Source organism: Crocodylus siamensis, chromosome 1 (assembly GCF_052110815.1).
Source record: "Crocodylus siamensis isolate JL-2025a chromosome 1, ASM5211081v1, whole genome shotgun sequence".
Classification (NCBI taxonomy): Eukaryota; Metazoa; Chordata; order Crocodylia; family Crocodylidae; genus Crocodylus; species Crocodylus siamensis.
The window spans coordinates 408769596-408878593 of NC_143395.1; the positions used below are offsets into that span (position 1 = coordinate 408769596).

The 108998-nt window shown below is 45.9% G+C and overlaps 1 protein-coding gene and 1 long non-coding RNA gene across 3 annotated transcripts; one reads left to right on the forward strand and one right to left on the reverse strand.

Annotated features, from left to right (window-relative positions):
• Positions 1 to 12657: 12657 nt before the first annotated feature.
• Positions 12658 to 30280, reverse strand: LOC149875369 (uncharacterized). The gene is made up of 2 exons (XR_016439655.1): positions 27443 to 30280; positions 12658 to 26863 (listed from the first exon to the last, which is right to left on the reverse strand). It is a non-coding gene; the product is annotated as an uncharacterized LOC149875369 (long non-coding RNA).
• Positions 30281 to 30586: 306 nt separating this feature from the next.
• RAB30 (RAB30, member RAS oncogene family) lies at positions 30587 to 107237 on the forward strand. Of its 2 annotated transcripts, XM_090030677.1 has the most exons (6): positions 30610 to 30711; positions 78118 to 78206; positions 86094 to 86194; positions 88215 to 88298; positions 95654 to 95837; positions 98511 to 107237. In XM_090030677.1, the coding sequence occupies exons 3-6, from the start codon at positions 86102 to 86104 to the stop codon at positions 98759 to 98761; spliced, it is 612 nt and encodes a 203-aa protein (XP_089886803.1). In that variant the 5' UTR covers positions 30610 to 30711; positions 78118 to 78206; positions 86094 to 86101; the 3' UTR covers positions 98762 to 107237. The 2 variants fall into 2 exon arrangements, with proteins under 2 accessions (XP_089886801.1, XP_089886803.1); XM_090030675.1 differs by lacking the exon at positions 78118 to 78206 and having other exon boundaries at positions 30587 to 30711.
• Positions 107238 to 108998: the final 1761 nt, after the last annotated feature.

The window sequence follows — 108998 nt, forward strand, 5'->3', positions numbered from 1 at the left end:
GTGATCGCCCATCCCTAAGGCTGGCTCTGAGCTGATGCACTGTAAATTAACACCCCAGCTTACCTCATGCTAATCAGTTTACATGGCCAAACCCTAAGGCTACTTGTACACGTGCAGTGAGGCTGCTCCGACACGCTGTAATGACAGTGCATTGGAGCAGACTCAATTAATTGAGTCTGCTGGAGCATGATAATTAGCTGGAGCTCATTTGATGAGCTTTAGCCAAAGTGCCACCACTGCCATTTTTCAGTGTGGGGGTGCTTCAGGGACTTTAATTAGAGTGGGTTCCAGAGGCTCCCAACTTCCCTTCTCTCCAGGCAGTCTCCTGAGTCCTCTCCATAGTCTGGCTCCAGGTCTCACGGAAGTTTCCATCCCCAACAGCTTCCATGGCCAGACTGCGTCTCTGGCCCAAGACATGGGCTTACACAGGGCTCTCTGGGTCACATGACTCCTGTACTTCCCCTGTCTGAGCCATCAGTGGGGATCCTGGTTTTTCCCGATTAAAAAAAAAAAATCCCCAATTTTCAGATTAAAAAAGTAACCCAAAATCCACATTTTTCTGTGATCAAAATGAAACACCACTAATATATATATATATATATATTAGTGATGTTTCATTTTAATCATGGAAAAATGTGAATTTTAGGTTAGTTTTTTTTAATCTGAAAACTGGGGATTTTTTTTTTTTAATCGGGAAAAACCAGGATCCCTGGCCATCAGTCTCTGCCTGCACCTGGATCCGGCAGCCACCTTGCTGCAGGTCCTCCCTGCCTGTGGGTTTGGCTCTGGGATCACCAGCAGGGCACAGGAGGAGAGAGGGGGGTTGGAGATAAACTAGAAGGAAGAGATAGGAAAGGGGGAAGGAAACACTGGTAAACACACAGCAAGGTAACGGAGGAAAAAGTGTAGAAAGGGAGGTGAAGGGGAAGGAATAGGCCAGGGGTGCCTGGGCCCCTTCCCATTCTAGTAATGGGATAAGAGCCCCATTACAGGCAACAGCAATTCCTATTTAACACTTCCTCCTTAAACTTGTCTGTTAGTACTTGTCATTAGTAACTGTGTCTGCATGAGCAGCGGACTACACAGTTGTTACTGTGCAGTCATTTGGTACCTGCAGGACTGTCCCCACAGTTTTTTTCTGACACTACTGCTCAGTAGCAATGAGCTACTGCATAGTAGCTCATGGCTATTGCACAGCAGCGTCTCATGTAGACGCGCCCATTTTGCAGCTGTTATATTCTCCCTCCCTTTGTACAGTCTTTCAACAGATGTTGCACAGAGGCGTAAGCATATCCTACACAACAGCAGCTTTTTTTGTACTATTTTTTAGCCCAGAAGGATTTATTGGCTAATTCAATGACAGACTTCTACTCATGTTTTAGTACCATTAAAGGCACCACTTACATATATGCATCTGCTGAGAGAAAGAGAAAAAAATAGAGAAATTAGGGTACCCTTTCATTGCAACTTAATTCCTTGAGACCTCTAACTAACCCATGGAGGTAAAGGCTTGGTCTAAGTTCATGATGCCAACACAAATCTTCTAAGAAGCTAACAGGCTGGCCATGCCAAGGACTTCAAGTGTTTCATCTTTTCTTCCTCTAATGGTCTACCAAGGGAAGGGCAGGGCATGCACCTTGGGATATAATAAAAGCACAGGAGATCATTTTTTCTTCCTGGTAGTCTATAAATAGTTTATTGTTTCCCATTTGCCCTGATGAGGTGTTTTTGAGCCCATTTATCTGAATCCAAGTATTCTGGGTAGCCAGTCTTCTCCCATTAAACAAGCTTCAGGCCTTAGGTCATGACAGAAAACTGGTGAAAGTGTCTGTATTTCACCAGATTAGATGTTCTTCCAGAGATGAAAAACAGGACACATGAGTAAGGGGTCCTTGCTGAGAAAGTTGATCCCAATCTTCTGGGGTAATGGACATGAAACCCACCATTGGTGGAGATCATCTTCTATAAAAATAACCAAACAACCTAATCAACATGTTCTCTCCCCTCATGCATTATTTCCATGACAATCGCTTTTGTGTTATCAGTATTTCTTAAGATATTCTGTTGTTTTTACCAACAAAGCCCTGGGGAACAAATTTAAGTCCCCAACACACCTTAATGGCTTTGAACTTAAAAAACAAAATCTGCTTTTACATTTTGTCAAAACAAATTTTAGTTGTAGTCAACCAACTAAAGTTTTCCCTAGTGACAACTTAACTCTGAGCCTATTATTCCTTACAGTCATCAGGTAGCACTTAGCACAGATTTCCATGTCTTTCTCTTGATATGCTTAGGCTTGGGAAAACAGGCTATATCACTATTAATTAACTGAACTGTGTTCAATTTTGGGGCCCCCACTACAGAAAAGATGTGGACAAATTGGAAGGGAACGAATATGGTAAGGGTACTGGGGGACATGACTTCTGAGAGGCTGTGGAAACTGGGCTTATTTAGTCTAGAGAAGAGAAGACAGAGGGGTTTTAATAGCAGCCTTCAACTACCTGAAGCGAGGTTCAAAAGAGGATGGAGCTGGGCTTTTCTCAGTGGTGGCAGATGACAGAACAAGGAGCAACGGTCTTAAGTTGCAGCAAGGGAAGTTTAGGTTGGATATTATGAAAAAAATTCTCACAAGGAGCATAGTAAAATGTTGGAACAAGTTACCCAGAGAGGTGGTGGAAGCTCCATCCTTGGAGTTTTTTAAGACTCAGCTACACAAAGCCCTGGCTGGGATGATCTAGTTGGGGATGGTCCTGCTTTGAGCATGTGGTTGGACTAGATGACCTCCTGAGGTCCCTTTTGATCCTAATTTTCTATGATTCTATTATTTTAATTTTGGTGGTACAGTGCTCTACGTGAAAAGCAGAGGAATGTGCTCTAAAGCTTTTGCCCCTGGTTGGGGTCAATTCCTGGGAAAGTGTTATTTCTAGAAAACTGGAATATGTGTGTAAATAAAACAAGTTATTTGTTAAATATAACAGTATCCCCAGTATGCTCAGTTTCCTCCCAGGGGAAGCTGGCCTGCAAGGCTCCATCTAGCAGCGGACCAAGAATATTGTAGATGTGGTATATCACTATGTGATTTTCTTTCTTCCTGCAGTAGCTTTAGAATGTGCATGGAATGCACAAAAAAGCAAGCTTATAATAACTGCAAAGGCCCATTGTAAAAGAGGAAACGGGAATTAGTTAATAACATACAATTATTAGAAATGTGGTTAAATACATTATGTAGCATTACTGGATTATAAAATACATACATCTAAGGAATTCTCTTCTGGTAAATTCATTTCCCTTGCACTTTCATGGGAAGAAGTCTCTTCTGAATGCTGCTGCAATCTAGAGAAAAGATACCAGCAGAGAGCATGAGAGCACTTGCTTTGTGGATAACAGATTCCTTTATGAAAGAACTATTCCATCCCCCTGTGCACACTCGTCCTAACATGTCACAATTTCTCCTTTGCTAAAGTTCACTGTGCCGATTCCTTCCTTGCTGACTTTGGCAGGAAGTTCATCCAAACCAAGTGTGTGGTGACAAATTCTTGCTCTGACAAAGTATGATCCTGCTGGGAGCATTGAACATAGCTATTAAAATGTTCCACATGAAAAAGCAGCATGTCACATCTGTATCTCCCTTTGTCAAAGATGCTGAAAACATCCATGCTTCAATAAAGCAATTGTGAATTGTCAGCATCTATTGCAACCTGTTCAGCATAGTGAAAACTTTTGCCACATGGAAAATTGTCTCTTCCACTGCTTTTGCATTTGCCCCATTCCATCTTCTTGCATTTTCCTGTGGGATAATGCTAGCTAATGCTACCTTGGTTCTTGGAGCATGTGGGAACTTCATGGAAACCAGATCTCATGAATGGCACCTGAAATTATCTATTAATTCATTACAATACCAGCTAGGTACAGTCCAATGAGAAGGAAGACCACTGAAGTAATTTTAGCCTTATTGTTTTTTCATGACACTTCAGCTCCTACATACCATTCATAAGTGCTCAAGGGACTTATGAAAATGAGACTTTGGTTTATAAATCACTTTGCACTTTTGAAGAATATTACCTGAGACCTTCACCTAATAAACAGTTGGATTAAACTAAACTAAAATGCCTGCAATCTTGCCCAGGATTTGTGTGCAGAATTGGATTTAATTAGATTTAATTATTTAATTAATGCAAACCCCAGGTAGGTATCATTATTTCTGTTTATGAGAATCTTCCACTGACTTAACTTGATTCCTTACTAACTTGAACCAAATAAGAAACTGAAGAGTTTTAAGTAAACCCAGTACAACCTTATGAGGAGAGGCTGAGGGAACTGGGGATATTTAGTCTGCAGAAGAGAAGAACGAGGGGGGATTGAATAGCAGCCTTTAACTCCCTGAAGCGGGGTTCAAAAGAGAATGGAGCTGGACTGTTCTCAGTGATGGCAGATGGCAGAACAAGGAGCAATGGGCTCAAGCTGCAGCAAGGGAAGTTTAGGTTGGATATCAGGAAAAGCTTTCTCACTAGGAGGGTGGTGAAGCACTAGAACAGGTTACCTAGAGAGGTGGTGGAGTCTCCATCCTTGGAGGTTTTTAAGGTCTGGCTTGGCAAAGACCTGGCTGGGATGATCTAGTTGGGGATGGTCCTGCTTTGAGTAGGGGGTTGGAACAAATGGCCTCCTGAGGTCCCTTCCAACCCTAATTTTCTCTGATTTTATAATCCTTTCACACAGACAAGTCCTTAGGCTTGCTCCAAACAGGGGTTGTTGACATGACACCGAGAATGGTTGTTGGAGGTATCACCTACATTATCAGAGCCACTAATACTGACTCACCTAAATCAATTATAGGAGGAAATTTTTCAAATGTTTCCCTCGTGTAGACAATGCCTTAGCAAAATGAAGCCAAAAGAAAGGATCTAGTCACCTGAGACCTTTATTTCATTTCCCTTTTGCCCAAGTTTATTATTGCTTCCAGGTCTTACTGTACTCAAGGATGGGGAAAACAAGCGTCCAATAGAAACAGGGAAGTGAGAACATTTGTAAAGAGAGGTTTAAATAAATGATGAGACTGGTCTTTCCTGATGCTACAATTTGTGGGGCAGAGTTTCACATGCGAATGGTCTGTGGGACGGGAGGTTTTTGTTATTGCACAACAATCCTTCCTATAGCAGTATGTCTATTAGTTTTAAGTAGGTGGGACCCAAACCTTATATGCATGTTTCAGAATACAATTACCAGCCCAAGAGAAGGTAATCATTGACCTAATTCCACTGACTTGAATGCATTTAGCCTGCAACGTACAGTACTCATGGCACAAGCTTCCTTTATTATTTGGCCCCATCTACCTAGGCAAGACAACTTGTATTAGGATGCCTGAAGGATTAGAATACAATCCTTTCATACCATTAATCTGGCTTAGTAGGGAGGTCTTTGATTCCACAACACTATTAAAGCAACATCTACAACAAGAGTCTGTCTCCTGAGACAGAAGGGCAAAGGCTAAACCTGCAGCATCATTTAACTTAGCTTGGAGAATTGCAGACCAGAGCTTCCAGTGAACATGAGTAATTAATCACAAACAGCAAGAATTCAATAATTCAAACCAAACTACACACAGCTCATTTCTAAGCAATTTATTATAGTGCAAATCAATGGCAGCGTTACTCATAAAACTTCTCCCTGGGAAAAAGCAATAATTCATCCAAAATTCATCATACTGTGGCTAGTTTGAGGGGAAAATGTTGTTTGACATTATTAATGCAAGTGTTAGACAACAACAAGTACAAGACACAATTGGAGCAGTGAGGGCTAAGGGGTGCATAATGGACTATATATTTTACTTTTTAATGACCAATGAATGGCAGCAAGTTTATAAATCTCAGGCCAGTTCAATAATCTGAAAGCTGATATACATTAACAAGCCATCAGGGACATGGCACACAAAGAAGATTCTCCAGCTTATCCACAGGGAAAAAACCCAGACTGCTTAATTATGTAAAGATAGAGACAAAAATGCTGTAAATATTGCTGACAATTCTTATATGAGATATGTGGGAAAGCAGATCTGGAGGAGGGGGTGACAAATTTGGATGCAAACTATATACATCTGTCTCTGCTGCCTTTTATCTCATCGTCCTGCCCCCTAATTCTCCTCCATTGCATTTGGTCACCCAAATCTTTGGGAGCTTTGAGAGGCAGGCTTGCCTTTGTAATGACTAGCTGTGTCTACACATGCGCTTTACTGTGGAATAGACCAATTAGCTGTGGAGAAAAGTGTCACTGGGCATGTCTACATGTGTCCCTATGGCGCCTTTGTTACTGCACTGTCATTTAGTACTTCCTTTTGGAAGTAGTAAATGATGCCACAGTAACACCTTGTATTGCACCATGCATGCTGTGCATGGTTGTTTTTAGCTGCTATGTCACTGTAGCAATGCGCTATAAAGGAACGCGTTGCTACGGCAATGTAGCTGGGGCATCAGAGTTTGTGACCAAGGCTACGTCTCTGTAGTGCATTGCTTCAGTGATGTAGCGTCATACGTAGATGTTCCCACTGTCTACACATGCGACGGTATACTAATTTACACCTGCAACGGTAAACGAATTTACACCTGTGTAAGACAGTTCTGTCGGCACTGGTTCTATCTTATGCCAAGGTAATTTATTACGATTAAATGCACATGTAAATGCTGACCATGAGCACAAATTGAGCCTGGTCAGCCCAGCAAGCTGGGGGCCAGACTCCTGCCTGCCACCTAGTCACATGGCTCTGCATTTTCAGCACTCTCATGCCCTAGCCAGCCCTTGGCTGCTTGACGCTGCAACCCAGAGCCCAGGGCTGACCCCCCATATCTCCTGCTAACCTAGGCCTGATCCACTTTGAGTCAAATTGCTACAGTCCCAGGTGCATGTGTAGGCACTGCACCCGGGAGTAGTTTCCTCCAGTTTAATTGCTTCCAAGTTCATTTTTTTACATTAATTGCACGTGTAGATGAACCCTGTGTGTAGTAAATACATCGCAGCAGAGATGGCCAAAAGTGGCACAGACAGCCCTTACGTGTAGCAGGCAGCAGACTGGGAAGGAGACAGGCCATACAATGCAAGATAAGGCAGGAAGCAGAAAGCAGAGCAGCAGATCAGGCAGAAAGCAGACTAGCAGCTTGGTCAGGGAGCACAGAGCAGGGAGCAGAAAGCTGAGCAGCAGATTGGATGAGGGGAAGAAATTAGAGTGGCACTCGGGGAGGGCGTGAGGCTAATCTGTGGCATGTCTGTCAAAAAGGTTGGTCCCCATTATATCAGTGTACTCTGAATTACTCGCTGGGGACATTAGGCACTACACAACAGAAAATAATAATCAGCAATTGCAAGAAGCAAAGATTTTGTTGGGTGCTATCTTTTATTGAAACAATGACATGGCTGGGATAGACTTCGACAAGTGTTTGAAACCTTGTCTATCCCAAACATACAGTTGGGCCAATAAAAAATATTACTCAGAAAAATCCATGCCTCTCACATAATTCCTGAACCATCATGACCACATCACTCCAACACTACCAATCATCCATTGTTATTTCTCTATCTTACCTCTGCTCTTTCCATTCCCAAACTGTGGTCCACTGGCTACCAGCAGTTGGATGGCTATCTGAGAACCAGCTACATCTTTTTTGTTTCAGCTGCCTTTACTAGTGTCTGAGCTTTTCACTGAAAAAAAAATCTGTTAAAATAAGGGGAAATAAGGAAGAACCCCCTTCCCTGAACTGTTTTGGCCTACTGTGCTTTTTCTGTAGACCTTCCACTTATACATGATACAGTGGTGAGAATGAAAGAGGTCAAGCATGCTGCTAAGTGGACAGCCCAGGTTGGCAGGCAGCAGAAAGAAGTGAACCACTGGTCTGTCCTATTTTTGCCAAATTATAGGAATGTGATCTGTTATAGGGAATCTAATGGTCAGGTCCCATCCTGCTACAGTTACAGCCCAGGTAGAAGTCCTTCCCCATTGTGAAACACGCTAGACGTTCAGATGGTTTACAATTTAGGTCATTTGCTTAGACATTTCAACACTGAGCCCAATTTCATTCCTCTGGGTTCTGAAAACGCTGATCTCAGCTTTTGGGTAAGCAGGCTCTCTTGAAGCTCTTGGCACCTCCGAACACGCTGGCTGGCATCAGAGCTCGGAAAATGTATTTTTGCTTCTATGCTGACTGGCGCTTATTCATGTTTCCATACTGGTGCCTAGTACTCAAAGTGAAATCCACCATAGGCGTCTTTCAGTCTTTGTTTGAACTTTATTTAAAAATCTGACTTTGAGGGAAAAGGTCCTCAGGGTGAAACAGTACATTATATTGTATACAACAGTATATGAAGAAATTTCTGGCAACGCTTGTTCATCCAAGATGCTATGTCTCCCTGTATTTATATCACTTTGTAACAGCTGGCCTAAGCGCAAGCTCATATAGTTACGCCCATGCAGAACCTCACCAACTGAAAAGCAAATGACGATACCTGTACATAAGAAACTACTCACAAGACTGGGCCTTCAGACCGTGAAGCATACTTTGCAAGATTATTAAAGCCCTATTCCTTGGTGAACAGAATGGTGCCTAAAATGTGTTCACAGAGACAGACTTCCTGCAATGCCCATAACACCAGACTGGCTGTATGCATACGTGACTTTTTAATAATCACTTACTAATATCTAAGTTTCACATCCTAATGAGCTGGAACACTGAATATTGATTTCTTTACTGCACAGATATATAATTCAGTTATTTTTGCCCTAGACTTGAGCAGCCGTGAACTGTATCAATTATTTCTCAAACATCTCTTTCTAAATTGAATTAAAAGATTTGAATCCAGAAAAGGCCTCTGATTTTTACTTCAGGCGACACTATACACATAAAACATACATTAAAAAAATCCCCAGGCAAAAACTTCTCGAGCTAATACTGCAAAAAATAAGTTACCAAAGGGAAAATAAACATGAAAAATATACATAGAAATCCCTAGCTATTCAAAGGAAAGACTTAAAGTAACAATGTAAACTTCAAACACTCTTAAGCAATAACAAGTAAAAGCCCCATAGGGACCATGGGCTAAAGAAGCAAATTAGAGCAACCACTAGGTTATTCTGACATCCAAGCTTGCAAATATTGGCTGATACCACTTCCTGCTCACGCACCCATGAACTGTGCAGAACTTGGATGCAAGGAAGAATCTAGCACTATGTGTTTTAAAATTTAATGACACATTTCTGATACATCCTGTGGACCGGGGAGCCATAAACCTCTATGAGATGATATTAAAAAGAGGATTTATGACTATTAAATTGATCCATGTTCTCTTTTGTGAGGCTGCAGTCGTTTCTTACCTACTCCGTTAAGCAAGGCAAATTAAATAGTAAACCTCAGTTCCTACCTTAGTGTTTCTGGCCTTGTAAACTACAGGTCACAAATTCAAACCTTCATCTTACTTAAAAATGTGTCAGCAGCATCCATAGTTTCAGAATGTCAGGACAGATTTCATTAATTTTACTGTGGCTTTTTAAGGCCCTGGATTAAACAATAGATGAGAATCCCTTTCATGCTTATTCTCATATTCAAAATGGCCATTAAAGTCCTCATTCAAAGATGATTAATTTTATGGGGCTGGCTCCTGTGTCTTAATTGTTGATCGTGGTTTTATTTCTGAGAGAAAACCACCACTGGTCAAATTTATCCAAGATGCTTGTCTGTTGACCTGGGCGGTGAATGTCAAGGGCTATAGGCTGTACAGGAGGGACGGGACAGGGAGGAAAGGCGGGGGTGCGGCACTCTACGTTAAGGAGGGATACACATCCCCACCAGGTAGCATGGAGTCAGAGGAGGGGCACACGGAGGTGCTTTGGGTTAGGATACAAGGCAGTCGAGGGGAAAGAGACTTAACGGTGGGGGACTACTACAGACCCCCCAACCAAGGGGAAGAGCTAGACCAGGAATTCTCAAGTCAGCTCACGGAGGTAGTTATGTCAAAGGATGTGGTTGTCATGGGGGACCTGAACTTTTCAGACACCTGCTGGGAAGAGCAGTCAGCCAGGTCTGACCACTCATGTAGGTTCCTAGCTGAGATACAGGACCTCCATCTAACCCAGGGGGTGCACAGCCCCACCAGGGGTGATGCCTTGTTGGACCTGGTGCTGGCCACAGGCAACGACTTGGTGAGGGGGCTGCAGGTGCTCAACCACCTGGGCAACAGTGATCATCACCTGCTGGGATTCACCACCCAGCGCAAGGTGGCAAAGGCCTGCAGCAAGGCAGCAGCCCTGGACTTCAGGAGGGCAGACTTCAATGAGCTAAGGAGACTAGTCGGAGAAGCACTGAGGTCCCGAAGGGAAGAGGAGGGGAGCCAGGTGTCCAAGAAGAGTGGTTGCTCCTTAAGGAGACGAGCCTCCAAGCCCAAAGGGAGGTAATCCCAACATGGATCAGAGGGGGCAGGAGGGCACAAAAGTCCCCATGGTGTCTAGCTAAAAGGGAGGCATACACCCAATGGAAGGGAGGGGCCATCACCAGGGACGACTATACTGCAGTTGCTCGGGGATGCAGGGGGCAGTCAGGAAGGCCAAGGCAGAGATGGGACTGGGACTAGCTTCCCGGATCAAGGACAACAAGAAGTCCTTTTTTAAATACATAGGGGGCAAAAAGAAGGTACCGGGTAACGTGGGGCCCCTGCAAGACACGCTAGGAAATTTGGTCGTCACACCAGACGACAAAGCTAACTTATTTAACGACTTCTTTGCCTCCATTTTCCTGAGCAGGGACCAGATCAGTCCCCCCCACTGAGTCCCCCCGTCAGGCCCCAGGGGAGGCGCACCTAGGCCAAGGGTCAGTGAGGATCTAGTCAGGGAACTTCTGGAATGACTGGATGTATTCAAATCAGCTGGTCCAGACGATCTCCACCCCAGGGTGCTGAGGGAATTGGCTGTCATTGCAAGACCCCTGGCACGGCTTTACGAGCATTCGTGGTGCTCTGGTGGGGTGCCAGAGGACTGGAAGAGGGCCAACGTGGTTCCCATCTTCAAAAAAGGGAGGAAAGAGGACCTGGGAAACTATAGGCCACTTAGTCTTACCTCAATCCTGGGTAAGCTTTTTGAGAGAATTATTCTGGCACATGTCCATGAGGGGCCCACAGGGGAGATCATGCTTAGGGGCAACCAACACGGGTTCATCAGTGGCAGGTCCTGTCAGACCAACCTAGTGGCCTTCTATGATCAGATCACCAAATCATTAGATGCTGGGGTAGTAGTGGACATAGTCTTCCTGGACTTCCGGAAGGCCTTAGACACCGTCTCTCACCCCGTTCTCATTAAGAAACTGGGGGACTGCGGTGTCGACACCCACACAGTCACATGGGTCGCCAACTGGCTGGAGGGCCACACCGAGACAGTAGTGGTGGATGGGTCATTTTCAAGCTGGAGGGATGTGGGCAGTGGGTTCCCGCAGGGCTCGGTCCTCAGGCCTGCACTATTCAACATCTTCATTAGTGACTTGGATGAGGGGGTAAAAAGCACCCTGTTCAAATTTGCTGATGACACTAAGATGTGGGGGGATGTGGGCACGTTAGAAAGGAGGAATAGGCTACAATCGGACCTAGACAGGTTATAGGGGTGGGCGGATGAGAACAGGATGGGATTCAACACTGACAACTGCAAGGTGCTGCACCTGGGGAGGAACAACCGGCACCATACCTACAGGCTGGGGAACTCCTCTCTTGTCAGCACAGAGTTGGAAAGGGATCTTGGAGTCATTGTTGATGCCAAGACGAACATGGGCCGCCAGTGTAGGGATGTGGTCAGGAAGGCCAACCGTACCTTGTCATGCATCCACAGATGCATCTCGAGCAGGTCCAGGGAGGTGATCCTCCCCCTCTATGCAGCACTGGTCAGACTGCAGCTGGAGTACTGCGTCCAGTTCTGGGCGCCGCACTTCAAGAGAGATGTGGACAACATGGAGAGGGTACAGAGGAGGCCACTCGCATGATCGGGGGGCAGCAGGGCAGGCCCTACGAGGAGAGGCTACGGGAACTGAACCTGTTCAGCCTCCACAAGAGAAGGCTGAGGGGGATCTAGTGGCCGTTTACAAACTAGTCAGGAGGGATCAGCAGGCACTGGGGGAGTCCCTGTTCCCCTGAGCACTGCCAGGAGTGACTAGAAATAATGGTCACAAGCTGGCAGAGGGGAGATTCAGACTAGATATCAGGAGGCGCTACTTCATGGTCAGGATCCAGAACCAACTTCCAAGCGAAGTGGTGCTGGCTCCTACCCTGGGGGTCTTTAAGACAAGGCTTGACAATCACCTTGCTGGGGTCGTTTGACCCCAGTACTCTTTTCTGCCATGGCAGGGGGTCGGACTTGATAATCTGATCATGTCTCTTCCGACCCTACTAACTATGAAACTATGAAACCATGACCTCCCTGGAGTTAGATGAAGGATGAATTTAGCTTTGGGAAGAAAAAGAATGACTCCACAATAAAGGGGATGTTAACAATGGAAGCAAGGATACCACACCAGTCTTAATCCTAGCAAAACAGTTCTCATTAAAAGATAGAAAAAGAAATGAAATGTCTTTCACTTGTGCCACAAACTCTCTCTCTGAAAATAGATGTCAGGCTAGTTGTAACTCTGAAATTACACAAGAGAGTGCTTGCACTAGCATTTTTATTTGGCGAAAAGTTGGCTTTCACAGTGTTCAGTGTTCCAGTTTATTACAAATTGGGGCAGTAATGTTGTCAGGACATGCTCTCATTTTATTGTTATTTGAATTGTTAAAGTCCCCTTTAAATATTTCAAACCAGTTTAAAGGACTTATATTTTGATGCAAAACAATACAGATCTGAGCCCATATTAAAGAAGCCACTATTGAAAGCTGAGTAGAGCATTTCAGTTGACTAAAGTGACATGCTGCACTGCAGCATTTGGCTTTGGGTAGTTCCCAACAAAGCTAGCGATCCTGGGTCTTCATGTTGTAAAGAGGTTTGCGAACTCTTTTTTTTTTAAGCAGGTACTTGTCATATATCACTTCTCTCCTTTAGGGGCCAAGGAGTGGGGATGGAGCTTCGATCTGGTTATGTGCATTGGCGCCAGACTCGCGCCGTAGAAAATCAGCTGCTCAAAAATTAAAGCTGAAATAACAACGCACATTAGGAGTCAAAGAAATCCTACCCGGCATCTCTTCACCAAAGGTTGCCCAGCATCACTTGATAAAAAGAACATCTAAATCTCAATGAGTTGTCACTGATGACCAAGTGTGAAACTAGCTCTGAAACATACAGCCAATTAAAATTCTCAGAGTCTGTGTGGAGAAAAGCCAAGTGACCATTAGGCAAGAATCATTGTCTTCTAGAAAATAGCGAGGGAATGATTCCAAGTGACTGGGCCCTACTGAGGAGACACTTGAAGTATTTAGAAGGGATATCTCATGCCTAAACCGATTCTTCTACTTTGTATTTCTGTCTTCCTTTACATAAAGCATTTGAAACAAATGGCACAGGAAGTCTTCATAGACGAAAGAAAATAAGCAAGTGCTCTCTGGATATTACCAGCCAGAGAGAGACAAAACTTCATTTTGCAGCGTTTTGCATTAGTCTAGCGCAGGGGTGGGCAAAATGTGGCCTGCCAGACCGTTCTATCTGGCTCGCGGGGCCCCTTAAATATTTAGAAAATTAGTATTTATCTGCCCCTGGCTTCCTGTCATGTGGCCCTCGATGGCTTGCCAAAATTCAGTAAGTGGCCCTCCACCCCGAATAATTGCCCACCCCTGGTCTAGCACATAAGATGCAAGTACCCAAAATCTAATACTTGGTGCATTTATTTCACTTTTAATCTCTGAGTATATTTACAAGGATGTCTAACTATTATTAGCTCCCACTTGCAATAGGGTTAATGACACCCTGAAGCTAGATTCTTCTCTCTGCGACAGAAGTGCAAACAAAGTAAAATAAGAGGTCAGCATAATACCAATGTAACCAAAAGCAAAATCTGAAAGTGAGAGGTGAGAACAAGTGCTACACTGGGTCTGAAGACAGGTTCATCTTGCCCAGTATCTCATAGTGGCAGAGTAGATGCTAAGAAAAAAAGTATTTATGCAGGAATTATCCAAACTGATCTGTGCCCTGCTTTGCCCTCTCTTCTCTTACAACTTCCCACTTGCAGAATCCTGTGATGGTCCAAGTTGTAGACACTGTAGACATGATTTGTCTACGAGTCTATGACAATCAACTCCTGCCTCCGCTTGTGCTCATCAGCTTCTATAAACTGTGATATAAAAGTAGTGTTTGGGGGCAGATTCCATATTAACCTAATAGGTGCATAAATTCATTCTGGGGCATGTGAACTAGCTCAAGTCCTTAGACAACTAATATTGCAAAAGGTGGGTGGGTCTTCCTCCTGCTTGCTGGTTTCTTGAGACTCAGTCTTAAGGGTAAGATGACTGTGCTAAACAAAAGCAGATGCATTAATGAATATTCGGGGACATGAGCAGAGTGGAATAGAATTACACTCAGGTGCCCAGTAGGTGGATTAGGAGCTGGCCCTTGATGTTCAGTTATTCTGCTAATATGGACATATCCAACATTTTTATCACATGTCCAGCTGTAATAGAAAACATGAAAGAAAAATGTTTGATTATGCAAAAAACATACTTCTTTCATATCGTTTTGCATGAAAATGTTAATAATTGTGTGCGCAGAATGTAGAATTTATATCGTTGTAACATTTACTGGAGTTCTATGGCTCCATTGGAAGATACTATCTAGGTGAAATTTCTTATGCTTATTTAAAAAAATTCAGGATGTGATTCAAAGCTAAACTGCTCATAGATTGCAACGGTCCTCTGGGGAGACTTGGAACCCACCTTTATCATTCATGTTCTTTTCTAGTAGATTCACTGTCTAGTTTAATAGAAGCGTGCTTAGAATCTTGCTATCTAGCACAGAAATAAAGATCTTAAGATGAGCACAACTAACTGCTTTGGAGAAAGTTATCGGCACTTGCGATGACACCATATTCCAGCCATTGAAGAATTCCATCCTTCAGGCATCAATGAATAAAAGGTACCACTGAGAATTTATTGGAGTTGTCTCATGCAACCCTCCTCCCCTCCAAATTCTACTGTCCATAAAAAACAGGGCCTGTTTGGCCGAGCAGTGTTCACATGGCTGAGAATCAATTTGTATTGTGGCCAGATTGAATTGCAGTTTAACACAGAAGAATCTAATTCTCCCAACTCTTACACCAGTGTAAAAGGGGGAATTCAACTAAACAGAAGTGAAGAATCAGCTATTCAGCTCAGATCCTCAGTTCCTATTTACAATTCCTCTTGCTTATAACCAGAGATCCTGAATTTCTGTTTTAAAAAAATGCAAATTCTCTGATTAAAAAACCCCAAATCTGCATTTTCCCATTATTAAAATGTAAAGCCTCTCTCTCTCTCTATATATATATAGGTATCAGTTGAACACAACGTTTTATCAATATATTTACAATTTTAAAGCAATCTGGAAGCCTACCAGTTCCTCAATCCAAAATAAAATACATTGTAAATATCTATAAATTCTGGCTTTTTATTTTGAGTTTATTATGGAAAATCAGAGCTCCCCTTTTGCTCACCAGGACATGGGTCCAGCTGCAGCTGTTCCCCTTCCCCTCCACTGCTTTGTGGTGCTGGTCAGCCCTGATATGCCCATGCCCTGCCCATGCCATTACCCCTCACTTCCAACCCACAGGTCCCTGGCCAGCCCTGCTGGCACCCCTCACATGCTCATGGCCCTGCCAATGCCCCTTACTCCCCACCCACAGCCCCCTGCCCTCCCCAGCCCTGCCGGAGGGGGCCCTCGGCTGCTAGGGCTACAGGGTCGGGGACTCAGGTCCGCAGCTCCCCACCCCCAGCAACTCTGGAGCCCCAGCTGCTGCTTATGGGAGGTGGTAGCTGCTGCAGCCAGAGTGGTGCCTGGCTCCCCTTCCTGCATGGGCAGCATGGCTGAAGCAGGGCCCATGGGCAGAGGCAGATGCAAGATGTGGCTGCAGGCTTGGGGCTCCCTGCCCGGCTACCCTCCCCCTGGATCCTCTGTGGGCAGGACCCAGCACAGGAAGGCACAGCAGGGCAGTGAGGCTCAGTGCTGCTGCCGGGAGCCCTGCATCACCATGGCAAGGCAACCCCTGCCCACCTGGCAGCAGCAGGGGGCACAAATCTGCGCTGCCATCCCTGCTGCTGGATGGGTGAGCAGAGGGCACCTCACCATGGTAGTGTGGGGCTCCCAACGGTTGCACTGAGCTTCCCCACCCCACTCTGCCCTGCTGTGCTGGGTCCTGCTAGGGGAGGGCAGCAGGATGGGGGGCCTCAAGCCTGCAGTGGGCAGTCCACATCTGTCTCAGCCTACAAATCTGGGGAGCACATGCCCCCCAGGAGTGCATGCAGTACTGGGGAACCAGCCCCACCCATGGCTCTGTCCTGCTCCCTGCCTGGCCCTGTGGGTGCACATTCCCACCGCAACACCAGACCCCATACATCACCCTGACTGGGCAGTGTCCCCAGCACCAGCCCTGCCCAACTCCCTCCCTCACTGTGGTGGAAACAATTACCTGCCCCCGCCCCAACAGACTTACCTGTGGGGAGGTGCTCTTCTTCTGCCTGTCTGCCACGCACGTGGCACCCCTGCCTGATCGCCCTTCTCCAGCTTGCCCTTTGCAGGCTGAGATTCTGCCAGCCTGCAGGGGGAAACCCACTGTTTCCTGCGTTTTTCTTCTTTAAAAGAGAAAATCCATGCTTCACCACATTTTTCCATGGTGAATGGAAAATCCAGATCCCTGCTTATAATTTGCTAGCATGTCATTCTCTTAAGAACCACGCACTAGTAGGAACTACAGTCCCATAGCCTTTAGACCCTAGGGTGACATATAGGATACATCCAGACAAGTGGGAACATGCATTTCCTGGGGGACAAGCAGCAGCGGTACACCTTGTGCTGTTGCTACTTGGCCCCTGGGAATGCCCATGCCATGTGAGCTCTGGCACATGACAGGTTACCCTAGGTGGGGTAGGGGAGGCTGGGGCCACCAACTTTGCTGGCCCCAGCAGCTTTACCTGGGGACCTGAGGGCCTCTGGGAGCTGCAGCTGTGGTGCTCCTGAAGCAGGAAGCCTGGCCACCAGCTGGAGTGCAGGTCTGGCCAGCCAGACGTTGGTTTTGGGCAGCATGTACTGCCGCCACATGTGCCATCCTGCTTTATTTTGATGTAGGCTTTTTTTGACCCCAGGTCTCCTGAGGTCAAAAGCGCCCCTGTTGCTGCAAAGAAGCATGGAGAATGCCTGCATGTGTAGTGTATGGAGGTCTGTGGCATCACATACCGCATATCCACGCTCATCTGGACACGTCCGTAGTTTTTTCCAAGACATGGTGGTACAAATTGTAGAACAAGATTTTCACAACCCAGCAAGAGAGAAAGTAAAAAGTGGTCAACAGTCCTTTGTCCACAACTTTTCTAGAAAACAGAGGCAGATGAACAGACAGAGGCTTTGAAATACGGGCCAGAAAACCTTTGGTTCTATCCTTTACATATTTGCTTTTTACACTGTAAATGACCACTGCTTTTTCCCAAGGGATTTATGATAAATCTTTTGGCAAACAACACAATGACAATATCCTACAAATGTTACTTGCTTTAAATGGTAGAGCTTGGACCATCTTCGAATTGGCTTCATCTTTAATTGAATCCAACCATGTTCTAAACGTAGTAAAGTGCCGTCCTATAACTACTGGCACATTTTTATAACATATTTGGTCCTATCATTTATAAAGGCAAGAGCAACATATGTTATGAGCCTGTTGAAAGACAGTCAGAACACTAGTTAAGCACATCTTCCAAATGAGAAAAATATAGCATAGACAGGGTACAAAGAGATCACAATGGGTTTTTTTAGAGTCTGCCCACATTAATGTCTTTAGAATCAGTTTGTGGCATGCTGATCTGACCCAACTGCAAGACTCAGGGTTCTGGCATTACATTAGTTGTGCTTTGTGTCCTGTTAAAAGCATGACAAAGCCAGCAGCCACACATTCAGACTTTCTGTCAAACAGTAGCTGCTTTGTTGCATGGAGCTTTTGCCTGACAAACTCCATGAGTGCAGGGTCCTCCAAACCCCAGTATCCCACAGTGCTCTGCTCTTCCTCCCTTGTGCCTTCCAAGGAGGAGGGACAGGGAGAGCCGTTGGCTCCAATAACCCACCTAGGCAATGAGCTGTCCTGGAGCCATGCAAGGCCTGGTTTATTTGCCACAATGGTGAGGAGGCTGAAGGGGCTGGACAGGCAAGTGGAGACTTCCCAATCCACCCTTGCTGCCAGAGGGGGCTTCTGAGTGATCCTGTCATCCTGTGGGTAGCAGCGGCCAGTGCCAATTGGTTCCTACCATCCCAGGCTTACTCCAACAGGCAGCCTGGGGGTAATATCAGCTGTGGCCACAGTAGCAACAGCAGATGGGCAAGCCTGTGAGTGAGCCTGTCCTGCTACCGACAGGCTCCCCTGGAGATGGGGGGAGTTAAGAAGCAGCACTTCATTGCCCCCTGGATGGAGAGCCTGCCTTTGTGCTGACTGCCACACTCCAACCAGGGAGCTATAAATTGAAGTCGTGCATGTTGTGCTACGTTTCCATAGGGATATACAATTCCACAATACCTGTAGCATGTAAAAAAAAAAAAAGTCTGCTTAAGCCTTCAATTGGGTCCATATAATAGCTTTTTCCACAATGCAAATATATATACTGTATTTAACTGAATCCAAGATTACTTCAAATTTGAGACAACAGCCCAGTTAGATTCTATATATGGAAAAATATAAATTTGAGTTTCCATCTGCTTCATGCATGAGAGGAAATGGAGCTGGAGCCACACCTGACTGTAAGGGGGCAGGCAGCTAGTCTGCCTCTGGCTCCAAACTGGACTTGGCACTGGAGTTAGAGATACACCAGCTGCCTGCCACTCCTCCCCCTGTACTCAAATACAAGCAGCTTCCTCCCATGCTAAATGAGGGGGAGAGATCTCATCTTGAATTTGAGTAAATACAGTAATAGAGCAATGTACAGGATCAGAGCCAGGATCTGTGAATCTAAAAGGCATGCATCAATACTGTTCAGGCTGAAGACCCAGCCCTACCAGCACAGAGTGGCAGCTGGACAAACTTCTATATAAGTTCAGGCCACAATATATTAATTTGGGTTACCCCTCCTTCCCATCACCAAATTCTGTGCATCCACACTGCAGCCTAACTGTGCTTCTGCCAGTGGTTTCAGGGAACACTGGACAGATGTCCATAGCACCTCACGAAAGCACAGAAGTCCTGCAGGATGTGCATACAGAGCCTCAGAAAGAAATGAAATAACACTCTGGGAAGTCCTACTGTGCAGAATCCAGGGAGCAAAGAGGTCCAGGTAAACTAGTTACTCTAGAATAATTAAATTCAATTAATACAATAAAACAGGGGTATCAAACTTATCCAGCCCCATGAGCTCCAACCCTGTATGCTGCCTCCAGGGCATGCCTGGATTGGGTCCCAGGCTCTCTGTGCATGTCAAAGCCAGTGTGCAGGGCTGCTCCAGTGCAGGCACCACATGTAGCATATGCCCCATGCTTCGTACAGACCAAGCTCTTGAGTGGGGCTAGTGTGTGCTGCAAACAGCGCACAGGCCTAGACTGACTATGTGTGCTGCACACAATACACAGGGTAGGCCCAGCGCACGCACTGTATGCACTGCCCACACCAGATCAACCTTGCATGCTGGCTCTGGTGTGGTCCAATCTGGGACTGGCCCCAGAGCCAGTGCCTAGTGCCAGTTAAGTGCAGGCACTGCAAGCAACATGCATCCCAGACCAACCCTGTGCCATATACAGCACCTGCAGTGCTGAATCCAGCCCATGCGCCAAACTGGCTCTGCACACTTTGTGCAAGGTTGGTCCAAAACTACGACGAGCTGGATCAGAGGGCTTCATAAGCTGGATCCACCCTGCAGGTTGTATGACAACCCCGGAGTAAAACATTGGTGTTACAAGCCTGTTAAAGGAAGACAGTCACGTTTTAACCCAGGCTAATGAAAAGGAGAAACACTTAGCTGCCAGGGTTAGGAATGAGTATCCACTCTGACACAGGAACCCAAACCTGATAGTTAAATGTGGTCAGAGAACTTAAGCAGCATCAGTATGATGTTAAATTATAACTTTACCATCAGCATGAGGATAAATTATAACTTTACGCTCTCTCCTTTAGAAGGGGGCAGTGCTTAGCTTTAACCTCTATGTCCCAGGAACATATCAGAGAAGAATCTGAGTCATAATTCTTCCTTGCTATCACTTTGCTCTGAGGATGGAGGAAATTCAGCCCTTGTCACAGAACTGGTTCACCCATGTGTGCCCGAGTAGTGAGTGGAATAGCTCCATATGCCTTCCCCTCTACAGGTCATATCACACGATAAACTACTGTTCTTCTCAGTCACAACTTGGGAAGATTAAAGCCGAGAGGCTGAAAAATGGCTGTGATGGTTCTGGTACACATACTTGCTACTCTAGTTGACATTCACAAAACCAGGCAAAGTATTGTGAATCTTCTTTCTGGAGTTGCTACATCTGAAGATCTGTAGTTCCTTGGTATGCTTTTTTTTCAGTTGTTCCCTCACCAGCAGAAAGCTTAATTAGAACATAGTACAAAATTTACCGCTGTTCAGACCACAGCCAAAAAAAAAAAAGCATATTTACATGGTGAGAAAGTTCACAAAGGCACAGCTGCCTTTGTTCATAGCATGAGCTGTACAAAGTCGTTCACTCCCAAAGATCTGACTCTACATCCATCTTTTTCTTGTGAGGAATTTCTGTTCCCTATCCCCCTTTGCTCATTCACCTTGCTATTAGATGGAAAAGCTAGTTGGGCGTAGCTTGAAAAAACAAGTTATATACAATTTTGGTGTAAAAAGCCCTCTCCCTCCACAGCATCCTACCTTGCTCATTCCATTCCCTAAACACCCTGGGTTGCTAGAGATGTGCACACAACATGCTTCCATCTAATGACATGCCTAGGATGGAGGCAGCCAGTGCTGCTCCCAGCCCCAACCTCTATAAAGCCAGTTTCGAAAAATGCTGTAAAACACTCTATTGACCCCTGAGTCAGCAACCTGCAACACCTGCAACAGCGAAAGCTAAAGGGTGGGTTGAACATTACCCAACAAGATCCTCCTCCTCCCTTCTCCACAGAAAAGGGTTTCTAAGAAAATGTTCCAAGTAGCAACTGTAATTGTTCTGCTGCATGCACATACAAAGGCAGCTTCCATGTGTACAAAATATCCTTGATTTGCCTGTAAAAAAAATTGAGAATTAGGTTCAGCTTTGTACTCCTTGCATAAGCACAAGATTGCCATTTATCTGTCTGCTAATGTTAATTAATTTTGAAGAATAAGCACCTCAAGCCTGTACAATGCTGTGCCTGGATAACATAATGATTTCTTCAACTCTGAAGTAGTTTCTGCATTTTGACTTCTAATCACATACCTTTTAAAACTGCCTTTCTCCAGAGCATATTTTCAGGGCAAGGGAGAAACAAATGGGCTCTTAACAGAATAAAGATCCCATCACGCAACTGCTTATCATATTCCAAGTCAATCCACATTGCTGCCTTTCCCATCTTCACATAGCCAGCTTCAGCTTTCCTCTGTGGTTTGATGGAAAGTCCTCCTAATCAGAATGATTTCTCAAGGTGTGCCGAATTAACTTGCCAGCACTATGGAAGCTAGATCCCTAGGTGCAGACACAACTCTGCAGGCAGTAGTTTTTTTGTAGCCAAAGCTACATACAGTACTTCCTCAAATGACTTGTTTGCCTGGTTGAAGCTGCTCTTGGCTGCCAGAATTGCTTGCATCCACTCCAGGACTTTAGCTGGCAGACCTACGTCAGCTTTTGGGTGCAATAGGGATGCATTTGGTAGCTGTGTTGGTCCAAAAGTTTGCAAAGAAAGATAATTTTTCAGTTGGTCTCATAAAGGGTATAGCCTCTGAACCAAGAGTTCTAGTTTTGCATAGCTCTGTTGCAGACTTTTGTAGACAACTAAAACTGCTGTGGTGAGATGTTCCTTACTACTTTGTCTACACTAGTGTTGCTAGCAGCACGGGCATCCTGCCAAGTAACGTCAAGTGGCTCTATACTCAATGCTCTTCTGCTGCAACACAAGCCTCCCTTCTGCTGGCAGTTGCCGGCATACTGCTACAACCCGGCAGCGTTTCTGCTTTCCAGCAGCTGGCAGGGCTGCCTACAAGCACTCCTGTGACTCCAGCTGGCTGCCCCGCCCTTCAGCAGCTGGTGCCTTCCCAGAAGGCAGGTCACACAGCCAGCACAGCTGCTGGGCGGAGCCATTAGATACATGTTTCTAAGAACAGAGGTAGGGCAGTGTGAGCAAGGCTTAAAGCCCAGGTCAAAGTCCAGTGAACTCAAAGATGAGTCCCAAAAGGAAACTGCGTCTTTAATAATTGTTGCCCTTTTCCTGTTTTTTTCTTTGCAAAAGCAGCAAAATAGTAACTCTTTCATAAGTAGACAGTGCAAAAACAAGCTGCTAGTCACTGTTCCTGAATCTAATGGTTAGTTAGGGTAACCACTGCATGCTGATCCTTGATGTGTCAAAGGTACATGACCATATATGAAAGCTTGATCCACAGGGACTGGAGGGAAGATATGGGTTAGCTTCTTACGAACTCTGCTCTAGGTGACATCCCAATTACATGGTCTTAAAAAATCCCTGACAAAATGGAGTGAACCAAATCCCCTGGAACCTTCAGCCTTAAAGGGAACCTTGCAGAGAACTGGAGAGACCTTCAGTGCTTCCCTGGAACAAATGGGATCTGCAGGGAAAATAACGTCCAAGGCTATGCGCAGGCAGGAAATAGGAGCAGGCCTTCACAGAAATGGAGGGGAGTGGACAGGGGCAGAATCATGGAAGTTATTGCAGCAGGCTGTAACAAATGATATGCACGTACAAGTCTCTTCTCCTTCACCGTCATCCCCCTGCATTAAGGGTAACTACTCCAACTCAAACTGCAATGATTTACTAAGTCTGCCTGAAGGGGCTCTTGCTTGAGTGATGCTCTCAGGGTAGGGCTGTTTCTTAAGGATCTTAGCTACATACTAGCTCAATTTTTGGTGCTCACTTAAAAAGTCTGCTTGAAAGATAATGGTTAAAAAACAAGTTGCAATGGCACCCAGCTGGTATGCTCCAAGATTCTTCACATTTCATAAAAGTTGTTTTCTTTGAATTAATGTCCTTGAACTATTATATACAAAACAAATAAGCCAGCAGAATGTGTGGAAAGAAGGGAAAAGATCCAACTACTTATCACCATACATTTCTTCATCTTTTATCACCAGCCACTTACCACTCTCAATTTACTTTCCCCAACAAAAATGTGCTTAATGTTGTAATTAATATGTTTAGCAATAGTCTGATTTTCAAAGGTACTGGGCTTCTGCAGTTCCCCTAGACATCAGATCTTGAGGGTATTTGAGTTTTCTAGCTCAAGTCATATATGTATGACATGTTTCAAAGGATACCCAAAGCTGGTTTCTCAGTGTAGTATGCTGGCAGAATTGAAGTTGTTGCAAAAGGCTGACTTGTTGGATGTGCAATGCTTTGATTACTGTGATAACATTTAAGTACGCCTACACTCCATACAAGTTTGCATATCACATAGGAGCCACAATTCTCTTTGTAAAAGTATGCATGTTGAAACCCAGGACTGCTTTTGCAACTGGACACAGCAGCAATGGAAGTCTGCCATCAGTGTAATCCTAGTCACAGAACTGGGGCTTTGCTGTGAGCATACTAGGAAAAAAATGCATCAACCTGAAAAGGAAATGGAATTTTCTTTTTGCATTCAATTATTGAAACTTTCTTACATATGTCTCCCTGCCAACTATAGGGGTTGAGTAGCAGTGAAAATTTACTTGACATAAAATGATATATTTTAGGGACCCTTACAGCTCATTTTTTAACTGAGTCACACCTTTGCTTTAATATTACTAAAAGAGCAGAGAATATGGTAACTGAATTTTAATGGCTACTTTGACTTTTCCTTTGAAGTTGTTTGCTTAGTTGTGATGCTGTTTTCTGTGTATCATCTTAATAGAACTGGGCAACACTACATGGCTGAAGCAACCCTATCAGTTTGCCTTCATTAGATCACCTAAGCTAAAAAAAGATAACACTAAATCAGCATGACTAGATCTCCAAGGAACATGAAAGCTCTCTAAATGGGTCAAGTCTTCAGCACACCTTTCTGGTCTAATTTTTTCAACGTGGAAGATACACTAGCCATGCTTTCTGGGAGCAAATGTGCTAATGTGCTGTCAGGGCTAATTTCATGGTTGGAAGTGACATTCTGCTCACATTAAATCTTCTTAGATTTCTTGTAGGCATCATACCATAATGAACTACCATGTGCATTTCTCATGGTCTACAGGATAAAGCTGGAATCTCTTCTTTAAGAGCACCAAGGCACAGCTCAAGATCTAAAACAGAGGATCCCAGTTTTATCCCCACTACTGCCATGAAGTTGTATGTAGTGAAGCAAAAAGCAGCAGGTGACACCAAGTTCTGGGATTCCAAAGACTTGCAGTAACCTGCACTCCCTTTCCTGTTACATAGCTGCTACTGAATTGCTGCCAGATTTCCAGGAGAGAAACATGTTCATGCTACATGAAGAGATTCCAGAGCTTCAGCACTGAAGGATTCTTGGGCTGAAAAAACAACAAGTTGTTAGTTCAATTCCAGTGCTTGCCAGAGCATTTGAAAACAAATTAACGATCTGTTAAAATGTGTTTGAGCCCAAAATGTTTTCACATTTCCAATGCAATTACAAGCCTTAGAAGTCTTTCTGCAGAATGTATTTTCCTCAAAATGTTAAACTTTGGATACAAATTTTAGGGAATTTCCTTCAACTTAACATGATACCATGTGGAAGTCCACCCTCTACTCCCCCCCCCCCAAATAAAATAAAATTCTTCCTTTCTTCCTCTCTTCTCCCCCGCTGCAAACAAGCTGGGAAAGTAGAACAAATGGGAAGACAGAAGAAAGGGGAAGACAGGCAAAGCAACTTGTTAGAACAGAGAGAACCCTCTTATTTCAGGCACAAGAGGCTGGGAGAAAGTAACAAAATGAGCATTTGTACTCATTTACTTCTGGTCTTTTCCCCTGTAATACTACTAGCTTTTGTTTTTCATATCTGTAAGGAGGATTTGAAAAATGAAAGAATGGAAAACAAGGTTTTGCATTTCCCCAAACTGAGCAACACTGTAATTCAACTCCTTTTTTTGTTATTGAAATTCATTTCTGCCCCACTCACCAAACTTCTTATAAAGTAAAAATTGTCAAGGGTTTTCATATGTAGAATTGTGAAAGCTTAATTCTTGGTTCAGAAGTCTGAAGTATTAGAGACAGGAAGGCACTTTTTGACAATATCAAAACAAACAAATGAACAAACACAATTCCCTCACCACTAAACAGTAGTAAATAGAAAATGGTCTATTTTTCTTCTAAGGCTTTAGATTACAACTAAGCTTTTTACAACATTTTAACCCTGATGTTGCACATGCAAAAAAAAAAGTTATGGTCATTTGGAAAAATGTTTGCCATATTTCACTGTTAACTTCCATCCTGCCATCAGATCAGGCCCTTCACAAGTTCAGAACACAACTGCGTAAATGGCAGTTACAATTCAAGCAGGAATCCAAGCTTTGAATATTCAGATTTCTGGGCATATGACATCTCATCTGTAGACACTAGGTAATTTTTATGCCATGTTACAGTGGGTGGGAGTCTGTAAGACTTGCCTGCAAGGCCTGAGTTTGTTGCATCATAACTCTGAGAAAGAAGCTAACAGAAAATGAGGTTCTCATTTTTAGAGTTGAAGTCCTACATTTGAAGTATCTTCAGGACCTGGTTAAGCAATTTTCTGCTTACAATTTCATTTTAATCAAACTGAAAAGAAAGCAAATGATTATGTACATCTCAATGACTTGCTTTACCTTCCTTTCCATGACTGATGGACGCATGCACACTCTTCTATTTGTACGACATTCTCTCCAGAAACTCATTTTATTCCCTAGAACACTTCTCAGCTACTTATCTCAAATAGCCAGTGCTTTCATTAGACAAAAATAGCAATAGCCTAAAACATTTTACAGCATACAGAGTTTCTGTAATCTAATGACTTTATAAAGACAAGTGTAGCAAGTCTAGGTTCAGCAGCCATAGGGACAAAAGAATGAATTAACCGAAAAAAAATGTTGAAATACACTCAAACAATTCATCAACTTATCTTGCGAAGTGCCACAAGCTCTATGTTCAATAACCACTTGAAGCATTTTACCATGATATCTAAAAGCATAGTACATCCACCACTGCTGCATCATCTCCTGCAGCATCACAGAAGCTGCTTGTGAGTTTGTTGCTTAAGTTGGAACTATGACCTCCTGGATCAGTGATAAGACTGAATGGTATTGTTACTTTCACTATAGTAACACGTCATGGATGTTTAGTGTGAGAGATGTAAATAAAATCTCTGGATACCATTTGGTGTCAGAACTTTTGGTAAACTGTGGTGCATGAATAGGAGATATCTGTATGCTGCAGTCCAGCACTAATAAAGCACCAAACCAATCGGTGTAAGAGATGTGTTGCGTAGACTTCCATGCAGTATATAATCTTGCACCACTTAAGCCAACTTGACTTCAAGAACTGCCTTCTCCCTTATTTTTTTAAACTCGACTTCCTTGGAAACTCAGAACAGATTGCACAAGAACAGCGGCCTTCAGGGCAAGAAAACCTGTTTTCTTCAAGGAAAACAAACACTAAAATGAGTTATTAAGAAGTTAATTGCATATTAAAGGACAAATGCTCTTCCCTCTCTCCCCTATCAGAAATACTGTGAATGCACAAAAACAAAAAAAGCTACTAGCACATCATGGAGTGAGCTGTTTCTCAAGTCTGCACACTAGTCTGTGTTGATCCAGAAGTCTGTTCTAGATGCACCCCTTTTGACTTATAGATTCCTCATTACATTGTCTTATGAAAAAATGTAGCAAACCATTTTTCATGGAAGGAAAATAATACCTTCTTCATAGAAGTACACTGTCACCATACTTACCATATTTATTTAGCAAGATGTTGTTTCAACTCCCTGGGGTTTGACAGATTAACTTTTAAAGTCTTAAATAGGTAAGTGCTTTGGGACACACAGAAGTTATCCCAAAATACTGTGCCATTTTTAAAAAGCAAAAGCCCTTATTTCTCATTCTTAGCAGCAGTCAAATTATTCGAGTAGACATCCACCCAGAAGCCAGAGCGTTTTGGAGGAGAGGGAGGGAGGTAAGAACACAGATTTGGTAACACGCCTGCTCTCTGTAACATACCTGTTGCTCTCTGCATGCGTCTGAAAAATCTTTAGTGTAATGGCATGTTATTCTCTTCAGTAACAAATGTGGTGGCATTTTATTTGACTCCAGCTAAAAAAATAAGACTGTAAATGCAACTCTCCCAAACATTTTTATGAATGAATGAAGAAGAGGTGGTTCAGAATTCTGGGCTTGGACATCTTCAACCTTAACAAGAAAAGCAAGAAAGCTGTATTTCATTTCCTCAGCATCAGGAGACCCTGAAAGAGAGTGCAAAGTTTAAGTTAACTGCATTGTATAGCAATGTAACAAAGAATTCAGTACTTGGTTTGGGCTCCTACCATATCCCACAGCTTAAGTCTTTTTGGCATCAGTATTTCTAATTTTGACCAGAAGCACCTACACCAACATGGACTGGCCAAAGGTTTCCATTCCTAAAAAAAAAAATCCTTTGGCACCACATCACACAGATTGTCATGCCATACCAGTATGGATCTCTGAACACAACAGACTTGCAGGGACCTATAAAACTCTCTCTACTTCAAATGCCAGTACTTTCTTGCAGCAAGAAAGTGCTTTATTTCACAGGTGTCACTTCCAGTCAGGGTGACTTCTCTGGTGGTAACAGAAGCAAAAACAAGGGCAGGATCTCAAACAAGCATCTTTCCTTCTGAGGATGAGACTTGGTTACATGATATCAGTCTTAGCTGCTGTTGGGGCCCCTCCACGCACTCTTCTTATAGAGCATGAAGAGATGAGTAGAGGTAACTCCCTTTCACTACAAGCAGTCCTTGGACTTACGACACAATTGGTGCCTGAAAACCACATCTTAAGTCAAAACATTGCAATTCAGAACTGATTTTCCCAGAGGAAACAATGTTATAAACGGGGCATTGGTTCCTGAACCAAGGCCCAATACCCTAGTTTCCACCAAAAATAACCCCTAATTCTGTACTCAATCAATTATAAATGAGTAATATGGCTACATGATTGTACAGGCGATCCTCACCATTCACGGAGGATACGTTCTTGTATCCCTGCGAATGGCAAAATCCACGAATAAGGCAGTGTTATCCACAAAATCCACGAATAAGGCAGATGGCATTCATGAACTCAGTGCCCCCAGCAGCTGGAGGTGGGCACGGCTGTTCTGGCGACAGCAGGAGCATGGCGGCAGCAGTGGGAAGCGCGGAGCTCCAAAGGAGCTCCTTTAAGTGCATTTACAATGGGTTCTGCATTCGGGAATATTTGAAACCATGAATGCCAAACCCATGAATAGTGAGGGTTTCCTGTATTTATATTGTAAACAGCAATCACATTGATTTGTAAGGACTTCTTTGAGGTGACTTTGCTGGACTTTTTGAGGGGTTCTTGGCTGGAGTCTTCTCACGAGTCCTGGTTGCAGGCTTTTCTGGAGTCTTGTTTGCTTTCTTAAAAAAAGTGTCCAAGGAAGTTTGGACAGATGTTCTCTGGTGAGATGTGCAACACAGCAAACTTGCTTGCTGGCATGGTGTGGGATCAAGCGTTGGATAATCGAAACAGGGTGTCACTTACCAGGTTTAGAAACATGCTAAGTGTGAAACACTGTAACTCGAAACGTTGTAAACGGAAGACTACCTATACTCTGAATATCTCCTTTGCTAACTGGAGACCTCCCCTTCAAAAACTGTAGTTGGTCAAACACTAAGGGTACGTCTTCATGAGCGTGGAGGCTGCTCTGATGCACTGGAATTCCAGTGCACTGGAGCAGACTCGACTAACCACAGGTTATTTTTGAGTTTCTCTTCAGTAACAACTGTGGCGGCATTTTATTCGAGTCCAGCTAAAAATAAGATTGTAAATGCAACTCTCCCAGACATTTTTATGAAGGAATGAGAAAGAAACATGGATTACATAGGATGATGAATCGAGTCTGCTGGAGTGTGACAATTGCCAGAGGCTGGGGGGTCATGGGGAGCTCCTGCAGGCATCCGTGGCGCTGTTGGCGACGATGCAGGGGGTGGCAAACACTGATCAGTGGTCAGCAACCCGGCGGCAATTGTCCGCAAGTGCCACCAGCAGTGTTGGCGGGGCCTTTTCCCAGGGGGTGCACCGCCATGCTCAGGTGGTACATGTGCACCTGCATGCACCCCCTCCATGTCGCTAATGGCAACTGCTGCGCACCGGGGGCCTCACGTATCAGCGTCCCCATGCTCAGAAACGACAGCGGGGCGCTCGAACTAAATCCCGTTGAACCAGCTTTAGTTTACACAGCCCCGCTGTCATTTTTAAGCACGGAGACGCAGGAGCACTTTAATCAGAGCGGCTCTAATTAAAGTGCTGCCCTGCTCCCCCCATGGGGCACATGTCAAACCAGCCGATGAGGAAAGCCAGATACTCCCCTACCTCCGTTTCTGAAAGCAAGCTGCAGGATCCGACCCAGCAGTCCTCAACTGTGCAAGACACCTGGAAAAACACTGGCTCTTGGTTTTTTTTTTTCAGTCAGAAAAAAACCCAACACAGAGCCATTCTTCAGCTGCAAGAAAAACCCCTCAGCAACGAGATGGGGTTACTCACCCGGCATGGCGCCTCTGAACCCCTCTCCAAGCACTCCAGGGGATGCCACAGCCCCGGTTGAGCATCCCGCCAGCGTCACAGCGACTGCCCCAGGGCTTGGGCCACCTGCTCTGCTGCCATCCCCACAAGGCTGGGGGTGCTCTCCTCCCCCACAGGACTGCCCCCCCTTCCCGTCGGCCCCCGCGAGGGGCTCAAGGGCAAAGGGTGACTCGGCCGCGCCCCGTGTCTAACCGAACGTGCTGCGCAGTCTCTTGACCCCCTTCCCCACCCCGTCCCCCGACCGTTAGTTATTCCCGCCCGGTCCTGCCAGACATTTTAACCCGGCTGCTTCGGCCGCTGCTCCGAGCTAACAGCAACCCACGCCATCAACATGGCGGCCAACGCCTACTGTCTCCAACCCCCTCTCGGCTTTCCCCCAGCGGTGGTTTCTGCGCTTGCGCGGCGCACAGCCCGTCGGGAGCGATAGTCCCGGTTCTGTAGCGCGGCTTGGCGAAAGACGGGGAGAGAACTAGCTTTCCCAGAACCCCCCGCGGCCAGCCAATGGGAGGCCGCCGGCTCCTCTGCCCCGCCCCGCCCCGCGGTAGGGATGATGTCATTGCCCGGCGGGCCGGGGCGGGCTCTGCGCCGTGCTCATTGTGCTGCGCTGGAGCCGGCGGCGCGGGGACGGGACGGGACGGGTCGGGTCGGGTGTGCGCACCGCGCCCGGCTCCCGCGGGAGCCGTCCCGCTCAGGTGAGCCCCGCCCCCCGCACTGCCGGCCCGGGGAGGTGGCTGCTGGACCTTGCGCGGACACTCCTGGGGCCCCGCGCGGGCAGCGCAGCGCAGCGCAGCGCAGCGCAGCGCATCGCATCGCATCGCCCGCCGGCTGCCCCCGCCGGGCCGGGGGTCCGCTCCGGGCATGGCCCCGCCGCAGCCCGCGGCGTCCGCCCTGGGGCTGCAGGGCGCGGGGGAGGGGGGGTCCGTGCGCCCCGCGCCCCGCTCAGCCCCGGGACCGCGCTGCGCCGCCCCCGGCGTCCGGCACTGCGGGCCGGGGGGAAGAAACTTTACACAACGACTGTCCTTCAAAGGGGGAAACCCTGGGGCGTCCCTTGCCGCCTGGCTCAGCTCCAGCCTGCCGGGGTGCCCGGGGACCCCTGCCCCCGCGCCTGCCCACCTGCCGCCGTGCCCCCCGCACACCCACTACCCGGTCACTGCTGTGCCGCCTGCCTTGCCCCCCGCACACCCATCGCACATCTGCCACCTTGCTCCTCCTGCCCGCCCGCCGCCTTGCCCCCCACCCCCAGCCCCGCTGCCCCATGTGTGCCCACCTCGTGCCCCACACACGGGGGGGCCGGAGCCTGGGGGCAGCAGGTTGGCAGTGAGGGGCGCTGGGTTGGGACTGGCCATCGACGTTTACATATGGGTCCTGGTACAAAAAAGGTTGCGAAGCGCTGTCCTGAGAGCGGGCCATCACACTAGGCTCCTTAAAGGAGGCCGGGGAGAAGGAAAAGTGCCTCATGTTGGGTGTTTTGAAGCCTGTGTTGTGTTCAGGGTGCGTTTGGCAGGCGTGCAGGTAATATATTCTTAAATCTGAGTGTTTGAAGAAGTGACGCGTGCCCCCAGGTGGCTTTGAAAGCTTTGTTGGATCCAGCAGCCGCTGCGATTTTGCGACGACAAATAATACGCAGGAGTGTGATGGTACTTTCCTCCAGAGGTAGTTTTTTGGTAAGGGGTAATGGTGGGGAATCCTGCCTCAGTTTCTCCTCTGAATAATGGCAGTAGCAGAAAAAGCTGAATTTGCCGTCGCTTTCATGCAGACATGATGCTGTAGGGTAGAGGTGTCTTGGATGGGTGATTGTGACTAGAAGTGAGAAAGGGAAGTATTAAATAGTAAAGGTTTTTGGTTGTTATTGTATGCTGCGTGGATTTTTTTTTGTTTTTTTGGGGTTTTTTTGTATGTTGATGACTTCATTCCTTGCTGCTTCCAGAGGAATGAGGCATCTGAGTCGTCTAAAACTGGCGCTCAGCTACTTGGAACGTGTCTGGGTTTTTCTGGTTTTTTTTCAGAGTAGTGTGTTGAATGCATATTTTTAAAACCAACAGCTGGACTGTTTGGTGTGGCAGACAGACATGTCCCGCCTTAGCTAAATGCCTTTTTGTGATCCATCTGAAATTTCTTTTGTCATGAATATAAGAAATGTATGTGTCTTCAACTGATTCTTTGGGATCTAGCACCTGCAGTGGACCTTTTTTTAAGGTAGCACAGTCTAGAAGTAGAGGACAGGGCTGGGATTTTTTTTTTCCAGGATTTGAAGGGACCTGGGGTTTTTTCCCTAATTCTCCCTTTGATTCTATAAGGCACGTCACTTGCTTCAGTTTCCCCATATTTAAATGAGGATAATGCCTTGGAGATCTTTGCTTGAATAGGAGTAATGCATCAAAATAATATTTATTTGTGTCTGACAATCACTGCAGTCAGCTATGCTGGACCTGGAGAGATGTTTACTTATATTTTGTAACCCATGGCTGGCAATGGAACATGCTTTTGACTGCTTTTAGATTAATACGGCTAACTACCTTTCTCTGCTAATGGAATACAGTTGGGAATGCAGCACACATGCACGTACATACACCCCCCTCCCCTCCCCCAGCTTGATTCAACACATTCACACCTGTGCAGGCACGTGTGCCCTCCCCCACCTCCCAGCTTGGTCTACCACACTGTGGTCCAGTGCCCCTTTAAAGTTTATTTGTTCCAAGTACCGACTTGGAATCTGTTCTGGGTACAGGGAGAGTACTTGCAGCTGAGCCGACTTCCCCGACTGCTGCATATTTGCTTCTGCGCTTCTCTTGTATAACTGACACTGTGTTGTCCTCTGGCAGACTTTTCCTTGGAATTGCATTGCTAAAGGATGCGTGACATGAGTGCAATGTGGACAATGAAACTCCCTGTTTCTTTTGATCAAAGTGTTTGTAAACACTAACACAGTGGTTAGAGAGTCAGTGTGCAATGTGCAGCATTATAGATGATCTTATCTGGTAAGGTAAATTCTTCTGGGGTAAACATGCCTCAGTTAAATCTGCCCCTTGCATTTATTTTATCTCTTCATTTTCCTTCCTTCCTCTTTGTTGCTGAGTTAAAGGGGAGGAACAGCCATGTATCCTGGCCAATTGCCTTTTGGGTTTTTTTGGTTTTTATTTCCTGGAATGTCTTTTTTCCCCCTTTTTTGACAAGGGAATGAGCGCATAATCTAACATACAGCTTCCTGTGCTGGCTGTAAATGAGGCGTTTTTATGGCAGTGCATTTTTGGCTATGAAGAACAAGTACTGGAATGGCAGGGGTAGTTTGAAACTGTACTCTGGAAACCGTTCTGCAAAATAGGGCTGCATGAGCTTTGAGAAACATCCACAGGGGATTCGTGGTATGGGAAGCGCTAATCTAAAGCTGGTGCTTTTTTTATTTATGTCCCTCTTCCATTCTGCAATATTGTTGTTTATGTTTGTTTTATCATTACTGCGCAGCAATACCGGAAAATGATAAGTTTGCCTGAAGTGCTGGCACTCTGGTACTGTATTACAGCACACTGCTAATTACAGTTATAAATGCACATGAAAAATTCAACATGCAAGTATTATGTCAGGCGGTGTATTATTTGTCAGTGTGTTTTGCAGGTTTTGTCCTGTAACAGAAATGTACAAAAGAGTCATTTGGCATTCAGAAGGCTGGGTGTTATGGGGCATAAGCCAAATCAGGCACTCTCCCAGCAGTCCTCTTCAGTAAGTGGTCTGCAGAGCTTTCTCATTTTAGGATCTTGTGTCCTTATCCAAAAAAGGCTTAGGCATGTGCAATTACTCCCATAAGTGCAGCACCCCTTTGGAGAACAGTGGTATTACCCATGTGAGTGAAGTTAAGCATCAGTCCACATTTTTTGCAGCATCATAGCCTTCCCTGTTAGGTATTGTCCATTTGCTGGGCGCTCTGGTACTGTCACATAAGGGTGGTACTTTTTCAAAGATCCTTTGCTATTATGGCTCCGGTCCCACGCTGAGATCTGTTAGTGCAGACTTCTGGTGAGCACTAGTCTTGTTGCAAGACTTGAGCTTAAAAGATAGTTAGGATAAAGTGTACAAAGAAATGGAAGGAAAGTGCTGCTTTAGATTAAGTTTTTCTCTTTCCCTCTTCTGTTGTGGCATTGGGTGAGAAGACAGTTGATCAATTTAGACAAATGTCTATGGCTTTGAAGGAAAAATCCTTAGGCAATGGGATTGAGCAGCTGGAAGAAGATGGGAGCTTGGGATGGGGAGAAGGAGATAGAGGGGGGTACTGAATGAATCTATTATGTCTGAAGTGTAATTTTGTACTGGTCTTCCCCAAAAGATATTTTTTTTTCTCCATTTGCCCAGTGTTAGTGCAACACATCCTTTCCAGTGAGTTACAGGTCCCCTTTCTGTGCAGCTAGGCGGAAAGTGTCAACCAGAGAACCATGGCTCCTCAGCTCAAGCTGCAACAGTTTTGTTTTTAGTTCCTAAGGTCTCCATTTCAGCTCTCATTGTACTAGCCAAGACGGTGATCCTCATTAGCAAATTCAGACATCTAGTATAAATAGAAGATGGAAGGTCTGTTCTATACTGTTCTGCCTGTAGCTGTAGTGTTTGTATATTGGAAGTTGGATTAAACTAGTTATTCAAGTAATCATAATAATTCGGAATTAGGTGAGAGAGATTTTAATGGCAATTTTGCATTGTTGATGACTTGGCTCTAAACTTTGAATGTGTGCTTTGATGCTGATGGAGTTAGACACTGCAGTCAGAAAATGTGTGTGGATTGAGCTTGGTTTCCGAAGGTGTGCATATTGTCTGGATGATGAGGATGGATGTGGCAGTATGGAAGTTATATCATCATTGGATAACTGAATAGATGCTGTATGACACAGATAACAGGCTGATATAAAGTAGTTAATTAATTTAAATGAAGTAATTTAAAGCAAAGAAAATATGAGCTGGATAGAGGCAGAACTTCTGAGAATGACCTTTATTAGACTATAAATGTCCATATTCAGTGGTACAAGCCCCTCACTAAATCATTAATTCATTTGGACAAAGCCTGGAATGTAGATGATGGAGTTTCATCTTGTTTTGGGAGGAGGATGGATTCAATGACCTAAGGTACCTTTTGTTTGAGACACCATTCTCCATGATTTCATCTTGCACTAAGTAATGTATATTTTTTCCCATCAATAATTGACTAAGCATTGGTTTTATTTTTAAGGACCAGCTTAAAGCACAACAGTCTTTTTTTTCTCTGTCGCATGTGATCTAAACGCCTCCCCCCAACCATGACACCTCTCGTTTGCGCTGAGCCTTGAGTGAAATTGGTCATCTGGGGCCAAACATATTGTTGCAGTAAATCTATTCATTCAGTATTACACTGGGAATGAGCTTGGCCCCTTAAATGATGGTAGCTCTGCAAATGTGATCAAGAGCAAAATAAAGCGTGCTGCAGTTTCAGTTGACTTTTCCCTGATCTGTGCTACAGATAACCATTTCTAAATGTAAGGCCTGTCACCAAGGGCAAGCTAATAGTGAACAGTGTCTTGCAGCAGGATTTGGTTTTGCCTGTTTAAGTAGGACCACAGAGCGGCGTTAACTCTGTTACTGAAATAGGCTGCAGTTTTACCTGTGTAGCATATGCCCTTCCCTAGGGCTTGCCTTCCCCAAAGCAGAAATATTTTCCTTTAGCTTAGGTAAAATTAAATACAGCAGCAAGTTTCCTAGGCTGACCTCCTCCCTTTCCCTTCCCTTCCACTTTTTATCTATTTTTTTTAACCCTGGATATGAGGCGGCAAAGAGATGATCTCGCACATGGCTTTTCAAGAGTCTCCCACAGGGTGCGCGCAGTAGGAAAATTGCATGTTAGAGACACCAAAGTGTACAGGTGTCAAAGTCCTTCTTAACTCTGTCCCATTACGGATGTGAGAGCAGAGCAGTATTGCAAACACCTATTGATTTGACCTAATGCTATTCTGTATTTTTACTTCTAGATGCTGTTCCTATAACAGTCACTTTCAGAAAATTAAATTGTTATTTTCATGGTGAATGCAAAATATATGCAATGCCAAAATCGCTTCTCTCAAGGTGATGCCTGTACATATGAAAATGGAGCAGAATTTCTCAGAATTTGAGCACCAAAGATTCCTACTATCCAGGAGAATACCGGTGGGCCTTGAGTGCAGTTTATTTGTGAACAAGAGAAGGGCACCTGGTTGGCATCACCATCTGATGCTGGAAAAAGATGACTATATAACAAACACGTGCACAAACATTCAGTGGAGTTTGAAACTCTGCCCTACAGTTACGGCACAGATATTTATCACTTGAGCTAAAGGAGTGACTTCATTAGCCGGCTGCCATAGCGTGCGGTCATCATCCAGGGCTATTGGAGGCTGTGGACACACGGTAACTTGAATTTCCTTTAAAATTATATGCAGCAATAAGTTTCTTTATTCCCCCTTTCCTAAGGGAGGGGGTGCTGCTTGAGAGTGTATAACTACTTTTGTGATTTCACTGTTACATCTGCATGCTGCTAAAGCTGTATAAATGGGTGAAACTGCTGTACCTTTAACCCTGGATGAAGCCGGGTTTGTCTTGCTACAGGGACGTGCAGATATGATGTTCACTGTATCACTCTATGTGGGTATTACTGTTGTGTCTGCCTATACCCAGATAATCCGACAGGGCATCACACTTGCTCCTGGAATAATACCAGCCGTAATTACTAGCTGATAGGCCAATATTCAGCTGCTCCCTCCGCCCTGCGAAGTGCGACCTCCCTGGTTCTTTCTTACTCCCAGTGTCGGTAAAGCAATCAGCAGTTGCCTTCAGAGAGGCTATATATGTTAGGAAGCAACCTAAATGGAGGTACTAGTCTTCAAGAAGTAACATGAACAGGGAGTAGTGTGGGTTGCTGAAGTCACTGGGAGGGAGGAAGGAACATGTTTGATTAGGAAGCCGAGATGCCCAAAGCCTGATCCCCTGGGTAGCAGTATTCAAAGCAGTATATTGACCTGCTCCCAACCTCCTCGTCTCCTCCTGATCCCCCTAAACAACCATTCAGAGATGCTTTGATTGTACAGTGATTAAATCCTCTCTAGAGCAGTGATTCACAACCACAGTGCTGCAGCACCTGGGGTCCCTTGAGAGTGTTTTAAGGGTGCCATGGGGTGCTGCACAATACTTAGTGTGATTCACAAAATAAAGCCAGAGATTTCTAATAGGAATCCATAGTGTCAAAAGCATTCTGAATTGTTGTGTTCTCAGGTCTTTGTAACAGAGGATTTATTTGCTTATTTTTCTGTACTAAAAAAAAAAAAGTGTGAATGCATTTTGCAATGGGTGTGTTGAGTAATGAGGGGTTCCTTGAGTCTAAAAAGGTTGAAAGCCAGTGCTCTAAGGGTGCCTAGGGAATCCATATTAAGGTTTTTAGACTGGCAGCTAGAATTGAAAGGTGAACTCCCATCTTCAAATTCATGCATGCTCAAGAAGTGATGGAAAGGGACTGTTGGGATTAAAAACTTGCTATTAAAAGCAGATTTAAAATGGTCCTGTGTTAAAAATCAACCCCTTCAACTACATAAACATTATTTAAATTTTTCAGTTATAAACCTTTTTAGTTCTTTCTTTTCTCTGAGCTGGAACAGGGTAATGGAGGAGTCGTTATTTTTGTTCAAGTGTGACATGCACCCAGACAGAAGTTAATATAGAAAGACAGTTTCAATCTCAATTAGGAAGAGACTCGAGTTTCTTCACCACAGCAGTCGGTTCCACTTCCAGGTTCTGGTGCACGGCACTGTAATAACGGTTATGAATGCAGTGTGGGAATATTGATTTAAAATATCCACTTAACTCTCTGTTTTCAATGTCAAGATAAGCTTCTATTTTTGTCTCATTAAACCTGAATTCTGGACTATGCACCGCTGTTGTCTTGCAAAAAATAGAAATGTTTGCCCATTCTTCTCCCCCCCCCATAATTAAAGGGAGGTTTAAAAATCCTATGTTTTTCTTCCTTCTTAGAGTTTCAAACTTTGCCTCCCTGAAACGCTCCATAGATGACAGGAGAACTGGGAGGATTATTTCAGATGTTATAAAAATCTGTTCAGTCTGATTAGCTGGGAGGTGAAGTGAGCGTCACTCTTCAGATAAGTTAAGATGGTTCCTGGTGGGGTTTTTGGTTTGTCACAGCTGATTAAGTCAAACACCTGCATAGGAAATATGTGGGTTAAAAAAAAAATCTGACACATCTGATACTTTCAGTAACCTTTCACAAAACCAGCCCTTACTCTACTGATATTTTAAGGTATCAGCAGGTGGGATTTTTTTTTAAATGCGAAGACAGGAGGACCTTCAGATTGCCTCTGTACTCCAGAAAGAAAAGGATGAGAACTAGATTTCCTTTTCAGATGTTGACAGCTCTGTTTTAGGTTTCTGCTTTGGCGCATCTTCCTAGGAGTGATGTTTTTAATGCAAGTTCACTAATTTATGAGAACAAACATAAGGAAAGATCCTAGAGCAGGGGTGGGCAAAAAGCGGCCCGGGGGCCGGATGCGAAACCATTCTGTCTGGCCCACAGGCCCCCCCTTCTCCCCCCCCCCAAATTAGAAAATTAATATTTATTTGCCCTGGGCTGCCTGTCATGCGGCCCTCGGCTTGCCAAAACTCAGTATGCCCAAAATAATTGCCTGCCCCTGCCCTAGAGGATCTGAGGCAGTTTCTGTCCCATAAAATGACCAGATTGGAGTAAAAACTCTTTATTTTGGTGACTAAGGTTAATGATGGTCTCAACTTTTTGTAAAAACTAGACTGCCTCATCTTCACTAGGACTCCGTCCCATACAAAAGTTAGCTGCTACAAAAATAAAGAAATGCCTCTTCCCCTTATGACTGCAAGGCCTTGTAGGCTGTGTTTCTGAACTGTGGGACAAAGGTTGAGGGCTTCAATCTGGATGTTGGATCATGCACCCAGGTTTCTGATATGAAAACCCCAAAAGCAGACTTCGGAAGGGGATGTGCTTTCACCGCAAAGGGCTTGTTTTACCACACTTGGCAACTCATTCCTGTCCTCTCATCTAAGCACTGCTAGAGCAAAGCAGTTTTTAATAGCATCAATTGTTCCTGCCCTTCGGTGGAGTAAGTCTGTCTCCAGAGCCTCTTTCCATTGTAGCTGGTAGGGAGATGCGATGAGGCTCCTAACCTTTTACATGCATGTATGGTAATCTCAAGGTCCCCAGGACAAACATTAGTGCTTGAGCACATTATGCAGATTTGGGGGTTATTTCTTAGAGGACTTTGAGTCTGTACAAAAATAACTTGGAAATCGTAAAGTATGAGGAAGGGCTGAAAAAACTGAGGGTATTTAGTTTGGATAAGAAAAGACTGAGGCTGGGGGAATTTGGTAACAGGCTTCAAATACCTGGAGGGTGATTATAGAAAGGATGGAGATGGGCCTTTCTCTGTGGCTGTAGGGGACAGGACTAAGAACAGTGACTTCAAACTGCAGCAAGGGATATCTAGGTTGGAGATTAGGAGGAACTTTCTGACTGTGGGGATGGTCAAGCGTTCGAACAGGCTATGCAAAGAAATTTTGGGATTTTTATCCTTTGAACTAAATCGTTCGGCTGGGGTGGTTTGGTCACGATCCTGCCTTGAGTAGGGGGTTGGCTGGACTAGATGACCTTGTTAGGTCCCTTCCAGCCCTACTCTCCTGTGATCCTATGATCAGGACCACATCTCATAACCCTGAGATTTCAAGAGTTGGCACGTATTTAAATTTTATTATAATGCAATCCAGCTAGTTCTGAATGAGTTATTCTATGGAGAGGGGAACTGGGCTTGCTTTCTTCATTCCAGCATTTTTCACATTTCCCAAACACGCTTATATCTTTCACCATGAATAATGTGTGTGTGTTTGTGTGCACAAAATTGCCTTAACTCTTTAGCTTCCACACCAAGGATCAAGTTGAGTACTGATTTTAAATGACCTGGGAAAACAAAGTGTAAGCATATGGAAACAGCTGTAAGATGGGGGATACTTCTTATTGTATGTGACATTTATACCCCACCTTCATCTTTGGTAATTGCCTTCATGATTTCTGTGAGATGCTTGTTGGGTCTGGATAATAATTAAATGCTGCAAATGATTCAAATTTATAAAAGGAATAGGGACAGAAAGATTCCTAGGTTTCCACTCCTTTGCTTTCAGTATTACAACTGAAGTACTGAAAAAAATTAGACCATATTAAGGCAATAAAATACTTTCCATGTACCTTCAAGCCCAAAGACTGTTTAGGTGGTGTCTGTACTAAAAGTAAAAGTTCAGTCATCATAGCATCCCACAAAACTGTTTGGTCTCACTTGGCCAGTTGTGAAAGTGGATTGTATCCAGCTGTCATCAAGATATTTCAGCAAAAGAGTGTTGTGCTGTGGATTTAGTATCCTTCTCCACCACCTTCAAGGGTAGTGACTTGTGGGATAACTGTGCTGGGATACACATTGCTGTGCATTTTGGTGAAGGTGCTATAAAATGTGGGATTGCTATATATTCTTTGGGGAATAGTGGTTCAGATGCCTGTAATTTCCTCTGTTCCAGCTCATAATCAAGAGTTCTTAGGCATCATTTCTAAACTTACTGCAGAAAATGTGAAATGCGGCCCAGAACAACTCCACTATGGAAAATTCCTGTGCTGGCATCATAGATAACTTATACTTGCACTAGAGGTGCATCAATGCATTGGTCTGATATGATATCGGCATCAATATAAAGAAAATTGGCTGTATTGGAAATTGGCCCAGGCTCGGGGTGGGTGGTGGCGGCACTGGGAACGGGGCTATGGAGGGGGCTGCAGCCACTCCAGTTTCACCGTAGCCCCACTGTCAGTGCCACTACTGCCCGCCCGCCTGCCTGGTGCAGTCTTGGCTCTTCCTGGCATGTGAGGGGAGGCGGGGGTTGAGCCAGGGCTGCACTGGGTGGGCAGCGATGGCTCTGGGAGCAGTGCTACGGTGGAGCTATGGTGAAATTTGGGGTGGCTGCAGCCTTCTCCGTAGTGCCCTTCCCAGTGCTGCCCCTGCCCACCCTGAGCCCCGCTTCTGCCGAGGAGAGCCCAGCACAGCCCTGGCTCCAGCCTGCAGCTGCAGCTCACCTGCCCTACCCGGCACAGATCTAGGGGGCACATGCCCCTCCCATGCCCTCCCAGGTGTCCACAGCGGCGGGAGCTGCCCTCCCCTGTGAGCCGCGGCTCTGTCCTTTACTCTGCCCCACCCCGGCTGGGCAGTGCCTGCCCCGCTTCCTCCCTCACCCCGGGGGGTGTTGATCTGCCTCCCCATGCCCCTTCCATCAGACTTACCAGCTGCACGCAGCTGTATTGGAAATCGGATTGGCATTGGCTGATACGTCTCCTTAAATATTGGCTATGGGTATTGGCCCCCAAATCTCTATCAGTGCACCCCTATGTTTAATTACTTTTGTGTGGCACCCTCTCTCTATAAATCTATTCTCAATTTGCGCCACGGATCTTGACAATCTCTCTATTTGTCTTAGTCACGTGTTAATGTCAGACTGATTCAGATCCTATCTTTATTAGAAAGGGCTGGACTGTCACCTTGCAGTCTAGTTTGGGAAAGGGACCACACTGCTAGGGAACAGGATGGGAATGAGATGATGACTCTGAGGCCCCAGTTCATAAAGAGTTAATTTTAAGTGCACATGTTCAAATACATATATTTGAACTAAACATTTCTCTCTCACCCTGGCTTTCTAAACTAAGATAGGATGTTGGAGATGAAACATGACAGCTTTTAAAAACCAGAACTGCTTCCTTCCTTAAACCTTACTCCAAAATTAATGACAGTGAATTATTTTTTTAAATTACTCTCGCCGTTGCAAGTTTCAAAACTGAAGAGATGAAATTCCAGCTAAATGGAGTACAAATTTCTACAAGCAACCAAACAAACAAAAAAAACCCACAACCCAAACCTCTATTTTCTTTTGACCAATTCTGTTAGGATTAACAAGGGTGAGCTCTAATTTCTAGAACTGGAAAACTGGAGAATTCAGTTTCCATAGCAGAATAACAAATTAACTTGAATTAATTGATCTTTGCTTACTTTGACTATCACTCATCATATCGAGGAGTCTGTTGCATCAGTTCCTAAAGTACCCATTGGTAACCTGGTCAGTATATTTATAAATCAAGCTCTATTCTGAAAATGTTATAAAACAATTAAAAATTAAAATGCAAAGTACTTTCCATTTCATTTTGTCAATATTTCTTCATGTTCATTTAGCTTGATGACTCTTCACCTGCATATCAAGAAGGCTTTGTAGAAAGGATGTGGACAAATTGGAAAGAGTCCAGTGGAGGATAGGGAAAATGGTTCGGGGGCTGGGGCACATGACTTATAGGGAGGGGCTGAGGGACCTGGGCTTATTTAGTCTGAAGAAGAGAACACTGAGGGGGGATTTCATAGTTTCTAGGCTCGGAAGGGACCTGAGTAGGTCATGTAGTCCGACCCCCTGCCATGGCAGGGAAGAGTACTGGGGGCAAACGACCCCAGCAAGGTGTTCATCTAACCTCCTCTTAAAGACCCCCAGGGTAGGGGCCAGCACCACTTCTCTTGGAAGTTGGTTCCAGATCCTAGCCGCCCTGACCGTGAAGTAGCGCCTCCTGATATCTAACCTAAACCTACCCTCTGCCAGCTTGTGACCGTTATTCCTGGTCACTCCTGGCGGTGGTCGGGGGAACAGGGACTCCCCCAATGCCTGCTGATCCCCTCTGACTAGTTTGTAACAGGCCACTAGATCCCCCCTCAGCCTTCTCTTGTGGAGGCTGAACAGGTTCAGGTCACATAGCCTCTCCTCGTAGGGCCTGCCCTGCTGCCCCGATCATGTGAGTGGCTTCCTCTGGACCCTCTCCATGCTGTCCACATCCCTCTTGAAGTGCGGCGCCCAGACCTGGATGCAGTACTCCAGCTGTGGCCTGACCAGTGCTGCATAGAGGGGGAGGATCACCTCCTTGGACCTGCTCGAGATGCATCTGTGGATGAATGCCAAGGTGCGGTTGGCCTTCCTTACTGCCTCCCCACACTGCCGGCCCATGTTCATCTTGGAGTCAGTGATGACCCCAAGATCCTTTTCCACCTCTGTGCTGACAAGAGGGGAGTTCCCCAACCTGTAGGTATGGTGCCGGTTGTTCCTCCCCAGGTGCATCACCTTGCACTTGTCTGTGTTGAAACCCATCCTATTCTCATCCGCCCACCCTTGTAATCTGTCTAGGTCTGATTGTAGCCTGTTGCTTCCTTCTAGTGTGCCCACGTCCCCCCACATCTTAGTGTCATCAGCAAATTTGAACAGGGTGCTTTTTCCCCCCTCATCCAAGTCACTAATGAAGATGTTGAACAGTGCGGGCCTGAGGTCCGAGCCCTGCGGGAACCCACTGCCCACATCCCTCCAGACTGAAAATGACCTGTCCACCACCACTCTCGGTGCGGCCCTCCAGCCAGTTGGTGACCCAAGTGACTGTGTGGGTGTTGACACCACAGTCCCCCAGTTTCTTAATGAGAACGGGATGAGAGACAGTGTCAAAAGCCTTCCGGAAGTCCAGGAAGACTATGTCCACTGCTACCCCTGCATCTAATGATTTGGTGATCTGATCGTAAAAGGCCATCGGGTTGGTCTGACAGGACCTGCCACTGATGAACCCGTGTTGGTTGCCCCCAAGCATGAAATCCCCTGCTGGCCCCTTGTGGATGTGTGCCAGAATAACTTTCTTGAACAGCTTGCCTAGGATCGAAGTAAGACTAACTGGCCTATAGTTTCCCGGGTCCTCCTTCTTCCCGTTTTTGAAGATGGGAACCACGTTGGCCCTCTTCCAGTCCTCGAGCACCACGAGTGCTCGTAAAGTCATGCCAGGGGTCCTGCAATGACCTTGGCCAATTCCTTTAGAACTCTAGGGTGGAGATTGTCTGGACTGGCTGACTTGAATACATCCAGTCCCTCCAGAAGCTCCCTAACTAGTTCCTCACTAATCCTTGGCCCAGGTGTGCCTCTCTTGGGGCCCGAGGGGGACCCAGCAGGGAGGTGACTGTTTTGGTCCCTACTTAGGAAGACGAAGGCAAAGAAATCGTTAAACGTGTTAGCTTTGTCATCTGGTGTGACAACCAAATTTCCCAACGGGTCCTGCAGGGGCCCCACATTACCCAGAACCTTCTTTCTCCCCCCTGTGTATTTAAAGAAGGACTTCTTATTGTCCTTGATCTGGGAAGCTAGTCCCAGTCCCATCTCTGCCTTGGCCTTCCTGACTGCCCCCCTGCATCCCTGAGCAACTGCAGTATAGTCATCCCTGGTGATGACCCCTTCTTTCTATTGGGTGTACGCCACCCTTTCAGCAAGGAGACATTCCCGGATGCTTTTGATGAGCCATGGAGGCTTGTGTGCCCTCTTGCTGCCTTTGATCCTCATTGGGATTACCTTTCTTTGGGTTTGGAGGATCATCTCCTTAAGGAGCGACCACTCTCCTTGGACACCTGGCTCCCCTCCCCTCTGGGACCTCAGCGCTTCCCCAACTATCCTCCTTAGCTCGTTGAAGTCTGCCCTCCTGAAATCTAGGGCTGCTGCCTTCAACTACTGGCAGTCTAGCTCCATCCAAAGAGGATGGAGCTGGGCTGTTCTTAGTGATGGCAGATGGCAGAAGAAGGAGCAATGGTCTCAAGTTGCAGCAAGGGAAGTTGAGGTTACATATTAGGAAAAAGGTTTTCATTAGAACACCTTGAACAGGTTACCCAGGGAAGTGGTGGACTCCTCATCCTTGGAGGTTTTTAAGACCCGGCTGGACAAAGTCTTGGCTGGGATGATGTAATTGGGAGTTGTCCTGCTTTGAGCAGGGGTTGGACTAGATGATTTCTTGAGGTCCTTCCAACCCTAATTTTCTTTGATTTTTATGAACACTCCCATAAAATTCTGCCATTTCTTCAGTTAAAGGCTCTCAGGACCCTACAAGAAGATGTTAGCTTTTCTTCCTGTGAACCTTCTGGCCATCCAGCGGAGTGACATTCAGCCACTAGGATGGAAAAGTTTGCCATTAATGGTCACGACTGATATTGGGTACTCTGAGAGCTAGTGAAATAAAGTTAACCTACGCATATAAATATCACGTGACGGGTAAGAAGGACAGCAAATTTCCACTGGCCTTTAAGAGTAAACACTGTGACGTGAGGTAGATGTAGATACCTCTCAGTATTTTGGCTGCATTATGTTGTTGACCTGGACCAAGAACGAGAAACAGGGTTCATAGTATCAAAGTAGGAACAAGATTTAGACTGGCTGTTGTCTACCAGTCCTCAGGAGGGATATGATATACATGAAAACTGAGAGTACAACTGTCTCTCTTAGGATGTTCTCATTTAAATGCAAGCTAACCCTCTCACTTGAGTCTCATATCTATTATTTTGAATCTTACTCCTCTTCTGTGTTGGTCGTCTGCTCTAAATTCCCACTGGAGTTTGTTCAGTATTGTGCCCGGCGGTGTTAAAGGAGGGCTGTCCCCATTCTCTAGTCCTGAAGCTTTTTTTTGTTTTGTATAATTAAAAGAACATTACTAAGGCTGCAAAATTAAGTTGTCAGAAGTCAAGAAATGCCTGGATTATGATTGCCTCTTCAGCTTTACTTCAGCTCCCAGGTGTGGATACATTCACAGTCTTTAATTATATGATCATGTACATTTTTTTTTTCCCCTTTTACCGTGGCAATTAGACAGGATGGTGCAACAGAAAAGGACCCGCTTTGTGGATGAAGTTGTCTGGCTGGGATGAATGATGCAGAAGATTACAGGAATTGAGAGGATGATTTCGTTAAGATAGTTGTGTGACCCAGGAGAAATGGATTCTACTCCTGCTTTGGTCATAAAGTTTTGGCATGTTTCTGAAGGAGTCTTATTTAACCGGATATTTCACAGGTGATCATGTGTTGAATGGGATTGGTTACCCCTTGAGGCCTAGCTCTTGAATATAATACACCCAAGAGAGGAGAACTGAGTAACAAGTCTGAACCATAAAATGCATGCACACCTTGTGCTTCGTGACAGCATTAATGATCTAGGGGGAAGAGTGGTTTCATTGTACTTGACCTTGGCCTTGGTCCTCCAGGCTGATCTTTCTCTGGAGATTCTCACTTTCTGTGGAATCCCACTGGCTCTGGGCTATTGGAGGACTTTGCAGTCGGAGGTCGGTAAAGGTAGTGCTTTTTGCTGTTGCCGAAGAAACAAAGTTGTAGATGTGGCCCCCCAAGGGTTTCTTTTGAGTCATAAATTGTCACTGTCTGTTTGTACCATAGGGATTTGATACAACTGTGTTTCCTGCAGAATTGTAACCTGTTGGATAAGTGTATATTTTCTGGCTTGTTACAATGAGGTGAATCTTTTAAACCCCCTAGGTTCCAATTTCTTGTCTTTCAGGTAGGTACAATTCATATATTTACAAATATTGCTAACACTTCCCGTCTCTTTCTCTTTCTCTCCAAGTATATATTGATGACAGTCAGTGGTTACATTAATGCCTAATTCAGCACACTTTTTTTCCCCCAACATTTGAGTCTTACTCATCCATATTACCATAATTGATTCCAACTGGAAATACGATAATAATTTTAAAAGAATTTGGTTTTCAAATATTACTGTGACATGTATAACCGAGCTGTTCCATTTCTGATCCTCCGGTTATCTGTGCTTACAATTTTAATTTTGCATCGTCTCAAGTAGGAACTGTTATTTGTGCAATGAATGAGCTATCAGTGTGAACTTTCCATTTGCATGTTAATAAAGCTTTGTCTAGGAAGGTGTTACTGGGACTTTCTTCAGTCACGAGAAGATGCCTCGAGTTAAATGATATGAAAGCACTGGGAATATATTTTTAGGGGCAGATCAAATCTGACTTACCTAACCAGTCAGATTCCGCTAGACAATCAATTAGCTGGGGTCATTTGACCCCAGCATCCTTTCCTGCCCATGGGAGAGGGTCGGACTTGATGATCTGCTTAGATCCCGTCCGACCCTACCAACTATGAAACTATGAATCAAATAATGGGACCAATATAAAAAAAAAATGTTTTTGACTACTGGAAGTTGAGATGTTACTAACAGTAAATGCCTCTTTCTTATAGTTCAAAAGCCTATTTTTAACAGACAAAATAATCTGTGTATTTTGGAAGTGAGTTATTAAGAAGGTAGTCTAATAATGTGCATAAATCTCATACCAGAAAGGAGGGAATTGTAACTTGTGTATGTGTTCAAAAGGGAGGCTACCTTGAACTAAAGTGAGTATGGGACAATGGGGGGCATGTTGCTTGGAGAACATTTATTTCTGAAGCTAGCCGCGGTTGCTAATGTGGTAAGATTTATATGTTGCTGGGAATATGGCCAATTTGGAATATATTGTTACTGAAGCTAAGCTCTTTTGTACGGGATCTGTTTGTAGAATTTAAATTCAGCTTTTTAACATCAGTGTTTTACATTGGTTTTTTTTCTAGTTGTAGCCACACTAATTCCATTTTATGTAGACTGAATTGAGTCCTGCTGTTTTGGTATTTGGGTGGGAATACTTACTGGTCACTAGAAGGAAAATATTATCTTTGCCCCGCTAAGGGAGATAGAGATGGTGACAGTCTTTTTGGTCTTATTAAGAATTCAACCCAGAACTCCTAAATACTGTCCAACATGGAGCTTCTTCCACATATATGAATCAGCATGTAAATAGTCACAAAACTCCCTCTAAATATCTACAAAGAGATCTTCTTGTTTCTCTTCAAATTCCTCCTCAGTATTATTTTGAGAAACTAGACAGTGGACTAAAGCAGGAACCTCTACAGCAGGGGTGGGCAAAATATGGCCCATGGGCTAGATCCAGCCCACCAAAGGATTTTATCCGGCTCGCAGCGGGTCCCTCAGCTCCACCCTGCCTAGGTGTGGGGGGCAGCCTGGGCTGTGGTGTGTGCAGCCAGCCCCACTGTCCCCTGGCATGCGGCAGGGCTGGGAGCAATGGCAGTGCAGTGACTGGACTTGGATTCCCAGCAGCCCCTGTGGTGGTGGCATACTTTGCCCAGCTGCCATTGCTAGCGTCTCCACTACTGCAGCTGGACCCAGGCCCATTGCCCGGGTACTCCAGCCTATCTGCCCCATACTCACTGCAACATCCAGGAGTGGGATGGGTGGGCAGGGCTGGGGGCAGTGACAGCGCGGGGCTGGGGCCTGGGGCAGAGCTGCTATTCACTCCCCGTATGTCCCCACTTGCAGAAGTGGCAAGTTGCAGGGGCAGGTAGGGAGCAGATTGTGGCTCTGCCCTGATCCCACACTCTCATAGTCCTGTGATCCTGGCCCTGGCCCCACCTGCTCACCCCATTCCCGGGTGCAGCCGACCCGTGTCCCCATCCTATCCGCCGGGCCGAGCGCACACAGGTGTCCTGGACCAGTCTCAATGGAGACCCTGCCTGCCCCCGGCTCTGTCTGGCACCCCCAGGGTCTGATAGGATCAGGGGTATTTTAGAGAGGGCTCATCCCATGCATCAAGAACAACTCGTGGATAGAAGGTAGGACCTTACTGGAAGAATCTGCAGATATGAAAGGATGTAACTGATGCAAGATGGATTTGGTTAAGGCTGGAGAAGAGGAAATTTCAGCAGTTGAATGTGAAATAAAGAGAACTTGCTTGTTCTCAAAAAAACCCCAAAAAACAAAAAAAGAGAAAGGAAAGTGTCTGATGATATAGCTCTATGCCCAAAGAACTCTTTTGCAGGTACAGCTTCAGTCAGTCCACCAAGTGGAATGAGTTCATATGGGCAACAGGGCCATTTTGCTGGTAAATACATCTATACGTGGCCTTTTACTAGCACCTCAGCTGGTGAGGGATGCCAAGTTGGCTATGTCAGCAAAACTTTGAAAAGGATACCATACTATGGGACAGGGAGATCCAGGTGATGGGGATCCCCTACCCTCCATAAATGCTGACCTTGTGAAGGAACACCTTGAGAAGCTGGATACCTTCAAGTCAGCCGGCCCTGACAATCTGCACCCCAGGGTACTCAAGGAGCTGGCGAGCATCATAGCCCAGCCCCTGGCACGGATCTTTGAAAACTCCTGGCGCTCTGGTGAAGTGTCCGAAGACTGGAAGAAGGCCAGTGTGGTGCCGATCTTCAAGAAAGGGAGGAGAGTGGATCCGGCTAACTACAGGCCCATTAGCCTGACTTCTATCCTGGGGAAGATCTTAGAAAAGTTTATTAAGGAGGCCATCCTTGATGGACTGGCCCAGGCTAACATCCTAAGGGACAGCCAGCACGGGCTTGTTGCGGGTAGGACTTGTTTGACCAATCTCATTTCCTTCTATGACCAGGTGACCTATCACCTGGACAAGGGAGAAGAGATTGATGTCATATATCTTGACTTCAAAATAGCTTTTGATCTGGTATCCCATGATCACCTCTTGGCCAAACTAGCCAACTGTGGCCTTGGGTCCACCACGATCTGCTGGCTGGGAAACTGGCTCCATGGTCGGACCCAGAGGGTTGTGATTGATGGCAGTCACTCATTGTGGTGCCCTGTGACCAGTGGTGTCCCTCAAGGCTCTGTCCTGGGACCCATACTGTTCAACATCTTCATTAATGGTGTGGACATTGGAGTCAGGAGTGGACTGGCCAAGTTCGCCGATGACACCAAACTTTGGGGCAAAGCATCCACGCCAGAAGACAGGTGGGTGATCCAGGCTGACCTGGACAAGCTCAGCAAATGGGCAGACAAGAACCTCATGGTGTTTAACACCGAAAAATGCAAGGTTCTCCACCTTGGGAGGAAAAACCTGCAGCACCCTTATAGGCTCGGCAGTGCTACGTTGGTTAGCACTACAGAAGAAAGAGACTTGGGGGTCATCGTTGACCACAAGATGAACATGAGCCTGCAATGTGATGCTGCGGCTAGTAAAGCGACCAAAATGCTAGCGTGCATCCATAGATGCTTCTCGAGCAAATTCCGGGACGTCATTCTCCCCTTGTACTCGGCCTTGGTGAGGCCGCAGCTGGAGTACTGCGCCCAGTTTTGGGCTCCACAATTCAAAAAGGATGTGGAGAAGCTTGAGAGAGTCCAGAGGAGAGCCACGCGCATGATCAGAGGTCAGGAAAACAGATCTTACGATGACAGGCTGAGAGCCATGGGACTCTTTAGCCTGGAAAAGCGCAGGCTCAGGGGTGATCTGATGGCCACCTATAAGTTTATCAGGGGTGACCACCAGGCTCTGGGGGAACGTTTGTTCACCAGAGCGCCCCAAGGGATGACGAGGTCGAACGGTCACAAACTCCTGCAAGACCGTTTCAGGCTGGACATAAGGAAGAATTTCTTTACTGTCCGAGCCCCCAAGGTCTGGAACAGTCTGCCAGCGGAGGTGGTTCAAGCACCTACATTGAACACCTTCAAGAGTAAATTGGATGCTTATCTTGCTGGGATCCTATGACCCCAGCTGACTTCCTGCCCTTTGGGCAGGGGGCTGGACTCGATCTCCCGACGTCCTTCCAGCCCTAATGTCTATGAAATCTATGAAATATCCTTAGCTGAGTGGAAGGAGGAGGAAGAGCTGGATCTTAGCAATATTATGCAGGAGGAAGTGGCAGGCAGGAGCACTGCCTAGAGGACAGAGTTGAAGACCATACTTAGGTCTTAGGCCTGGTCTATACTTGTTTTGCTTTCCTAGCTGGTTTGGTGGCAGACAGCATTTTCCATCACACATGCCCATCTGTGCCCCTCTGGTGGCTGCACTTAGCAGCAGTGTTGCCTGTGCTCAAAGCTATACCTGGTGGGGGGGGGCACCAGCTGCTGAAGGGCCTCTGACAGCTGGTAGAAGATGCAGGAGTGTCCAGTGTCTAAATATCCCTTCTGCTGCCCACTGGAAACCAGGTTTACTCCACTTGGAAGGGGTGGGGGAGGGAGGGGGTTAACTCTGCCAGGAGAATGGAGGGTTTTACTGCTGCAGAGGAGCTTTGGGTGTGGATGCTGGCAGGATTTTGTAGGGTAGATTAAGTCCTAAGGACCCAGAGGCTGATAGTGGTTGACTGGGGAAGGGGAAGGTTAAAAGCTTTGTTTTGGACTTGTTGGCTGGGTGCCTGCAAGGAGATATCAGAAAGGCAGGCTGAGATTTTGATTTGGACAGGAGATTAGTCAGGTGTTGTGGGTAAATCGGTGAGCCCACATAAGCCAGCGCAAGCTGGATGGGTGCACTAAGGCTGCAGAAGGCCGGGCAGGGTGGCACCTTAGACACTAACTCATTCAGAGAGGCATAAGTATTTGCAGGGGTAGTATGGAGCCGTATAGGATTCCCCCACCCAAAAAATGGAATAGGGAAAGATGAGCAAGTTCCTTTCAACGGGTGGGTGAAGGAATGATAGAGATACAGGGGGGCAAAGTTGAGAGGAAAGAAAACGAACATGTTGGAGACTAGGGGAAAAATAGTTGTTTGGGAGTGGGCAGTTCTAGAGGAGAGGGCACTGGACAAGGGGCCTAGGTGCTATTCCCAGCTCAACCACTGACCTGCTCTGACCTTAAGGAAATTGCTTAATCTCTATGCATCCCTTTGCTCACCTGTTCTTTCTTGGTGTTGTCTGCCTGGATTGGAAGCTCTAGGAGACGGGCACTTACTTGTGCCACTTACAGTGAGATCCTAATCCTGCCTCTGATTTCTGGGTGCTACCTCAATACAAGTAGGAACGTAGTAGGAATGATGCTGATGTGCAGACAATGCAGTCACACTTTTTAAACCTTCTAATTGACTAGAAAGCGGAGGAGAATTGCAGTTATATATAAATGCTGGTGCACAACCATTTCAAAGTTTAAGATTAAAGGGGGCATAACTGTAGGGGGGGATGCAAATGGTGAGAACTGTTTACATTCATCCTTGTTTAGTTCTTGCACTAGTTAAGTTTTCATGCTTTAACTCTGACCTTTCAAAATGCCAATATAGGCCCTTGCCTAGACAGTTGACCAATGAGGCCACCCAATTCTTTCAAAACAAAGGAGCCATTTTTTTCTGGTTGGAATGTGCACAACACGCTATATAGCATTTTTCACACAGATACAGTCCCTATAGCATGCTAGGATAGTATGCGTTTTCCATGAGTAGCAGTGAGTGAGAAGGAAAGAGAGACTGAGAGGCAGAGTTGAGCCCATAGCCACAGTCACTATTTAAATATAAGGCTGTGTAACTGCCTTCTGTAATTACTAGGGGTATTTTATTTCATAAATAATATGTGCTTATGACCCATTTGATATTTTTGTGCTTGAGTCGGTGGCCAATGTAATAGCTTTTTGGACTAATGTTTTTGTTAATATTCTAACATCAGCTTTGTGGAGGCTTTCTGGTTGTGGGTGCTCAGTGTAGCAAGGCTATGGGGTTGTTATAGTAGTAATATTTTTGTTAAAGGAGGTCAGATGTTGCAGTTTAGATCAAGGCTCTGTTTTGTTAGGTGTTATGTGAACACACAGGATGATACAAGCACTGACCTTTACAGCTCTTCGGGAGTCTCATTGGTCATATCTGCACTGTATAAATATTTATTTCTCTCTACTTCCCAGAATCTGGGTGTTTGCTCCTAGGAATGATTTTTTTGTTGTTGTTGTTCATTTGTCCTAGTTTCACACTCCAGAAGCTTCAGGGAAGCCATTACTCGTGAAAAAAAGATGTTTGAGAAACTTGGAGTGCCTGCTTCACCCCATGGCAGGGGCAGACCTAGGATTTTGTAACATGGGGGGGGCTGCAGAAGTGGCTGCACGTCCCTGGCTGCCAGCCTTCCTGCTCTCTCCTTCCAGCCAACTGGGGCAGGCAGATCATGAGCAGCAGCCAGAGAGGGACCTTAAATTCCTCAGTAAGAGTAGGGAAAAATCTTCTTTCCCTCTTCCCTTCCCCTATATGCTCAGTAGCACATCCCCTCCACTCCCTTCCCTTTAATTGCCCCTCTAACCTGCTCCCTGCTGTACTCAGCTGCCCCACAGGAGAGGGGGAGTCCCCCCAAAGCTGCTCCTGCCCCGCTCAATGTGGATCCAGGCTCATCGGGGGATGGCAGTTGTGGTGGCAGCAGCAATGGGCAGGTTTCCTTCCTTTGCACCTGCTCTCAGGATTGCTGGAAATGCTCAGAGGAATAGGGCAGGGAGGAGGAGTGTGCTGGCCTTGTCACTATCCCCAGCTGAGCCCAGGTCCCTGTGCAGCTCTGGATCAATGTTCCCGCTAAGTTTCATGGTGTGCACAAGCGCGCCTGGCAGTGCAGCGTGAGCACGTCTGTGTGGCCACACAATGCGCAGTTTAGAGGGAAAGCTGCTCTGGATCTTTCCCCATTCTGGGGGCAGCTGGGGACAGCGGCAGCAGTGAATGGGAGTGGAGGGAAAGGGAGAGGACATGCTGCTGAGCATGGAGTGGAAGGAAGGGGGTGCAGTTCTTACCCAGTTCAGGGACTAAAGATGTCCCCAGCTGCTGTTTCTGCAGTGAAGCAGGAGATGCATGTGTGCCTCTGGCCTCCTGGATCAGCCCTCCCCCACAGCAGTATATGTGGCTGCTGCACAGATTGGAGCCTGCCCTGAACATATCCAGTCTCCTTTGCTAGACGTGTCAGTCCTGCCCGCTCTCCTCCTCTCCCACATGGAAGGCTTCAAGGGCTTCAGCTTTGACACTTGGCTCCTCCTCTCCCCACTTAGACCACACCCACCATGACAACATTGCTGTGAACCAGGGGGAAGTTTGATTTCTTCAGTAGAGATAAGGATTTCCATCCTTAAGTTTACAGAAATACCTTTTTAAGTAGAGAGTTCACTTGGGAGTAGGTACAGCAAGACTGTCCTCCGTTTCCTTGCCAAAGTTTGAAACCTATATCCAGGACTAGCCTATGGTGCTTCCTAAATTCCACAGTAAATCCAAAGCCTATTCATAACCAAGGAAAAGATACAATATTGTATGTATTCTGTAGTCAAGGTTGCATTGTAACAATTGTGTTGTCAAGGTTGAGCTTGCGCTCAAATCCTTCTGATTCATGCTTTTAATGACTGCATACAGTCTCCTGGAGTTAGCGCAGTTCTGCTGAAGATTCATTTCTCTTCTGTGTCGCTGGGAAACCAGAATGCATCGCAAGTAACTTTTGGTAGAGGCAGCACTTTGTCATGCTCCTTTGAAGTTTTATGGTGGCTGTCTGGCTTTTCTCCACTGTGGACATAGGACTGTCCTCCCAGTTTTAGCAGATGATTCGTGCTAGCCCTGCCATTGCTGCTTCTTATCCTGTGCATTCTTATCTCCTATCTCGGTGAACACCAAAAGTCTACTCTTGTTACACTATGATCACTGTCCAGGCCTTCTCCTTCTCTTATCTCCGCTCATCATTTCTACCTTTGTCCATGACCACACCTCACAAAAAAAAATCTAACGTTTCCATAAGAAAAGATGAGTTGGAGTTACAGCTTTAAAAAGTGCATTTCTTTTTAATGCAGTCCAGTGACAATGAAGGTTATTATCAGTTAAGGCTACGTTCATATCCCAAGCAATCTCGGTTCATACGTGTCACCCCCCACATCTTGTGAACACACCTGGACTCTACCTTGACCAGAAGCTCCCTTTCACTAGCATACAGCCACCCCCAGTTCCTCCATCCAGTTCCTTATTTTAGCTGAATAGCGATTGCTCTAAATATGTGCAATGGAGAGAGGTTTAAACTAAAAGAAACTTCAATCCAAGGGAACAAAAGCAAACATGCCTGTTAACAATGACCTACCAGTTGTAACAACAACTGGCATTTAGTGTCATTATTCACAATGAAAATAAATCAGTGGAAAACGAATCATTTGAAAGGGAATTTAGGGCTGGATTAATTTTGAGTCCTATCGGAGTTAACCTATTATTACAGTAACTTGCATAAGGCTTGTTAAACCCTCTACTCTCAGGAAAAAGGTGGGGGGACACACAAGTGAATGACTCTGAAACATCAGTTATTGACAATAATAATGCTTATTCATCACTAAAAGAAATTTATCTGTGCCAAGTAAGTGACTTATTCTAGGTAATATGAGATGGTTCTAGCAGATCCAAGTACAGAACGTAGATTTTTTAACTTGTAGTCCTATTCCTGAACCTCAGAGCATCTTCTTTCCTACTGCAGTGCTAAATGTTTTTGGACTCTTCATCTGTTTAGCGGTCCTGTTTAGACTGCCATACTGGATATTCGACCTTAGCTTAAATTGTGAAACTATTTTATAGCAAAATCACACTTTTTTTTTCACGTGGCCTTCCTTGTGATTGGAATCTGTCATTACATTTATGAGCAATCTGCACTGTGCAGAACTGGGGACTTCCACTCTCCCTTGAACTGTGTGTAGATGCACGGTGTCTGAGTTTAGCATAATGGGGCTTGTGGGCGCACTTGAGATTGGGTAAATGATGAGCTGAAACATGAAGGAGAAAATATTGTTTTATGAAGTGAAAATGATTTGTGTTAAATTTTGAATTAAAATTGTGCTATGGTTATTGTGTGCACTGTTGCAGTTGCTGTTAAAGCCATTATATACTTCTTGGCTAAACGCTGGTACGTTGAATCCATTTTTGTAAAATGATAGTTCTAAAATAAGACAGTGCATTAGGATGTTTCTCTCCAAGTGGTTTTTTTTTCCTTTGAAAATTAGCTGATTTAAAGGAAAGATGGGAGTTTTAAAGGAACATGTGTGTGTGTTTGAAGAATCTGATGTTACTCCATGTACATTTTGTGACCGAAACAGTTAAAACCTATTTCAGCATTTGTCTCTGCTGTATACCGAGCTGTAGTCTGCCCTGGGAAATTTGAGCATAACTGATGCACACTAGCCTGAGGACCAAGTCTGCTAGCCAGGTTGAAAAATATTTGCTTTGTCACATCCCTTGCAATGTAAGGGAACAGAACAGTTGCGTGATATTTACTCCGCACTTCAACACTGTCAATCAGCTCTGGTCTAGTAACCTAACAAAGTTCATTTCTCTTGGCTTTGTTTTCTGCCTGGCTTCACTTCGTTTTTTTTTCTCTGCTTTGTGTCAAAAGGTATGATATGTGTTTTCTTTTCTTTTCCCTCTCCACTTGCCTTGACCTGCGCTCTCTCTTGCTTGCTCCCAATATCTAATAGCCTCTCACCCCTAGTCACTCACAGTGGAATTGAAAAATACACTAGATGCCAAACAGCCAGAGGATTTGGTATAGCATTATGGGGGTGAATGGAGAGGCCCAGACACTGTAGGGTAGTGCGAAAAGGCTCCGTTCCAATTCGGATTTGGATTCGTCCGTTTTGGAGGGACAATGATTCAATTGGGTGTTTTGGATCACTCCTGATTTGATTTGTCCGAAACTGTTTTGGAATTTCAACGCTGTTTTGGTGATTCGACCATAGATTATAATGGGGATCACTAAAATAGTTATAATGTTGTCATTTTTTGGCTGATATGGACGAAAATTGCAGGGATAGGAGCCCCTTCTGAGGGCATGATGCCTGCCAAGTTTCAAGGAGATAGGTGCAGGGCTTTTTGTGAAACTGCACCTCAAACTGTTCAGACTCATATCACTTGCTGGCTGTGGCAGCATGCTGTTATCCTGTGTGCAGATCTGGGGGCCTGTGGGGCTGTGCTGGACTCTCCCCGGGGGGCACAGGCCCCTGGATCTGCATGCAGGATGACAGCAGGCTGCCTCTGCTGGCTGAGACTGGCGCTCAGTGCAGCCCACGCCAAGGACTGGGAAGACTGGTGCTGCCGCCGGCTCTAGCTGGCAGTGGCAGCCTGCTGTCATCCCACGTGCAGATCTGGGTGCCCGTGTCCCCTCCCCCCGGAGGCCTGCAGGGCTGTGCCAGACTCCTCCCAGGGGGTGCGGGCCCCCGGATCTGCGCACAGGGTGACAACATGCTGCCATCCCTCCCCCAGAGCACTGTGACTGGAAGGGATCCCAGGGACAGTTCGCAGACACTGGCAAGCTACAGATGTCAGTACCAGAGCAGTCCTTCCCCCCTGCTTTCCCCTCCCTCTTCTTAGTTTCTGTTTCCCTGTAAGCCTAGCTCCAAAACTCCAAAATTTTCCAAAACATTTTGGATGCTTTCATTTTGTTTCGAAGCCTTTTATCGGTCTCCCATTCCGATTTGGATTTGGTGTTTCGGGTGCCGAAATGGGCCAAAACACCTCTGAAACAAAACGGGGGCCGAAGTTTTGCACAGCCCTACCAGTCAGTATGGTGCAATGAACTGCACAAGGGGAGCATATAGATAAGGAACTTAGCCCACTCTGCTTACGTGCAGAAAGACAAGTCTGGAGGATGTTTGGCCATTTCTTGGTACTCATTGCCCCGAAGCCCTTGCTCCTGGTCTTCTAGAGGTGAAATCTGCCGCTCCAGCCCCTTAGCCCGGGAAGTCTGCTGCTTCCTGGGGGCCTGCATCCGGGACATTGCGGAGAAGATCCCAAAGCTCCTCCAGCGCACAGACCACTATTCTATGCTCCTTATTCATGTGGGCACCAATGACATGGTTTGGAGCACTCCCAGCTGGGTCATGAGGCGCTACAAGGATTTGGGAGCAGGGCTTAAGGGTCTGGGGGCACAGGTGCTGTTCTCGTCGATCCTCCCAGTCTTGGGCTATGTGCTGAGGGGTGACAGGAGGATCCATGTAGTCAACCAAAGACTGTGGCGCTGGTGTCATCGGGAAGGCTTTGGCTTCCATGACCACAGCCTGCTCTTTGGCGAGAGAGGCAGCGAGCTGCTGGGAAGAGATGGCCTCCACCTCTCTCCCCTGGGGAGGAGTCTCTTCTCAGCCAGACTGGCTGACCTGCTCCACTGAGCTTTAAACTAAGCCCGCTGGGGGATGAAGGGACTACTGGCACTGCTGGCCCACTGAGCAACCCTTGCAAACCCAGCAGACCAAGGCACTTAAGGGAACCCACCCTTGCCCCAGCCCTGGTACAATCTGTGGGCAAGGCAAGAGCCCCCAAGGGGACACTTGCCTGCCTGTACACTAATGCCAGGAGCCTGGGCAACAAGCAGGACGAGCTCGTCCTCCTGCTCAGTGCAAAGAAATACGATGTCATTGGGATAACAGAGACCTGGTGGGACTCCACCCATGACTGGACCATGGGTATAGAGGGCTATACCCTGTACAGGAGGGATCGTGTTGACAAAAGGGGCGGGGGTGTAGCTCTTTATGTCAAGGAAAGCTACATGTCCCTGCAAGCTGATGTTGGCGACCGGCATGGACAGCTAGAGACCCTCAGGGTAAAAATTCGTGGGGAATACGGCACAGGGGACACAACAGTGGGAGTCTACTACAGACCTCCCACTCAAAGTCCTGAGCTTGACCAGGAGTGCGCCCCAGAACTGACTGAGGCCGCTTGCTCCAGGACCTTGGTTGTCCAGGTAATTGAAGTCACCCATGACATCTCGTGGGAAGATCACTCAGCAAAATCTGAGCAGTCGCAAAGCTTTCTCTTGTGCGTGGATGACCTCTACCTGACTCAAGAAGTCTATGGGCCAACGAGAGGCAAAGCGCTGCTCGACCTGGTACTGGCTACGGGGGACGACCTAATCGGCGACCTAGCGATCGATGGGAAGCTGGGTGACAGCGACCACGAACTGATCACCTTCACCATCCGCTGTAAAGCTGGCAAGTCAGTCAGCAACACAGAAGTCCTTGACTTCAGAAAAGCTGACTTTGACAAGCTCAAGAGGCTAGTCGGTCAGGCCCTCAGGGACCATGACCCCAGGGAGAGGGGAGTTCAAGAAAAGTGGTTGCTCCTCAAGGAAGTGATCCTCAGTGCACAAGCTAAATCTATTCCAACATGGAGGAAAGGCAGCAAGAAGGCACAGCAGCCCCCCTGGCTCTCCAGGGACCTAGCAGACCTCCTGTGGCCTAAAAGGAAAGCCTACTAAGGATGGAGGATGGGATTCACCTCCAAGGAGGATTACTCCGCGCTGGTCCGGTCCTGCAGGGAGCAAACCAGGAAAGCCAAGGCTGCAACTGAACTCCAACTAGCTTCAGGCATCAAGGACAACAAAAAGTCCCTTTTCAGATATGTGGGGAGCCGGAGGAAAAGCAAGGGCAACATTGGACCCCTGCAAAGCCAGAGGGGGAAACTGACAACTGACGCCCAGGAAAAAGCCAAACTATTAAATAGGTACTTTGCGTCAGTCTTTCATCAGTCCCATGGGATGCCATGCCTGCTATGGGACAGGGAAATCTGGGTGAGGGGGATCCCCTACCCTCCATAAATGCTGACCTCGTGAAGGAACACCTTGAGAAGCTGGATACCTTCAAGTCAGCTGGCCCTGACAACCTGCACCCCAGGGTACTCAAGGAGCTGGCGAGCGTCATAGCCCAGCCCCTGGCATGGATCTTCGAAAACTGCTGGCGCTCTGGTGAAGTGCCTGAAGACTGAAAGAAGGCCAGTGTGGGGACAGCCAGCACAGGTTTGTTGTGGGTAGGTCTTGTTTGACCAATCTCATTTCCTTCTATGACCAGGTGACCTATCACCTGGACAAGGGAGAAGAGATTGATGTCATATATCTTGACTTCAAAATAGCTTTTGATCTGGTATCCCATGATCACCTCTTGGCCAAACTGCCCAGTTGTGGCCTTGGCTCCACCACGATCCGCTGGCTGGGAAACTGGCTCCGTGGTCGGACCCAGAGGGTTGTGATTGATGGCAGTCACTCATCGTGGTGCCCTGTGACCAGTGGGGTCCCTCAAGGCTCTGTCCTGGGACCCATACTGTTCAACATCTTCATTAACGATGTGGACATTGGAGTCAGGAGTGGACTGGCCAAGTTTGCCGATGACACCAAACTTCGGGGCAAAGCATCCACGCCAGAAGATAAGCGGGTGATCCAGGCTGACCTGGACAAGCTCAGCAAATGGGCAGACGAGAACCTGATGGTGTTTAACACCGAAAAATGCAAGGCTCTCCACCTTGGGAGGAAAAACCTGCAGCACCCTCATAGGCTCGGCAGTGCTACGTTGGTTAGCACTACAGAAGAAAAAGACTTGGGGGTCATCATTGACCACAAGATGAACATAAGCCTGCAATGCGATGCTGCGGCTAATAAAGCGACCAAAACGCTGGCTTGCATCCATAGATGCTTCTCAAGCAAATCCCGGGACGTCATTCTCCCCTTGTACTCGGCCTTGGTGAGGCCGCAGCTGGAGTACTGCGTCCAGTTTTGGGCTCCACAATTCAAAAAGGATGTGGAGAAGCTTGAGAGAGTCCAGAGGAGAGCCACGCGCATGATCAGAGGTCAGGAAAACAGATCTTACGATGACAGGCTGAGACCCATGGGACTCTTTAGCCTGGAAAATCGTAGGCTCAGGGGTGATCTGATGCTCACCCCGATAAACTTATAGACCACCAGGCTCTGGGGGAACGTTTGTTCACCAGAGCGCCCCAAGGGATGACGAGGTTGAACGGTCACAAACTCCTGCAAGACCGTTTCAGGCTGGACATAAGGAAGAATTTTACTGTCCGAGCCCCCAAGGTCTGGAACAGTCTGCCAGCGGAGGTGGTTCAAGCACCTACTCTGAACACCTTCACGAGCAGATTGGATGCTTATCTTGTTGGGATCCTGTGAACCCAGCTGACTTCCTGCCTTTTGGGCGGGGGGCTGGACTCGATCTTCCAAGGTCTTTCCAGCCCTAATGTCTATGAAATCTATGAAATAAATGCCCTCCAGACACACAAGCTACATTACGGACCTTAGACCCTCTGCCCTGAGTCTGTCCTGAATGCAGTGAATCTCCTTTGCTAGAAGGATTGTGTTTGTGTTGTACGGGATACCTTCTTCCAGGGCCTGCCAGTCCTGCCCACTCTCCTCCTTGCCCAAATGAGGCTTTAGCTTTGGTAATTGGCTCTTCTCTGCCCTGCTGACACCATGCTTACTGTATATGCCTCCTCCATACCATGCTCAACCCAGCGCTAGGAAGGGGGTGAGGAGGTGAACCTGTTTTCTCATTAGTAGCAGTGAAAACTGACTGGGTGTTGAGCAAAAGTCTGAGCAGCAGGAGGAGCAGAGGATCTGGAGGTATCCTATCTGCAGACCGAACTGCCTTGATTCACGCTCCGTTTCACAGACTGCTGTGTCCCCAAAAACTGCCATGATCAGATAGGAGGATACTTTGATAAACTGTTGCAACATCACATAATACCAGAATTACTCTTAAATGAAAACCGTTGTTCTCCTTTGAAGTACTTTTAACTCATGGTCATGGAGAATCCGTCAGGTTCTTTGGTAAGCTGGGGCAATGATTAAATGGCTTATAAAGGAGGCTGTACCCAAAAGCTTCTCTGCAATTTAACTCAACCATGCAGTTGGTCCAGTAAAAGATGTATTACATCCAAAAATATCCTTGCCTTGCATAAGATATGTGTTTTTGTTTTCAGGTTGCTTGCTCCCCCCGGCATCACCTTTTAGGCATTCAAAATTACTTGCTTTTTGCCTGTGAGATGTGTCTTATGTAGTCAAAAATATTCCCTTTTTGTGGCTATTTAGAGACTGTAATCATATCTATTCTCTTAACTTTCTTTCCAGTGAGCTAAAGTGATTGAGCTTCTTAGTTTTTTTTAATTTAATCTTTTGAAGATTGCCAGTTAATTTCCCACTTACTATGTGATTTGGAGCAAACACCTGCTGACTCAGATCCGCAGAGATATTTAGGTGTCTTTAATACCTTTGTGAATCTTGGCCTGCGTCTTAGTTTGGCTTTCTATACAATGGGAACAACACCACTTTTGGATCTTCCTGTTATTATGAAAAACTAACTCGCCAAAGTTTGCAAAATGTGGAAACCGCTTTACAAATGCAATTTAATACAATTAATTCTTTGCTAAGGGAATATTAGTGCTCATGAAACTTGCATAAGTCATGTTTGAATAGCTTTGGCTGGTAGCGCAGTTTTGGGCTTTGCTGTGAAACTTTTGTAATGCAGTTGGATTTGTCATACTTCCTTTGGATTTTGAACCCTGGGCTGCTCTGTTGGGACTCAGACTTCGTAGCTTTTCACCTCTTTTCTGTATAGCAAGCACAAAACAATAGTAAGGCATTCTGTATGAGGAAGAAAAAAAATTTGGATCAGTGATTCTGAAATAGGGTAGCGTGGCAACCTAGGGTGCTGTGAGATTACATGGAGAGTGATGTGGAGTGCCATGCAATATTAGCGCTGTTAGATGTGCAGGCACTTGCACCCCATTTGCAAGATTAAATCCAGATATTTCAAATAGGAAACCATAGTGTCAACCCCCTTGTTACCTATTATGGTCTTTCTGAGCTCTTTGCAGCAGAAGAATGGCTTGATCTTTCTGCATGGGGTTGGCTCAGCTGGGGCTAATCCAGTTGCATGGGGCTTGGAAATTTGGTGGCGGGGGAGCCATGGCAGTGTTAGTTGCCACCAACAAATTACCAGACCTGCAGGCAGACTAGTGGGCTGGATTACATGGCTCTGCAGGCTGGATGTGGCCTGTGGGGCCCTGTACCCCTAAAATAAAAGGAAGAGTGAATCCTGTTTTCATCTGCTTGCTTAGGTTGACGCTGCAGGGCGAACAGTAGTGCTTCCCTGTGTCACTAGAGGTTGATAGGCCCCTGCATATGCATGCAGAGCAGATTTCTTAAGTGATGTGGCCCTGCTTTGTCCATAGTTGTTTTTCACCGCACTTTAAGTGGAGGAGCTTGTGTTTTTCATTAAAGCCTGTGTCCCTTCCAGCTGATTGCACGTGTGCGGTTGTGAAACTCCTGCTGGTCTCGTATATGCAGTAAAGAGGGGGTTGGGTAGTGCGCCTGAAAGGAAGTAACCATCTGGAGAAGAAGCACTTGTTAACTGCTTCATATAACCTGGGATATTCCTTAGGGGCTGCTTGCTTCAGACTTGAGCCTAGTAGTGGAGAAAGGCTTTGCAGGGCAGAAGGAAAACAACTGAACAAGGCCTTATGGTGCAATCAGTGACGTACATCTGTCTCATGTGAATATCCTGGACTTCCCAAGCCTTTGGGACACAGCCAAGGAACAAAAGGCAATATGATTTTTGGCAGGGCTTAGCTCTCTGGGGGCCTGCAGATGGACTCGTATCGCAACAATCTCCAACCTCTGCAAACCTAAAGTCTGCGCTAGTGCAAATCTACGTGTGCTTACCATTGCGGCGCTGTTTACTGCGGCCAGTCTAGCGTATACAGGAATTGTGTGTGGAGGCAAAGCGGCAGGACCCCCCAGATCTGTCTTCCTGCTACACTCGGTGTCGTCGGAGAGAGCCAGCCATGGGAATGACGCATATACAGGGCTGCAAGCTCAGGCTGTGCTCGCTGGCCAGACTGCATCTCTTTCTTATTTGCTGCCAGGGCTTTAAACTGTTACAGAAGCATCACATGGGGCTGGCTCCGCAGAACTGCCAGTCTCCCGTCTGAGCCATGGGTATAGCGAGTGGGGGAGACTCGGGGGGGGGGGGGGGGGGAATGGAGAGCAAAGCAAAGCAAAAAAAAAAAAGCAAAAAAAAAAAAAGAACAGGGTGAGTGCAAGGGAAGAGTGGGGGACTGTACCTGTACATAGGACCTGGACAGCATACGTACAGTGCAGTGTGGCTAGTATGGGTGGGCATATCCACACCAGCTTTAATGATACCTGCAGACATCTTCACTGGCCACGTGCAGGATGCTTTTATCTGTGCTGCAGTCGCACCCTTGTTCTGCTGGCTCAGTGTATTATTCCATTGCAGGATGGGTACCAGAAAGTGTGGAGAACGTTGCATTAGCCCACTTCCTTCACGTGGTGCCCCGAAATAAGGAAGACGGCAGAGCTTTCTCGTCAGCTGATCCAGCGATGTAGCCCTGACGGAGCACAGATCTTTACGGTTAACTCCGTACAATCTTTTTTTGGTGGGGAAGAGGTCTCCGCATGTAAATGCACATGATTCTCATTACCAGTGTTGACGGCTTGCTTGTTATCCGCAGCCTGTATTCTCCAACTTTCAGCGAGTGATTTATGAAGTCGGAAGGAGAGCACAATCACTTTCCTAGTGAAGGAACAGCTGTTTATATAGAAGCTGAAGCAGCTTCATGCACCACGTTCCTTTCCAGCCGTGAAAAAATGGCATTTTGTTGATGATCTCTCTCCAGAATAGGACTTGGGGAGCCAGGGATTTTCATTTACCATGACAACTAAAGCAGCCACCAAACCCTGTGGTTATTCTGTCCTCCATATAATTTCATCTTTTATTTCAGGAAACGACCACATTGAGTTAGGAAGTACCCGGAGTTATTTATTTTTCTCACGGATTATCATCTAATTTACATAGTGTTTGCTTTGGAGCCTTAGAAAACTTAGGAAGACGAATATTTCATTTTAAGAATGGTATTGTAACGGTTAACCACAGTATCGCACTGAAATTACACTCTTTTTGTCCTGTTTTCTCTATAGCAATTAGCACAGAGGGGTCCTGGCTGATCCCCGAGGGGCTCCAAATAGTTATCGCAATGCAGGGAATAAATCCATGGTAGCCTTATGAGATTCATAATAACCTTAGCGTGGGAGATGCTCGCTTTTTAGATCACATTTATTTCCTGTGGAAGGTGGTATTGATCTGGAGAAAGAGTTAATGATCCAACAGAGCCATGCTCATGCCAGAGCAGGATTTAGCAAAGGTCAGAGATGTATATGACATTTAATAGATCTTGCTTGTTGGGGCTGGCTCCCACTCCTGTTGAAGTCAATGGCAATACACCCAGTGATTTCAGTGAGGAAGGTTCAGGCCCATGATAATAACTGAAAGGCAAGAAAAAATAATGAGACCAGAAGCCTGTTTATAGCCTGAGCCTTTATTCTGTCTCTTAAAAAATGCTCTAATGTGGTGGGGAATTTTCTCGGGATCCCAAATATAGGTTTAAAAATAAAAGCAAATGCTGCTCTGTTGCTAAGGCATGAAAATAAGTGCTTGCAAACATGGTGGTGACATACCAACCAGCCCCCTCCCCACCACCCATACAAGTGTGCGTGAGCTCCTCCTGTAGCTCTGTGGCTGTCTCGTGCTAGCGGTCCCCAGGGCTCTGCTCTTTCATGCTGGCATCAGACCTTGGGGAGCACTGGGTAATTTTGCCATGAGCAAAGAAGAAGGGGAGCCATTTTATTTCATCCACACATCTCTTAGAAATTCTGTAGGCTACTATAGAAAATGCAGAATTAGGAGGGCAAAAGCTTGCATGGAAGATGGGGTGACATTATATTCACACAGGACTCTTCATCCAGGAAAACCCCAGGCATTTTCACTTGCACAAGGGGAACTGGGTGTCTCCCCACCCCGCTTTCACACTGGGGGAAATCCCATACCTTTGCAGATCTCAGCCGTGATCCCCTGGGACAAATCTTGGCACATTGCAAAGGCAACACCCATGTCATTCTGCAAAAGCAATCATTGAGCCTCCCTGTTCTCATCAACAGTACCGGTCTTTGATGTCTACTTAACTTTTTGACACTCCAGCTAGGATCAATCTGCACAGCTGGGCACATCAGGGCACAAAGGTGTGACCAGATGATGGAGATTGCGTGGTGTGAGACGGGACTGTCCTTGTTTGATTGAAGCCCTGACCATCTGCAGATGCTTCTTTGGCCTGAGAAGGGTGTTTGTGCTCGAAAGCTTGCTAAAAAGAATTTTTCCAACTATTTGAGTTAGTCTAATAAAAGATATCAGATTTACCCAAAGAACCTTGCCTGCCTATTGAAGCCCTGAGGTGCTTCAGACACACAAATCTTATAGGACCTGAGGGAAGGAGACAATTTTTATCTTGGATCATCTTGCCTCTATTCTTGTGGAAAGCATTTTGAGTATTCTCTCTGCAATGGGTTGGGCCCAGCCTGGAGATCTTGTGCTCCACCCGATCCCTGAAGGTTTTCTGGTGTGTGAAAAGGCCAGAACACGACCCAGAAGATCAGCCGCAGTTCAGCCAAGCACAGAGCTGAAATGCAGCAGCTGTTTAGCAGCATGCAACGTTGCTATGCGAGCAACTATATGACAGTGGTTTAGGTCCGGGTGAAATGTATCATAACAGCTAATGGAAGTTATGTGCAGAATTTGAAATAGGCCAAAAGTTTAGGTACTTGATCTGAGATTTGGCTGGAGCATGAGTAGGTTGGCTTAACGCCTCTTACTGTGTGAACAGAGCTATACGTGCAGCTGTATAATTGGCACGTGTTGATATCTCATTCAAAAGTGGTGGTGATCGAATCGGCCGTAACAGAAGTCTTAAATATAAGAGAGGTATTTGAAGGTAAAGACAAGATGTTGGAGCACCCCAGGTAGATCTGGAAATGCATCATTGAAGTGATCCTGGTGTGTTTTAGTGTGAATTGAGAGTTGGGAGGCGACAAGGGCAAAGCGTAGCAGAGAGCAGAGTCTGTTCCTGGTTCCTTTACTTGAATGTAAAATAAGCAGCTGTTGACACAGTGTGAGTTATAGAGCAAGGCTCTGCTCTTAATTTTCCAATTCTTCAGCTGGCACCCAGCTCACGTAATGCTGTTTCATTTTTCTTACCTTTCGTTTGTTTTCATGGAAGACTATAAAACGTGTGTTTGCTTGAGAGATGCTCACAGTGCCAGTTCTTTACCTAACCACAAGATATTTCTGCACAGAAATACAGGTATCCAAATTGCCAGCGTCTTTGTTTATAAGAAATGCTGGCGTGTTGCCCATTAAGTTTTCTTTTCCAATAAAAAGTTGTTTATTGGTGGAAGGAGATTGGTTGTACTGATCTCAACTTGCTGTGAAATAATATGTAAATAATGTATATGTGTGACTATGCACACACACGGACATGTAGCTATATCATTTTATCCCATTTAGGGAGCGGTAGCAGGTATCAGGCCTCTGGAAACTGGTTTTGTTAGAGCTGTGAATTGGGGTATAACAGGTTCAGGGGTGGAGTCGCACACTCTTCTTTGCACCGTGGGCTAGAGCCAGCTCTCCACAGTCTCAGGTGTCTGGGCCTCCTGAAGAGTGTGGGAAGGAACTGAGGAGGTCAGACTGGGAATGGAGGTAGGGAGGAGGGGAGGAAATAGGGCTGAGGCTTGGCTCCCAGGCTGGCAGGGGATGCTTGGCAAGAAGTAGGAGCAAGAACAGTAACGTGGTGGGGCACAAACGCTGCTTGTGTCCCTGGGTGAACCCACCTGTCACCGCTGCTGTCCCTGGCTCATGGATGGGGGAGCCCCAGAGCTGCTTTTGCCTTGCTGTAGCTAGCAACTGCATGGGGAGCTGGGCCCAGCAGTAGGAGCAGCTGAGTATCTTCTTCCTACTTCTCCTGGCTAATGTGGGGGAGAGGGGGCAGGCAGGCAACAGGCTAAGGAAGAGGGACCCACCCATTGCCATTGCTGTCCCCAGCCGAGCCCAGCACCCAGTGCAGACTTCCAACAACTGGAGCCCCTGGGCTGGTGGGAGATGCTAGGTGGTGTGTGTCAAGGAGCAGGGACAGGAAAGAGGGACCCCACTTGGTGCTGCCTTGAGTGTGTGAGGAATCCTAAGGGCCAGTAACCACATGTAGACAATGTCCTCTTCCAGGAATCTCAGGCAAATGCTAATGGATGGTTTCCTGGGAGCGACTCCTCCCCAAGAATTGAGGGTGCAGACAGAAGTGACAATTATTTGCCTGAACTGGCCACAGAAAGCAGTTTATAGCCGTGACCAAACACACAAGCACATGGCTGCAGACAGCATCAAAAATGGCTGATTTGGTGAAGCTCTGACCTTTCATTGCATGAGGTATCAGATAAAGACGTTTCAAAATGTCCTGTCTTTTATAACGTGTGTCTGAAGAGCTCCCAGCCTATGGTTGTTTTCAGTATGGGAGGGGGGAAAGGGAGCAGAGGGAGTTCAGTCTGGGGGGTTTTCAGTCCCATGTGGAGGATGGAGCGGGTGTCAGCACCAGCTGGGGAGCCCTACACTCCCCTTCCTCCAACAGTGAACTTGTGTACGGTCTGGGGTAACTCGACGCTTTGCATTTCTGAACTGCAGCTGCCTACTGCACTTCTGTGCACACCCCCAGTCTAATGAGAACTTAAAGCAGAGCTCGGACCTTTCTGCTGCTTACAATAGCTCCCCCTCCAAGTGCCTCGCACAACTAACTGCAGCATTTTCTCCCAGACTGAACTGTGCTTGTCTGCTACAAATTTGGAAAACTGGAACAACAGGGTCTGGGGACTCTCACCAAAATAAATGCAAACTTGTGTAGACATTTTTCCCTCTCCCTCGTATATGTAAAGTTGTAACTGTCTGTCACTTCAGTGGTCTCTGAAGACTGTCCCTATCTTGTGCTCTGTGCAGTGGCCAGCTGGAGTGCCACGGTCACTGCAAGCACAAAACTTGGAGCCACCAGTGATAGAAGCACAGGCCTTTCCCCCTTGAGTGAATGGAGAATGCCTGCTTCAGGCTCATGACACACACAAGTTCGTTTTCAAACTGGATTGCCTAAATCAGGGGTGTCCAACCTTTTTGAATGTGGGGCCAGATCACAAACTTTTTTTTTATCACCCAGTGGGCTGGCGAGCCATATTCGAAGACCTCACACGAACTGGTATCACATCAGGAAGTGATGTCATGTGACCTTCGACACCAATGAAGTTGCAGGAAGTGACAATGGAATGGGTCTGGAAATGTGGTTTAAAATCCAAAATAAAAACAATGTAAAAGCAAGAATGAAATAATACCAAGCACTTGACTAAAATAAACACTTTTGCTTCTACTAACTTCTCAGTGTATGGAAGAAGCATAATGCAAGTCGACAGATCAAATGTGGAAAAGGTATCAGCCCAAGTGGAAACTAATCAAAGCAACAAAATATGGTCATTTTTGAGAATAATCTTCAAGAAGATTTACTTTTATTGAATTAATAATTTGTTAGTAACACATCTTTAACAAGTAATAACAAGTTGAATCCCCAATCCCGCACAAAGAGAAACAGAAGCAAACACAATCCAAACACCGGACAATATTTTTACAAAGATATTTACCTGCTCCAAATTTACGTTGGAGCCCAGATGGTTCATGCTCTATTCTTGAGCATATTGTTTAATCTTACAGGAGCATGCAGGGGGCTCAGCCACAGCTTTCCCTCTCGGTGCAGCCCGGCCAGCCCATCTCCTATCAAGCGGTGACTTCCCCACGTGCTGCTGCACTTTTCCCCTACCTGCACCCACTGGTCCCAAAAGGCAGGAGGCTTTACTGCTGCTTCTGCTGGCCAGTGCTGACCCAGCCGGGCAACCCCAGGTGCACGTGGGAAGCTGGCTTCAGCCACATGCTGCCTTGGCCAGCCGGGTCGGCACCGGCCAGGAAAAGCAGCATGCGGCTGAAGCTGGCTTCCCACATGCTGCGGTACGTGGGAATCTGGCTTCAGCCACATCCTGCTCTGCATGGGACAGACCCACCCGGGTCGGCACCAGCCAGCAGAGGTGGTGGCAGAGCCGTGTGCGGCTTGGGACTGACCAGCGCAGGTAGGGGGAAAGTGCAGCTGAGCCCCTGCTGCTCCGGCTGGGCTCATCCTGTCTCGAGAGGCACATGGCTACTCTTCCCACACGCACCTTGTGGGCAATGTCAAGCTGACACGGTGCATGTGGGAACCTTGTCCCTTCCCTAGCCCTTCAGCAGCCATCAGGAAGCTGCTGAGGGGCTGGGGGAGGGACAAGGTGGGAACGAAAGTAAACTGTGTTTACTTCTGTTTCCCGTTGCAGCACCGCGGGCCTCAGAAAATGTCTTGGTGGGCCGCGTGTTGGACAAGCCTGGCCTAAATCAACCAGTTTAAATACACTTGTAGCTTCCAAGAAGGAGTGTGACCTCCATTTCATGCATTTGTCAGCGACTGTCCAGGGGAGATCTGTAAGCTGTATGCAGCCCATCAAATGCCACAGCACTGCACACCATAGAGCGGTTGGTAGGTGGTCATCTCTTTATCTTTGACAACAGGTTTCTCCTATGTTCCATGTAATCTACTAGTCCCAAATGGAAACTCCCCAACAGTCTGGACTAATCCAAAGGGAAAACTGTGTCAGAGCACATTGCAACTAAATGTGTTCAGTGTTGTGCTAGCTAAAGCATTGTACGCAGACAACAGCAAATTGTGTTTAAAATCCCGAGGCCTAACTGCTGGTCCACTACATGCCTGTCCCTGACTGCACAAAAACACCCCATGACTGTATTTAACAACATGCAAGTGAAGGCATCTTGGAACATGCATTTTAGCCTGGCACTATTTTCAAAGTAAGCCATAGTGCAGTTGGTTGGTGCAAATTGGCAGGATCTGAAGAGAGGACTATAAACTGGCACCTTTGTCTTCATGTTAACTCTCTTTTGCCAGGCTTAGTAAATGTTGTAATAGTGCTTGCAGGCTGCCCATGACTCTGGGCCTTGTGACTGGAGACAAAACATGAGTAGGAAGTTCTAGGAACTTGAATGCAGCCTCTGCTTCTTACAAAATGAAGTGCTGCAACATTGGGCAACTCAATTAAGCTCATTTGCCTTATTTAAGAAAATGTGGGGAGGGCGGAGGAATCTGTTTACCAACCAGTGTCCCTGTATTTACCCAAATCTAAGTCGACATGTTAATTATGGTTTGTGTTAAAAAGACGGCCTTGGCTCCAAGGAAATTTGCAGTCCAGGTTGCAAGAAGAAGCAAGTTATCAGCAGGGATCCTGGTTTTCTCTGATTTAAAAAAAAATCCTCAATTTTCAGATTAAAAAAAGTAACCCCAAATCCACATTTTTCTGCGATGAAGATGAAAGTCTGTCTGTCTGTCTGTCTGTTATTAGTGGCGGTTCATTTTAATCATGGAAAAATGTGGATTTGGGGCTACTTTTTAAATCTGAAAACTGGGGATTTTTTTTTTAAATTGGAGGAAATCAGGATCTATGGTTATCAGCTGACCCTCCAAGGGGTGCAGATGATGAACTGCCAAGTGAGCAGATGCGATTTGTCCTTTGGTTATTCTGTCTGCCATCACTTGTACCAATTCTAAAGGCAAGATTGCTAATGTCTCCTTCTGTGGTATAAAGCTGAATCTGGATGGATGTTACTCTTTCTTTATCAACTTGCAAGCACTTCACAAATATAAATCCTTTTTTTTTCTTATCTGAATGTTGAGTGGCACAGGAGAGTTCTCAGCCTTGAGAGAAATCTAGCTATTAATACCGAAATGCATGAAGATTGAAGTTCCCCTTAGAGATGAATGAATGATGTGCTCTGAATCTATCCTCTTTGTGTCATCACTGCCTGAAGATGGCCTTCCACAAGGTTACAGCTGGCTCATCGTCTGTGTTGTGGTGAGGGAGGGAAACAGGTAGATGGAGCTTTATTTTTCACACAAGTGCTTTTGGATTTCCCTACCATTGCTAAACTGTGCAGCAGGTTGTATGCTTCTGAATTACAGTCTTTACTTGGTAATAACAGACGTGAGGCTTTTTTACTTGAACTGAAAGAGCACAAGCAAACAAGATGGAGAAACTGCAGCCAATTTAAAACAAAAATAATATATGCTTTACACTATCCACTGTTGTTCTGTCTCCTGTACCAATTTTGTATAATTTTTCTGCCCATCCCCCTTGAAGTAAAATATTTAAAGACTTTATTATACCTCCATAGTATCACAGTGGTTGTTTAAGCATCTCCAAGATACTTTAAAAATATTGTCCCATAATTCCCCTTTGCAATTCAGTTCTGTCAGTGAATCGCTCACCCCTTTTCATAGATGGATAAATCAAAGCTGAGGACTTTCTGGAGGTCATGCACTGAGACAGGAGTTGAGCTGGGAGTACAACTCAGAAACCCTGATTTCTATTTCTTGCTCTCAGTGCCAGGAAGATGATTTTTGCTGTAAATGCCAGTGCAAAAAAGCCAATGGCACTAAGTGTACCCATTAACATTTGTGCTAACAACATCTCTTCGGTGATCTATGGAGGAGGTTTCCCAGAGGATTTCTCATGGGAAGGTTCAGCTGCTAATACTGCTGTACTTCAGGCCGTGTTATACCAGTAGTGCTAATTTAGGAGCGTGAATGTGCTGGTATTGAAGCTAAAGTCATATTCAGTACTTTAAAAGAACATGCTTTTGACTAGAACATGCTTTTTACTGCTCATACCTCCGATTCTTGCAGCTGCAATGTCTTGGCTTTGGCAATCTTATCTTGGTTTTTTTTTTAAATGACAAGAATCAAACATACATGCATGTAACCCTCTAACAAGCCAAACGAGGGTATTTTGGGAAACTTTTATTTCCTCTCTTTGGAAAATTAAAGTTACAGGAGATCAGATTGTGTTTGGTATCAGTGGATAAAGATGCATTATGAGACATAAAGACGTGCTGCTGTCTTGAATAGCCTTGCTATTGGCAAGATCAAATAAACGAGACAAAATAGGATGTCAAGAAAGGTATCTAGAAAGGATGCTGACTTTTACAGGACTTTTATCTCCCCTTCTTATTGCTGCTGTTGCTGATTTTATTAATAAACTTCTCAGGCATGCTCACTCCTACCTTCAGTCTACCCAAAGCAACCTTTTTGTTCTGCCATGCCTCAAAGCAAACCTCAAGCCACCCAGCGGTCAGCCAGGAGCTATATTTTGCTGTTCCCACTGCACACGCAAGAACCAGCAGCTCGGTAAATCAGCCACATATTTTAGCCTCTTGGTTTGTACAAAAAGGGCAGAGATTCATTGCTAGTTTCCATCTGGCCCATCCCTGTGTTTGAGTCTGAATTTTCACCAGTGACTAAAAGCTCCCAGCAGCGTCACATTTGACCTGCCTTCAGAGAGTGGCATCTCCCCCTGCATTACCAAAGGTCAGTGAAGTTAACTTCAGAGATCGTGGCCTTTGTACAGCTCCTTGTCTGGTGTCTGGGTGACTGTTCCTAGTGTGCATGTCCTGTTCTGCGCTCAATCCCCCAATGAGTCTATTACAACAGCAATGACTTAATCTGTCCGTTTACCCCATTGAGACTGATGAGGTTGGCTCGGGAAGTCTCCATTTCAGGAGTCCACGATGAACTTGAGCACAGATGGGTTTCTCAGTCCTGCACGTCTAGGGGGCTGTGGCTTTTTGTCCAGTTCCTGTAGACTAGAGAGAGGCTGAGGAGATCATAAGATCAAAGGAAAGTAGGGCTGGAAGGGACCTCACAAGGTCATCTAGTCCAGCCCCTTCATGAAAGCAGGATTAGCCTTGACTACATGACCCCAGTCAAGTGTCTATTTGTCTTGCTGTTGAGAACTTCCAAGGATGAAGATGCCACAGTTTCTCTAGGTACTTAGCCTATTCCAATGCTTGCCCACCCTCATAGTCAGAAAGTTCCTCTTAATCACGGGGGGTTGTCAGGGATGAGAGGGAAGTAACCCGGGTTGCTTCTCTCTGGTGGCAGGAAAATATCCTGTTATCAGAAACCTACAGCTTCTTAAGGAAAGCCCCATCCCTCGCTGAAAAGTGCTCTACCCATGAGCTCTGCTGGCTTTTCATACAAGACAGTCCAGTGAGTGTTTGGCTGCAACTTTTGAAACCTCATATTATTATTATTTTTTTTCTTGGGGAAGAGGCAATAGCTTTGGAGCAAATAAGAAGGCGTGATTTTTTTCTGGCCGGATTTTGGCAGTAGTTTTTCATAGCTTAATGTCCACCTGTCGATGTCCAGGTTGATTTCTTAACCTCCTGCGTGCTTCGCCTTTAGAGGGACTGTGTAGCACACAGCTCTCTGACTGTACTGTTGATTGTATTGTCTACAGGCGTACAGCACCAACAACTCTTGGGTTTCTATGTCTAGACATGTCTTGGAAGCTGTCGGTAGAAGTCTGTACAAAAATTGCATTTGGCTAATCCAGCTGGTTTGAGGTCCAGCAAAGCCCTGTTAGATGAAGCTAAAAAGTGGGTAGCTGTTTTTAAGCGTGCAAAAGTACTCTTACTTTCTCTCTCATTTTATTTATTTAAGTATATATGGGAAAAGCATGTACCAAGGTGCTCCACAGGCGCATTTGTATATGCAGAGTTTGCTCAGGCACCACTTCTAACAAGTATTTCTAGTCTTTTTGGTCCCATGAAACATTAAGTTCTGTGCATGTCAGCTTGCCGTGGTCTTTCAGTGTATGTTTTAGTGTTGTCCCAGTAATAGAGAAGCTGTAGTAAGTAATCCACAAGTATGATTCTCTAATGGTGAAGCACAAGCCTCCGGCGTATTGGGTGGAATACAGCTTTCTGATTCTTGCCTATCCACAGTATCCATCTTACACGTCTAGCCATTCTCATTAGTGCACGCTGAAGTGCTTTATAGATCACAGTGAATTTAACCTCGGTGCCCCATGAAAATTGGGGAAAGTGTTACCCTTGCATTATAGATGGGAAAACTGAGGCACAGAAGCTATGTACCGAACTGAATCTCTTGCAGAGAGTCTGATAGAGCTGAGACTAGACTCTCCTGGCTCCTGCTAGGAGATCCCTAGTACTTCCCCCCCCATCCCTCACTTCCATGGACCCTGGCGTACATAACACCACTCTTGCTTCCTGTCGAGAAAAATGGCTCGCAACACAAGTTTATCCTTCTTCTGACACAAGCCCTTGGTGGCTTGAGAAGAAAAGGCTTTGAGCCAAGGCCTGATATGCTGCTTCACAATTATTGCACGGCATGGCCAAACCGTCGAGGAAGGCTTACAAAGCCTGATGGGGCAGCTTGAGAGCACTGCGTGTGTCACCTGTAGCCAGGCTATTGGCAGTTGACTTGTACGGCTGGTGACTTCACATCAGCAGTTTCCAGTCTTCTGCCAAGGAAGATGGAAGCAGACCCAGTGTATCCGGTAGAGCAGACCTGCTTCTCGAGTCCAGATTCAGTCGCTGGCCCTTGGCAACATGAGGCCCCGTAGTGCCAAGTGAGGGCATGACGGCTGCACAGAGCACTGCTCTCAAGGAACTTCCACACTGTAAACCTACGACCCAGGAGCATTGCTACAGACTTTTGTTTAGGGGCTACTTATGTACTATATTTACCTGTCTGTTTATAGTGAAATACTTTTTAATTGAGATCTATTTATTCCCCTATTGCATAAATAACCTCTGACAATTTAAGTACTGAGTAAAGGAAGAGCCACCCGTTATTAGAAGTATTTCAGTGCGTTGCATGCGCATCTCCGTTCTTTGTCCACTCCGTGGACGGGAGGAGATGCAGTCTACATACACATTGGTGCAACTCCCTCCCCCAGTAGTAGTTAGATGAGAATGATGTTTATATGTATTGCTAGCTCAACGAGACGCAGAAAACATGATTCACATACACGTGGTGCTCCAGTACTGCATTGCACCGTGACTGTGACGCAAGCTAACTGAGAGATAGTAGTTCAGAAGTGCAGCTGCCTGTTTATTTAATTCACGTAGGTTTTTGCAGCATACACAGGAGAGGGATGGTGCAGGCACAGGACTGGGAGTCAGAAACTCCCAAGTAGAGCTTATGTCCCCTTCTTCCCTGCTCCCCCAACCCCATCTCCTCAAGCTATGCAAGCGGGACACCATCTCCTGCAGAAATGAGGGACAGTCCTTGATGGCTGACACTACAGTGTTGGGGGACAAGATTCCCAGACAGGGATCAAACTGTTTGTGAACACACCTTCCCCTGCTTATTTTGGAACATGCTGCTGGGAGGGAGGGAAGAGAAGAGATCTCGGGGTACTTGCCCCCCATCCCTCACTTCCATGGACCCTGGCGTACATAATGCCACTCTTAAATCCGTAGGAATCCAGGCTTAAATTAACTTGATGCCTTGTCTTCTTAAATTGTGTGTGTGGATATGGCACTCTGGGTGAGTGCCCTTTGGTTCTTCTCTAGGGATGGAGAGGAAGTCCCAGCTGGGGAAAAGCTGTTGGCAGGGTGAGGTGGGGACCAAGAGGAGATGTTTTGCATTTTGTCCATGTAGGGGGCATGCTCTGGGCTTTCATTACCCAAGGGCAGTGGGATCCAGTGGATTGGAAAGGCGCTGTGTAACTGAGGTGTTCGAGTATATGTTAAGTAATTCAGCGGCACGTGTGAGCCTGAGGTCCTTGCAACGTAGGCCAGCAGGGGATAATTTTATGGTTGAATACAGTTTTAGCTTTGAATGTCTTGGCTCATCTCAAAATCGCTTTAACTGTAACATTATCTGCATATGTAATGGCTTCAATTTGGAATGGTATTTATTTGAGTTGGTTTCCTTTATTTCAATAATCAGTTTTAAAACAAAAGATATACAGAGGAATTCCGCCCCCCCCCCCGCCCTCAATAGAGATTGTCAATGCTTTTTTCTTAGGGAAGCCTTAAAACTTAATAAAGATGTAGCTGATGGAAGTGTCTGCAAGAGCCTGTCTTTCTGATACATTGGTTGAAACAAGAGGTTTCTTAATGCTTGGTGTGGGTGGGCAGGTCTGGTGGTGGGACTCTCTATTGGAAACAGATATTTTAGCTTTCTCACTTACACATGGTGGCCCTGAGCAAGTCATTTCAATTCCTGTGCTTCAGTTTCACATCTGCAAAACTGAAACAGGTGGAGACACTTCAGAGTCTTCATTTGGCGGAAGCGTCCACATGCGTCATAGTAGGACGTCCTCATGGGAAGTGCTAAGCAGAGAAGCTGACACCCCAAACATCTGAATCTCGATGCACAAAGCTCTGCTGCCTGGGGTAAAAGTCAGGGCTGAAAGCTCAGAGGATCTATCCGAATTGTTCTGAAATTAGGGGTCATGACTCCAAATGAGGTCATGGCACATAGGGTTGTGAGCTTCAGGGAAACTCAGCTACAGTGGCTGGGCTTAGACCAGAAGTGGAGTTGCAAGCCTGGGAGTGAGGTCACCACGGGAAAAGATTGGGAACTACTGTTCTGTAAAGACTTGTGACCCTCTGGGGGGGTCACCCTAGAGGGAGGCAGTCAGACTCTGTCAGTATGGGCTACTGAAGCAATGAATGTATAAGTGCCTCAAGACTAACAAGCGTAGACCGGTACGGTGACTGCCAGTTTCTATCATGCAGACTCATCATAATTTATTTAGATTATTCTAGTACTTAGAGGTTTCTATCAGGAATGGGGGGAGACGTTGTTATAATGATACTTTGCATTTACAAAGAATTTCTCAATAGAGCTCAAAGCATTTTGCAAAGGAGTTCTGTATGGTTATTCCCATTATACAGGTGAGGGAAGCTGAGGCACAGAGCAGTGAAGTGACTTACTCAGAGTTGCTCAGGAGTTGAACTAGGAATAGAACCTAGGCCTCCTGAGCCCCAGCCCACGACACTGCTCTGTGTCCCATGCACATAATGCAGATAAAAAGCACTGATCCATCAGAGGGATCCAAGCAGATGGACTCAAACCCTGCTGGACTCCTGAGGATGGTAGCTGGTCTCCATGCGGACAGTTTTGTGGGGCCTGATCTTTCAGCAACCAAAATCAATGCAGTTGAGGTCTGTTAATAGCAACATGGCAGTGACCTGGTCCTACATTGCTCTCAAGCGGATGTTGGTGTTCTAGAGAGTTGTCTAAATATATGGTATGGAAAATATTTCTAGGGGAAACCCTGCTGGTAGGAAGGTGTTGCTCGTAACTGGCATCGCTACGTACAAGTGTCTACTATAGCAAAATTCCTGTTAGCCTCAAGAGACAAGAAGTATTTACAATTTTTCATGGCGGAGACCTATTTACTACTTTTACCTTTTAAACTGGTGGGGCCACAGCCTGTTTGATCTTTTCTGGAGGCTGTCGGGAGGGTGGCAGAATGCCTTTGTCATCTTGGTTCTGTGAAGTCTCTGAACAGTGCTGGTGTTGTATAAATGGAAAATTGTTATTTAGGTACCTGATTGTCCTGCTTATTGGGAACAAGTTATTTCCTCATCTCCAGCAGCGGTGGCTTAGTTTGGCCCATCTCTTGGCTGGTTTAAAGAATGCCTGACCTTTGAATCTGTGATTTCTAATTGATGCTTCTTAGAGAAACACAATGGGTAAAAATCACCCCCATTATACCTGCTTAGGTCTGGTCTGAATTTGGTCTCAGATGAGTACCTCATATAGGGAGATGAACAGAGACTCCATAAGGTCTGTTGGTTTTCTCACAATTGTCCATCTATTTTGTAGAGGAGTCACTGACGGGTACTATGAAGATTGCCGGTGATATAAAACCTAGGATAACAAGATGGTGTGAATAGACTATACTGTGAATAGAGGTATGTGAGGGTATGTCATGTTTGCAGCTTCACCCTGTTAAAAAGAAGTCAGTTGCTCCAGAGCAATTCAGAATTCCCAGGGGGCTTTTGAACCATTGTTTTAATTGTCTGCTGCTTGATCCGTTATCCAGAGTGACTGCTTGTTGTGTGTTCAGCACCTGCCATACATCAGGATGTTAAAGATAAGGAGGAACTGCTTCTCCCCTAGCATCTCAATAGCCGTATAGGTGGTTTAGGAAAAGATTTTATTGAGCAAATCCTCCCTGCATATCTCATCCCAAGCAGAAACATGGAACAGCAGTGCAAAGAGAAAATAAAAGGCATTGCCTGGGCTGTAGAAAACTCGACAAAAAATACTGGAGGGAAAAATCGGGCTCCACTTGAGAGGAAATGCAAAGGGAGGAAAAAAAAAAATGCAGGGAGGAAAAAAAAAATACCATAAAGAAACTAAATTAAATGGGAAATTAAATTCCTTGGGGCATAAATGCCAGGACATTCGCTTACTGCAGGTAACTGTGTGGCCCCGTGGCATGCACTGAACAAGAAAAATGATCATCCACCAGGTATGCTGTGTGTACCGTAAGCATAGCCTCTACCTCATCACTACATAGGTGACTGGGAATATGATGTCAGGTTAAGACAGGGGTGGGGAAAAAGCGGCCCGCGGGCTGGATGTGGCCCGCCAAGCCATTCTATCTGGCCCAAAGGGCCCCTAAAAATTTAGAAAATTAATATTCATCTGCCCGGGGCTGCCTGTCATGCGGCCCTCGATGGCTTGCAAAAACTCGGTAAGCGGTCGGTCCTCTGCCCAAAGTAATTACCTGCCCCTGGGTTAAGATCCTGATAATCTTGCTGTCCTGAGCTGGCTGCATTGAAGACTGGCAGTGACAAATGAGAGGAATAGTATCACTGGCAGGACTCCCTTATGTATAGATTGGGAAGTAAGGAGGTCTCTCTTGGTGGGGGCAGCCTGGGAAACCCTACTAATATTCCCCAGGAAAGGTAAAGCAGCCTAAGGTCCCACTATGCTTGTGGAGGGTGGGGAGGGAAGGGGCCTTAAAATCTTTGCTTGGGAGGTGGAGGAGCTGGGTCTGTGCATTGGTGGGGGAAGGGACATGCTCAGCAGAGGCAATGTATGTGAATGGACCAGGCGTGCCTCCTGCATGTCAGTCTGGGCTCTCGAATGTGCTTCCTTTCTGACGCAACAATTTATAGGATTTTTTTTTTTTTTTTTTTTTAACTCTCTTATGCCTACTCTATGGACTTCTCTGTGTGAGCCGGCTCCTTGTAATTAACTTTAAGCAATGCTGCCTCGTAAACACAAGTGAATAATAGAGATTTTTAAAAATCTGTAATTTAAGAAAACAAAATACAAAATGCTGCGTCTGTTCCTTTGAGATCCATTGGTCCCCGGTCAGCGAGAACAACAATTCTGGTGGTTTGGATATACTTGCTCTGTCGGGGGAAAAAATGTACTAGCATGTGACTGAGTCAGCGGAAAACATCACTTGGTTAAAAGGCTTAAGTTGCAGAAAGAAGATGATTTTGTAACAGCAACTGATGCAATGTTTTTGTGCTTTCGCTGCTAACAGCATGCTCTGGTCTCTGCAGTAGGTTAATGTGTGTGTGCGTGCATGTCTGTTAATTTACATATGGTGACAAGACTTTATTCTCTAAGGCCCCATTAGTGTTGGCAGATTTGAAGAATAGAAATATAGCATTTCCAATATTTTCTGGTGTGTAGTATAGACCAGACCTAACTGGGCACAATAGGTGTGATTTTTACCCGTTGTGTATTGGACGTTCAAAATTATAGTATTAAATCAAAATGTACCGTATGTTGCAGAAGGTTAAAAGGACAAAAAAATACATTTGCTTACTAGATTATTATACTGCTGTAAATAGCAACTATTTTTATCCTTTTTTTCACAGTCACCTCAGAGCACTTTTAATAGCTCAGTTGAATTTTGCTTCAGAATCGGGAGGCATGAGGGGCAACACAAGGATGGTTTGAAGTTGTCAAAAAGTGACCAAATATTTCATAGACATTAGGGCTGGAAGGGACCTTGACGATCATCAAGTCCAGCCCCCTGCCCAGGGGCAGGAAGTCAGCTAGGGTCAAAGGATCCCAGCAAAATAAGCGTCCTAATGTTTCTTGAACAAGTCCAGAGTAGGTGCCTGCACCACTTCTGGAGGAAGTCTGTTCCAGGCCTTGGGAGCTTGGACAGTAAATACATTTTTCCTTGTCTAGCCTAAAACGGTCTTGGAGGAATTTGTGACCGTTGGTCCTTGTTATCCCTTGGGGCGCTCTGGTGAACAGACGTTCCCCCACATCCTGATGCCCACCCCTGATATACTCATAGGCAGCCAACAGGTCCCCACTGAGCCTGCGCTTTGCCAGGCTGACGAGTCCCATGGCTCTCAGCCTCTCTTCATAAGGCCTGTTCTCTTGTCCTCTGATCATGTGTGTGGCTCTCCTCTGGACTCTCTCAAGCATCTCGACATCCTTCTTGAACTGTGGAGCCAAGCGTTGGATGCAGTACTCCAGCTGCGGTACAGCGGGAGGATGACATCCTGAGATTTACTTGAGAAGCATCTGTAGATTCAAGCCAGAGTTTGGTTTGCTTTACCAGCTGTGTCATCATATTGGTGGTTCATATTCATCTTGTGATCAATCATGGCCCCCAAGTCTCTTTCAGCCATGGTGCTAGCGAGTCTATCAACGTGCTGCAGATTTTTTTTTCCCTTGAGGTGGAGTACCTTGCATTTATTGGTATTGAACATTATCAAGTTAGTATCTGCCCACTTACTAAGCTTATCCAAGTCAGCCTGGATCACTAGCCTGTCCTCAGCTGTGGACACAATGACCTAAAGTTTAGTGTAGTCGGCGAACTTGGCCAGCGCACTTCTGACGCCAATGTCCAAATCGTTGATAAAGATGTTAAATAGATCTGGTCCAAGGACAGAGCCTAGGGGGACGCCACTGGTCACAGAGCTCCATAACGATTCACTACCATCGACTACTACTCTCTGGGTCTGACCTCGGAGCCAATTCCCCAACCATGAGACTGATGTAGCTTGAGGGCACAGTTGGCCAATTTTTCCATGAGGAGATCATGGGACACCAGATTGAAGGCTTTTTTAAAGTCCAGATATACGACGTCAGTCTCTTCTCCCTTGTCCAGGTGATGTCACCTGGTCACAGAGGGAGATGAGATTGGTCAGGCAAGACCTACCTGTGACAAACCCGTGCTGGCTGTCCCTCCGGATGTTGCCTTCAGCCAGCTTGTCGAGAAGGGTCTCTTTGATAATTTTCTCCAGAATCTTACTGGGGATTGAGGTCATACGAATGTGCTGTTTGAAATGTGAGCACTTTTTTGGATCTTCTTGACTTATCAGATCTTTCATGGTCATTTGTTGCACATCATCAAAAGGACCTTGTAAGATAAGCAAGCAGTCAGGCTAACATGGGTAAGCCTCCCCCCTCCCCCAATTATCTAATGAAGTGTTTGGGTTCATGAAACCTTATGCATCTCTGATTTAGTTTGTATATAAGGTGCATCTCTACCTTGCCTTCCACCAGCTTCTGTCACCAGTGGCATGCAGGGGACTGATGTGACCAGCAGCATGCCCATCTGCCTTGGACTGGATGCGTGGGTACACTTACAGCCGGGGCAACAGAAAGCAGGGCAGGGTGGCACTTTAGAGACTAACCAGTTAGTATTTGAGGTGCCAGCCTGCCCTACTTTCTGCTATAGACTAACATAGCTAACAGCTTCACGTGGGTCAACAGAGTGGCAGCCTTTGGCACGAGTCCAGAGGTTTGAACTTGTACCATGGCCATAGCAAGATGGTTTGGCTGTTCTGGTATCACACCCTCATCATACGTGACACAAGAGTTGGGTTTACTGTAGAGTCATGAGAATTATTGGATGCCTGGTATTGCTGGGTATCAGTCCTGCCAGGAACCCTGTGCAGGAGAAACTGCTCTGACTTCACTGGGACTTTTCATCCTCTTTGCCTCACACAACTCCCTGCAGGATTGTGGTATGAGATTTTTCTAAAGGGCCTCAGGCCTTATCTACATGCTGAAGCCGTTCCACTTTAACTAGAGGGGTAGCTATACTTAAAGAAATCCTGTTGGACTCCCATAATGTTGGCACAGCATCAAGGCAAAATGATCTTTGCTGGTATAGCTCATGCCTACAGGGGAAGGGCAATAAGTTATACTGTTATAAGATGTAAGTACAGCTGTGCCCATGCTCAGGGTTGTTCTGGTATAGCAGTTTAAGTAAAGTATTGCATCTCTGACACCGTTCTTCCTGGTACAAAAGTTGTAGATGAGGCCTAAATGAGTTAGGAACACAAATCTCCTCAAACTCATTCAGGCACTTTGGAAAATCTCATGTGGGTCTTGAAGGCAGAGACGGCTTGATAAATTCAGTGATTGCAGCGAGTCTTGAGTCTCCTTTTCAGTATGTTTTTTCTCCATATTTCTTCCCCGTTCCATATGTATCCTTCCCTTTAGTTTTTTCTGCATCCTCAGCATGTGGTTTTAGTTCTGATACTTAATCTCCTTATGGTGTTTGTCTCTGGCCTTGGTAACTGGCTTGCCTTTTAGTTTCAGTTTGGGGTCATTATCATGCGTGATTAGTCTTGGAGCCTAACGAAGACAATCAGACATAACTGGAGGGTACATTGACCCATGTAAATATTGGAGAGTTACAAAGGAATTTTATCTTTAGGCTTCCTGAGCAGATGCATTTGAATGCTGGATGGTTTAGGGCAGTGGTCTCCAAAGTGGGGTGCGCAAGACGATTCATTGGGGTGTGGGAAGAAAATATTAGAACTTCTATTTCTATTTCTATTTATATAAATATACATATATTGGGGGTGCATGCTCAAAAATTTTTTACTGATAAGGGTGCGCGATCAAAAAAGTTTGGAGACCACTGGTTTAGGGAACTGATAATGGGATTCAAATTACACCAAATGACACTCCAGCTATCCAAGAGCTAGAAGTTCAGATGTGCAGCTGCCCCTTTATTTAATTCACATAGGTTTTTGCAGCACATGCAGGAGAGGGATGGTGCAAGCACCAAATGAAATATATCCAAGGTTGTGAGGAATCCCAAGGATCTCCAGCCCAGCAGTAGGGCAACAAAGTTTGTTCACTCCACTAGCTTTATTTTAAAGATGGACATCATGTTTGTCTTGGTCTCATTACTGTGGCGTGTTACCGGTTGTGTCACACTTGCATAGTTCCACAACAGCATCCAGAAGATGGTGGAAAGACCAAGATTTTCTGCTGCTCCAAGTTCATATTTTGTGACAAGGGGATGGAGACGCACCAGAAAACTGCGATTCTTAATGCTTAACGAGTTAGAGAAACCTGGCGGGGAGATCACACTTAATGCCAATTTGAAGTTTTCAAAGGGCCTGTCCATTAGTTGAGCATTGCTGTAGTAATGCTGGGTAAGTTGTTGCCAAATGATGCTAGCGAAGTAAGTTGTTTGTGGATTAATTAGTTGAATTTCTGTTAGCCAGCTGTCACTAATTGTTGATAGCATGCAGGCTTAGTGAAAAGCTGAGGATTAAAAAGAGGTAGCGGCTGATTTTTCTCTGCCATCATGCCTGTCAATTCAACAGGGCTTGGGCAGCAGTGAGGATGTCAATATTGCCAGTGCCTTGTGCTCCCTGGCTCTTTGCTGTATCTATTTCTCTTAAATTTAGGTTGGGATCTCTCTGAGGTAGAGGGCCATCTCTCTTGCTGTATATTTGTACAGGACCTTGCACAGTGGGAGTCAGATCCTTCGAATATTATCTCATGCAAGTCAAGCAGTAAGTAACCTAATAAATAGGGGTCTACTGGACTGGTTAAACAAGGAAAGCCTGAAGTCAAGGAGGCAGCCGGCTGATTTTTGTGGGTAGATCCCAGGGTTGGCTGCCATCTTCACAGGCTGAGTTTGATGCCTCCCACATGCCTCTGATTGGCTCCAGCAGTCCTGCCCCACAGATTGCCACATGGCCTGCCACTGCAGCTTAATTACCTGATTAAGTCCAGGGAAGCCATTAATCCCCGTGGTGTTAAACATGGATTAATGGCTTCCCTGAGCTTAATCAGGGTAGTTAAGCCACGGTTTCAGGCCATCCCCTGAAGCAGTGGGCTGTACGATTTTTGGCAGGCTCATGGCAAACCCCCCCTCCCCCCCCCAACTCAAAAAAATAACTTGCCCACTGCTTGGGGATGGCCGGGAAGCCCTGCAGTCTTGGAGCACGGGGGAAGGGGAGTAGCCCTGCTCTGCCGCCCCCTTCTTGCCATCCCCTCCATCCTCTGCCTCCCCCTCCTGCCCGTGCTCCGAGACAGCAGGGCTTCCCAGCCTTTTCTCTGCTTGCCGGTGCGGTTTTTGTTTGTTTGCTTTTGTTTTGCAGCGAGCCTGCCAAAATCCTGGAGCCTGCTCAAAATCACGTTTTCTGTGAAAATTGCCCAGTCACGATTTTGGCAGGTCCCTGCTAATAAAGAACGACCCTTTGGTTCTTGGTGAAGGTATACCTCGGCCGGATGACTTGGAGAAACTTGTGTTTTCCACTACCTAGATTCCCACTGTCCTTTCAGTTACCTGGGTCTGTAATCTTCAAGCCATAGCTATCTCTAGGCCCAGACATGCAGGCCACGATGAAGCTTTTCTGTTTCTATCTGCATGAGCCCTGACTTCATGGTCTGACCACAACTTGCTCCTCTGTCTGTTCACCGGGTCGTCTTCCTCCAGCACCAGACGTAAGCCGAGGAGGCCTTGAAGGCTTTTCCTTGCTTAACCAGTCCAGTCTGGCACCTCCACCCTTGCTCTCCCAGTGACGGCAGGCTGGGCTCTGTTTTTCTCAGGCTCCTCTGTCTACTCCCCAAATGCCTGGCCAGACTCCCTGGCTACATACATAAATCTGTCATCCTCCAGTTATTTGGTATTATCATCTCGTTTTAAACCCTTTCTACAATTCTTGCTTCAGCCATTTCTCCTACAAACTCCACCCGTGTGACACTCTTTGGGCAAGATTTTGGCTTTATGCTGGGCACGGTTTGTTTTATTGTTATCTCCCTGTCGATAACCCCTCACACGCCTGTTTTTCTCGGTTTTATCTGTCCTGTCAGACATCTGGTTTGTGAACTCTCTGGGGTGGGCCTGGCTCCTTTCCTCCGTGTCCGTACGATGTCTCACACAATGGGCCTCTGGTTCCCGATTGTTTTAACAGGAATAAATACTACGTTCGCTTCAGAAGAAAAGTGGCGTGCGCCAAGCCATCCAGCAGAGCCGATGCCTCGGGAACCGAATGTTTAAAGGAACGTAGGAAACGACTCTTAGAGATGGTGCCTATAAGGCGGCCTAAGGAAAGGGAGTCAGGCAGGCTTGTATAATTGAGAAAGCTGAGCAATGAGGAGACGGGTGTCTAACACGTGTGCTGGGGAGGTGAACAGAGTCCAAACTCGGGCATCTCTTTGCAACAGACTGCTGTTCTTCCAGGCAGAAAAGATCCCCGTCAGAGGTGTTGATGTGGCTGTCTGGGTGGTGATGTAGTACTTCTGTGTGTCACATTATCAGAGTCCTTTCACCTTTGCAAATGCAATCACGTTATCTTATTAGCAGTGCAAGCCCTGTGGTGACCTTTGTTCTGACTAATTGGAGGAATAAAGTTCACCAGTAAAGACTGGAAAGGGTTTTACTGGTTTCTCTTGTGGGAGGCGACCAGGCAAGCACAGTTGTGTTGGTGGTGCCCTGCAGGGAAATCACATGCTAGGCTCCTGAGAGCAGAGCGAGGCACAGACCCGGCAGCTGGCTGAACCTCGGCTGAGACTTCCCCTTTGCCTCACTTGCCTTTCTCCTTCCCTCGCAGCTGCGTAAATGAGTATGGAAGATTATGATTTCCTGTTCAAAATTGTTTTAATCGGCAACGCCGGCGTGGGGAAGACCTGCTTAGTCCGACGCTTCACTCAGGTAGGCTGTCACTTTGCTTAATGGGGAGCAACGTGCTTTTGGGGCAGCTGCTGTGTAAAGCCATTTGAGCAAGTAACCGGCTGCAGTAGCCGGGGCTGTGATTTGGGCTGCATGCCAGGCGGGTAGAGGTTAAGCGTGTTGGCTGCATTTCCTAAAGCAGTGTGTCGTTGTAATGCTTGTACTGAGGAGCGGTAGCATAACTAGGAGGAGGTGAGCGGGCACCAGCTCTGGGCATCTTTAGAGGTGGCACAAGAATGGCAGCTGAGGACCTGGGCACTGCCACTGCCTAGGGAGCACGACTTCCTCATTACACCTCTGCTGGGGAGGGTGGTATCGTGTCTCGCCACTGCTCTCTGTGTCCTGTAAGGGTTACCAAGTCATTCAAAACGGACCCCAATGGATGGCCTTCTCCAAAGCCCTTTAAAGCAGTTTGGGAAGACTGCCACTGAGACTGAGGGCCTTTGGATCAGGCCTAGATGGGACACAGAGATGGACGTACCCTCTTGCCGCATTTCGCCAGGGTGCCTCCCCTGTCGTGCTCCCTCCAGGTCTGGGGGGACGTGGGTCCCAAGTGATGGGAAGCTGTTGTTGCTCCTGGTAACTAATAGTACAACTGAGAAATTCAGCTGCCCAGCCAGCACTTTTCATCAACTTCATGCATCTTTTGGAAATGAGATATTTGGAGTCTTTTAAAGGGTGTCTAACAATAGCTTTAAAGAACTGAAAAAAAATAAAAGACCAAATGTGGCCTTGCAAACCTTTGGTTACCTCTGTGAGCCACGTAGCTAAACTCTCGGAATAGAAATGGGTTAAGTCCCTGCCTGCCTTGAAGAAAATGAAGTAAATCCAGAAGCTCGTGGACCAGCTGCCTTGTAAAATGATCCTGCCTCCAGGGTGGAGAGGGGAGTCTGTGTGATGCTTTGTATAACATGAGTTGTCTTTTGGGAGGGCAGTGGCAGCTGTGTCAGCGTTTTCCATCATGATTTGGTTTTAAAAACACCTCTGGAAATCACAGGCTGGCCCTTCTCTCCCTCTGCTAGTAAGTAGCTAGGTGTGCAAGAGCCCAGCCTGAGGGGTTAAGTGCAAAATCTGCTGCTGCTCCGGCTCTGGCAGCTCTACTGCAACTGCTGCGATCAGAGGCAGATGTGTCCCCACATGGACGTGACTTTGCCCAGGCCTGCAGGTCTGCACACCAGTCATTAGGAAGCTGTTGGTATTTTATTCACTATTTGCTGTGGCTCGGGGCCCTTTGAAACCAAGCACTGCCAGAAATGTTGCAGTGGCAGGCTCTTGAGATTGCCGCAGTAAAGAGAGCGCCTGGCCCTGCGTTTGCTCTCAGACTAAAAACGTGAGGCTGTTGCCTGGGAGGAGACAGAAGCTCCTTTGACACAGCTGTGCGGTGGAGTAGGGGGACGGGGAGGCTATGATGCGGTGTGAACAGACCGTCGTGTTCCGATTGACGCTTCTGGTTCTGCTTGTCCTTACAAATTGACATGCCGGATCAATGAGCCTATCCAATCCTCCCCCAGCAGCCAGTATCACATGCTGGAGGGAAAGGTGTAAAACTTCTGTAGGAGGTTTTCCTCTTTCCTTTTGTGTTTATTCCTGTCATTTGCCTCTCCACCTCCCAAGCCAGCTGCTTTCCATAGGAGAAGGGCTCTGTGGACGGAAAAACACCCTGGAGCTAATTTGCACCACAGAAGATGCGGTTAGTTGTTCTGTTGCTCCATGCAATGTAGGGGCCAATGTTGCTGCTGCTCCAAGCATGGATTCCCAGTTTGGGTCGTGGGAATTTTGTGTTCAGACTCTAGTTCTCCGTTCCTTTGGGTCTGGTGCGATGGGGCGCAGAGGACTCTCCACATTGGTTCTTTGCCTGTTCCCTGTCTGCGTATTGGGGAGAGGAGTAGGATTAGAGAAGGCAGAGGGAGGGGGGAAAACATCTAGAGAGGCCTCCTTATCAAGAGGAATCTGGTGTATTGTCTTTTAGTAGAATTATCTAACCAAACTGCTTTCTTTGCAGGGGCTTTTCCCCCCAGGTCAAGGAGCCACAATTGGCGTTGACTTCATGATTAAAACCGTGGAGATAAATGGTGAAAAAGTAAAGGTAGGAACATCCTGACTTCTAGCTTAAGCTTTGCCTTTATTTTGTTTCTGGCTGGGTTTGGGCAAATAGTAGTATTCGTTTCTCTTTGAAATAGGGGATGGACACAACTGGCCTCTCTGATGACTTACAAGACAGGGTAGGGGGCAGCCGTATTATCTGAGAACATGTGAACTGGATTGTTGAGACCTTGGATGTATCATGTAGCCATGTGCCTCTGTTCATAGTTTCATAGTTAGTAGGGTCGGAAGGGACCTGAGCAGATCAAGTCTGACCCCCTGCCATGGCAGGAAAAAGTACTGGGGTCAAACAACCCCAGCAAGGTGATTGTCTAACCTTGCCTTAAAGACCCCCAAGATAGGAGCCAGCACCGCTTCTCTTGGAAGTTGGTTCCAGATCCTAGCCGCCCTGACAGTGAAGTAGCACCTCCTGATGTCTAGTCTGAATTTACTCTCTGCCAGCTTGTGGCCATTATTTTAGTCACTCCTGGCAGTGCTTGGGGGAACAGGGACTCCCCCAATGCCTGCTGGTCCCCTCTGACTAGTTTGTAGACAGTTACCAGGTCCCCCCTCAGCCTTCTCTTGTGGTGGCTAAACAGGTTCAGGTCCCGTAGCCTCTCCTCATAGGGCCCGCCCTGCTGCCCCTGATTATGCAAGTGGCCTCCTCTGGACCCTCTCCATGCTGTCCACATCCCTCCTGAAGTGTGGCGCCCAGAACTGGACACAGTACTCCAGCTGTGGCCTGACCAGTGCCGCGTAGAGGGGGAGGATCACCTCTTTGGACCTGCTTGAGATGCATCTGTGGATGCATGACAAGGTGTGGTTGGCTTTCCTGACTGCATCCCCACACTGGTGCATACACAGGAATGATAGTACTCCATATGCTTTCCGAAGGGGTTTTGCAAAATGTAGTAGGTGCTATGGAAGCACATAGATTTATTTCAGTGCAGCCTCCCTTTGCTGAATTTCGGTTAACCAAAGCGGTGACACACTTCTCCCAGTCCGCCGCTGTGCTCCTGGAAGCTTTCCTGCTATCCTCCTAAGGCAGGGGTAGAGACTGAGGCTGGTGGAGTTGTGCAGGATGGAAGCATCCCTGGGAGCACTCCCAGTCTCTGCTGAGCTGGTCAGTCTGAGAAACCAGGGGACCTTTCTGTGATGTAGCTGGTGGGAAGTGGGATTATACATGCCTCTGATGTTGAGCAGGTTTCAGGTGTTCCCTGAATTTTTGACAGAGTTGCAGTTCCTTCCATATGGATATAAGCTCACATGGGGAAATTGATTATGTTTTATTTTGCTTTTCTCTCTTCAGCACTTTTAGTGGGTATTCAGGCTGGAAATTCAAGATTTTGCCTTCAGTGACTGGCTGGGTGCTTCAGCATTGCAAGTTAGGCACTGACGTCTGTTTAGTTAAATAAAAATCAGTGCAGTTTTCTATCAAAAGTGCTGGAAAACCTATAGTTAGGGTTCCCTGTTGCCTTATAGTCCCCCCAGCAATGAGGAGAAGGGCCCAACTTTTCGGATAGAATCACGCTACGGTTTGCCTAAATGAAGGTATATTCTCCAAATGTTGAGATATGGTGTATTTTTAACTCTAACAGTCTTTGTATAGTAAGAGAACATTTTTTTTTGCCCCCCAAAAGTAAAACCGTCTAAGCAGAGGGCTCATCATTCATTCCTGTTTTATAAACTGAATCACAAAAAAGTTAAGCGACTTTGCCCAAGGTCTCAAGCCCCGTGTACAGCAGAGCTGGGACTGGAGGTCTGGAGTTCTGACCCAGCGAACCAGCCACAAGACGATCCTCCCAATTCTCTTAGTTTGAACAATTTGGCCTGAGGGCTGCTCTGTCAAGGGATTACAGTTCTCATAGCTCTTAGAAGAGGGGGAGTTACATGCGGCTTCTCCCCCTCCCGCTGTCGGGCAAAGTGGTTTGTATGTGTTGCTCCCTTCAACATAGAGGTGATGGCAGGTCATCAGCGCTGCAACATGTGCGTGGAGTTTGCAAAGCGTCCTGGGATCTTCACTGATGTGCTAATTCTTTCTGTTAGAGAGAGCGCTCACCCTCAGTGGGGCTGGAAAGGCTATTTGCTTCTACAAGGTAAATGGAGAAAGAACTGAAAGCAAGATGAGAAAATCAGTTGGTGCACTTGGGGAGAGGGTCTGGGCGGCTCTTACTTATGCCACTTTCACTTCTTTGTCTGATCTACATTGGGAGGGTAAGTAACCTTTACAGCAAGATACTTCTGAGAGCAGACGTTTGAAATCCTCATGGAGAGAACTTTTCTTTCTGCTTTAATTTCTCCCTAAATATGCAAGAAACATTTCAGGCCAGGATTTTCTGCAGTGGGCACCCAGGGGTTCAGCTCCTTAAGCCATACCAAGACTCCTGGCTTACGGCCTGGCTACTCAGCTCTCAGGAAAATCAGGTGGCTTATGGATTTAGGCGCCTGACTTTAAGCAACAGTTTATATTTGGTCCGCTCTCTCTTGTATGGGAGTTTTCTATATCCCTCTTCTAAGTGGTGGGTGCAGGCATCTTCTCTTCCTTCTCGAGTGACTCCACACATCAGATTGCAGCTGGATGCTGACGCACTGCTGCATATAGTGATGGTTCTCTGTTAAACAGTCAAATGCATGTAGCGAGGAAATGTAACGTGAGCATGGACTTTGGAACCAGCGTATCTGGGTTGGGTGATTCCTCCCTTCTGTGGCCTCAATCCAGGGACTGTCACATTTGTCAGTCTCCCCATTTTTTAAGGGGTGTGTGTGTGTGGGGGCGGTAACACCGTAACAAGTGTGATGTGAAAATTGTGTTCATGTTCCACATAGTGCTTTGGAGCTGGGAAGGGAGCAGTGTGTCAGGAGCTTTTGCACTCTGGACTGATCGCACTGATGCAATCCTTTGCTTATGTGGCTTTGGCACATGGGTGCAAATACGCCTGGAGGAGAGATGCTGTAAGTAGCAGTGTGCCATCGGTAGGCAGTTTAGGAGACTTGTAGGCTGAGAACAACCCAAGTGATTTCAAATGGTTCAGCTGTGTCCAAAATGTTAGAGCGAATGGTCAGTGGGAGAGAGAGGCTGACGGGGAACGAACCGCGGCTGGGCTTCTGTTGCATTTCAGGAGAACTACTCGCTGCTTATGCTGGGCAAGGAAGACTTCCCATGTTCATCTTCTCCATTTCCACATAACAGACTGGAAGATATGACTAAGATTCCCTCTTGTGCTGGTATGAATTGGGAGCAACTCCCATTAAGTCAATAGAGTTAACCAGTGAACCGAATGTGCGAGGAAAACTGACACTGCAAATCTAGCAAATAATCCTGCAAATGCCATCTGGGACCCGAAGGCCAAGCTGGACTTTTTTCGGCTTCCTGCACCCGCAACGATGACACGGATTCTGCAGTCGGAATTTAGTTAATGATTTTTTTTCCCCTCCACATGCCTGTTGAATCCAGTTTGCTTCTCCAGAGCTGTGCTTGCTGGACAGTGCTAGCAGGAATATATGCTTGTGTTTTAGCATGGAAAGCAGATATGACTCAGACACAGGGGAGAGATGTAAAAATGCCATCTCACTTGGACAAGGCCCTCCTCTGACTACAGACTCCTTTAAAAGCAACCAAATTGTGCTCCAGTTACACACTAGAGTGATTCCTCCTGCACAAGTGTTACAGGCTAAGATTAGAGAGAAGCACTATTTACAGAGTAGGTTTTAGGATTAAATAGAAATGCTAGACCAGGAAAAATGGCTTTCAAGGTTTTAGGATTGCGTTCCAAAGTCTATGCAGATGGATTTGCTAATGCAAGATTTCTCTGCAAGTTGTCTCAGTCCTAAGAATAGCTATAAGAGTTCAAGGAGAGATTTTAGTATGACCAGCAAGAGAAGGAATGTCAGATTTTCTTTATATTCTTTAACTACAGCATGTGAAACTTTCTGTGCAATATAGGGCTAATTCCTGGCCTGCCTGTTCTTTCTTAATAATACCAAAAATATACAAATCACATACTCTCTCTACATAGACTTGTTAATTAGCTTGATTTTTTTTGGTAGCCTTTTAAGGTATGTGGCTAAACACCTGGAAAGTAAATGTAAACCTCAGTCTTGCAAATGTTTAAGGAATGTGCTTCACCTGCCTGTGGTATTATTGAACCCAGTGAAAATGTTTGTGAGCATCTAGCTGAATGTGTATGCAAACGTGTGGGCACTGAAAACTAAAGATACTTCCCGAAGAAATAGCATCCGGATAACTTTGCGTCTGCAATTTAAGTCGGACAACATCCTTTGACTGTACTGGGAGGATCAGAAAAGGAAAAATGGAGGTGGTTAAATAGCTTATTTTGTCAGAGATAAGCTGAACAGTGATAAAAACAGATGCATGCATTTTGTCTGAAAGATTTTATCAATAGCCATAAGTTTTAGGGCTCTTTTTTCGAGTTTAAATACCCAGCTTGTGGGTTGAATCACAGCTAAATCAAATCACAGGACCTTTTGTCCTGAAGCAATCCTTTCCAATTTCAAATTTCATCTTGTTAGAGCAGTAGAACATCACCACATCCAAAAGCCATTTTCCATTCAGAGAGATTGCCTCTATACTGTCCCACAGAAACGCAAAGCATATACTTATCAGGTAAGAGGTGTCAGCAAAAAGGGATGGAAAAATCATATCACAGAAACAAACAAAAAAGCCTGGATCCTTCCCCAGGCTGATTATTGTCTATGAAGGCTGAGTTTTAAAGGTGACTCACCCTGCTCAGTTTTGGATCTGCAGGTAATTGCACTCATACTTCTGCATGCTAACTAAGGGCAGGTGCAGTTCAGAGCATTAACCATGTAAGCAACATTGTGCCAACAAATCAGCCTGTGAACTGGCCACATATAATTTTGCCCCTGCAAAACTGGATTTGTCAAACTCTTACACTAATCTCTGAAAGCCAGTAATGAGCTAACCAATGTTCTTCTCTCACAAAATCTGCTATAATTTACATATAATGAGGTGATGAACAGTTTAACATCCATATCCCCAGTGAGCTACAAACCTATAAAGTGGGTTTGCTCATATACAGAAAAAGTCAACCTACTTTAACCTTTCTACCAAAAAAAAAAGTCTGTAAAATGTATTGGCCTCCCTATTTCAACTATCTGGATGTTTAGGTGCAGTGATAAGGGCTTGGAAAAACAAAGGTGAAATAAAGCAGTTCCCTGTTGAGTTAAAATGTTAGATGCTTTGTTTTAACAAACCATTGGCTGATTTTTTAATTAGCATACTTAACATGGGTTACAAAAACTTTCTTAGCCTAAGTAGGGTCATGATTGACCACAAGATGAACATGAGCCTGCGGTGTAATGCTGCGGCTAGTAAAGCGACCAAAACTCTAGCTTGCATCCATAGATGCTTCTCGAGCAAATCCCGGGACGTCATTCTCCCCTTGTACTCGGCCTTGGTGAGGCCGCAGCTGGAGTACTGCGTCCAGTTTTGGGCTCCACAATTCAAAAAGGATGTGGAGAAGCTTGAGAGGGTGCAGCAGAGAGCCACGCGCGTGATCAGAGGTCAGGAAAACAGACCTTACGATGACAGGCTGAGAGCCATGGAGCTCTTCAGCCTGGAAAAGCACAGGCTCAGGGGTGATCTGATGGCCACCTATAAGTTTATCGGGGTGACCACTAGGATCTGGGGGAACGTCTGTTCGCCAGAGCGCCCCAAGGGATGACAAGATCAAATGGTCACAAACTCAGCCGTGACTGATTCAGGCTGGACATAAGGAAGAACTTCTTCACTGTCTGGGCCCCCAAGGTTTGGAATAGACTGCCACTGGAGGCTGTTCAAGCGCCCTCTTTGAACACCTTCAAGATGCATTTGGATGCTTATCTTGCTGGGATCCTATGATCCCTGCTGATTTCCTGTCCCTGGGGCAGGGGGCTGGACTCGATGATCCTCTGGGGTCTCTTCCAATCCTAATGTCTATGAAATCTATGAAAGTAAGGTATACAAATGATGCACAACTATGTCATGAAGCAGCCATGCTAGGGATGATTTTACGAGTTTAGAGGAATTTGAAGACCATCTACTGTCTGTAGAGTCAAGAAGTTTGTTGAAGGTGTTGGAAAAGTGTGTTAGATGGTCCCCTCCATGGAGAATGGATGCATTTGCACTACTTCCTTGTTTTTTGAGCTTTTTGGTGGTATTTTGGTGTAAAACTTCCCCTTGGAAGAATAGTGTCAGCTGGAGGAATAGCTTCAAACTAGTTTTAACATGGGTTTAGCTGAAGGCTGCAGTGACTCATATGCAGCTGTCTTGCATAGACTTGAGTTTCCACAGGAATACCAACCTCTGTGAAAATGGTTCTGCTAGTTTTACTTGCACGCTTTGTCCCCAGTTTAATGCCAGTGTAGTTGAACTGCAGATAAGAACCAGTTTAAATATGATGGTTCATTTCCCCAATGTAAACGTGGCTGAGGTGGATCGTTTGCAGTCTTGTTCCAAATAACGAGTTGTCTGTTACATTAATGAGGCTGGAGACCACACTGACCATTGACTAGTGGGTATGGTTTTAAGAACTCGGCTCACAGACTGTGATTTACACACACAACTCACTGCAAGATTGGATCAAAGTTAATGTAAAAAAAAAGAAAAATCAGCTTGACCTGCTGATCAGAGGCCAGTACAGTACACGTGAGCGGTGTATCTCCTTTCAGGCTCTCAAAGAGCACTGCAACCATTGCTTGCACATTACGACTTCTCTGAAGCAGCTGAGTGGATGGATGCAGAGAGCAGTGAGGTGATGTTCCAAGATTGCAGAAAGGACATAGTCAAAATACATGGATCCAAGTTCATGTCTAAAGCCGTCTGGTGATTCTTATGATTTTTATCCATGCAGTTCTCTTTCGTATGATCCCTCTGCAAATAGTTAACTTTGTCTGGGGCTGGAGGAGATGCTTTCTCTTTGTTTTTCAGCTCTTGTCATTGCTTGCTTTATGGAGGCTGGAATTTCTTTTTCGGGAGGGAGGGGGGCACGTTCTCCCTCTAATGCCAGCATTCGAATCCCAAGTGAGCAAGGCTTCCCTCTTCTGCTGCCGGCTGAAATACTAAAAGTCACAAGAAAGCTTTCGGACCAGCTGCTTCCAAGGGGAATCGGCTGGCATGCCAACTGACTTTGTGCCTTGAATTTAAATCTTTAAGTGCAGAAACAGAAACAAAAAATTGTCGAGGGGAGGGAGAGCCAAAGGGGATAGAAGCCAAGCGCTTTCCCAGCATTGGGTTTACCCTGAAGGCGTTTAGGTCAAAGCTGAGCTGTTGCCAAGCAGGGATGTTTTAATGCTTTTCTTCCCCGCTTCTCTTCTCTCCCCCCCGCGTTGCACCCAAAGCTGCAGATCTGGGATACGGCAGGACAGGAGCGATTCCGGTCCATTACGCAGAGCTACTATCGCAGCGCGAATGCATTAATATTGACCTATGACATAACCTGCGAAGAATCCTTCCGATGTCTCCCAGAATGGCTGAGAGAAATAGAGCAGTACGCCAGCAATAAGGTCATCACTGTGCTAGTGGGTAAGTGGAGACTGTGCTCAAAGCAGCTTATTTCACCAGGAGAATGAGCCACATGCGGTAGGGGTTGACAGGAGTTGCAGGCTGGCAGACGGAGGCGTTAGCAGGGGAATTGATTTTGATCTTACAGTGCAGGAATCTAATCCCGATATGCCGTGAAGCCAATCACCGAGTGAAACTGAGGAGATGACTTCCACGTCCCAGTGACTGCTCCAGTATATAAAGCCAATGCTCTGGTTGTATGAGTGGCTGGTTCTCAAAGTTCGGGCTGTTCCAGGTCAAATGGGGCAATTCAGAGAGGTGCACTTAGGTCTGTGGCATAAGAACTGCCACTTACTGGATCAGACCGTAGGTCCATCTTTCCCAGTATCCTGTGCTACACAGGGTAGAGAGTGGGTGCTGAAAGGGACAGTGAACTGCAGCTGGCCAGGATTTTCCCCCACGGTTCCTCTGCTGCAACCTCTAACATTTAAGATCTAGGACGGTCTAATTCAGAGGCTGTGTCCCCAACGCCCGTGCTCAAGAACTACCCATACATGCTTCCTCCAAGAGTTTGTCCAGTCCCTTTTTGAATCTGGCTGGACTGTTGGCTTCCACCACATCTGGCGGCAGTGAGGTCCAGGCTTGAATTGCACGCTGTGCGAAAAAGAACTTCCTTTTGTTCATCTTAAAGTTACTACTTACTAGCTTCCCTTTGTCACCCCTAATTCTTGTATTGTGTGAGAGAGAAAATAATAAATCCCTATATACTTTCTCTTTGCCATTTAGTATTTGGTCAGTACAGCCCAGTCCAGTGACCCCAAGCCATATAATGATAGCTTCACTTTCCCTTGTACTTCATGGATTGTTATTTTATTACCATGATTTTGACTGCAGCCATGTTAAAAATAATAGTCGGAGCCTATGGGTTTCTGTCTCGGATCTGTTTTGGTAGCGGCCAATTTTTATTTTCCAATGGCTTTTGGATGCCCTGAGTCCTATTTACAATGGGCAGTTGTTACAGAAAGACCACCCTGCTAGGGATTTTCTTCATGATGGCCAAGGCTGCGTGGGCAGGCGGAGCCCAGCGGATGGTGGCAGGGCAGTGCAGAGAGGCAGGTCCTGCAGCCTAGAAGAGGCCTATCCTGTGAGCTCCCATCTCCAGGGCTGCCAGGCAGCACCTGTCACTGGCACTAAACACAAAAGCTACTTGGATTTGGGGATTTTTTCCCCCAGAGGATTTAAAAACAAACCAAAGCCCAGGCTGTGAAATAACTGTCTAAGCTTGGGATAAACCTAGTCCAGTATGTGAGCTGTGAGGGTAAGCCATCCTTCCTACCCAGCCCATTGACATCCGGCATGGCTTCGTTGTTTGCAGAGTCTCACTGCCCCAACATCACTTCTAGGGCATTGGTGCCAAAAATATGCAATGAACGGTAGAGAGGTGCTGCGGGGAAAGGATCCATCAGCTGGGCTATTGTATAACCACTCAGCAGCAGCATCTCTCTAGCTCCTTGTTAAAAAAAAAAGTAACATTTTATTTCATAATCTGGGGTGTTTGTTTAGGTTTAAAAATAACTAACGAGACACTCGGCTGAGGTTCCAGGCAGGTGCACACGCACGCACACACGCGCGCACACACGCAGATGCGCGCGCGCACACACACACAGAGCAAGTGCTGCTGCAAGCAGCAGCCAGCTGCACTGTGTTTTAGGGGTCTGGTTCATGTGGGAACGTTTGTATATACGGTTGGTAAATGATGAATAGATGTCTTAGAGTTCAAGAGGTTGTTTATAATCAGCCACTGCACCTTTTAGTGATGGCTTTATAATCTTCTATAATGTGGCAACATGCTGTTAGCTTCCAGTGATCACTTGTTAACCCTTTATCACTGTACCTTTTAACAGAGAACGCATCCAAGAAATTAGGGTGCCCTAACTGAGGATGTGGGGGGTGGCACCACTGAGAAGGGAATGGTCAAGGAAAGGATTTTCTGTTTCCAAAACACCCACTTACCAAGCTAGTGCCCTGCACAAACACCGCAGACAATGAAGCCTGATTTCAGTGACAAAATGTTTGCCCTGGCATTTTCCAATACGTGATCTGTCCTGCTGTAAGCTAAGATGAACTCCGTGTAGGGTGAGTGCACACTCATCTCACCTCGCCCTGTGTTTTGCTAGAGATTATTCGCTCAGTCCCTGTGTAATGAATAAAACAAATATAAAAATAAAACGGGAGCAGGGCCAACTCCGCAAAGCTTGTTTTTGAAGCTCATAATCATGTGAGAAAATACTGCATTGTTGGCCCCAACACACAGTAACTGACATTTTAAGTGCTCCTTAGAGCAAGAATGAGCAATTTTTCAATAGACGTTAACAAAGAAATCATTTAACATCGGTTGATATTAAATGGGTGCATTAGTGCTAAATTAAAGCCAAATGGCTTGCATGTTAACAGGGCCTACTCCATTAAGTGAGTTTTATTAAATGGGTTGTGGGCTTGGCTGGGTGTTTGAGAGAATCCACTTAGGGGAGGGGGCAGTGTGCTCCATGCTGCCGCTTTAAAATAACAATTGTTTGCTTAAAATGACCCTATAGCACAGGGTAGCCAACGCTTCCTTCCTTTACAATCCATTTTTGGTGGTTTTGTCATGCAAGTAAAATTTAATTCCCTTTTTACAATCTTTTATTGGCACAGGTAATAAAATTGACTTAGCTGATAGAAGGGAAGTCTCCCAGCAAAGAGCTGCAGAGTTTTCGGAAGCCCAAGACATGTACTATCTGGAAACCTCTGCTAAAGAGTCAGATAATGTGGAAAAACTCTTTCTGGACTTGGCTTGCCGGCTGATCAACGAGGCAAGACAGAACACGCTTGTAAACAATGTGGCCTCCCCGTTGCCAGGAGAGGGGAAGAGTATCAGCTATTTGACTTGCTGTAATTTTAATTAAGAGCTGCCACAAGATGCCCCCAGAATGGGCCAAGAAGATTTTTTTTTTTTTAATTTTTTTTTTTGCTGGGATTTATCTCAGTGAAGGCAATCCTTGCAACTCTGATTCATCTGACTTGCCTTCAAGTCAAGTTCCTGATACTAAAGCATGGTAGGCTGACCACTCCGCCTATAGGGCCACGTAGCAGAATATAATATGGTTTACTTTCTTTTGTTTTTTGCTGTCTCTGGAGTTGGTTAGGGAGGAAACTCATGCAAGGCTCTCAGTGATAAGCAGTGAGTTGCTACATCACTTCTGAAGATGACTGGAACATCCTGGCGATGGTATTGAAGGGTGGGATGTGGGATCTCTCCTGCATTACAATGCTTTATACCACATCCGGTCCTCTTATTTTACAGCTGATGACCGTTAACTCTTAGACTATACTAGCATCCTTCTGGGCTGCCAGCCAGATGAATGCGTAGGACATGTATATAGAATATGTCCGGAGCATCCTGATGCAGGACTCAACGGTATGTTCTGAAATAGTGTTACGTCTCTCATCTGCGGACATTTTTGTGAGTTTGGAATTAAAAATATATGTACCGGCATTTCCAAGCGAACAGCTCTTTGGAAAGAAAGATGTGGATACAGGCTGACACACCCCTTTTGGTGCTAGCAGTTCAGTTGAATATACCATAGACCAGATATAGTTTTATTACATTGCTGTCCTCTGAATGTGTAACTTAGAGTAATTAGCAGAAGTACACTAATAAGCACTGTTCATAAAATATCATTACCTCTTTTTTTTCTAGGCCTGAGCATAGTGGGTAAGGGCTATGCTTCTTTGATGTCAAATGTAAGGTGAGAAGACTGCTGAAGTCAAAAACAAAACAAAACAAAGCCCTGTAACTAGTAATGTCCTAATGTACTGAATTAGTTTTGGGAAGACTTAGTGATGGAGTTAAAAAAAACAAACAAACCCAGATCATCTCTGACCAAAATACTGTGCTTGCATTGATCACGTAGAAGTGTTCAAAGAGAGAGCACAGTTTGAAATGGCAGCCCACAATGCATTTGTGGAACAAAAGCCTGTAGCTACAGTTGTTGCTGAGAAGGTGGTGTACAATTTTTGTAGGGTTTTTTTAAGCTTAATGACAACAAATGGCAAGTGTTATTATTTTGCATCTTATTCATGCAGCAGCCATGTTACGGACCTCGGAGAAGGAACTCAAGGTATCTTTTTGGCATCTGCTCTCTATTATATAGTAGCTTTCAGATTCAGGACCGTCAAGTCATTTAATTTTCTTGTTTTGTATCCTTATGTCTCAGACTCTGATGTGTGTAACTGTTTGCTTAGCCCATTTCTTTGTATGGAAACTTCAACGTTGGAAGCATTATGGATTTTTGTCCTATTGCTCCTCTAGTGCCACGTTTTAATAATATGCATTGGATCTTGCATTTAAGCAAAATTGGGCGAGAAGTTGGACACACACATGGACTATCATCTTTAAATGTTTGGCGTCAGTTCTGTTAATCTGAATAGAAAACTCTTGGTAACTATGTGGCTGTGATATGTTGTAATTTAGCATTAATCAGCTCGATTATCATTTACTAAGATGATGACTGGGCTTTTGTATTGATATATAAAAGCTGCCAATGGGTGAATCTTGAGAATAAAAATAGTGTTTTAAAATACTTTCTCACGTTTTCCTGAACAGATTATTTAGGGTTTATCATATTGTGCCTTTGATCTTTAAAAGTATCTCTGTAAGTATCAAGAGCATAATATATTCATTTCATAATCCATGTGTTCTTGCTATAATATGGACCATTTTTCCCCCTTACACTGTAATCCCAGGGGATTTAAAAATGTGTTCGCCTTGGCTTTTTGGCTGGGCTTGGTCATACAGCAAAACCTGCACTGAGATTTCCTTTTTTTAACCTCCTTAGAATACCCTCAAAAGGCCATTGCCCTGATTGTCCGCTTAAAGGCCATCCAACTCCCAAACAATTGACTTTTTGCATGTCTTTTTGGTGATTGCTTAAAGCAAGTTTCACTGTATGTGCCATGTGATATAATGCCATCTAACTCAAGTATTGTATGTATTTTTTTTCAATTCTTCCTCTCCAGCAACTAGCCTTTTTGAAATCGCATGGCAGGGGGACTTGGGCGAGGTGCTAGGAAGACTGGGGAAGTGGAACAGGTGTCTCATGGGGCTTGTTTTTCCTCTTCTTGCGTCCAAGGATAAAATCCTGTAGTATTTTCACTAATGCTGTCTTTTAAATTGCACTGGACTAACTAGTCTGTTACCAGACCAGTCTGTGTTGTGCAATGTGGAGAAGAAAATAAATGCTTTTGTTTCCTATACTGGACACAGTCTGACACAGTAAATCCCACAGTCCCTGCTGGGTGTACACAAAGCCTATTTAGATCAGTGCTGCAAGGGGAACCATTTGCTTTTTCTGTAAGTGTATTTTTAAAAGACTGTAAATTTTAAGGAAAGAATTGCACGGTGGCATTGGGAAACAGTCGATTGAGCGAGGAGCTGGGAACAAATTAGCTCTTTCCATGGGTGTTTCTTAGCAGTCAGCATTGCTATTTTCTTAAATATTCAATCTGAAGTTTCTAATAAGTTGACCCTTCCTCTCCCCTTCTGCTTATTTCCCCTCTTGATTTCAGATGCTGTCTATGGATTGCCAAGCGTCAGGTCCTTTTGCCTTTCCTGAAGCTTCTTATTAGAAAAGCTCAATAGTTAGACAATGATGATGTGTTTCCTAATGAACCACACTATTTGAATTGAACTAGTATGGCATGTAAGTCCGTAAGGGCAGGGTAGCAAATCTCAAATTATTCCTTCCTTAGCTCATTCTGGCCCCAGACGCTTTCAGAGCCTTGCTTGAGTGAAGGGCTTATTTACAATGTGTTAGGAGCCGAACACAAATGGCGCTGCCACATTCACCGTTTTTACGAGGTGGGAAACCAAGAACGTCCCCTCCCCCCTTTTTATAGGTAGCAGACCTGCAGATGCATCTCTGATCGCTTTGAGTTTAACAAACAGTATTTTGTTGCAATAACTCATTGGCAGATTTATTCCTCTTGTAAATCTTCATTTGTCTTGTTTTTATAATCCGCTCAGCCCCATGCTATGGGAGCACTTCTTGCCATTACCCACGTTCTAGTCCTTTCAGGGAAGTTCCACCTCCTGCAAAAGGGTACATCAGCAGTGTCTATGCGTGACTTCATGTTATGGCAAGTTTCGTCAAAAAAAAAAAAAAAAAAGAAAATCCTCCGTTTTGCCTCATTGGCTTAAGGCAATGAGCAGCTCTAAGGAGAAGCCAATATGGTCTGTCAACGTGAATGCCAGCAAGACTGACATAGAGGGGGAGTGGTCAAGACATCTGACCGGGAATCAGACCGTCTCAAATCTAGTCTTTCAGTCCCTGATTTACTTGAGTGATGTTGGACAAGCCGCTTAATTTCTTTGTCTCGGGTCTCCATTTGTAAAATGGGCTCCAGCGCTTCATATCATGCATTTAGGTTGCAAGCTCTTTGGAACAGACATTGGCTGCTTATTGTTCCTATCTGTTTCCACAGCGTCTCATACGATGGCTCATGTCTCATCTCTTTGTGAGCTCGGGCTGAGAAGCGCCTGGATCCTTTCCTGGAGAAGGACAGGGTGAAGGGTTGCAATAGGAAAAGCAGAATGATGAAAATGTTAAAAAGAGCAGGGTAATGCATGGCTTTCCTGCTCCTGCAATTGCTGTTCTGAGTTGAGCTGTAGGCTCGTCATCTGAATACACTGTGATTTACGTGCTTGCGATGAATGGGAAGTGGCTTTGTGATTGCCATCCAGTTAAAATCTTATGTGGTGAATTATTAGCTGACACGATGCTTGGTTCTGGGCTATCAAATACCTGAAGTGACTCTCTAAATGTGTTGAGCTGTCTATACTGCTGTAGAAGCAGCCATTGCTATACCAGTTGCAGTTGGCTCCTGCTAGTCTAGGTTTAGTGGCTAATGGCTATTGAATTTCTTCAGCATCCACAAGAGCGGCTGCAGACTCATGTCCTGACTGCAGACGGTGGTTGGAAATGATAGAAAGCGGCGATTCGTGATGCAGCACGAAGGTCCATCCTGAGCTTTTGCTGATGAGGCTTGCGGTTCGTTTATAGCCAAAACTACTGTTTTTTTGTATGGTTTGTAGAAGTCACTTCCCACTCCCAGGGACTAATGCATGTTCAACTCCTTTTCATGCTGAATGGAGAGGGCAAGTGGATAAATTGGACATCAGTCGTAACGAGCTGTTGGCCTGGCAGAACTGGCTTGCTCAAGAGAACGAACTCGGTTTGAAACCAGGCGTCAATGGCAAAAGCACCAAAGTGCTGAATGCGGTCAGAAGCCCAAGTAGCCATGGCAAGTGTGTGGTATCTCACCGACTGTTTGTCTTCAGGGGAACTGTGGCACCTTCACAAATGGGTCTGCTCATTGAGTCTGTCTGCCCAGCAAGCTGTAACTGCTTTGCTCTTGATAACATGCCTGACTGAGTGTTACAGCCCCTTTGTGAAAGAAGAAAACAGTAAGGGCCAGATTATATTCCGCGTCTTAGGCACCTAAGGATGATCCTGTTCCACTCTGCATGAGTCCTTGAAAACCTGTTACTATAGAAGTGGGGTGGGTGGTCCTCCTTCTCACTGCTTTGTTGTGACTCAGTCCTCGGGGTGAGACTTCATTCAGCCTGTTACAGAAGGAGATGCACTGGTGGGTGTTCAGGGACTGACGCTTAGAGGTGGAAGTCCACTTATGTGCTCAGTAGGTGGGATAGGACCTGGCCTGATTTATAATGAGCTAAAAATGGATGATGCAACATGGTGTGCTCCTTCTAGAAGAAATAGTTCTGTAGCGTTCAGTCCTCTTAAATGTATATTTCTCTTTTTAAATCCAGTTGCTCTTTGCTCGACTCATGATTCGCATTGGACTTGGTTGTTTGTGTGTGCGCCTTGACTGTGCTGCTTGAAGTGCAAAGCTGGCTGGCTACCTGTCAAATCTACCCAGCAAGCAACACAGAGTTGTTCTCGTACAATGCAAAAAAGAACTGGCAGGGCAACCCACACAAACGGCCAAATTGGGTCAGTTAGGGCCTGATTCAGAGCTCATAGAAGTTGGCAGAAATCTCTTGTTGACTTCATTGGATTTTATCCCTTTCCTTTAGGTGCAGAAGGATGTTGCATCAAACATGCTGTTTAATTTTGTTTTTGGAATGCAAAGCAAACGCAGCTCTTACATCTGCTCTCAAGTTTCTTAGCTCAGGTACCTCTTCCTTAGAGCAAGGTTATTGTTGCTATGGTTCGTTTCTGCTAGGCGCAGCTCTGTAATGTAATAGCAGAGGATAATCAATGTGGAAGGGTCAGCTTGCTTTTCTGATTTTGATGGCTGGGGGGAGATCACTCCATCCCAATTTGTAGGAACGAGCAGCACGTTCTAAGTGGCACTCCTGGTGAAGCTGGTCAAGTTATCGGCCACTTGAACAGCAGCTGTATGCGCTGCGTTGTGTATTTGTCTTTGTCTGCCTATTGGATCTACATGAGGCACTTGTACTGATGTAATCACACTGATATTGTTCCACCACTGCCGGTTCCCCTCGTCCAGGCAAGCCTCAACTTGACTAAAAAGGAACGTTATGCCAAGTGAGCCAAGTACGAAAAAGGTGGAAGCTGTGGATTTAAAACCCTTCTTACGCAGCGTTAAGAAACACAGATTTCCCTTTGCAAATGCAGCACTTGCTTGGCATCCCTTTCTGTACTTGCTATTAAATGACAAGCTATTAAAAACCTCTGCGCACTCCAGATGCGACTGGAAACCAATCAGTCAAATTGGTTCCAAAGACTCCCTTTTCCAGCAAGTTGAGATAAAGTGGCATTCTGTTTAGGCAGACAAGGCCCTTTGGGTAAATCTGATCTCTTTTACTAGACCAACTCGAATTCTGTTCCGTTTAGTGCACTCGTTAATGAAACGAAGCTCTCTGGGATCCTGGCTGAAGTACCGGACGCATTTTTCATTTGTTTCCCCCTTTCCACTGCTGCTTAAGGCTGTGAAAGTGTTTGCCATTAGGCTTAGGCCATGGCTCTGCTGTGCATCTTCCAGATTCCTAGCACCAATGCCAAATTGCTCGATACTGGGACTGGGAGGTTCAGAAGTCTCACTGTCATAGTACCAGGGAAGCACTGTAGGTGGCTCTGAAATGCTAGATAGTCTGAAAAGCTCTACGTTGAACACAGCCTGATTGTGTTGAGAGGCACGCTTTGAGGAGCAGACCCTTGTTGTGCCCTGTGCTGGAAAGACTCCCTTCCCCAGGCAGAGGATGATTTCATGCCATGACTCTCACCAGAGACGCTGTGCTTTGCAAGCAGTGACTTTTCCTGTGCACCAGCTGCTGCAGGGGCCCCACCTTGGAGAGGGAGATATTACCTGTTTGGTGCAGACAGCAAAACTGAAGTGCAGTGGAGATCGTGCAAACAAGTACCGCGGTAACTTGAGATGGGAATAAGACCAGAGTCCTGGCTCCTTGTTCTCTGTACGAGCCGCTAGACCATGGACTTGTTCTAACACATAAGGATAGCTTTGGCTTTTCATTTATCCTCGATGCCTGCTCTCTCAGTTGTACTCCCAGCATGGGTAGGTAGACTGCAAAGTGAGAGTCCTTCTGTTGGGCCAACGCCACGTATTCAAGCCTTCAGGGTTGTTGGTTTATTTAACCCACATGCGGGAAACCTCTAACATGCCGATGTCATATTTTCCTCTCCATCAACCTCCCAGCTCAGCTCAGTTCACAGACATGGGTGCAGAGGAGCTGGCATTTGTGCCATCATCATTCCTCAGTGTTGAGAATAGATTTAAAGTCCAGTATTGTGCGGGTGGGACAAGTGATAATAAATTAAACCAAGTTGGCCTCCGCAGTCTGAGAGCCTTTGGCTCTGGTGGTGCTGGTGGGTGGGGATGTTGTTTGGCCTTTGGGCACAGTGAGAGCAAAACCCGTGGTTTCTGACGGGGGGACCCTTAGTCGATCCGTGCATGTCCCTGGCTCTACTCTTGCAGAGTGTCTGTGCTGAACTGTCAGAGCTGAAACGAAATGAAGTTTTCTTCAGAAAACATTTTGGGAAAGAAAGGAGCAGTCTAACAGGGCAAGCCAGCATCCTGGAGCTTGTTCCTGTATCAGTGTTGAAGCATGAGTCTGTCCCTGAATATTAAAGAGGAATATTTCAATACATGCCACGGGTTTTTAGAATAATGAGCTGCATTATGGATATTGCATTTCCATTTCATTTTCCACAGTTGTTTACCAGGAAAACTGCTCCTGTCATTCCCCTGCCAATCTGTGGAAACACCCGGCCTGCTGCACTTTCATCTCCACTTCACTCTTATTCTGTTGCACAAATTGAATTTGTGTCTTCTGTGCATTTTCACATGACAAGTTTGTCTTTCTGCCTCTAATCTGCGAGGAAAGACTCATCCTATTAACATTTGCATTCATTAATATTTTAAGTAGACATTTAATTTTTTTCCCCTTTTACTGACCATTTTCCTTTGTAATATTATCTACCCGGCATGTTACTTGTAATGTCAACAGTCAGGTTTTAATGGCCTACAATATCGCTTGCTCTAAGCTCGTTTCTTCCAAAATACCAATAGTTTACTTAATTTTTAGAAGGTTTATAAGGTTGGGTTTTTTGTTCGTTACAGAAAAGGAACTGAACCATCACCAATTTTGATTGCTTCAATTTTGATTTGATTCCAGGTAATTGTTTTCAGGTACCCTTTGTACCATCAGCCATAGTTGGATTTGGGCTTGAAAAGTGTATTTAAAAACTAATAGCAGCATTTTGTTTGCAGTACCCATGCCAATGAAGACAAAATGTTGAAGGAAGTTCCCAGATGGCATTATTTTCACATGCTATAAATTGCTCTGTGAAGAGCTGCCCTGACAGCTGGGTTTTCCCAACGGTTGTGAGTGTAGCACAATGTATAGAAGTGGAGGAGAAACCCTCTTGTTTAAATGCCCTCATCATACAACCGCAAGGATGATGGGACACTGTCTGTCTCGTGGAGCAAGCACAAATGCTGAAATAATCATGTAACCATTTTAGTGGTGAAAACGCAATACATTTTCTAGGACCATTTATCTTTTGGGTTTTGTGGGCGTAAAGCCTTCTTATTTTTTTAAATTTTTTGTTCTTTTTGAAAAGGAAAGATATTAACACATTGCCAAACTGTGAATCAAAAGCTGTCACAAGCATTTGGCATTCCTCTGTGAATCAGGTCTGTGTTACTGAGAAAGGTAAAGCGCGTTAAGAACGATGATGGGAATGTATTTTGTGCAACGAGAATGATGAATGTATAAAGCTCCATAGTTTATTTGTAACTTAATTTTTGTACTCATTGGAAACTCCTTCCCATGTATCTGTATGTAAATAAACGTTTAATGCTTTACACGTTAAATGCTTGCACGTTTCATTTTAATTTGAACGCACAAAGGGAACTTTACTCAAACACGTAGAAGGCAAACGCTTACACTCGGAGCACGCTGTCCTGGTCACCCAGGGCTTCAGGCTTGTCACCACATAGCACGTCGAAGCTGCTTGTGGTTTCACAGCAAAAATGGGGACCAAACCCTTGCATTCGTGAGCACAGATGCCTTCTGCTTGAGGTAAAGGAGATTTTATTTGCCTTTGAAAGCAGACAACTTACAGCACATGGGTGCAATACCAGTGTGGTCCACTAGGGAGCAGTGATAATAGACCTGAGACAGCTCAGGATATGTAATGTGCAGGGATCCTGGTTCTCGCTGATTTTTAAAAAATCCCATTTTTGGTTTAAAAAAACAAACAAAACAAAAAACAAACAAACCCCAAATCCACATTTTTCCATGGTTAAACTGAAACACCATTTTATCCAGTCTTCTGTCCATCCATCTCTCTCTCTTAGTAGTGTTTCATTCAAATCACGGGAAAATACGATTTAGGGTTACATTTTTTTAACTGAAAATTGGGGATTTTTTTTAAATCGGAGAAAACCGGGATCCCTGGTAATGTGTCTGGTGTTGAAGGTGGTCAAGCAGGTTTCTTAGCACAGCTAGGCCCAGGTTTGGAGCAGAGATGCAGTAAGAACGTGGCCTTCTGGGTTTGCTGTTCTCTCTCGTTCCAGTGCTTTGGGTCTGGGCCTTTCTCTAGGCCCACTGACGTTGCAATGGGGCTGTCAAGTGCCTGGGTGCAAGAAGCATGCTTATTTTATAAAGCCAGCTGCTTGTCCGGCTGGTCTGAAGCCCCATGTCAGGCTGCGATTCTGGAATACTCGAGCCCCTGAGAAGCTCCAGGCTGTACTGGCACGTTTGTATACCACGTGTCCTCCCCGTCTCCTGGAAATGGGTGTTTGCTCCTGTCTTGGGCCTGTTTCCTTCCCGTTCATTAAAGAGCAGAGTGCAAGACTGTGGCAATGCTGTGAATAAATGACCAGCTTTTTTTGTCCTTTCATGATAGTTTGGGTTGGGGGGGTCTACTCCTGAAAAACCCTCGCCCAGGGTGGAACACTTATAGGCTGCCTGCTCCAGATCCCCCCCCCAACCCCCTCCGAGAAGCAGCTTTTTTGAACCAATGACATAACTGGGGTGGGGGCAGGGAAGCACGTGCCCCTTTGGGGACGAAGGTAGGAATGGAAGGGGAACATCCTACCCCAGGAAGGAAATTGAGGAATGCAGAGCTGGGGTATAAAGAAAGTGCCCTTTTTCTCCTCCATGCAGAAAATACATCCCTGCTTGCCCTCTGGAGGGAGATGATGGGGTGCAGGGAGAGGAGCTGGGCTGGGTGGGAGCAGGAGATGTTTAGCACGCTGCTCTGATTCGAAGCCGAGGTCTCCCTGCTCTCGGCGCACCTCCCATCAGGGGCTAGTTCAGGCTTTGGGATATCTTGCTGCTGATAATTCTTACACAACTGTCCCTGGCAGCTGAGGAATTGGCTACTAGGGCTGTGCGAAGCTTCGGTAGATGATTCAGTTCGGAGGAGATGGGGACTGAATCTCCAAATTGAATCAGGAGACCAACTAAAAGCTCCGAATCGATTTGGAAAAGCTTCAGAAAAGATTTGGCCCTAGGCTAAACAGGCAGCTGACACAGGTGCCTCCAGCTGGTAAGTTTGTTGGGGTTGGGGGTGAGGGCGAGGGGGGTGAGGGTGGGATTGGGGCTGGGGCACATTACTGCCCAGCCAG

What these genes read in the sequence shown, in the direction of transcription:
- RAB30 (XM_090030675.1), top strand. Translation starts at nt 86,102, where the DNA reads ATGAGTATGGAAGATTATGATTTCCTGTTCAAAATTGTTTTAATCGGC. An exon ending in TAGTCCGACGCTTCACTCAG is followed by an intron (nt 86,195 to 88,214) that starts GTAGGCTGTCAC and finishes CTTTCTTTGCAG; the next exon opens with GGGCTTTTCCCCCCAGGTCA. An exon ending in TAAATGGTGAAAAAGTAAAG is followed by an intron (nt 88,299 to 95,653) that starts GTAGGAACATCC and finishes TTGCACCCAAAG; the next exon opens with CTGCAGATCTGGGATACGGC.